General features: G+C 41.8%; 1 protein-coding gene across 1 annotated transcript; it reads left to right on the top strand.

Moving 5' to 3' along the window:
- Window positions 1-28,960: 28,960 nt before the first annotated feature.
- On the top strand, window positions 28,961-93,001 carry LOC127619523 (triple QxxK/R motif-containing protein). Its single transcript, XM_052092365.1, has 4 exons — window positions 28,961-29,030; window positions 39,016-39,083; window positions 57,303-57,388; window positions 90,178-93,001. Exons 2-4 carry the CDS (start codon window positions 39,023-39,025, stop codon window positions 90,283-90,285), a joined length of 255 nt encoding a protein of 84 aa, XP_051948325.1. The 5' UTR covers window positions 28,961-29,030; window positions 39,016-39,022; the 3' UTR covers window positions 90,286-93,001.
- The last annotated feature ends 51,178 nt before the right edge of the window (window positions 93,002-144,179 follow it).

Raw genomic sequence — 144,179 nt, 5'->3', positions numbered from 1 at the left:
CAGTGAGAAATACATGGACTGGGTTTGAAATTTATTTTAGACTGTGATGAAAGAACGGTAAATCGTTATGTTATTCGCATACCACATTGTTACCTCACGTACCCCACAGGGGTACGCATAACCCAGTTTGGGGAACACTGGTATACAGTAAGCACTCATATTTTCAAATTTATGAAAATGGAGCACTTATGACTTGCTAGAAAATTAAAAAGCACATGTTAAGAGTTGGTCATATTGCCCATATGTATAGTAAAGTCCAGCTTCTAAGCTTTATAACGATACAGATTTTGTGTTGGTAATGTGAGTGATTATTAATACATTTTTATGGGCATTTTTAGAAAGGAGCATTAAAGTACACCAAAATATTTTTAGAATATTTTGTTGTATATAGCATACAGCTTACAGTATACCGTATATTTGTGATATAACTCTGCATGGCAGGTAACACATCCTGTATAACTGATCTAAATCTAATTTTAAGTTTTAAGCTAATACTTTGTAAAGTTTACTGTCATTGCTACAAGAAAAAAATAAAAAATACAAATCCATAAACTACATTGCTACTATTTCAAAATTTAAGGTATTTTCTCTCAATACATGAGCATTTTGGCTGTGCACTCACAGACCACAGACACACAAATGCAGAAATAAAGATGAAAACCACCACGTAGGCCACCGTGTAGAGGATATGCCTTCTCCTGTTTATAACATTGTAATGAATGAACTGGAGAACTTCACTTAGCTTCCTCCTCTAATGAAAATAAAAAGTTTTGCTCTTTCTGTAATGAATTAAGATATACTGAGACCCTAACAATATATTCTACCGAGAAGGCATCTATGAAGCACAAATACAAATTTTAAGTATCACTAATTACACATTTTATGCCAAATATGCAGCACACCGTCTTGAATGTTAACCATGGCAACACCAGGCAGATATATCTTGTGGCTTTTTGTTCATACATTTTCCATTATGCATTCCCCCACAGGCTGGGGTTATATAGCATTTAAATTGCATTAGAATAATATCTCCATCTGAGAAAAAGAAAGTACAGCTAGCACAGCACCAAACCAAGGACCTGCTAATGGAGGACTGCATGAAGATAACTAAAGTGCTATCTAATTAAACTGTCTAATATGTATATTACAGCCATTACAGAGGCTGATTTGAAGACAGAATGTGTGCATTAAGTCACATTAAACTATAATTGGAGTGGTTTCATTAGACACTGACTGGAGAGTAAAGTAAACAAATAAATCATGTTTTTTCTGTTCTGCATTCGTGCCTCCTCTTGCAGAACAGCAGCTAATAGAAAAATAAAAATTGAACGTTGGTCCATGATGAAGTTGGTATTTGGCATTTGCAACGCATATTTTCATGCTTTCATGCCCTTTGATATATCCATTGTGTTTGAAGCTTGCCCACACTCATAAATAACCCAAGAGCAAATATTATGTAAACAACAAATCAGTTCTCACGAAAGTCTGGCGAAACTGGAGGTTTTCCAAAACACTACTCTTGGCTCAGACCATGAGCTGGTTCTTTAGAAGAAACTAAAAATCTGTAAAGGAGATGGAGGGAGACCAAGATCAAGCAATATATAAATCACAAATATTTCATTATGAAAGCAGAAAGGTTTTCTCCAGGTATTATAGACATAGTATTTGTGAGAAACAGAAAGAGAGGGAGGAATAGAAAGAGACCAAGAGAAACAAAAAAAAGTTAATCAGGCCAAGTACAGATGATATAGCAATTGTGCATTAGACCTTATAAAACTATAATTTAATGCTTGAATTTAACTAATTAGAATCCGATGCCATGAAAGTTAGCACATTTGTGTGTGTGTTTGTGTGTGTGTAGGTTTAAGTGGTTTATGAGAACTTTATTTTTTAGGTTTTTAGGTATCAAACTGGTAATTACAAGGGTATTATGCTATAAATGTGGTTTATGAGGACAATTCTAGTGTCCCCACAATTTAAGTCGCTTAAAAAACATACTAAAAGATGTTTTATTGAAGTTTTTTTTGTGAGATTTAGGTTTAGGGGTAGGGTTGGTGGGTAGAAACTATAATTCATACAGTATAAAAAAATGTATGTCTATTGAGAGCCCTGATAATTATAGCTGCACCAACAAGAGTGTGTGTGTGTGTGTGTGTGTGTGTGCGCGCACTCAGTGTATGATATTTCACTCATAACCTTATCACGAAATCATCGATGCCTGATCCTGATTGTCAGATCCTGATTGTCAAGTCAACTTCATCAAATGGCCATGTGAATCAGAGACTGAACTCTCAGCAGGAATCTGGTCTCCCTACAGTCTCAAGAGAATAATGAGAACTCCACACAATGGGACTGATTTCAGTCCTTAATCAAATATATCTAAATGCATTCCTGATTAAATGGCGCACTCAATTAATTGCAGTGGTAATCTTTGCTGAAGGGGTCTTTACATGTACTTGATGGAGATGAAAAAATGTCTATGAACACTCATATTGATGTGAGAGTGGGTTTGATGGAGCTGCCATCTTATTACTTAAAAACCAGATATGTCCTGCCAAACTTATACAACGCAGTGCAGAGATGGGGGCTAGTTGTGACAATTTATTTCTGTTAATATTTTCAGGGTAGATTAATTTTTTAAAGTAGATTTCTGTATAGTTACATACATTAAAGCCTTCTAATAGTATTACTATATCAAAAAGCTGTTCAACATTTCCACCATTATTGCTCAGTAAAAACAAAAATAGTTAATTTAACAAGCATGGACTCACACTATGGGGCAATACGTATGTCACAAATGGAAAGTGCTGTTTATTAAAACTGATTTGAGAAGAATCCCTTTTTTTATTGAAAAATGAATTACAGTCTTAATAAGAAGCAGAACTAATATAATCAACATTTAAAACAGTCAAACATCCATGAAACCCAAAACAGTTTGCAAAACAGCAAAAATGGAAAAGTAACATTCAAACACAGTATGTACAGTAGTTAAAAAACATTCTTGGGCTAAAGAACTGTAAAATTATTATTAATACATTTGTAAAAACATGTAAAACAGCAACATGTATTGTGAATCAAGGTGACAACATGCCCCAATATGAATGAAATGACTTGCCCAGACATGCAGCAAATTTGAAAAGTTCCCCTTATATAGTTGACCATTGCCTTAAAATGTGCCAGTTTTTTCCCCCTTTGTTTATCGAACACCAAACATCCAACCATCCATTTTCTATAGATGTTTGTCCTATGTAGAGTCACCAGGAGTGCTGGAGCCTGTCCCAGCTATCTTGAGGTGAAGGCAGGTAAACAGCCTTGACAGGTGGCCAATACATCTCAGGGCTAACACAAACAAACACATTCACACTCTCAATAACACCTACGGGCAATTTAGAGACTATAATCCACTTGTCCTGCAAATACTTGGATTGAGAGGGGAAACCAGAGCACCCAGAGGAAACAGACTGCAAACTCCAAACAGAAAGGCCCATAGTGAGCCAGGGTCCACACTGGGGACCATCTTGCTGTGCAGGTGAAATTGCTTCCCACTGAGCCACCTTGCACCATTACAAATGATGGTAATATTGGAATTATAGTTCTTAGGATAAATCAAAAATAAAAAAGTAACAGAATACTGTTTGCAAACATTCTGACACCAGCCACACTGCTGTGGGAGGCATTTAACATTACATTTAAATATGTGGAGGCTACATGTAAAACCTTAAAAATTTGATCATTCAGTCCCTAATCATTCTTTGAGTAGAATTCACAAGAGGTCAGGAAAAGATGCTGTTTAAACAACTGTAAGGGGGTTAAGATGGGCAAGGAGGAGGCGAGAACCGGCTTGTCAATATAAACACAAACATAAACACACTCATGACGGGCATGCCCATAATTCTCTCTCTCTTGAACTGTCATCACCGGCCGCCTTTATCCCTCGCGCGCCACATAAGTACGATTGGGGACCGGGCGTGCGACATTCCAGCCAGGCCCCACCCCCCTCCACTCCACACTCTTCCCGGCGTTACCTCAGGCCGGGGTGCCACCAGCATGACATACACCCCCCCCCCTTTCCTTGGGGAGGGGCGTGCTTTGCGCCCCGTCAGGTCATCCCCGCCTTCCTCGACCTGGGAGGAGACAGGAGGGGAAAAACAACGACAACAAAAAATAGGCAAGAGAGAGAGAGGAGAGAGAGAAGATGCTCACTCACCGGTTCTCTAATGTACTGTTGCATGGTCCTCGAACACTCCACCACACTCTCCGGCGGACCGGAGTCAAACCCCCGACACCCAGCGGACAGAACACCCCTCCGCTTTTCTGGCGGCACCTGGGGACATTCCTCCGCCCCTGGCACCGGCACTACCACTCCAAGCGATCGGGGAGTTACTTCCCTCCTCCCCTCGCGAACGGCGGTCTTCCCTCGACCCCTCCGCGTTTCTGGGGGAAGGCAGGGCACTCCTCTGCCCCTGGCAGCGGCTCCATCGATCCAGGAGGTCGGGGAATCCAGTCCCCACTCGCCCCACGGACGGCGGCCGTTCCCCGCATCCGGGCAGTTGGGCCCGAATACTCCGTCACCCGGCAGATGGCAGCGGCGCTCCCTGGGTGGATGGCAGTGTCGAGGACTCTGCGACCGGCATCCCTCCTCCCTCCCGGGTTTCGGCACCAATGTAAGGGGGTTAAGATGAGCAAGGAGGAGGCGAGAACCGGCTTGTCAATATAAATAATAATTTAATGAAAACTTAAACCAAAACACACAAACATAAACACACACATGACGGACATGCCCCGTAATTCTCTCTCTCTCGAACCGTCGTCACCGGCTGCCTTTATCCCTTACGCGTCCCATCAGGCCGATTGGGGACCGGGCGTGCAACATTCTAGCCCGGCCCCACCCCCCTCCGCTCCACAACAACTCAATTATTATTTGAAGTAATATACTGTGCAGTAGAACATGTTTCATTTGTCTTTTTTACATTCTGAACTCATAATGCTAATGCACTAACACACTATACATGTCCAGAATATGTGCTGATTACACTCTGTTATTGCAATTTATGATGACATTGAATACTGCAAAGCTAGGTTTATAAAAGAGTTTGTTCAAAATACAGACAAAAGAATGGTCATAGAGGCATATCTTTTGGCAGATGTGTGAATGGCTTTTGCTGCAGATGGCACATAAGTGAATGGGCACTTGAGTAGATTTGATTCCTTTTGAAGTGTAATAATAATAATAATAATAATAAAAAACATATGACATGTTCTTGTAAAATGTCTCTATGTGCAGTGTTGGGCAAGCTACTCAATATTTTTTTATAAAAATACAATAAAAATAGCTAACAATGCTAACAACTACTCAACAGAAAAATTTGCTAAGCTAAGCTAAAAGCTACATTTCAGAGAAAGTATTAAGTAACACTACAAGCTACATGCCCAAAGTAGCTTGCTAAATTTAAGCTACTTCATTTATTTCAACCACAGATGCAAGCAGGATACCGTCATAGACAAATGATAAATAGGCATTTATCAAAGCCATGGTACAATATATTACAATTTAATGCAATCCAGTATACAAGTACACAGAATGGTGCAATACGTATGTTCACGTAAAAAACAAACAAACATGTAAATTCATATTTACTGTAGACATGCTCCACCCATGTGTTCAATGTAAAATCACTTTTTTTTTTTTTTTTTTTTAGATTTATACTACAACCTCTACAAAACCATACCCATTTGAACATAATTTCCTTTACACATTCCTGTTTAAAAACTCTATACTATTCATCTTATCCTGTAATTATGTGTCTTGCTGTTGTATTTCTGTATGTCATTGAAGCTTTTGATAAGAGGCCAATTTCCTTGAGCATGTGAGCACATCTGGGCAATAACATTTTTATTTCTGATAGTATCAGTTGGTAATACCATGGTACTTTGAAATACAACTACCGTATTTATGTACCTTTCTGTATTTGCATGGTGCTTCAATGTATTTAAAAGAATACCATGTTTCTACCGTGGTAATTTGATATATGATTGCCATATACATACACTGTATATTGTATTTATACATTGTGCTTCAAGGTAATTAAAAAAAATATCATGGAACTTTGCTGTATGATTACCATATTCATATACCATTTTATTAGCGTGGTGCTCCCAGGTACTGGTACATGTCCACATAACATGGTAATGCCATGGAAATGCCTTTTGGCTGCTAAATTTCTTTACCTGCCGAAGTCATTTACAAGCTGCACACATGTTGAAATTTATAAAGACCTTCTTCATCATTGGCAAACAATAGGACATATTTGCAGGTTTGGTTTCAATTGATTGTAGATTCACTGCAACCAGCGTTATCTTTATTTTCCGTGTTTTTAAATATTCCGTGAGCGTGTTGGAAGCAGTGCACGCGCAAGCTTTCTGAGTCATTTGGATTGAATCGCAAACCGTTTCAGACCTCTTTTCTATCACATGTGACCAATTTATTGTAAGGAACTGACACAAATGAGTGATTAATTTATGATAGGACATCTTTAGTTCTGATTCAAAACTGCCAATAGTAAATACAGGGTACAAGGCAGGAGGTAGTGGTGTAGCTTTTGTCCATGCTATGCTTCTACCTAGTCAAAAAGATAGCTTCGCTACTGAAAGCTACATGATATACATTAAAAACTAGCAAAGCTAATATCCCGTTACTCAGAAATCTAGTTAAGCTAATAGGTTATGCCCATCACTGTCAATGCGAACGATTGTGCTGATTTAGGTACATTTGCACCAGCTTGATAATAACTCCAGTGTACTCATGTTGAATAGGGACTGAACAACATAAGCAAAATAGTAGGTGGAGGTTCATATCACACCTACCGATGACATGGACCAGTGACAGTACGGAGTTTAGCAGCCAGTTAGAAGTTTGCGCTGACGAGCTGTTACAACTCTCTGAAATAAACGAGTAAAAAGCTCTTCATTCGGGGTAATGTAGGTGTCAGGAGACAGCGAAGCAAGTCCAAGGTCAGGGTTTTTAATTTTTAGGTTTACACACACACACACACACACACACACACACACACACACACACACACACACACACACACACACACACAAACACAATCGATGGTAACCATCAATACACACACTTTACAATTAAATGGAAAAGCACTCTCTATTTCGAAGCTGTTGTGCTTTCTTGTTTACTCTCACTCTCTCTCTCTCCGTCTTTGGACACTCGGCGTGCCTTTTATTTTCTCCCTCCGCATCACTATAACAAGAGACAGGTGTTAGGGTTAATTATGAACCAGGTGACAAGCCTTACCACTCTCTCTCTCCCGCAGACCGACACATGACCACGTCCCCATACCACAAAATGCAAAAACATTTATTAACAGATTTAGTTTTAAATTATTCGTCTGAAGTATATTGAGGTCTTAAGACAGAACTTGATGTTTGAAACCAACATAACTTAACTAGCACATTTGATTTTTAGCCTCTCTCTCCCCTATATACAAATAAAATATGCGGTAGAGCGTAAATGAGTAAACAGTAAATCAGCTTCTATTAGTGATTAACAAAACTGGTGCAAATTTGTGCAAAAGTTCTGTAAAGAGTTTATGGGGTTTAATTCACAGCAATAGTTTTAAATCTGTAGTTGAGCACAGATGCATCTAGCTGTATTGGCCACACAGAGAGGTGAACAATTGTCCACATGGAAGAGTGAAATACTGTATATGATCTGTGCCATCCAAGACAGTACTAAGATAGCGCTGTTACCCAGTGTGGGAATGTGCATATGCAGATGATGTGTATTATGGAGCCTCTCCAAATGGCTCTCAACAGTCATTGGGCCCCCAGTGGATCGAATGCACCAAAGTCATTTTGACATTACAAATTGCACTGAGATGAAACAATATCACAGTTTTGGATTTCAATTTGAGGCCCTGTGGGAATATTGTTTCAAACCATTACTCCTTATCATGGCTGAAATGGCTCTTCCCATTGTGTGCCACCCCACTGTCAGAGCCCAAGTGTCAGAGAGCTTTGAGATGTACCAGTCCAAATGAACTGCACTTTAAGCATCCACTAAATACAGCAGAGCAGCCTTCTGACACTTGAGTAATCCTCCCCACTGACTTTGTTGAATACTCTCTACAGTAACCCCAGTGTACTGATGAGCTTTGCGCACCAATTTATCTATCACGAGTCAGACAGTGTGGAACTTTTGGAATTAAAGAACTGGCGGAATCATGCAGCTTTAATCTGCTCTCGCTGCTTTGGTGTGTGCGTGGAGTCACGCGTGTTGCCGTGGGAGGCAAATGATCTTGCCTGTGTCCCCCGCTAACCTCGACACTCTTTCCCTGGGACGGGCAATGATCTATCTGTACTTATAATTCCTCCACCCTCTGGTGGCACGAGATGAATCATACCTATCAATCGTGTCTCGCGTGGGGGTGAACGTGTTTGTTTATATCGATCAGCGGCATATGTGACACAGCTGTTGACGCAGCCCGGGGCCTGCCGCTTTCACTCTTGCTCGTCTTGGCAACCATACAGTTGGCAGGGACAACCGTGAACGCACACACAGCAAATCAATATAAACAAATATACGAGTGGATCGAGAGTAATGTATTTTGCCTACGTAGCCTGTTGGGAGAGTAAAACAAAGAAGAAATTCATTTTGATAATGCGAGGGCCCCTCTACCCCTAACCGCAGCACAGTTTGAATGGTCTTGAATTTTCCTGCGATTTAGAGATTTACGACATCTGAAACCTGAGTGTATATCTCAGCAGTCCAGAAGCTCAGTAAGCAGCCTGCTAGTTAAGAGCAAGGACATACCCCACCTCAGCAACACAGATGGTAACAATTTATGGGTGTTAATTTGTGCTACCACAGTTTATAAAGTTCAAGGACAATTAGCACAGGGGTCAAGTCATAATAGAAATTAGCAAGTCAAGGGGCTTCTCTGGTCTCACATTGTGTTTGGAGTCTTCCACCCACAGAGAGTCGAGGGTCTCAGATGATTAGGGTAATGTTTCAATGTTACTAATGCAGCTGTCGGGTGTGCCTAAATGCTTCTGGGCCCTTCTGCATGTGCTGTATACTTCATAAACTACCACTCTGATGGTATTTAACTAGTTTGTTTCAGAACCAACATTTTTAATTGGATATCAAATGGTGACCCAAAACAAAACTGGACTAAAATTGAACAAAAATGTCCTACCAAACCCTTAACAATATGCCACATTACATAGGCTGAATTGGAAAATTGACAGTTTTTAAAATGCATAAACAACAACTGAAGGGTGATGACATGCCCTTGCATAGGACAAACACTGTGCCAAAATTTATATTAGTATTAGCCATATTACCAAGTGCCAAAATACTGTAGAGTTTGATTGGATGCATGACCTTTGACCTCAACAACAAAATAAATGGTAAGCAATTTATCCTCTTTTCAAAAGTTTAGTGGACTGTTCATTTTGTTACCCCAACTATGCATGCATATATAGTTAATTGCTGTTTATTATTTGCATTTAGCATTGTTTTTCCTTGCTGTCTGTGACAAACAGACCTAGGATCCAATTTTGGGTCACGACCCACCAGTTGAGAACTGCAGTATGCCACATGTAAAGCAATGTGTTAGTCTAAACCACTGCCTGAAAATGACTTTGCTTTGGAGCTGGACTTGCCAGTATAAACAGTACGACTGATCTGTTCAGTGTGTTGATGAGGGATGCCAGCAGCTGCACCTGTGTAAACAGAACACTCTCTCCCAGAGGAGGTGAGCTGCACAGCTGCAGGACAGCCACCCATCAGTGCCAGAGCAGACTGTGGAAAGTCTCAACTCTGACCACACATATAGAGATACCAAAAAACTACCACCCAATCTACGTTAAAGTGTCTAACAGTCCTAATGAGAACAGTCTTTAGAAGTTTAGCAAGTCTTTTAGAATAATGAGAATATGGAGCACCTGGTATGTGGCCAGTGCAAAGCCAGTTTGCAGTGCCTTGCGAGATTCAAGTGATGAAGTGGTTGCTGAAGCATATTAGACACAGAAACTAATGTTCTTTAAACACTGTTCATTTAATAAGTCAATTTCAAAGGGCATAGGACTTTCTCTGAATTTCTCCAGAAAAAAATAATTCAGTCAGGAGAGTCAGGAGTCGATGTCAAGGTCAGGTCATTGACCAATCCCCAAATCTCCAGATGTAGAAAATACAAATTACCATACTGTTATGTAATATTTATTTCATAAGAGCCCTCTCTCATCTTTTACAATTTTACAAATAATCGGGATGGGCAGATTGATCTTAAAACATTGATGTTTCCAATACCGATGTTATATCTCAATGATCAATCGTTACATAATATTATCAATACTAAGTATTTACGCTGATGGGTGGGGTGCGCTATATTGTGAAATAAGTTTACACTTAAAATGTTAAAGTGACCAGATACATAATTCAAACATAATGTATGTGGTATCATTTGAAAGTTTAGAATCTGAACTTTTAATAGAATACCATCAATTTTGCATTTATGTTACATAAAATAACACAATAAGGGCTGAAAACATCCTCATAAAAAAGGTAATGTAGTGGAAATATTAATGTGAATATAAACGTTCATCTTTCACATAGCATTTAAATTGACAAGTAATATACCAGTCGAAGCTCTCAAGCTCTCCAATTTTTATCCTTGTAGCAAATTTTTATTTGCACAAGCAGAGGTATCTTAAAAAGCTACCCAGGCTCACTGAGTTCTTAGTTGATGTGGAGTACTTTGTTAAATCTTTAAAATTGCTCATGAATAAGAAATGTTCTTCTTTTTTATGATATTATGATGACATTTTTGTATGAGCCGTGAACCAGGACAAATGTTATGTTTTTTATGTTATTTATTAATTTTTTCTGGATTTTGTATTTATTTTTCTTCTATTATTATTACCTTTTTGTATATGCAATTATAATTATACAATTGTTAACTTTTTTGCCTAATAAATAAATCTTGAGAGTGGAGGGGGACAGCTGCCCATCCAGACTCTCTTGCAGGGAGGAAAGCTCTGACCTGACTGTGCAACTCTGGGGGTCTTCGCTATGGGAAGAACACCACTTAATGAAGATACGTCACTTCAGGGTGTAGTGGTGCCTTGTAGTTGTAGTTCTAGCCTGAGTGATCGTGTTAACCACAGCGGGCAAAAATTAGCAATTATTTACTTGTCTGTGAGCTTGTTTGTGTGAATAATCCAAGATGTCCAGAACAAAATATGCTTTCCAGCAGGAAAAGTATGCTAAACAAATCATTGGAAAATGTGTTATTGACTAGTGGCGATAAAATATTCTATATCATCACAAAGGGGAGATTTCTAATGACACCTAGATTGAGCTTCTAGTCCCAGAGGCAGAGATATTTGATGAAACAATGGATGTCATGCCTAAACTGAAAATTAGTCTGATTGTCTGTGGACGAGCACATCCGTTAGGGCTAAAATGCACTGTCACTCACTTCGACGTTGTGTCAAATTGTGACACTAGGGGTTACCCTTGGGAGCTCGATCCTCCTTCAGGTCTTTGACAAAAGACCAATGAGAAGTTGGCAAATTGGCGAGTTGAATTTTCATGCAACTCCCCCCTACATACTGGTATAACTGGAGATTCAGTCAGACTTTTTCTTCAAAGCTGAGCAGTCGTATTACAGCCAGCTGAAATTGTGCTACAACAACTGCATTCGGCCACTGACCTTGCCCTCCGTGTGACTAAGGTCACTGCGCATGCACTCAAGCAGATAATGTCCACTCTTGTGGTCCAGGAAAGACACCTGTGGCTGAACCTGGTCGAGATAAGGGACCTGGACAAAGCACGCATCCTAAACACCTACATTTTCCAGGTTGGCCTCTTCGGTGACACTATTGATGACTTCGCTCAGCAGTTCTCAGCAGTGAAACAGCAGAAAGAGGCAATTCAGCTCATCTTGCCTCTGTTCGCCGAGGGCGTCCCGCTGCGGCGACCCAAACCCAACCAGCGCCCCCGCCCAAACCCGAGACCAGCTCTCGGCCCCGGTGTAGAGCCCATAGAAATGTATGCGGAAACCTCTGAGCTGGTCAACAGAACACTCCTTATCCCGGTGGAGGGCCAGGAGGTAAATCCTTTGTTTCCTTTTTTTGTTTACCGCACCCCACTTGGGCTGCGGCCCCCACATTGTCAAAAAAAGAGCAGTTTCCTCTCTCCTCAGATCACAGCGCCAGTGTTCACTGTCGCCACCTCTGCTGCCACCACACACCGGGTGCATGCAGTTAAAGCATCACGGACCGGCCCTCCGCCTTCGTATGCCTCACATATGAGACTGCTACAGCACTGGCTCGCTGTTTTCTCACCCCTTGGACCGATCTTGCATTCTTGCAGGCAGGAGTCCCCATACAGCAAGTGTCCAGGCACGTCGTGGTTACAACGGACACCTCCAAGACCGGCTTGGGCTCCGTGTGCAATGGGCACGCAGCTGCTGGCTCCTGGACAGGACCTCACCTGCTTTGGCATGTCAGTCTGGGCTGACAACATGTTGGTCTCAGGTCGCTGCGCACCACTCACATCACAGGCCACCTCAACGTCACAGCAGATGCTCTGTCATGGCAGGTAACGCTTGGGGAGAGTGGAGACTCCACCCTCAGGGTGTCCAGCTGATTTGGAGTTGATTCGGCCAGGTACAGGTAGACCTGTTTGCCTCCCTGGAATCCTCCCACTATCCGCTGTGATATGGCCTGACAGGAGCTCTCGGTACAGACGCACTGGCAAACAACTGGCCCCATGGGATACGCAAGTATGCATTCCCCCAGTGAGCCTACTTGCACAGGTTCTGTGCAAAATCAGGGAGGATGAGGAGCAGGTCACCCTTGTGGCTCCATACTGGCCCACTCAGACCTGGTTCTCGGACCTCATGCTACTCGCAACAGCTCCTCCCGGGCAAGTTCCCCTGAGGAAGGACCTTCTTTCTCTGGGACGGGGCACCCTATGGCACCCACGCCCAGTTAAAGCCCGTCTCGCTGAAGTCCAACCTCCTGACCACGCTCACTTCCGTCAGTGAAGAGTGCCTAGAGTTTGGTATGGGTAACTCTCAGGTGATCCTGAGACCCCGACTGGGCTATGCACCCAAGGTTTCCACGACCCCTTTAAGGGATCATGTGGTGAACCTGCAAGCGCTGCCCCAGGAGGAGGCAGACCCAGCCTTACTGTTGCTGTGTCCGGTGCGTGCTTTGCACATCTACTTGGACCGCACACAGAGCTTTAGACACTCTGATCACCTCTTTGTCTGCTTCGGCTGACAATGGAAAGGGAACGCTGTCTCCAAACAATGGCTTACCCATTGGATTGTGGACGCCATAGCACTAATGTACCAGGTCCAGTCCATGCCCGCCCATGTTCTTTCAGGTACGAACAGGTACGTTTCGTTACATGGACAGCTGGCTGAGTGTATTGCTTGTGCATAGCGCCTTTCCCCTCCAAGGTGAAGCCGTGCACTCTTTCTCCCATGCGTGTTCCCGACTTGTGAACAATGGATGTTCTTCCTCCTATCCTTCTGACTCACAAATTCAGAGGAATCCGTAGTCAGACCCAGTATGTGTGCTGACAGGTCCTGTACTGAGGTAAGTGCCCCACAGGTCTCGGCTACCCTAGTGGCCTCCTGTATTTTCCGCATACGGTCTCCCTTCTCTGTTTCGGTAAACCAACATCTCCCTTGGCAGTCTTCTCTGCCTGGTTGCTGTATTTGTAGAAACTCCTCCCCCACGATGGGTCGGACGTACCACCGCACCTTTCCTATGTGTGGCCCCTGTGGGCCCATATGACATATCTACATATCTGCCACTTTCATACCCCCAGGAAGGGCAGGGTGTGGTGTCTTTTCCCCCTGAAAAATAGGAATAGGAACGTCGAAGTGAGTGACAGAAGGGGAACGTCTTGGTAACGCCTTGGTAACGCCTTGGTAACCTCTGTTCCCTGATGGAGAGAACGAGACGTTGTGTCTTGCCAAAGGCTGAACTGTACTGCTGTAATGTCCGGGACCTTGTCTCGGCTCCTCAGTGCAAAACCTGACTGAATCCGCATCCCGATCTCCCTTTTACACCCATATGTTGGGGGGAGTGGCATGCAAATTCAATTCACCAATTCGCCAACTTCTTATTGGCCTTTTCTCAAAGATCTGAAGGTGGCTCAGGCTTCCAATTGAGATCCTTAGTGTCACTATTCGACATAACGTCTCATTCCCTCCATCAGGGAACGGAGGTTACAACAGTATCCAAGACGTTTTACAATATGTGAAATGTATTGTAATAGCGTTTGTGGTATTTCTTATGTCTTTTTTTAATCATTTAAATGTTATTTATAGGTGCTGTAAGCGATTTTTCACCGAAAGATAAGCAAAAAAAATTCCTAAATGTCCTGAGGTATCTCTCTGGTCTCTGTAACAGCTGTAAACTGTAAACAGCAAACAAAAATGTGTCCGCATATCGCGGTTATTGATGCTATTCACCTGTCAATCATTTTGCTCATTCTCATAGTATTTTGTTTGCAGCAAATGATTAAGGCTTACTGCCATTTTTAAGCTATGTTGTTCACAACAGTTGTCTGTTGAGGGCATAGTCTGCATGATGTCGGTGTTTTGGAAAGAGTGTGCATTGCTAATTCAACAGCTCAGTTTTGTGGAAGTAGAATGGCTTAAATCGCTTACAACACCTTTAATGACTAGTCACGTCCTGTAATTGTTATTAATAAATGATAAAAACAGAGGTCTAACAAAATTCTATCACTAAAATTGTACATTTTTGTACATTAAAATATTTTACTATTTGAATTTATATGTGTTGTATTTGCCTTGAAACTTAGTATCTGATAAAGAAAGAAAGCAGTTTTACCGGTCATTCCTTCAAATGATGAATTATAAATACACTTAGAAAATGATCTGTGATATTATTTAAAAGAGAATATGACAATTTTAACCCAGCTACTTAATGTTTTGGATTAAGTTTATTGGAATCTACGAGAAATACTTCAGAGTAGCAGGGCTTAGTGCAGAGAGCAGGACAAATTCAGTGTAAGATATGCAGTTATCAGTGAATGAGGCATTTATGAGTGTGTGCATCTCATGAGCCAAAATTAATTTTGTGGCTATCAGTGCTGCACTCTACTTGCCGAGAAGAAGTGTCTGTGTAACAGCGATAAAGCAAAGAAACCCACCATAGACTTCAGGCATGGAATAAGAGGAGAGATTAAAAAATATATACTGTATAATATGAGTGACTCTGTGTGTGTGTGTGTGTGTGTGTGTGTGTGTGTGTGTGTGTGTGTGTGTGTGTGTGTGTGTGTGTGTGTGTGCGCACAGGGCATGTGATGCGTCAGTGCAGCAGTGTTGGAGTAGTAGTGCTTGTAGCTAGTGCATGCTGCATGCTGCATGCTGCTTCTGCTTGTCACTCTCTGCTTTCAGCTACTGCCACCGGATAGCCTTCGGTTTTCAGGGGTGAAAAGTGGAGCCGAGTGTGTAAGCCTCCTCAGCCAGTACATAGCCTCTCCATTGCCAAGATCTCGTACACGCCTCCCCGTGGCACACATGGTAACTGGTCCCTTGAGGTTCCAGGCTAAGTTGTACGGGATCTCGGAGCAGCAGTGGGCCCCAGAGACGCGGCATGCAGGCCCATCGGTGAGTGGAAACGCCCTGATGCCCATCAACCTCTGTCCCAGTTATGGGTAAATAGCCCCAGCTATGGGTAAATAGCGAAGACCCCAACGGCGATGCAGGCGGAAGATGGTGCTGTGAGAACCACCACAACTGCTGGCAAGGCGGAAGAGGGCAACCCCAGGCCACGTGGGTTAACTCGGGAGGGTACAGTGGCTAGGGGAGCAAACCCCGAAGACAAACCTGCACCTGGGGACATGCACAGGCGGAGTCCAACTGACCGGACCACCGGCAGCCCCCTGCAACTCCTGCCAGACGAAGGTCGTCATGGGTTCCCTCATGCCACTGGAGGTCATCTGGTTAGGAGTGAAGATGGTGGGAGTGAGGTCTGCGCAACCACACCCTAACCTTAATCCACACCTATGCGCAAGCTTCTTGCCCCCCCCCCCAAAAGTCCTGTGGCGATGTGGAATGGTGGTGGGCACAGGCCAAGGATGTGGCTGGAAGTGTCTAGCCAAACCATGCACACAGGCGGCAGTGGAGTGATGGTCGCTAGGACTGCGGGATGGAGCAGCGCGTCTTTTCGGCAGCTTCCACTGCGACTGAGCAGCCCCACACTGCTCACCTCTGTGATGGGGAAGGACCTGGAAAAGGTGGTCCAAAAATTGTCTGCTTCCCACACTCCGGACGGTAAGCCGCAACCATCGGAGCATCCCCCCTTGCGGTCGAAAAATCAAAGTGAAAAATAAGCTAAGCATTGCTTCGTGGAACGTTCGCACACTGCTGGACCTGGTCGAAACTCTTGGCAGGCCCCATCGCAGGACAGCACTGGTGGCCCTGGAGCTCGCAAAATATAATATCGATATAGCAGCTCTCAGCGAGACCAGACTACATGGGGAGGACTCCCTGGCAGAGGTTGGTGCTGGGTACACCTTCTTCTGGAAGGGGGTCCCCGAAGGCACTCGTCGTAACCATGGAGTTGGCTTTGCTGTAAAGTCCAAACTGCTGCAGCGCATTCTGGAATCCCCCATCGGCATCAATGAAAGACTGATGACATGGCGCATTCCCCTGGCAAAGGAACGCTTTGCCACTCTCATCAGTGCATATGCTCCAACTCTTGATGCCGAGCACAACATTAAAGAGGATTTCTACAGAGCTCTTGATGCCATCTTACAGAAAACCCCGGCTACAGACAGGCTCATACTCATGGGAGATTTCAATGCTAGAGTGGGCACGGAGCACCTGGTATGGAATAAAGTCATTGGCCAGCATGGTGTGGGGAAAATGAACCACAACGGGCTCAGACTCCTCTCCCTCTGTGCAGAGCACCAGCTGGTCATTACTAACACCGTCTTCCAGATGAAAAACAGGCTGAAGACCACCTGGCAGCACCCCCGCTCAAAACACTGGCATCTGCTTGACTATGTGATTGTCCGTCAAAAGGACCGTCAAGATGTCCTCACCACCCGTGTTATGCGCGGAGCTGAGTGCTGGACTGACCACCTCATGGTCAGATCCAAACTACTCATGAGCATTCAACCCCGTGGCCCGAGGACAGCTCCAAACAAGAAACTCAATTGTACAGCGCTGAATAGCCTCACCACCAAAGACAACCTCCGACGGCTGCTTGCTGAAAACCTCAACAAGATCCCGGAGAAATCAACCGACTGGCCAGCACTGCGCCAGGCTATTCATAGCGCAACCTCAGAGGCACTCGGCCAATTAAGGAAACACCATCAGGACTGGTTTGACTGTAACTCAGCTGAGATACAGTCACTTTTAAAAATCAAGCATGAGGCCCACAAAGCTCTCCTGTCCTGCCCAGGATCTCCCACCCTTAAAACTACCTTCCTTGCTGCAAGAACAGCAACCCAGCGAGCCCTCAGAATTATGGAGGACACCTGGTGGGTGCAAAAGGCGCGAGAAATCCAGAACATGGCAGACTGCAATAACATTCAAGGCTTTTACAATGCCATAAAAGCATTGTATGGCCCCAGGAAGCAGGTGATTGCCCCAGTCCAATCAGCTGACGGCGCCATCCTTTTCAAGGACCGCCACGAGATTCTTGCCCATTGGGCAAATCATTTTGAGAGTCTGCTCAACCACATCAACCCTGTCGACACACATATTCTGGATAATCTCCCAGACCTGCCACCTACCATGCTCCTGGACACCCCACCACTTTACTCAGAACTCCGGCAAGCCATTGCGGGGCTGAAGAACAACAAAAGCGCTGGACCCGATGGAATCCCTGCAGAGGTTTTCAAACACGGAGGATACATCCTCACGCGTCGCCTGCACCTCCTGATCCAAAACATCTGGGAACATGGGACCCTCCCACAGGACTGGAAGGATGCTAACATCGTGGTCATTTACAAACAGAAAGGAGACCGAGCAGCCTGTGGCAACAGCCGCGGGATATCTCTCCTCTCCATCGCAGGGAAAGTCCTGGTCAAGATCATGCTCAACAGACTGGTTGAGCACATCTCGGAAGCTGTGCTTCCGGAAACGCAGTGTGGCTTCCGGAAGACTAGATCCACGACAGATATGGTTTTTGTCTTGAGGCAGCTGATGAAGAAGAGCCGAGAACACCACAAAGACCTTTACGTTGCCTTCATCGACCTCAGCAAAGCTTTTGATACCATCAACCGTGAACTGCTCTGGAAACACCTCTCCAAACTTGGGGTGCCACCCAAGTTTCTCTGCATCCTACAGCAGCTGCATGACGGGATGCAAGCCAGAGCGCTCACGGGAGAACTCCAGTCAGAGTCCTTCGAGGTAAAAGCTGGAGTGAAGCAAGGCTGTGTCTTGGCTCCGGTGCTCTTTAACATCCTTCTCTCTGCCATCACCTGCCTCTTCCACCGTGTCATGGGACATGAAGTCGGAGTCCATGTGGAATACCGACTTGGTGGAAGCCTCTTCAACATACGCTCCAGGCCCACACAAAGACAAAGACCCGCCAAATCTGCGAGCTTCAGTATGCTGATGACTGTGCCGTCTTAGCTCACAGCCCGGACTCTATGCAGCACGCCCTTAACACAATATCCAGTCTGTACCAATCCTTTGGCCTACAGGTCAACATTCAAAAAACCGAGGTCATGTCTCATCTCACTACTCCTGCCCCCACACCCCCCAGTTTTCATATAAATGGTGTTCCACATAAAACAGTGGACCACTTCACCTATCTTGGCTCCATTTTGTCCTCATTCTGCTCCCTCGACAAAGAAATACACAGCCGGATAAATAGAGCCTCATCATCTTTTGGACGCCTACGTAGCAGGGTTTTTGAAAACCGTAACCTGAAGGTCAGTACTAAGGTCGCTGTTTATAACGCGGTATGTGTCTCTACTCTGCTTTATGGGGCAGAGTCATGGACCCCATACCATCGGCACATCATCAACCTAGAGGCCTTCCATATCCGCTGCTTACAGAAGATCCTCAGTTTGTCCTGGGAAGATCGAATTCCCCATACAGTCATCCTCAGCAACACTGACTCAATCTGTATGGAAGCAGCTGTGGCCAAAAAACATCTGCGCTGGATAGGGCACACCATACGCATGCCTGAACACCGCCTGCCCCGCCAAGTCCTCTACAGTCAACTAATGGGTGCAAAACGGTCTGCTGGAGGGCAAAAGCGGCGCTTTAAGGACTACACCAGGGACATCCTAAAGCGAGCGAACATCCCCCTCACACAGCTTGAATCACTGGCACTCGACAGATCTGCCTGGCAGGTCACCTGTGCCTCTGCAGTCTCTCAAATACACCAAACCAGCCAAGATCGACGATCCGAGAGGCGCATCAAGAGACACCAGTGGGCGGCTGGTACCCCCCTGGCATCTGGTTTCCCCTGCTCCATCTGCGGACGAGTGTGCGGCTCAAGGATCGGACTCCATGCCCATGAGAAGTGGCACCAGCGACAAGATTTTTTTTTAAGTGCTCTTGGAAAAGAGCCATTTTTTTAAGACAGAGAGTGAGTCAGCTTCACGGATGGAGTTGGGAAGGTCATTCCACCAACGTGGTATGATGAAACTGAGAGTCTGGGAAAGTGTTTTGTTGCCTCTTTGTGTTGGTACAACAAGGCGACGTTCCTTAGCCAACCGCAGGCATCTGGCAGGAGTGTAGAGCTGCATAAATGATTGTAGGTATACTGGAGCAGACCAGTGACTGTTTTGTACGCCAGCATCAGAGCCTTGCATTTAATGCGTGCATCAACCAGCAGCCAGTGTAGGGAGACAAAGAGTGGTGGAACATGCGCTCTTTGGTTCATTAAAGACCAGATGTGCTGCTACATTCTGGATCATTTGCAGAGGTCTAATTGCACATGCAGGAAGGCCTTCAATGAGAGAGTTACAGTAGTCCAGTCTAGTTATGACAAGTGACTGAACAAACAGTTGTGTGGCATGTTCATAGAGGAAAGGTATTATTTTCCTGATATTGTAGAGTATAAATCTTCATGATCTTGCAGTCTTTGAGATGTGGTCTGTGAAATGTAGCTTGTTATTGATGGTTACCCCTAGATATCTGACTGTTTTGGAAGGCGATACTGTAGTTGAACCCAGCTGCACGGTGATGTTGGGTTCAACAGCAGGGTTGGCTGGAAAGACAAGGAGTTCGGTCTTGGCTGGGTTGAGTTGCAGGTGGTGTTCCTTCATTCAGGCCGAGATGTCTGCCAAACAGGCATAGATTTGAGCAGTCACTGTGGTTTCGTTGGGCTGAAAAGACAAGTAGAGTTGCGTGTCGTCAGCATAGCAGTGGTAAGAGAAACCATGTGACTGAATGATGGGTCCCAGTGATGTTGTGTATATGGAGAATAGAATTGGCCCAAGCACTGATCCCTGAGGTACCCCAGTAAGTAACTGATGTGGCTTGGATACCTCACCTCTCCAGGCTACCTTGAAGGACCCTGAGAGATAGGAGATCAACCAGTCCAGCACAGTTCCTCTGATGCCCAGTGTAGAGAGGGTGGAGAGAAGGATCTGATGGTTGACTGTCTCAAAGGCTGCAGAAAGGTCCAGCAGAATCAGAATTATTAAGGTTTACTGCCATAATACAGAGGACAATAGTGTCCCTGTAATTCAAATGCTGTGGTTAAAAACACAATTTTCCTGGCTTGTCTAGATAATGCCATACACATTCTCGAGTTAATTGATAGGCGATGTCTGTATCTAAAAGGTGATTGGCTCTTTTACCTGTAAGGCAGGACTTCCTTTCTACATCCATTGACCGTCGGATGTTTCTCCCATCCATTTTATTAGAAGTGGCCCGTCTCTGTTAATTAGTAGCTTAGTGTATCGCCAACAGTGGTGTCATTATTTCTTCTTGCTTTTACTAAATTTCTTTTAAATTTCTCTTGTAATGATATGTACGAGATAGCGAAATCATAAGACATCATACAACTTGGCTTTTATGCAAAGGAGTGACTTATGTTTCTATAGAGACCAATCCAACAGGACATCAAATTTTACATAGAATTTTAGCTGGCCTTCTATACAACACATTACTTTAAGAAAGGAAATGTCAGTAAACAAATTTAGTTACTCATTCCATATTTAATTATGCAATTCAAATGACTGTTATACATATGTCTATAACTTGTAACACACTTTCCTTGTCTCTATCCAAATACATTTTTTCTTTCTTCCATGGTAGGCCTACACAAAAATAATTTTCCAATTAAAATCATGGTTTCGATTTAGGTATGGGTTAGGGGTTACACTTAGAAAAAATCTTAATAATGTTGTTTGTTGGTTTGTTTATTTAACTCCATTTTTACGAGCCATCTTGTATGAATTCTTACAATTTTGCCATCTTGTCCTAATTATTATGACTTGGCATGAGAACAGTTTGAAAAAAATAACAGATTCAGTTTACACCTCAGGGAAGCCTCAGTGTTTCTGTACCTTGACTGGAAGAGCATTATTGCAACAGCTAGGTCATTAGTTCAGTTCCAAGAGAACAAACAAACTACTAAAATACTGTAAAATACTGTAAGTTGATTCGGATGAAACTGTTTGCCAAATACATGAACAAGAATGTAAACAGGGCCTAGCCATAGAATGTAATGCAATAAAAAAATAAATAGAAAAAAGCATTCGTTATGCTTGACTGACATTTGCTCATCTCACAGGACGTCTGAAGATGTACAGTTATAACGTTGCATACCAGAGGACTGTGGGAGATGTCCAAGTAATTTAGCCTGAAACACTTTGGGGTTTTCTCCTCTGCTTGCACTTTTTTTAATATTGAAATTAAGGACCACTGTCAGGAGGAAGACAGACAGAGAGAGAGAGAGAGAGAGAGAGAGAGAGAGAGAGAGAGAGAGAGACCTGATGAGTGCTCAAGCAAAACTGTGTGTCTGTCATTAGCAAAGCATTCTCCCATTGGGTTTTTATCGATTTACCATGACTAATGGATAGTGTGGGGGGATCACTTTAAATTAAAATTAGGATTCGTAATACATGCAAATTCAAATAATGCTCTGGACCCAGTGATGATAAAATGTGTGAAATGTGCATGTTTCTTTTGTCCTTGTTTGACCAACTGTCCAGTGTTTCCCTTACGCAGCCTAAAATCAGCTATGATACATAGCCAAAGGTTTGAATGAGATTTGATGGAAATTACCCGTGTCAAAAGTGTAAAAGCCATAATACAATATGTAAATATGAGAATGTAACGTACTGTTAAATTATTCTTTTTGTGTATTTTATGTGTAAAAATTAAGCAGAATATGTGTGCTAATATTATGTATGCTTTTATTATGTTTCTGCTGTTACTTAATATGCACTTAAGTTCATAAGTGCTGATCCAAGATGGCTGCGCAGTAGCATGCAGCGGCCACTCGGATAAAAAATGGTGCTATTTTTGTCACTTATCCCGACTTTACGGCACATGGACATCGGAGCAACCGGTGTTTGTGTCTACCATTGCCAGACACTGTTAAAATATAAAATTCATGCAACAACCAAGCTGCAAGATGATCTGCAGGAGTTGCTACGCGAACTCGGCTTGCTGTGGAGACCAGGCCTCCAGTCCTCAGCATCGCCTGATGCCGGTGCCCGGGGGAGGGGACATCGTAAGCGGTGTGCGAGGAAGCGAAAGCAAGGCAAGAGGGCGGGGGTCCATGCAAGTCTAAAAACAAACCCTAGCTGGCTGGCTCTCCTGTCTATCCTGCTCTCAAATATTTGCTCCCTGGACAATAAACTGGACTACATCTGACTCCAGCAGACTACACAGTGTGAGCTTAGAGATGGGTGTGTCTTTGTTTTCATGGAGACGTGGCTCAGCGACAGAGTTCTGGATGCCGCCATTCAGCTAGACGTGCTCGCCTCGTTTCGTGCTGACAGAAATGCAGCTCTGTGCGGTAAGAGTTGTGGTGGTGGCTTGTGTGTTTACATCAACACAGAATGGTGCAATAACTCTAAGCTAGACTGTAGTTACTGCTCATCGCTGGTGGAGCTTGTGACTATTAGATGCAGACCTTTTTATTTACCACTAGAATTCACCACTGTTATTATAACCAGAGTTTACATTCCCCCAGTGCTAACGCTAAGGAAGCGCTCTGTGAACTGTATAAGGCTATGAGCGAACCGCAGAACACTCACCCTGACGGACTGTTTATTGTCGCTGGAGATTTCAACCATGCGAATCCCTAAATTCCATCAGTATGTGAACTCTGCAACGAGAGGGGCGAACACACTTGATCTTGTTTACGCAAACATCCCAGGCGCGTACCGGGCTGAGCCCCGCCCCCACCTCGGCTATTCAGACCACATCTCTGTTATGCTAATTCCAGCATATATACCGCTCGTCAGATGCACAAAACCGCTCCAGAAGCAGGTGAAAACCTGTCCAGCAGGAGCCATCTCTGCTCTTCAGGACTGTTTTGAGTGTACTGACTGGCACATGTTCAGGGAGGCTGCAACATATGGCGACTCTACCAACTTGGAGGAATACACAGCATCAGTGACCAACTACATCAGCAAGTCCACTGATGATGTCACCTTCTCAAAGACCATCACCACACGCTCCAACCAGAAGCTGTGGATGACTGCGGAGGTGCGTCCGCTGCTGAGGACCCGAGACTCCACCTTCAGAGCAGGCGACAAGGCAAAGCACGCACACGCCCAGAGAATCCACCGTCACTTCCAGGACAGCGGCGACACATGGCGCATGTGGCAGGGCATCCAGGCCATCACCAACTACAGGACAACATCTGTTGCCTGTGACAAAGATGCCTCCCTTCCAGATGCGCTGAACGACTTATATTGAAGCACAGAACTACGTGGTGGCGAGGAAAACCACCCCTCCTCCCAACGACCAGGTGCTCTGTCTTACCACGGCTGATGTGAGGAAAACTACATAGAGTCAACCCACGGAAGGCTACTGGACCAGACAACATTCCTGGCAGAGTGCTTAGAGGATGTGCAAACCAACTGGCAGATGTTCTTACTGACATCTTCAACATCTCTCTGAGCAGCGCCATCATTCCAACGTGCTTCAAGGCCACCACCATTGTCCCCATGCTAAAGAAGTCTTCAGTGTCCTGCCCAAACGACTACCGTCCCGTCGCACTCACACCCATCATCATGAAGTGCTTCGAGAGGCTCGTCATGAGGCACATTAAGACCCAGCTGCCCCCCTCACTAGACCCACTGCAGTTTGCGTATTGTCCAAACCGTTCAACAGACGACGCCATCGCCACCACCCTCCATCTGGCCCTCACCCACCTCGATAAAAAGGACTCATACATTCGAATGCTGTTCATAGACTTCAGCTCAGCATTCAACACAATAATTCCTCAGCACCTGATTGGTAAGCTGAACCTGCTGGGCCTGGACACCTCCCTCTGCAACTGGATCCTGGACATCCTGACTGGGAGACCTCAGTCTGTCCGGATCGGGAACAGCATCTCCACCACCACCACACTGAGCACTGGGACCCCCCCAGGGCTGTGTGCTCAGTCCATTGCTGTTCACTCTGCTGACTCATGACTGTGCAGCAATGCACAGCTCGAACCACATCATTACGTTCGCCGGTGACATGACCGTGGTGGGTCTCATCAGCAAGAACATGAGTCAGCATACAGAGAGGAGGTGCAGCGGCTAATGGACTGGTGTAGAGCCAACAACCTGTCTCTGAATGTGGACAAAACAAAAGAGATGGTTGTTGATTTTAGGAGAGCACAGAGTGACCGCTCTCCGCTGAATATCAACGGCTCCTCTGTGGAGGTCGTCAAGAGCACCAAATTCTTTGGTGTCCATCTGGTGGAGAACCTCACCTGGTCCCTCAACACCAGCTCTATTACCAAGAAAGCCCAGCAGTGTCTATACTTTCTTCGAAGTCTGAGGAAAACACATCTCCCACCCCCCATCCTCACTACATTCTATAGTGGGACTATTGAGAGCATCCTGAGCAGCTGCATCACTGCCTGGTTTGGAACTTGCACCATTTTGGACAGCAAAGCCCTGCAGAGGATAGTGAGGACAGCTTAGAAGATCATCGGGGTCTCTCTTCCCTCCATCAAAGACATATACAAAAAACACTGTATCCGCAAAGCATGCAGCATTGTGGATGACCCCACACACCCCTCACACAAACTCTTCACCCTCCTGCCGTCTGGCAAGAGGTACTGAAGCATTCTGGCCCTCACGGCCAGACTGTGTAACAGCTTCTTCCCCCAAGCCATCAGACTCCTCAATACTCAGAGACTGGACTGACACACAAACACACGTGTCCTGAGTTGCACTTTAATTATTGTCACTTTATAATTGGCTGCTACCTCAATAACTGCAATGTCCATAGAACATCTCATAGTACATTGTGTTTACGGTTGGCATTTTTAAAAACTGTCATCTTTCTGCATTACTGTGTACTGGTCAGCGCTGCACTGTCTTTCACTGTGCCTATTGTCCTGTTAATTTTTTGTAATTTATTGTTCTGTCCCATACTTTTTGCACACGTTTGCACATGCACTTTATATAGGTATGTTATTTAGTCTGTGTAATCTCATGTGGTTCTGTGTGTGTCCTATGTTATTTTATGTAGCACCATGTTCCTGGAGGACCGTTGTCTCGTTTCACTGTGTACTGTACTAACTGTATATGGTTGAACGACAATAAAAACCACTTGACTTGACTTGATGATGTTTCACTAAGATTTGAGAGGGGTTGTTAGTTGTGTAACAATCAAGATTTAGAGCAATAAAGTTTTTGACCATCATTCCATATATTGTTGTTATTATATAAAGAATAGTTCAAAATTAAAAATTCAAATTAAAGAGGAATCAGAAATCCTAGCTCGAATTATACAGAGTGCCATTATAAAAATGTTTAAATTGATTTTGCTAAATCTTTACTGAGAAATGTCTAATCAATCCTTAACAAGGACCTGCTCTTTGTCTCCCACATCTGGTTATTTTCTGAGAATGAAATGGTGCCATATTTCAAACAAGGATGATTCAGTGCGTAGTGTATTGCAGAATCATGTGTGAATGAGATTTAATTTGCTACTTATGATTAAGGATGGATTCTTTGACTTTTCTTGGACTAATTACAGTCATATGTGACATACTGTAATATGTCTTTTTAAATGCAATCGGCTTACCTGGGAAAACAAGACAAGTTTATATACCACTAACACCCAAAGATTCAAGCAAATTTTTCCATTCCAAAGAATGTACTGTATTAAAGCTTAACCTCGCTGAATGAATCACAATAGACTGGGTGCTGCATGCAAATTAGAAAATTCATTATGCAAAACAAATGCTAAGCAAGTATTCCAAAGTATTTTCTCTCAAAGAAGTTGGAAAGCTTTATTTAATATTTGAAATAGACATTTGCCCAGAGTCCTTGTACTACTGCGTGCAAAAAGCTTCATGTTAGATATTGTAGATGAAACAATATTTATATATGTTTCAGATAACTGACTGAACCCTTTTAGCTATTGAATCAGTACAGCACACGTGGACACAAATATTTCTGCCCCACTCTCTTCACAATAGGGACAAAAAAATTATATAATGATTTCCAATGGCCAGCACAGGTCATTACAGTGTCATCTGCAAATGTCACTAGTGTCACCCTATCAAAGTGGTGTTAAATTTCTCTGTATCAGTTTTCTCTACTGAGTAAATAATGTGTTATACAGGCTCATTACAAGCAGATTAAATCTATTAGTTACTGCTGTGCTGCTCTCAAATCAGCTTCCCATAGGAGAGCAGAAAATCATTTTAAACTTCAATAAGTTACAAGCAGTGGCAAGCCTCTCAATAACCCACACTGCCCCAGGCAGCAATAAGACAAGATGCAATTATGCAGGCAAAATTCAACACAAACAAAAGAAAGGGAAATTAGCTTTAAATACCAACAGAAAACAAAACAAGTTGGTCTCTTGCTGTCTCTTGCTGTCTCTCTTTTTCTGTCTCCCTCTCTTTCTCTTTTATTGTGAAATTTCACATTGAGAATTTCAAAGCATTGTGTAAAACTTGTGCCGCACAAACACATGGGATTGTTAACTTCTTCCGAGATGCTGTACGTGAAGCATTCATGTGTTACATGCAGACAACTTAGAGCACATTTTTAAATATTGTGTCAGCCTTATAAAAGCTCAATCAACATACATGTGAATTGCGTGGATGTAAACTCAGTGACAGAAATATAGATTACCTTGACCATTGACCAATGTGTACTCACTGTGTATCTGTATCTCAAGGAAGAAAATCATAACTGAGCTAAATATAAGACATAGGAATATTTTTTCATTTGAATGGACCAGCAAACAGACTTTTTTATTTTTTTATTTATTAGGGATCATGAACAATTTCAAACATAAATATTACAATTTGATGCATTGTACCAGAGTTAGCCACAGGCTAATTTACATCTGCAGTCCCCTTTCATGATCCAGGTTATTTGTACAATTGATGAAATGTATTGATTTGATTATTGATTTATTGATCATTGACACTAAAATAATTAGCTTATACAAATCTTTTTCTTATTAATTATTCTTGGGTAACACAAAGTAAGTATAAGTGGAACTTCTACTGGAAAAACACAATGCTATTTCAAGTCAGATAATTCTCCAATTCAAAGCTGTTGTTACTTCTAAACTAATGTTAAAGCCATACATTATTACATAGAATTGTATACATACTGTATATGCTTACTTCTTTTGCTAAATTTTTTATGAAGACCAAAATACTTTACAGCTTTACCTATATAATAACATAAGCATCACTAACTATTTGTAAACTAAAACTGCTAAATAAATAAATAAATAGGTAGGCACATAACTGTGTTTACCTTCAGAGAGAAATTGATATTCCATGTTTTCCAGAGATAAGTTTAAAATACCTTCACCATCAGGCAAAATATCACACAGGCCTCAGGAGCCAACTTTCAGCAACACAGAACATAACAGAAATAACTCCTGTTTAGATGATGTCCTGTGGCAATATATGACATAATTATTTATCTGTCTGATAAATTTTCATTGGCACAATTAAGAAATAATGATGAAATAAATCAATGCTTTCTGAGTCTTTGATAAAATAATAAAAAAAACCAATACAAAATTTGACTTTGTATGCTTCCAATAAATCTATTCAGTATATTCTAAGAAAAATTATAAATTTTTCATAACAGATTGCAGTCAAGTTTTCTTCATAGAACTCTCATTTTAAACTAATGCCTCCCATTCATTTAATAATTTTATAAATACTTCTGACTGCTAATGTGAATCCCATGCAATTGTACTTTTTTTTTTCTGTAAACAGATCAAACAACTGAATTTCATTTTGAAATAGAAAGAACTGATTTAGGCCTACAACACAAAATAAAACTGATATCTTTTTTTAAGGATGTTTACACCCACGCACGCACATACAAACACGCACGAACGCACGCACGCACGCACACACACACACACACACACACACACACACACACACACACACACACCACACTGACACAAATTTATCTCAAAGAAGAACAAATTATAAAAAATTATAAATATATTTATAAAATATGAAATGATATTACATTTAAAAAATATACTGATCTAAATATTATGTTAAGTTATAATATTAATTTAAAATCTTATTAAATAAATAAATATAAACTTTTGTAAATAACCCTCTTTCTGCCTCTTTAAATTTTATTTTTGATTGAATATATTTCATTTTTTCAGTGTTTTCCTTCAGAGTGTGATAGAGTAGATTTGAAGGTTTAGTTTGTGGACTCGCCCTCTTGATGACGTTTTAGGATTTACAGAAGGGGGGGTGTGTGTCTACTGATTGGTTGGATCGAACATCCATTTCACATCGACGAGACTGAACCAGGAACTACGGAAAAGATTGTTCCGCTCTTTAAATTAGTAAGTCTGTGCTCTCGGGCATTACTCTTTTGTTTTGCTCAACTAAGAATTTTACCTTGTATTTATATATCTGGTATTTAGCGGGGAAACAAAAAAAAAGCTTTATTTTAGCCATATGTCACGCTACATTTCCATAAAGAATATAAACAATCGTTTTTTATTTAGGGCCCGCCTTCAGCGTAGTCTGCGATTGGTCAGTTGCTTCGCTCACTGTGTATTGATTGGAATGTTTGTGCGTCAGTTCAGAGTCCAGGAACTGCATGATTTGTTGGCAGGATGAAATGGGAAACCAGTTTAGATCTGATGCAATTGCATTACGTGGCATTTATATAAAAACGAGGGAAGGGAGAGCATCACATGTCGAGGTTAAATTCGCTACTAAAGTCTGTTTTCACCCTTCATTTTCAACTGTTGCCCCTTTTTCATTTTAAATAAGGAATAGACATAGTAGATCACTTATGCATTGTGCTTATACTAATTGATAAAGCATAGTATTTGTGCCAGTAAACCCAAGAGGCATATATATATATATATATACACACACATACACATATACATATATACACACACACACACACACACACACACACATATATCTTATCCCACATAATGAGATTTTCATCTGTGAAATTAACAGGTCTCTTATTTCTACATTCATTTCACGGTTGAACTCACATCTCCCATAGTTATTCAGATTATTTATTTATTTTTTATAACGAGGTTGCTCCTGGCTGAAATCACGATAACCTTCGCAGTTTGTTTTGAACACTTGATTACTAAAACGCTTAGTGCTTTTTTCCTGAGAATGCCCGAGTTGCTTATTTTAATCTTAAATCTCATTCAAACTGAAACCTTTATAGTTTGCCTTCTGAAAAAAAGATTCTGGTCTCAATTTGAGTATCAAAGTGCTGGCACACACAGCACACGCTGCCTCCATCTATTTGTGGATCGACCACAGCTCATTCAACTTTCTATGTTGTCTGCAATTTGGAGACCGTTATCTTTGAAGATTTACAAGTATTAGAATATACCATCTGTATTTCGTATTAACTTTACAAAATGTTGTGTAAAATAGCTTTCATGTAATTATTTATCTTTTGTGCACAGCTAGGCTAAGTGCTGTCTTGTGAGGTGAGGGATGTTGCTTGGACAGAGTTGACCAAATAGCACACTCTGTGACCCTGTTACTTCCTGGCCTCTGATTGAATCCTCACCGATTACAACACCAGAGAGTATATGGGCAGAACAGAATAGAGATTTCTAGAAGATGGGCATGTTCGCCACTTAGCAGCCCATGTCAACTTCCTTCAGTGGTCACACTCATTACAAAGTAAGCATTTGGTCACTGTAGGTCATGCCCCTGGGCTTGACTCAAAACATGTTGTGTAAACACAGTAATGGTTCTCTTCCTCCAGTCTATTTGGGAAAGTAATTCAAACCTTTTCTCCTACTTTGTTGTTGCAAGTGGAAACCTTGTAATTACATCAACTTAAAGTAAAGATTAAAGACATTAAAACTGGGATGCTGAGGCAACCCTTGAACTCATTTAGCAAAGGCAACCTTAGGAGAGATTTCAGCTCACATTCATGCTGCAAGTAAGGATGAAAGCAGCTTTTTAATTCTGTTTACATGCACCTCGGCACTTCCTGCGGCTCTTCGCTGTTTTCCATGCTAATCAGTGTTACTGGGCTCTGCACACCTTTCCTCAGGAGATCTCTACGGCTTATGAGCCAAAACAGATCGGGTCGAAGGTCTGGCACTCAATTTCTCAGGGAGAGAATAGGTCAGAGAGGTTTAAACATTATCAGAAACATAAACGTGCCCTTTGGCTCATGCATCCTTTTTTTCCCCCAGTCTTTAACAGAAGAAATAGTATTGATTTCAAATAGTATTGTGAGGAGCATAGAATCTTGATAAAGGGCTCCCTGACCAGCTGATGATAAAAAACAGCTTATGAGGCTATAAGTATTGCTAATGCCTTAATGCACTTAATCTATTACCAATTTCAAATTTCCATTTCCCTTCAAACTAACCATTATATCATACATCAGATTTCCCTTCAGTTTTTTTCACCTCAGTTGCTATGGAAATCAATCTGAGATCACTATTGGGAAAAGTCAGAGTAGTGTAAAATGAGATGGAATGTATGCCCTTTACTGTAAATGGACAATCATGCAGTGTTACAATCACTTTAAAAGTGCATTGAATGATCAGACAGCTTCAAATCATGCATATGGCAACTGGATAATTTTTTTAATTCTCTGCAATGTGAATTCATATAGAAAGTTTCAATCAAGTATGTAAATCATTATCTATATGAAGACTTTGAGGAAAAGAAGACGCCAAGTCCCTGCGTGCGGAAATCGTGATTCTCTTACTCAAAGACGCAATAGAGCCTGTCCCTCCAGCTGAGTTGAAGAAGGGTTTCTACAGCCCTTACTTCATCGTACCCAAAAAAGGCGGCGGCTTCCGACCGATCTTGGACTTGCGAGTTTTCAACCGGCCTTGCACAAACTCCCGTTCGAAATGCTCATGCAAAGACACATCTTAACTTGCGTCCGGCATCTAGATTGGTTCGCAGCAGTAGACCTGAAGGACACGTACTTCCACGTCTCAATCTTGCCTCATCATCGACCCTTTCTACGGTTCGCGTGTCAGTACAAGGTCCTCCCCTTCGGCATGTCCCTGTCCCCTCGTGTCTTTACGAAGGTCGCAGAGGCAGCCTTTGCCCCGCTTCTGGAAGCAGGTGTCCACATACTCAACTACCTCGCTGACTGGCTCATTCTGGCCCACTCCCGAGAGTTACTCTGCATCCACAGGGACCAGGTTATCAGGCACCTCAGCCACTTAGGGCTTCAGGTCATCTGGGAAAAGGGCAAGCTCGCCCCTGGTCACCACAGACGTCTCAAAGCAGGGTTGGGGCGCCGTGTGGAACGGGCACGCATCCACGGGCCGTGGAAAGGGCCCGCAGCACTGGCACATCAATTGCCTAGAGTTGTTGGCTGTACTTCTTGCCCTTCGGAGATTTCTCCCACTAGTTCGGGGCACCACAACGGTAGCGCACATAAATCGCCAAGGTGGCGTACTCTCCCGTCACATGTCACAACTCGCCTGCCGTCTCCTCCTTTGGACCCAGCTGTGTGCCATTCACATCCCAGGCAGCCTCAACGTGGCAGCGGACGTGCTATTGCGACAGCGTACGCCCAGCGGAGAATGGAGGCTCCACCCCCAGTCGGTCCAGCTGATTTGGGTTCGGCAAGGCACAGGTAGACCTGTTCGCCTCCTGAGAGACCTTCCACTGCCCGCTCTGGTACCCCCGAATGGAAGCTCCCCTCGGGACAGACATGCTGGCACACAGCTGGCCCAGGGGCTGCACAAGTACGCATTTCCCCCAGTGAGCCTTCTTGCACAGCTGCTATGCAAGGTCAGGGAGGACGAGGAACAAGTCATTCTGGTGGCCCCCTACTGGCCCTCTCGCACTTGGTTCTCGGATCTCGTGTTTCTCGCTACAGCCCCTCCCTGGCGAATTCCCCTGAGGAAGGACCTTCTTTCTCAGGGACAGGGCACCCTCTGGCATCCATGCCCACACCTCTGGAACCTCCACGTCTGGCCCCTGGATGGGATGCGGAAGATCTAGCTGTCCTACCACCTGCTGTCGTGTAGACATGATCAACCAAGCCAGATCTCCCTCTACCAGGCAACTTTACACCCTGATGTGGCACTTGTTCGTGAATTGGTGTTCTTGCTGGTCTGAAGACACATAGAGGTGCGCAGTCGGTTCAGTGCTCTCATTTCTGCAGGAGAGGTTGGAGCGGAGGCTGTCCCCCTCCACCTTAAATGTGTATGTTGCCGCTATTGTGGCCCACCACAACGCAGTAGATGGCAAGTCTTTGGGTAAGCACGACTTGGTTATCAGGTTCCTTAGAGGCGACCGGAGGTTGAACCCTTCCCAGCCAAGCCTGGGATCTCTCAGTGGTCCTCACGGGCCTTCAGAGACCCCCCCTTCGAGCCGCTAGAATCAGTTGAACTCAAGGAACTCTTCCTGAAGACGGCCCTCCTGATCGCGCTCGCCTCCATCAAGAGGGTCGGGGACCTGCAAGCATTCTCTGTCAGTGATACCTGCCTGGATTTCGGTCCGGCAGACACTCATGTCATCCTAAGACCGCGACCGGGCTACGTGCCCAAGGTTCCAACAACTCCCTTCAGAGACCAGGTAGTGAACCTGCAAGCGCTGCCCCTAGAGGAGGCAGACTCAGCCCCTTTGTTGCTGTGTCCGGTACTTGCTTTGCGTATCTATTTGCACCACACACAGAGCTTTAGATGTTCTGAGCAGCTCTTTGTCTGCTTTGGCGGACAGCGGAAAGGGAACGCTGTCTCCAAACAGAGGCTTTCCCACTGGGTGGTTGATGCCATAGCATTCGCCTACCACACCCAGGCCGTGCCCGCCTCCTTGCGGGTTCGAGCACACTCGACAAGAAGTGTGGCATCCTCGTGGGCACTGGTCAAAGGCACCTCCTTAGCAGACATATGCTGAGCAGTGGGAGTGGGCAACACCCAATACCTTTTACGAGATTTTATGATCTCAGGGTTGAGTCGGTTTCATCCCATGTTTTCTCAGGTCCGAGCCGGTAGAACTCAGTAATGCGGTAACAACTGACCAGGTGTACTGCTTGCACCTAGCGCCCTTTACCCGCTGAGGTAATATTGTGCGCTCTTATCCCAGGAGATCCCACTAACTCCCTGGATGACTCCTCCCTAGCCTTCTGGTCCGCGAATTCAATGGAGGAATTCCCCAACCAAACCCAATGCAAGTACTCAAATTACTCTGCACTGGAAAAGGTGCTCCACAGGTCGGGCCCCCGTGTGGACTTGTCCCCCTGTGTGTATTTTCCGCGATATGGTACCCTTGCTAGCGGATTCGCGTCACCCTTAGTCAGTCCTCACTGCCCCCTGGTCGCGCGTGTTTGTAGCAGCTCCTCCCTCCCAATGAGATAGGCTCTACCACCGCGCCATTCTCCACATGCGACTTAGAATAGCATGTGATGTATTCCACCACTCTTTACCTCCCCCAGCCTGGGGAGGTGTGGTTTCCGCAGGGTCTTTCCCCCCTGAAAGAATAGGAATTGGGAAAGAACATCTGATAGCGTTAAGATGGCCCCAGCTGCTTTAGTATGAGCCTTGTAGTGTGAGTAGAGTAAAAGTAGCTGTCCTAAAAACTACTCCTGTTAGAGTAAAAAAGTAGCTCATTTAAAAGTACTCAAGTAATGAGTACCGAGTTGCAAAACCTATGCCCCATTATAATGAACGCTGTATGCCAAATTTTAAAATGCATCACTTATCTATGATAAACACTACATGAATCTGATTCCAAAAAATTAAAGGGAGATGTTATAACAGAAATTTAAATTTTAAAAGTTATTTTCAATACACTGATCACCATTTTCAATTTTAATGTATGAAACAATTACATTAAAATCAGTGTATGTGTAGGGTCTAAATTTCCCTTAATGCTGACAGAGCGTTATTGTTGTGCATAAAACTTTTTCAAATAATGCAATAAATGCAAAAAAAAAAACTAAATAAGTTGAATGTATTACATTTATGCTGCTTTTATGTGCTTTTTGGAGCATCAGAATTTTGGCACCCCTTCACCAGACCTACAGAGCTGAAATATTCTTCTAAAAATCGTAATTTGTGTTCTGAAGAAAGTAAGTCATAGATGCGTTTTGTCCCACTGTTTAAATTCACTTTAGACATAAACGACTGCGTTTTCATTAAATCCTCATCAAGACGGTTATTGGCAGAATTATAAAGTGTATTTGAACATTTAGGCGTGATAGCGCTCAAACATTAGCCGCCTATCAATAAAACAGCACACAGCTACAGATGTCAGGAAATAAAAGGTCAATCTTTTATATTTCATCTAGATCATCCAACCAGTGGTGCTCTTGCTATCGCTATTGATGTAATGAACACCCCTGTCCTAGATTATAAAACATATGCTAAATATAGAAAACTACTCAAAAGTTTGATCATGGACATCTCTCTTTTTTTTCGATAAACATCTAGATCATTTTATTGCCCAGACCTATTGATAACATTGCATTAATCTCTCAAATCAACCCAATAATCTAATATTGATAGATGGTTAAATTACAAGCTACATTATAGACACACAGAATCTAGTAAAAAGAAATATGAAATTTACCTCAATGTTTCTTCAAATTAGAGGCAGGATTTATGCTGATATCTGGTTTGAGCACGTAAAACTCACATGACACGATCAAGCAATTGGCCTTTTTCACTGCGAAAAGCCCTTCCAGGTGCGGCCGAGATGTTCGGTTGTAAACTGGGCTTGAGGCATCCTCCACAGTTGGCGCCAGATCTGCAGCTGCCGTTCAAGTTTTTAAGTGTGATTTAATTTGACGGGAGTCACGAGACTCTCCCTAGCCAATCATGTTGATAGAAAAAAACAAAATCAGGACAGGGAAGTAGCAAACACAGACGGTGGGAAAATAGTGCTGTAAAAGTACAGTTACTGCACTTAAAATGTAAAGTAAAATATAATTTTTTTATACTACTTAAAAAGTACAATTCTTGGGAAAAAGTAATTACAGAACCGTCAGTATTTAGATAAGATTAATTTAATCAAAGATTTAAAGTGTCCAATAACAGGGTGGCTACTGAGATTAGGCGAGCAGTATTTGACTGGTCATGTGATTCTAACATGGCAGCCCCCATGTGGGGGACCCTCTCCATGTAGAATAAAACAGCTTTTATCAGGTTACTGATATGACTGGTATCTTCATCTCATGTGAGTGGTCATGATTTTATATGTTTCAAAATTACAATTTCTTTAAGAGAAAAAATTTAATGGGGGAAAAATTACTGAGTGCACATTTAATACATTGAATAACTTAAAACTTGTACTCTTGACCAGAGAAATTCAGCATGGAGCAGTGTTGGAGGCTTGCTGTCGTGGGGAGACATTCAAATTGACCTTCACATGATTTAATTTCTTGAAGTCCCTTGCCATCTCTGGGGATGTGCCTCACATAAAATTCCTCTTTCTAGTTTCAAGATACTGTCCCTCTTGCACAAAGACCCATGGCAATTTGAGAAGGAATGCTGAATTCTGACAGTGTAGTCAGACGTCACTGGTGATTTATAGACAAGCAATGTCTAGCTGTCAAGTCAACATTGTTAGTATGCCCATTCATGCACAAGCAGTGCTAGGTAGTTACAGATTACATGGAATAAGATTACATAATCAAATTCCAAAAGTCAAGTACTTGTAAATAGATTAAATTACATTTTAAAATAATTGTAATAATCAGATTAGTTACTTTTTATGGATTACAAATTAACCAAGCAATCTAATTCTTTTTATTTTAAATTACATTTTCATTCTAAATCAGCCAACTGCTGATAAATATTTGGTAAGTATTAGAGTGTTTTTCTAAGGAGGGGTGGTTGTGGAATTGCATACACAGACCAGATACGAGTCATCAGCCAGCTGGCCATACTGAAGATGGAGCGGTAATCCACACGTAAAGGCAGAACTGATTGCATTAGTGCAGTAAAGTTAGTTTTTAGTTTGGCTAATTGCTTTTGTACTTGTTTTCAAAAATGTACATGAATGCGGTTTTGTGACATTTTATGCATCTTTTATGCATTTAAGCAACATTTTGTCAGAATGGTACCATCTTATCCTACTGAAATACATGTGACATCAAATAAACAAGAATTAGGTTTGACGTAATCCAAAAGCAATCAAATTAGATTACTTTGAAATGTAATCCAATAGATTACATTACTGACTAAAATCCTAGTCATTTCATTTGTAATCATTACCAGATTACATTTAAGAAGTGATCTGAATTAATAAACCCAGCACTTTACACAAGAATTTACAGCCCTTCATTGATTTAGTATTTTCCCTTTAGAGACATATCCTTAGCAAATTTATGCTTGTGGACTACAGTATTGTTTTACATTTTAAATATTTTTTTAAGTATTTGATAACACAAATCTATTGTTTGGATCTAGATTTTAAGTGTAGTACACAAGTCATATGGACTATGGTACTTTAATGGTGTTGGTTTTATTTGGATCTTGACAGACATGGTCATGATATACTGTCATTGTTTCTTAACGAGCTGTGTGAAAACTCTTCAAAATGTTTCCTTTTTTTTCTCCACAGAGAAAATAACTGCATGTACAGTGGGTACGGAAAGTATTCAGACCCCCTTCAATTTTTCACTCTTTGTTATATTGCAGCCATTTGCTAAAATCATTTAAGTTCATTTTTTTTCCTCATTATTGTACACACAGCACCCCATATTGACAGAAAAACACAGAATTGTTGACATTTTTGCACATTTATTAAAAAAGAAAAACTGAAATATCACATGGTCCTAAGTATTCAGACCCTTTGCTGTGACACTCATATATTTAACTCAGGTGCTGTCCATTTCTTCTGATCATCCTTGAGATGGTTCTACACCTTCAATTGAGTCCAGCTGTGTTTGATTATACTGATTGGACTTGATTAGGAAAGCCACACACCTGTCTATATAAGACCTTACAGCTCACAGTGCATGTCAGAGCAAATGAGAATCATGAGGTCAAAGGAACTGCCTGAAGAGCTCAGAGACAGAATTGTGGCAAGGCACAGATCTGGCCAAGGTTACAAAAAAAATTCTGCTGCCCTTAAGGTTCATAAGAGCACAGTGGCCTCCATAATCCTTCAATGGAAGACGTTTGGGATGACCAGAACCCTTCCTAGAGCTGGTCGTCCGGCCAAACTGAGCTATCGGGGGAGAAGAGCCTTGGTGTGAGAGGTAAAGAAGAACCCAAAGATCACTGTGGCTGAGCTCCAGAGATGCAGTCGGGAGACGGGAGAAAGTTGTAGTAAGTCAACCATCACTGCAGCCATCCACCAGTCGGGGCTTTATGGCAGAGTGGCCCGACGGAAGCCTTTCCTCAGTGCAAGACACATGAAAGCCTGCATGGAGTTTGCTAAAAAACACCTGAAGGACTCCAAGATGGTGATAAATAATTTCTCTGGTCTGATGAGACCAAGATAGAACTTTTTGGCCTTAATTCTAAGCGGTATGTGTGGAGAAAACCAGGCACTGCTCATCACCTGTCCAATACAGTCTCAACAGTGAAGCATGGTGGTGGCAGCATCATGCTGTGGGGGTGTTTTTCAGCTGCAGGGACAGGACGACTGGTTGCAATCGAGGGAAAGATGAATGCGGCCAAGTACAGGGATATCCTGGACGAAAACCTTCTCCAGAGTGCTCTGGACCTCAGACTGGGCCGAAGGTTCACCTTCCAACAAGACAATGACCCTAAAATAACGAAGGAGTGGCTTCACAACAACTCCGTGACAGATCTTGAATGGCCCAGCCAGAGCCCTGACTTAAACCCAATTGAGCATCTCTGGAGAGACCTGAAAATGGCTGTCCACCAACGTTTACCATCCAACCTGACAGAACTGGAGAGGATCTGCAAGGAGGAATGGCAGAGGATACCCAAATCCAGATGTGAAAAACTTGTTGCATCTTTCCCAAAAAGACTCATGGCTGTATTAGATCAAAAGGGTGCTTCTACTAAATACTGAACAAAGGGTCTGAATACTTAGGACCATGTGATATTTCAGTTTTTCTTTTTTAATAAATGTGCAAAAATGTCAACAATTCTGTGTTTTTCTGTCAATATGGGGTGCTGTGTGTACAATAATGAGGAAAAAAAAATGAACTTAAATGATTTTAGCAAATGACTGCAATATAACGAAGAGTGAAAAATTGAAGGGGGTCTGAATACTTTCCGTACCCACTGTAGGATTATAACGATATGAGGGTATCAAAATTATAACAGAATCTTTATTTTCGTGAAACTATTCCTGTAAGCTGTTCACTGTTAACTGCTCTTGCTCTTCTCTCATACACACATATTTTTCATTCTGTGTGTTTGTCAGGTGAAAGATGGGAAAAAAGGATGCAAGTTCTGTCAAGCAGCCGGTCGATCAGTACCGTAAACAGATCGGTGAGATTCTCTGTGCTTTCCCTTAGCTTTATCTATAAATATGGATGTTTGTTACGGTGTTTATTACAGCGAGTTTGAAATGTTGCTTTTTCTCCATTTCATGCACAAGTTATTAAATTACTTATGAATGTAACCCATGAAAACCAGCATCTGGGAATTGATGTGAATTGATAGCCTAAAATTCTAGTCTCTTAGAGCCTTTTTTTTATTTTTTTTGCTAGATAAGAATATTCTAGTTTTGGTCTCTGACAGGATGGACACTCAGTTACCCTCACATGTTGTCTTACTTTTAATATTTTGTCAATCAAGTTCAATGGCAAAAATGTCCCCAATTCAACCTCAATTGCTAGTTTGGCTTCCTCAAACTCACAGTTTCTTAACCAAGGCGCTTTTCTGCCTGTCAGTCATGTGTACTACCTGTTAGCATGCCAGCTGTGGTGACGAGAGGAACATGGGGTTGTTTCCAAAGAGCAAGTCAGCATGGTTGCTAGGGGCTGCACAAGAGAAAACAGTGCTGTAAATAATTAGCAAAGCTGTATAAGTGACCTGTATCCTGAATAAATGCTCCTGTAGCCCAAAATGTATACCTTGAATGCACTGTAAGTCACTTTGGATAAAAGCGCCCTCCAAGTCCATAAATTTAATCTAAATGTTTAGATCAAATTGCAAATCCAGTTCAGCACACAGAAATAGATTTTGGTTAACATGCATGCAGAAAGTGAATGTAGGGTACAATGCAGCAAAATGTATCCCATTTACGGTAAAGTTTTTTATTTAATTTTTCTGGTCCCAAAATTTTAAATTTTCTTTTTACAAAATATCCTAAAAAAATTATAAGCAAGTCTTTCATCTCAAAATATACAGTATGTAATGCTTTCAGTATCATTGTACCCTACATTTTACTTTTGAAAGTTCATCATACTCATTACTTTATGAGGATGGGATTCTTACCAACTTTCTAAGAGGTTAACTAACAGTAGTTTTGTGATTGCAATAAATGACCTATTACCAAGATCATCTTCCCACTGAAAGAATGTATCTCATAAGCATGCTTTAATATGAGTGCATATTGCACCCCTTAGCAGGACTACTTAACTTGTGTTGCTCCATCACCTTGCCTTAGCGTGCCAGTGTCGCATGACTATGCCAGCAACATAACAACTCCCGCTGGAGCCTGTGAATCTCATACATATACCATTTTGTTCTCTTTCTTTTCCATCTCATCAATTCAAAGATATAAAAGCAGGTTGTGAACAATTGAGTACCCCGAGCCCTCCCACAGTTTGCTTTGAAAAGCAGTCTATATCAGCTTATTTCTGAGAATCGCTGTTTAAAAAAAAAAAAGCACTCCCAAAATAGTGTAAAGCAGCACAAAGGGAGAATACACATCATAATTTTTGATCGTAATGGGAAGGTACTTTTATCCTGACAGGTCTTGCTATCTTTTTTCTTAAGGAGGAAAGCTTTTGTGATGTCAAGTACCTTGTAGGGCTGGTGTAGACACAGTGACTTCAAATACTGTTATTAAGCCCCATAATGGACTGCAGAGAACTGCCATACACCAAAAAGGTTCATCAGGTCTGTATGGCCATCCCCCTTGAGTCAAGATCATTCACACCATCCGCTCTGCCTTTGTCCAACAATTATTCGCATGAGCAAATACTCTAATAGACACATCCTTGCCTATTAACTCTCCCTGTTTGTGAGGATCATTGTGTGTGAATATGCACTCAGTGGATCTGTGTATCTTTGTATGGTTTTAAAATCTCTGTTGTGGTTCAAGGCTTTTGATGTGATGTGATTGTGAGTTCCAAATCGTTCTCGTGTGTTTGAGTCAGCCAATCATTGCTGCTGATATGCCCTCGTTCTTTTTAAAGACAAAAACGTTGTGTTTTTGTTTACAAACTTCTTGATTTTGACCTCTGTCCACACCTAGCTTGTGTATATCGGTAAGTGCAGGAATTATATTGTGCGCATACAGTAAAGGCTAAACTAAATGCATTAAAATATTTTTAAAAACATTGCGCACCAATATCACTCACACCAAGTTAATCAGTTTTTTTTTTTTTTTTTACACTTTTTCTCCCCAATTTGGAAATCCCATTGCGCTCTAGGTCTTCATGGTGGCGTAGTGACTCAATCCGTTTGTGGACGATGAATCTCAGTTGCCTGCGTGTCTGAGACGTCAATCCGCAAATCTTATCACGTGGCTTGTTGAGCACGTTACCGCGGAGGTATAGCGCGAGTGGAGGCTTCGTGCTATACTCCACAGCATCCACGCAAAACTCACCACGAGCCCCACCGAGAGCGAACCACATTATAGCAACCACGAGGAGGTTACGCCATGTTACTCTACCCTCCCTAGCAACCGGGCCAATTTGGTTGCTTACGAGACCTGGCTGGAGTCACTCAGCATGTCCTGGATTCGAACTTGGGGGGGGGGCGTGTTCATGTGCCTGATTGCCAGAGAGGTGGCTGGCGCTGCATCCTCCCCAGAAATGCTGCCATGTAGTCCTCTGCCAAGGACCAAAAGAGCTGACTGATCTGTTCGGGACTATGACCAACCTGTTGCCGGATGGCCTTCTTTAGGTGTTGGTAATTAAGGAGGCTGGCGGCAGGAAGTTGTTTTGCCACAAGCTGCGCCTCCTTGGATTGTAAGGGCCATAGACGGGCTGCCCACTGGTCGGGAGGCCACTTCCATACCTCTCCGTCTTTTCAAAGAGGTCCAGGAAGGCCTCCGGGTCGTCGTCCGGCCCCATCTTCATTAGTGCCACGGGTGGCGTGGGTTCCGGGGAGGTTGCAACACCAGCACCAGCACCAGCACCCTTTTCTGGCAATCAGGCACATGACCACGCCCCCCCTCCCCATGCCACATAGTTGAATTGCATCCCATTGTTTTTACAGCATCTTTCGATATGTACATTGTATTTTTAAGATGAAGTGTAAAAATGCATCTACAAGGAATAGTTCACCCAAAATGGAAAATTATGTCATAATTTAAACAACCTCATGTTGTTTCAAACCTGTATACATTTCTTTCTTAAGGGGCAGTCACACTAGGCTTTTAACATGGGAATTGTTTTCGGAATGCCACGCCTAATTAAATAATTTTATCACAAATAATACATAATACTGTATTACAAATGTTCAAATACGCTCACTGGGCACTTTATTAGGTACACCTGTACACCTAATTATTCATGCGCTTATCAAATCCGCCAACTGTGAGGCAGCAGTGCAATGCTTAAAATCATGCAGATACGGGTCAGGAGCTTCAGATAATGTTCACATCAACAATCAGAATGGGGGAAAATTTTTATCTCAGTGATTTTGTAACTCCTGGGATTTTCACACACAACAGTTTCTAGAGTTTACTCAGAATGGTGCCAAAAACAACCAGTGAGTGGCAGTTCTGCAGACAGAACTGCCTTGTTGATAAGAGAGGTCAACGGAGAATGGCCAGACTGGTTTGAGCTACGGAGGCTACAGACAGAAAGGCTATGGTAACTCAACCACTCTGTACAACTGTAGTGAGCAGAATAGCTTCTCTAAATGCACAACACTTCAACCCTTGATGCGGATGGGCAGAAGACCACATCATGCACTTTATGAGGAGCCTTGTGTTCCTAATAAAGTGCTCAGTGAGTGTAAATTGTCTTAACTGCATCAATAAAATATGCAGATTTGAAATATGTATTCTTTGTATTAAGCCAAGAGGTCAGTGTGACATAAAGATAATTTAATTGTCACGCGTCCTCTCATCATATGGATTCACACGTTCACCAAACTCTAAACTTTCTTCCACTGTGGAAAATTATATTTCTTTGTATGAACTTACGTTTCTTGTCTCCCACATTCAGATGCGTTGGTAACACTTTACAATAAGGTTCTATTTGTTAACTTTAGTTTACATGAACTAACAATGAACAATACTTTTACTGCATTTATTAATCTTAGTTAATGTTAATTTTAACATATAGTAGGAAATTTATTTTATCAAAAGTTGTATATTTTAACATTATTTCATGCACTATGAACTTTTATTACTTATTAACTAACATTAACAAAGATTAATGCATGCTGTAAAAAATATATTGTTCATTGTTAGTTCATGATACCTAATGCATTAACTAATGTTAACGAATGGAACCTTAATGTAAAGTGTTACCGATGCATTTGAAAGGGAGTGAATGGAGAGTCGGAGAGCCCATGTTTTCAAAATGATGGCAGTGGATAGTGCCTCACTTTAAAGTTTTAAAAAGGACCCAAACTTATCATAAAATTAGTCTATTCCTCTCCTGTTTCATATTCCTTGTCTTCCGAATCCGTACCATACTAGAACATTTTCTATTACTATTTCATAGTCATTTTTCATTGAAAATCTTGATGTCTTGATGAGTACACAGTTTAGCTCTAAGAAGATGGGCTGTTTTATTCAATAAAACATTTCTTGTTTTCCACATAAGAAGGAAAGTCATGCAGGTTTAGAACAATACGAGGGTGTGTAAACAATGAGGATTTTCATTTTTGAGTGAACTATTCCTTTAAGACAATGCATTCGGTTCCATTCTGTTGCACTCTCTCTAGGTTTTTTGTAATGCAAAAGCATGTCCTGTGTGTACATCCTCTAATGCTCTCCATAACGTGTTCAGTGCTGTTGCTGCCCCAGACAGAATGGCACCATGTAGAGTCATGACGCAGGATGCCCCCTGACGCCCCTCATCTAACCAATCAGACCGCAATGTACCACCAAAATGCCACCATAACAAATCACAAAATTAAAATTAGGTGCCATTTCAGCACATTTGTTGTTTGTTGTTACTGGACTTTGTCACTGGATCATTATGAAATGTTTTGAAGTTAATAAAACCAAGCATGCAAATAATGCATTTTCATGATTTATCATTGCTGTCATTTCAAAGTATGTGAAAACTCAGGGATGTGTGCACATCCCTAGCATCTGAACAATTAAGAAAATGACCTAGCCTTTAAGTAAAATAGTGATGGATAATCACAGTACGATATTTCCAACATGGTGTAAAGCAGTGTTGTTTCATTTTTAAAGTTGCTTTGAATATTGGCCAGTTGGATTATTGGAATAGTTGGAATAGTAATAAAATAAATAATTGTAGAAAGCTTTCTGCCACATCCAAATTAGCTTGTTTTCTCCTGCAATTTCTGTATTAGCTAGATCACAGTAGAAAAAGGCTGGGCTGAAGTAAATGGAAGGGGAATCTTCTTGTGGATGAAGAGTTATGTTTTTGAAGTGAAGTCAGCTGTGCCAGCTTTTGAAAGTCACCCCCGGCCCCATGATTCTTGTCACTTTCTTCTTAGGGTCTGACAGCACTGTGTGTATGGAGGGAGTTATACTGCTCGAGTCCACAGGAAACAGTGACACGTTATATTAGAGAAGCTCCTCTCCACTGTTGGTAAATAAGCGGGGGAGGTTTCACTCTGCGGCGATGCAGTTGAATGGTGATTAATGAGTGAAGGTGCATTCATAGCCCGGCTCTGTATTGCTTGCCAATTTGAGCGCAATCATAGTGAGACAACAAAGCCAAGAAGGCTGGAGAGTCATCATCAGTGAGTACTCACGCAGAGAGAAACGCCTCATTGAACGTGATGGCGCGTGATGCTGCGTATTGGCAGGGCCATAAAGTATCGCTATAAACAATTTATTTCGAACTATGTTATGATTACAATTAACTATTCATTTGGAACAGATGGTTGAGTCTGTATGTTGTGGTTATTTACACCACAACAGGAATTTTCAAGAAAAATAAGACATACTTAATATGTCCCAGTTGGTTTGGAACAAAATTAGGTTTGCTTTCCACACTTTGTAAAATCTCTGCAGGTGCATGTGTAAAACGCTGTAGTGAGAGAATGAGAGAAAAAGGCAGATAGACAGACATTGAGATTATGTTGTGGATGTCTGTTCATCCCCTGGAAAACAGTTTTTTATATATGTGTATATATATATATATATATATATATACTAATGTAGGTTGTGTTGGCAGATGCCTTTGTCTAATTTTTTATAATTTTCTTTATGTATTTGAGAGTAAAGAAAAAAAAAGGTGTTAGTAAGAAGAATGTGGTAGTAAGAAGCAACATTTTATTTTCCTTTTTAGTTCAGTGGTTATCAACACATTTTGTTTTTATCACCAGATTTGGTGGACATCAAGTCCTGTATACTGTAGCAAAATCGAGTTTAAAATCAATACATTTATTAGTATACAGGTGAAACTCGAAAAATTAGAATATCGTGCAAAAGTTCATTAATTTCAGTAATTCAACTTAAAAGGTGAAACTAATATATTATATAGACTCATTACAAGCAAAGTAAGATATTTCAAGCCTTTATTTGATATCATTTTGATGATTATGGCTTACAGCTTATGAAAACCCCAAATTCAGAATCTCAGAAAATTAGAATATTGTGAAAAGGTTCAGTATTGTAGGCTCAGAGTGTCACACTCTAATCAGCTAAACACCTGCAAAGGGTTCCTGAGCCTTTAAATGGTCTCTCAGTCTGGTTCAGTTGAATTCACAATCATGGGATAGACTGCTGACCTGACAGTTGTGCAGAAAACCATCATTGACACCCTCCACAAGGAGGGAAAGCCTCAAAAGGTAATTGCAAAAGAAGTTGGATGTTCTCAAAGTGCTGTATCAAAGCACATTAATAGAAAGTTAAGTGGAAGGGAAAAGTGTGGAAGAAAAAGGTGCACAAGCAGCAGGGATGACCGTAGCCTGGAGAGGATTGTCAGGAAAAGGCCATTCAAATGTGTGGGGAGCTTCACAAGGAGTGGACTGAGGCTGGAGTTACTGCATCAAGAGCCACCACACACAGACGGGTCCTGGACATGGGCTTCAAATGTCAAACGTCTTACCTGGGCTAAAGAAAAAAAGAACTGGTCTGTTGCTCAGTGGTCCAAAGTCCTCTTTTCTGATGAGAGCAAATTTTGCATCTCATTTGGAAACCAAGGTCCCAGAGTCTGGAGGAAGAATGGAGAGGCACACAATCCAAGATGCTTGAAGTCCAGTGTGAAGTTTCCACAGTCTGTGTTGGTTTGGGGAGCCATATCATCGGCTGGTGTTGGTCCACTGTGCTTTATTAAGTCCAGAGTCAATGCAGCCGTCTACCGGGACATTTTAGAGCACTTCATGCTTCCTTCAGCAGACAAGCTTTATGGAGATGCTGACTTCATTTTCCAGCAGGACTTGGCACCTGCCCACACTGCCAAAAGTACCAAAACCTGGTTCAATGACCATGGTATTACTGTGCTTGATTGGCCAGCAAACTCGCCTGACCTGAACCCCATAGAGAATCTATGGGGCATTGCCAAGAGAAAGATGAGAGGCATGAGACCAAACAATGCAGAAGAGCTGAAGGCCGCTATTGAAGCATCTTGGTCTTCCATAACACCTCAGCAGTGCCACAGGCTGATAACATCCATGCCACGCCGCATTGAGGCAGTAATTAATGCAAAAGGGGCCCAAACCAAGTACTGAGTACATATGCATGATTATACTTTTCAGAGGGCCGATATTTCTGTATTTAAAATCCTTTTTTTTATTGATTTCATGTAATATTCTAATTTTCTGAGATTCTGAATTTGGGGTTTCATAAGCTGTAAGCCATAATCATCAAAATTATATCAAATAAAGGCTTGAAATATCTTACTTTGCTTGTAATGAGTCTATATAATATATTAGTTTCACCTTTTAAGTTGAATTACTGAAATTAATGAACTTTTGCATGATATTCTAATTTTTCGAGTTTCACCTGTAACTATGAACTGCATATCAAGTGCCGAATGATGAGAGTTTTTAATTTGAACTTCATTCATTCTGCTTTCTAAAAACTGGTTTGAAATGAATAGATTTATTATTATTATTACTACTATTAACAGCTATAGTTTTTGAAAGAAATTAAATTAATCAAATCATACTATAATTGTTTAATAAAAATTTTATTTTGTTTTAATTATCTTGAATGTTGTCATTTATTAAAAGTTTACAATTGAAATTTGAATGTCTTTGGAATATTATGCTTAATATTTTTCTCACACATTATATATGGTTCTCTTACGAGAGTGTAAAACAGCTCAAGGATGGGGCAAGGAGGAGGCGAGAACCGGCTTTTCAACATAAATAATATTTTAATGAAAAACTTAACAGTACACATAAACAAACACACATGGCGGACATGTCCGCTAACGATCTCTCTCTCTGCACAGCCCTCTGCTGTCGGCCTTTAAACCTCAGGGACAGATAATTAGCCTAATCACGGGACCGGGCGCGCAGGATCACGACCCGGCCCGCCCTCCACCCTGCCACATTCCTCCCCGTTCTCTCAGGCTGGGGAGCCCCGGCCTGACGTACATCCCCCTCTTTCCCTGGGGAAGGGCGCCTTCAGCTGTCTGCCGGCAGGTCATCCCCATCTACCTGGGCGAGGGAGGGACAAGGGAGGAAACAGAACTAATTAAAATGGGGGGTACTTCCTGTAAGAGTGTAGTACCCCCAAAACTATAAATTTTAAGAGAGGTAAAGGCCAGCGCAGGCGACAGTGAGAGAGAGAGAGAGAGAGAGATGAGAAAAAAAAAAAAAAACTCTTACTCGCCAGTTCTCCGATCGCCGCAGCTTGTTCCTCGGCCACTCCTCCACCCTTTGTCGGACGACAGCGGCGCCTCTCGGGCGGATCGCGGCAGTCCTCCAGCCCCTGGCGGACGGAACACCCGCCCGGCGTTCCGGGGACTAGAAGGGTCTCCCCGCCCCTGGCAGCGGTTCTCCCGCTCAGGCGGTCGGCAGTGAGCCCCTCCCGCTTCGTGATCGGCGGTCTCCAACCCGCCCGCGTTTCAGCGGCGGTAGGCGACTCCTCCGCCCCTGGCAGCGGTTCTCTCGCTCCAGGCGGTCGGCTAAGAGCCCCTCCTCCCCTCGCGGTCGGCGGCCATCGTCCTCGCTCAGGCGGCTGGGCTCCTCGTCCCCGGCAGATGGCGCGGCTGCTCCGTTAGAGTGGGCCGGTAGTGGCGAGAACTCTACTGCGGCGTATCCCTCCTCCCTCCGGGCTTTCGGCACCAGTGTAAAACAGCTCAAGGATGGGGCAAGGAGGAGGCGAGAACCGGCTTTTCAACATAAATAATATTTTAATGAAAAACTTAACAGTACACATAAACAAACACACATGGCGGACATGTCCGCTAACGATCTCTCTCTCTGCACAGCCCTCTGCTGTCGGCCTTTAAACCTCAGGGACAGATAATTAGCCTAATACGGGACCGGGCGCGCAGGATCACGACCCGGCCCGCCCTCCACCCTGCCACAGAGAGGTTCTCTCAGTATATGCGTAAGCTAGCTTACGCTACGGGAAAGATTCATCTTTTCTGAGATATTGAAGCCAAAAATTATCCTTAATTTTTGTATCCATTATCAGCGCAGTCGCGGCAGCTGCAGACCTTGAGCGGGCTAGCTAGCGAGCTCATAGGTTGCTCTGTGGCAACTGCTGCAGCCTATAGACGAGCTTGAGGCGAACTCGCATCCAATGAGAGGCGTCCAGCGCTCACTGCATCAAAGCCCGCCAAAATGGGCGTGACTAGAGTGCATATAAGCGTAGTTCAGTAGGCTGGAACCCTGATTTTCATCTCTTCAGCGAAGCTCTCCGCATCGCTGACCTGGAAGCCAGCGTCGCCGTTCGAGGGGCATCTAGCAAGCGTGGACAGCGCTAGAAGAAGCCGGCCGTCTCAGCCACCTTCAGCCATCCTGCGAGCTACGCCATCCGACGGCGTATCCTTTTATTCAGCAAGCTAGTTCTCACGAACTATTCACAAAAAGTACTGGCGTCTTTTCAAGATGCCTCGCTCCACTTGCGCCTCATGTCAGCCCTTCTCAGCACAGGAGACCGCCACATCATCTGCGCTCTCTGCCTGGGACTGGGGCACGCAGAGCTCGCCCTCACTGAGGCGGATCGCGATTCTGCGAGGAGCTACCGATGTCGACCCTGCGGGCTCGACTTCGAGCGATCAAAGCAGAAACCGCCAGCGCCGCCTACCCTCAGCAGCGCAGGAAGAAGCGCCCGCTCACAAAGGCTGCGGAAACTGTGGTTGAAGCGACTGCCTCGCCGAGCCTCTCCCTCGAGCATCGCTTTCACCCTCCCGCCCCGGGAGCGCAGTTGCCGCCCGGCGGCCGCACTGCTGCCATCTTGGATGACGAGCGGAGGATAAGGGCCGCTGTTCCATCATGGCTTCGGACAGCGAGGAGTGGACAGGCTCCCAAGCCTCCTCCTCGGCCCAGGAATCCAGCAGGACCGCGCCCGGTCGAAGGGGAGTTAACGCCTCCTCACACAGGCCGTCGACCGCCTCGGGCTCAGTGGTCACCGCCCCTGAGCAGGCACCCAACAGACTCGGCGGCTGCTTTCTTCAAAGCCATCGCCGCTCTACACCCGCGGCCGGGCGCTCCCTTCCTGCCGGAATTACATACGGAGCTTGCAAAGTCGGTGGAGCGCTCCTTTTCAGCCAGGACCCGTTCACACGTCTCCACCTCTCTGGCGTCGGTGGGCGGCGCCACTGAAGAGGCTACTCCTCCATCCCCGGTCGAGGACTTCGGTAGCAGCACACCTTTGTCCGCCCTCCGTGAGATGGCGTTCCAAGCCTGTGCTCCCGTCTAAGGCCTGCAGAGCGACTTCCGCCTATGTTGGCGCGCCTATTCCGCCGCCCGGCCAAGCGCATCTGCTCTGCACTCAATGGCCGTTTTACAGATCCTACAAGCAGACCTTCTTCGGAGTGGGATGAGAAAGGCAGGCACCCAGAGGCTGTTACTGATCTCTGGCGCGACAGACCTGCGCCCTTGCGCTACCAAAGCTGCAGCCCAAGCTCTAGGGAAGTGCATGGCCTCGCTGACTGTGACCGAGAGACACTTATGGCTAACACTAGCCGACATGGGAGAAGCAGAAGCTCCACGTTCCTCAACGCACCGCTCTCTCCGACCGGTCTCTTCGGCTCCGCGGTGAGTGGCATTGTTGACCGCTTCTCAGAAGTCCAGAAAGCCACCCAAGCCATGAACCTCTTCCTGCGGCGTCGCTAAGCTCCTCTGCAGGCAGCTCACGTGATCAGCCTCCTGCACGAGCCTCTTCACAGCGCCCAGTTCAACAATCTCCAGACTTCTCAGCGTCGACAGGGCGGCCGCCCTCGTCAGCGCTCAGACAGCCGCCGCGAGACCGCCGCCCCGCGGGCCTCGATCTAAGGTAGCGCTGAAACCCGAGCAGCGAAGTCTTCCTAACTGTGTTGAACAAGCGGCGGCTCAGTCCGCCGCGGCGGACCACCGTCAAAGCTTTGCCCCTGTCAGTCCCCTTCTCTCAGGCTACTACAGTGGTGAATTTAGCAGCCAACAAGCCGGTGACACTGCCGGCTTGCCTGCACTCAAGCGCCGTTTTCACGGCGACCCAAATAAATCTTGTAAAGAGCAAACATGTCTTATGTGTAGAAAAAGTGCCCACAACCCAGTGTTCAGCCCCTACACACAAGCATAACACATCCCGTGCCCCTATCAGACGCAGCTCTCATAAAGCGATTCACGAACAGCTCGAGCGTCAGAGTCAATGAAAGCGCCCACAAATGCGTCTGTGCGCCCATTCTCTGCCGGCTCTGTCACACGACCAGCCCTATGTGTAGAAAATGTGCCCACAATCCAGTGTTCACTTCTGCACACAAGCACTGCATGTCTCGTGTCCCCACCAGAGCACGCTCACATAAAGCGGTTATGAACCGCTCGGCGCTAGAGTCAATAAATACGCCCACAAATGCGTCGTGGCGCCCATTCTCTGCCCGCTCTGTTACACGGCCAGCAACCATTCCTCTGTGTGTAAGTCCGTGCTTGACGCATCACGCGTAACAGATGTGACTCTTTCCCCATTCATTCCAATCGGAAGTCACTCACAAAACAGCCTGTTCATGCTGTCTGCGAGCAATCATGCATGAACACACTAAACGCAGCTCACACATTTTGTTCAGCTCTGTGTGCGACAATCAGAGCGAATTGGCCATTCACCCTCTAGCGTTACGCTTCAAAGCGTGGGATGCTATTCCAGGGATATCCAAGTGGGTGTTAAGCACAATACAACAGGGCTATTTGCTACAGTTCGATCGCCGCCCCTCGCTTCAGAGCTGGCTCGAAACCACTGTGAACACGGAAGCAGCGTGCATGCTTCGTTCAGAAATAGCAAGCCTTCTGTGCAAAAGGGCCATAGAAAAAGTGGCACCCTCTCTGAGCTGAGTCGGGGCTTTACAGCCGTTATTTTCTTGTTCCCAAGAAAGGCGGTGACCTCAGACCCATATTAGATCTCAGGGTTTTGAACAAGGTGCTTGCAAAAGACCGTTCAAAATGCTTACAATCAGGAAACTCCTCGCGCAATGTGCCAGGGGACTGGTTTATTTCTCTCGATCTGAAAGATGCATACTTTCAGATTCAGATAAATCCCGTCACAGGCCATTCTTGAGATTACGCCGGCGGCCAGGTTTATCAATACACCGTCCTTCCGTTCGGCCTGTCCTTAGCACCCGTACTTTCACAAAGTGCATGGATCGCGCGCTTCGCACCCCTCGTGAGTCAGGGTTTGCGAATTCTGAACTATTTGGACGATTGGCTGATTATGGCTCAGTCACATATGGAGCTTCTGTCTCACAGAGCAGTTCTCCTCAGCCATCTGAACAGTTTGGGTCTTGCAGTCAATTGGACCAAGAGCTCACTACAGCCCAGTCAGACCATTTCCTTCCTGGGAATAGAACTAGACTCCGTGGCAATGGCGGCTCGCTTATCTACACAGCGGCGCACGCCGTGTTCAGCGACTAGCCGCATCTTTTCAGATGAACAGCCTCACGCCTCTGAAGAAACTCCAGAGAGTGCTAGGTTACATGGCCTCAGCCGCAGCAGTACTTCAGCTGGGTTTTCTGCACATCGCCCACTTCAGCATTGGCTAAACACCGGCGTCTCGCTGGGCTTGGGCCACAGGCGCCAGCCCATCAAGGTGACTCAGACCTGCATATCAGCTCTGCAGCCCTGGACAGTGGCTGAATGGTATCAGCGGGGAGTGACAATGGGAGCTGTATCTCGCCGAAAAGTCATCTCGACAGGCAGCGTCCAACACAGGTTGGGAGCGGTCTCGCGAGAGCTCTCGGTTTTCGGCCTATGGTCAGTTCAGGAAAAGCTCCTTCACATAAATTGTCTGGAAATGATAGCGGTCGAGTGCGGCTCGTGCGCTTTCTCCGGTCATTCAGGGTCACCGCGTCCTGGTCCGTTCGGACAACAGATCTGTGGTATCCTACCTAAACCGTCAGGGCGGTGTCAGATCCAGGAACCTCTTCCATCTGACAAAGCGCATACTGAGTTGGTCCCAGTGCCACCTGCGCTCGCTGAGGGCGACGCGCGTGCCAGGCCACCTGAGCGGCGGCCCGGACAGACAGTCCAGAGACAATATTCCCCAGGGGAATGGTCCCTGCAGCTCAAACAGTCCAGGCGTTATGGCACCTATTCGGCAGAGCAGAGATAGACCTCTTTGCGTCCAAAGAGAACTCTCACTGCCCAATATTTTTCTCAGCGAGGGCAGCTGGCCCAGGACTGGCCCAGGCGCCCGGCTTTATGCCTTCCCTCCCGTCTCGCTATTGCCACAGGTAATGCAGAGGATCAGGAAGCAGCGTCACTCGGTGCTCCTCATAGCCCGCGTTGGGAGAATCAGACATGGTTCCCGGAGCTTACGCAGCTGTCACTGACAGCGCCGTGGCCCATCCCAGTGAGAGCAGATCTCCTCTCTCAAGCTCGCGGCACAATCTGGCATCCCCACCCAGAGGCTGGGGCTGCATGCGTGGGTGATCAGCGACTACCCGTCGCTCTGCCAGAAGGAGTAATAAACACCATCATACACGCTAGAGCCCCTTCCACGAGAAGACTCTATGCGTCAAAATGGTCTGTGTTCTCAAAATGGTGCACCGACAGAGACCTGGACCCGCGGACATGTGGGGTGTCAGTCGCTGCTCGTATTTCTACAAGAGCTGCTGGATAAGGGCAGATCCCCATCCACGCTCAAAGTGTATGTGGCGGCCGTTGCGGCGTTCGCTGAACCCCTGCACGGCCAGTCATGGGGTAAAAGCGAGCTGGTCATCCGCTTCCTCAGGGGAGCTAGAAGGATGAACCCCAGCGCTCCCATCGGTTCCTATCTGGGATCTTTCTATAGTTCTCGAAACTATGAAAGCCCCCTTTCGAACCACTTCAATCCGTGGATTTGAAATACCTTTCACTCAAAACCGTTTTTCTGACTGCCCTGTCATCAGTCAAACGTGTGGGAGACCTTCACGCGCTGTCTGTCAGCGCTGCGTGTCTTGAGTTTGGACCAAGTGACTCCAAGGTCATTTTAAAGCCTAGACACGGCTATGTTCCCAAGGTGATCGGTACTCCTTTCAGAGCACAGGTCATTTCCCTATCGGCGCTGCCAGCACCGGATAGCGACGCGACGCCAATCTCCTTTGCCCGGTCAGAGCACTGAGATTGTATACTGCGCGCTCCGCTGCTTTCAGACGCTCGAGCAGTTTTTCGTTTCGTTCGAGGGCGCACCAAAGGTCTCGCCGCCTCGAAACAGACACTATCTAGATGGATAGTGGACGCTATTGCTGCTGCATACGGCGTCAAAAGACCTGCCATGCCCGTTGGGCATTAGGGCTCACTCCACTAGAGGCATGGCATCCTTGTGGGCATGGTCCAGCGGAATTTCCATTCACGACATATGTGTGGCAGCGGGATGGACTTCCCCTCCACCTTTGTCAGATTTTACAATATGGAAGTGCCCGCTCTGCAGGCAAAACTACTAGCGGTTTAATACGCTACAGCTCCCCTGGTGAGCTGCACTGATGGGACACATTCCACACAGACCGGCACCGCCGCTCTGTCGTTCCCGTCCTACTATGTGCTTATGTATTACACAATCAATGACCCGCATTCTTGCCGGCCAAATATTATTTCCCCACTCATAAGGGCTCCCGGGTCCCCCTTAATTCCCTGGGGCTCATACAGTGGATGCTTGGCGCGCACGGCGTTGACAATGGGTTCCCGTAGGCGTAAGCTAGCTTACGCATACGAGAGAACCTCTCGTGAAGAGAACGTATCTGTTACCTAACGTAACCTCGGTTCTCTCTAGATGAGGGAACGAGTATTGCGTAGCCGGCCGTGCTTCAGCGCCACTGGCGACTTTTCGCTTCAGTCAATGAAAACCAGGGTTCCAGCCTACGAACTACGCTTATATGCACTCTAGTCACGCCCATTTTGGTGGGCTTTGATGCAGTGAGCGCCGGACGCCTCTCATTGGATGCGAGTTCAGCCCAAGCTCGTCTATAGGCTGCAGCAGTTGCCACAGAGCAACCTATGAGCTCGCTAGCTAGCCCGCTCAAGGTCTGCAGCTGCCGCACTGCGTTGACAATGGATACAAAAATTAAGGATAATTTTTTGGCTTCAATATCTCAGAAAAGATGAATCTTTCCTGTAGCGTAAGCTAGCTTACGCAATACTCGTTCCCTCATCTAGAGAGAACCGAGGTTACGTTAGGTAACCGATACGTTTTTATATATGAAAATATATAGCTGCCTTTAAATCTTAGGAAGGGGGGTCCCTCGCAAGGGGATCGTCATATTTGGGGGTCCTTTGAATCAAAAAGATTGAAAATCCCTGGCTAGTTAATGTTTTTTGTTGTTAAGGGGACTTTAAGCAACCTTTCTAAGCTACCATTTGCATTTAGCTTGTTTTTTTCCGCCCTTGCTGTCTGCAACCCTATCCATAAACATAATTTATGGGTGGGACATGTCCCTACCAATTTTTGCCTTTGGCAGTTTTATCCCCACCACTTTTTTAAATACCTTTCATCAGGTATGAGTCTAATGCAGAAGAAACATCTCCAGTTCTTGCTCACGAGTTTCGAGTTCATTTTTGTGTGTTATAATAAGTGACGATCCAGTGCTGGAGTTTATTTTTTATGTTATGATGAGTGCTCATTGTGGTTGTTATCAGTGGAGTTTAGTGAAAGAGGGCGGCAATGTCTCATGCATTCAAAAATGGGCTCTTCTCGCAACGCAGCTCGTGCTCCTTTCCAGTTAAGTTGCCAAGCAAAATGGAAACCGATGTGTTATCATTGATAATATACATCCACTGACATACAGATGCACTCTTCATTTATTTAAATATTTTTTTTTTTATTAGTGCGGATTAGAACCTGGAACTCCTTGTACTGGAAGCAAAAACGTTTTACCATGAGACAAATCAGTCCTTTTGGCTAAAATGTACGGATCCAAGTACTGACAGTGCCAGTTGTACACATCAAATTATCAAATTAATTGTGTGAAATATTTATTGGCATTTTTGGGTCACGTCATACAGTTGAGAACCATTTTTGATAATACTTCTTTGTTAAACAGAGACCAACTGAGAACTCCAAAAGTCCTGCCAACAAGCACTGTGTTCATTATTTAACAACACAGTCTGTAGCAACCCAGCTTCAACTCTCATCATTCGGCACTTGAACAGAATAGCAGGATGTTTACCTCTCATAATGGCCTCTTGCTGTCCCGCTTCGTGCCCACAGAAGGTGCACCATAAGGCAGGAGAGACCTTTGTGTCCCTGGGGAGTGGTCAGAGTCTAGCTTCAGCATCTGAGAGTACTCAGTCCTGCAGCCTGCGGGTAAAAATGGATAAGGACACAATTTCTCCTGCTCCATGTAAATAAGTCTTAATGAGGCAGGAGTTGTACTTGAAATGCCCCCTGTGTGTCAACAGCTCTTGCAAAGACCTTGAATCTGACCCGGGTCTGCTGTAGCCACTAAGGACAGCCCCCTCCTTTATCCACTCTCTCTTTACCCCTTTTCATCCTTCGTCTGTTTGTTTTTAATTAGAAAGACTGTGCTCCTCACACATACCTTGCACACATGCACTCCAGGTGGCTGGTTTGCCCGGTGGGTTTGGTGTTTTGAGACAAGCTCGCTCATAACAGCCACTCAGGTGAAATACTAGGGTTCAGACTAACCATACTAATGTGTTCAGAATGGAATACTAACACACTGGTTACTGCATATAATGCAGTATACACTATATTGTTTACTACTTAATATTTTGAAAAAATAGGACGTGAAACATTACACATTATGCAACTATAAATGTTTCAGACAGTAAGATGTTACGTTGTCACATGACTTCAATATTTTGCAGAATATGTTTATTTGTGATTTTTAATCCAATTTTGTTTAAAAAAAAAAAAAAAAAAAGATTGTTAATCGATCAAAAGTAAAATATTGAGAATTATTAAAAAATGTGGTTGATAAAATGTCTGGATCATTTGTCACACTTGGAAATGGAAGGTCAAGTTGAGTAAATTATTCCAAGCACATTTTGGCAAATGTAGTAGGTCATCAGTGTATACCATACTGTTCACAATATACATACTGAATAGTGCAGTAATGGTATGAGAAGTATGCTATCCTTAACATAGATTTTATACACTCACTCACTTTATTAGGAATAACTGTGCACATAATCATGTGATTATCTAATCAGCCAATCATGTGACAGCATGATTGTTGGTGCCAGACGGGCTGGTTTGAGTATTTCTGTAACTGCCGATCTCCTGGGATTTTCAGGCACCACAGTCTCTTGAGTCCCTACTCAGTGTGGTGCCAAAAAAAAAAAAAAAAAACATCCAGTGAGCAGCAGTTTGGAAACACCTTGTTGATAAAGAGGTTGAAGCTGATGGGCTACAACAGCAGAAGACCACACAGGGAATATTATTAGGACCAAAATGTTCCTTATAAAGTGCCAAGTGAGTGTTAGTGGGATTGAAAGTTTGTGATAATCAATCTTTGTATATTTTAGATAAGCCTTAAAACTAAAATGCCATGTATAAATTAAATAAATGCAAATTAATCTTGTATAAAGTACTACGGAAGGTTAACAGACTAAAATTAAGTGGTTAAAACAGGCAAATACATTAATGCCAACTAATAATATTTCAGCAATTCCATTAGTTTAATGATTCCTAATAGAACACTGATCAAGACAGTTGCAAACAAATTTTATTACTTTTATTAGAACATCATTAAATTACTAAATAAAAAAGCTTTCAGCTAAGTCAAAATGCAAATTTAACTGAATAAGTCATGGCAGAAATAACCTGTGTGCTCCATTCTCTGTCAGGAAAGCAGGATTACAAGAAAACCAAGCCAGCATTGCGAGCCACTCGACTGAAAGCGGAGGCGAAGAGGAGCGCTCCGGGAATCAGGGTGAGATGGCTGTCTTTCATTCTCATTACCTTCCCCTTGATCCCAACTGATCCCTCTCTCCCCCATCTGCCAAACCACACACATTATTCATCACACCTCTCCAACCTGAGAGCAACTCAAGCAGTCTCCATATTCATGAGGCAGAGAAGTGCTGGTTGACTCTCAGAGTAGCTCTCTTTGTCCCTCTCCATCTCTGTTTCTTTCTCTATATTTTTTCTCTTTCTCTCAGTTGTCACTCTAGCATAATAATCAAGAGTTTGAGTCTCCAGTAAAAGCTCCCTTTTTCACCGTCTTTGTATGATTTCCATTTCCATTTGAATTACATTTTCAGGCTTTCCACGTGTCCTGGAAAACATGGAATTTTGCAATGCAGTTTACCAGTTATGGAAAAGTCATGGAAAATTAGAAAACTACCTAAATGTCCTGGAAAAATATTGATTTGTCCTGGAAAATATTAATATAACCAATTTGAGTGTGTTGCTAGCAAGGTTTCCGTTACAAGGACAAAAAACGATCTGACTCTGAATAGGAGTCAAATACACAAATTTGTATAGTTTTTTCACTGTTGGTGCTTAAACTCTCATGATTGATTACAGCAGCCAATTGTGAGTTTGGCAATCGTGGTGCAACCGAGGCAGATCTCTTGTTTTGTTACAGCTACGACCAATCGTGAGCCTTGCATCAGCGGCACATGCAAAGTAAGCGGTAGTCGGGAAAATTCTCATTCATAAACAAACTCGACTGAATGAGAGGGGCATGTTGTTCATTTACTTCAGCATCGGCATGTGAGTCTACCTTGTTCATCATGGAGAGAAAAGGGCGGAAGAGCAATAATGTGTAAAAGTGACTGATGTTTCTGCACGTTGAGGGGATATCACATGACTTGTGTCAGTGTTGCAGAATAAATTGAAATCTATGAAGTGATGCGTCAGCACAATCTCGGCTCCAACTTCACACCAAGTGTTTTCTCATTCTTTTTGCCTCACAAATTATGTCTTTAAGAGTACAAAGCTATATTCAATATTTTAAAATGTTTGAAATTTATGAAGAGATGTTGAACGTCTCATAATTTCCCTCTTCGTCCTTCTGACATACCATCTCCTTTGAAATCAATGCATTCTCTGACGCAGCATAAACTTTAGTCGGTGTGTAGGCACCCTAATGTGGAGGACAAAGCACCGCTTGACACTGATGTTTAGCGGAGCTTTGACGCCACGACTCAACTCAACTCATGTGAAATGCCCTTTATAATGACGAAGGGACATAATTGAAACTCAAAATTATTGTTATTATGCTATTATTGTTGTCTTTTCTGATAAAAGTCATGTTCAGCAGTTTAAATACTGTAGGAAAATACAGAACATCTGCTTTGTTTTTATAATGCTTAAACATTCTACTGAAGTCAGTAGATTTGACATGCAAATTTTAATAATGTAGAAGGTAAGGACGTTATTGATACTCATTATTATTATTATTATTATTATTATTATTATTATACCATTATTGTTGTCTTTTTGGATGTAAAGTCATGCTCGGCCATTCACAAACTGAATGGAAATTATAGATCTGCTTTGTTCGTATAATGCTTAAACACTATAAAGTCTCTTGGCAGATTTCAGTCGTGAACATTTCAATTGATTGAATGACTCGCTCATAGCACATTAAACTTTAATTTGTTGCCACCTAGTGGCATCTCTAGAAGGGGTCACTAAACTAATCAATTACACTATGTAACACAATTTATATTCCTTGGTAGTAAGTGTTATTTCCTAATTTCCACCCTTTATTCAAACACTACAAAAACACACAAAAAACAGGTACTGCAGTACTTAAAGTTACCAACAGGTTTAAAGTTAAAACAATTTAAATAGCAGCATTCAGCATTGTAAATAAACAAATAAATACAAATATATCCCTTACAGTGCAGCTATGTGCAAATCACAGTAGTAATAACAAAACGGCACTGTAAGACATAAATAAATATGAATAATATTCCAAATAAATAACATAACATTAAAAAAACGTTTAAACCTTACTTTGGGGACACACACAATGGGGATGACATCAGCTACAGATGCGGAGGAGGCACTCACCTCCCTTGTCATCTCCTCAAAAGGGGCCAGAACCGTGGAAGCCTTCTCCAACAGCCCCCGCTGGTTTGCTGTCAGTGTGGCTGTATATGCAGATAGTGTCCGTTTTTGCGCAATGAGGCTTTCAATCATGTACTGGGTGCTGTTCCATCTAGTTTGGATGTCCTGTTGCAGACGCTTAGGCTGCATATTTAGCTCTACTTTGATGTCTTCTAACCGTGAATAGGCAAGGGGTGAGTGTTTAATGTGACCTACAATTTTTCTCGAATTGGCGAATGCGTCACTTAGACTGTGCTGCAACAACAGTCCCTTGTGTACAATTAGCTGCAGTGTGTGCGCGAAGCATCATAAACTCGCCACGCCAAGTTGATCCATGGCCTTCTTCATGTTTTTTGCATTGTCCCTTGAAACTACATGGACTTTGATTTTATTAATCTTCCATTCACACACCATCTCCTCAATGGCTGCCGTAATAGCATCCCCTGTGTGCGAGCCATGAAACTCTCGGCATGCAACACAGCTTTTTTCAAGGTAAAATCAGAGTGTATCCATTGCGCGGTGGCATAGTGGGCTAAACCACATAACTGTTAATCATAAGGTCACAGGTTCGATCCCCACGGCCAACATCATTGTGTCCTTGAGCAAGGCACTTAACTCCAGGTTGCTCTGGGGGGGATTGCCTCGGTAATAAGTGATAAAAGCGTCTGCCAAATGCATAAATGTAAATTTACGTCTGAGCTCCAGATGTCTGCTGTGACACTAACCGCACCTACATTCTCCAATAGTTTGGAGAGGAAATGTCTTTCTCAAACTTCATTGTGCATATGAGGGATTACCTTTTCCATTATATAATGACAACTGGGCAAAGTGTATCGAGGCTCGAGATGATCAATTAAGCGTCAAAACAATAAACTGAACTAGTTTCTCCGTTATCAATTTCGCCTTGTTGCTGCATGGGGGGAGTTTCTCTCGATCGACCAACAGCACTGCCACCTTTTGAAACATTTGCATTGCAAATTTTGGATTCGACCTTTGGACCTAAAGTGATTTGATTTTGATATTACGGCCATTTCAAGCATTGCCTCTAAATCTTCCTGAACAAAAATTTAATGTGTTTAGGAAGACGATAGGGGTGGCTACGAACCACCACCCCCGGGGTGGTCTCAATATGGTGCTCTATAAGGTTTGTGCAACCGGGAAGGGATTAAAACACATCCACAAATTCCGCTTGCAACCGGGCAATGTTTGTAAGCTGTGACAGTGAGAGGTGGTCTCCGCAAGGGACCGTGTGAATTAATTTGGTTTGGGAGTTACCTCCAGACCGAGCTTTGCCCTATCTGGAACTACCATCGCCAATGCTGCAGGCACTGCCTCCCTCCATGGTTTAAGGAGGTTGAGGTGGTAGATTTGATGTGCCCGTCTACTAAAGATTTTGGTCGTCGCTTAGAAGGTCTTCATATAAAAATTGGTCTTTATATCCATGCATGTATGATGACCATATGTTATTATATAAGTAATCTCTTCTTAAGGCAAAATCTGACCATTATTCTAATCTAATTGGGTCTACTGAGGGCAATACTTGAAATCTCTTCTCTACTGTAAATAGCTTTCTTCGGTCCCCTGATACTCTTCCAGCTCACATGCTACAGCTTATTGTAACACATTTCTAACCTTTAAGGATAAAATCTCTAGCATTCACCAGCAATTGAATGACATGTGTAATGTAGCTTGTAGTTCATTTTACCCAATCTTTCATGAACCTCCCCAAATTAGTCTTATGAGTTTTGAAATCCTGACAGATATCGAAATATACAATATTATTTGTAATTCTAAATCATCTACTTCTCAGCTAGATCCTCTCCCCACATATTTTGTTAAAGCTTGTTTACCTTCCCTGCTCCCCATTATAACTAAAATGATTCACTCATCTCTTATTTCTGGGTGTGTCCCATCATCTTTTAAAACTGCTGTGATCAGTCCTATACTGAAGAAAACTGGTTCAGACCCACAAATACTTGAAAATTACTATTACGCAGCCTTTGACACTATCTCACACAACATCATTTTAGAGAGATTAGCATCCATTGGTATTTGTGGCACTTGCTTGGTTTAAATCTTATCTCTCTGGTTGCACTCAGTTCGTTAAATTGAAACATTTTCGTTCACCACTTACTACTGGGGTTCCACAGGAATCTGTCTTGGGCCCTTTTATTTATTATATATATATATATATATATATATATATAATATCTACCTTTCTGCTATATTTTTAGGAAATTTGGAATCCACTTTCACTGCTATGCAGATGACACCCATCTCTATCTGTCCACCAAACTAAATTCTTCTCTCCTACCGTCTACCCTTCATAAATGTTTACTTGAAATACAATCATGGTTTTCTTATAACTCTCTCAAACTAAAAAGTAATTCTTGCAGGTACTAAGTCTAAGCTTGCCAAATCAAAAAGTTTTGCTCTGAACATTGACAATTCCACTGTACTTCCCTGTTTGAAAGTTAAGAGTCTGGATAGCACTCTTTCTTTTGAAGCACATGTAAATAATATTACCCGGTCTGCTTATTTCCACTTGCGCAACATAAATCGTCTTCGCCCCTCCCTCTCAATTCACAGCACTGCCACCCTCGTACATGCTCTGGTCACGTCCCGCTTGGATTATTGTAATTACCTTCTATTTGGTCTACCACAAAAACTTCAGCATAAATTACAGCTGGTATAAAACCCGACTGCATGGATTATTTCACAGACTTCTAACTCTGTCCATATAACCCCTATGCTTTAACAACTTCACTGGCTCCCGGTTAAACTTTGTATTGATTACAAGATTCTATTATTGACATAGACTAGCACCTTCCTATCTTCTCGATCTTCTTCATGTATATTCTCCTACCCGCATTCTTAGATACTGTTCCTCTCTCTTTCTTGTGATACCTTTGGATCGTCTGACTTCTATGTTGTCCAGATCCTTTAGCAGTGCTATTCCACGACTCTGGAACTCTTTACCACCAGATATCCTTAATTGTAATCATCTATCCACTTTCAGGTCCCTCCTCAAAACCCACCTTTTTAAATTTGCTTACTACAAATAACTCTTATTTATGAAGGTATATATTCCTATGATACTGCTAATTTTTATATGTGATTTTAGTTTTTTTTATCTTTTATGTTCTCTTATTCTAAACTTGATTATGCTTGTAAGGTGTCCTTGAGAGTCTTGAAAGGCACCTATAAATAAAATGTATTATTATTATTATTCATCCACCTAACCTCATAATCGAGATCCCTGACTCGTCGTGTTTCCTCAAAGGGTCCTTGTCACTTGGCGAGTAATTTGGAGCTAGAAGTAGGCAGCAATGCAAGCACTTTATCTCCCTGTGTGAATTTGTGTATTCGAGTGCCCCTGTTGTACAGTCGACATTGATGTTCTCCTGTGTTACCTGCCCCAAAGTGTGGAGTGTGAAGTTTTGCTCTAAGGTCAAGAACTTATTGAATTTGGTTTTTGCTATTCGAAGGTCCTTCCTCCCAAGCTTCCCATATGACGTCAAGCATGCCGTGGGGCTGTCGGGGAAATGGGGAAAACCCTGTGGAGGATGCGGGACCTCTCGTATTGTAAACTGGGGTTCGAGTCACTTATCCTAATGTTTATAATCTTCATGTACTAACTTACTTATCATGTTTTTCAGGGTCTTATTAAATAGTTCAACCAACCAGTCAGTTTGCGGGTGATAAAAACTGGTGCGAATTGATTTAATGCCTAATAACTCGTACAGTTCGTTTGGTGTACGTGACATGTATGTTGTGCCTTGATCAGTGAGGAATCCCCTCTCGGGAGATAATTTTGAAGAGTGCCTCTGCAACACTATGTGCTGAGATGTTGTGTAGAGGCAATGCTTCTGGATATCGCATTGCATAGTCCACCAGAACTAACACAAAGCGATGCATTATTAATGCATTTTATGAGTTGAGATATTTCTATCATTATGACTAATGACAATTCGATCTGTATGATGTAACTATTCCCATTCTAATTGTTGTGTACATGTTTCATAAATTATACAGTGGAAATGTCACAGATGAGTGCCATAAACGTCAGTGAATGCGCTTCCAGTCCACACACAAAACACCGTTGCACACGCAGTCTGACTGTTATCCTTAATATTACACAATATTTATACAGAGTTTAGGGTTTGTATTGTGTGTTTTGTTGTATGATATCCATTACATGCTGTTTATTGCCTCATTATTCTCTCTCTGTTAGTAAATCTAATCTGGATTACCATAAACACTCATAAATGGGCACCATACAATTTATGCAAGTGTTTTGTTATTTATATCTCATTCAAATCAGCATTTGTTTGTTTTATAGGCACATTTCTGGTTCATGTTACATCTACCAAACATTAAGCAGCAAGTCCAAATTCCAAGCTTTAAAATCCATCCACCCATCTTCTAAAGCTGCTTGTCCTATGTACGGTCATATGTATTGCTGGAGCCTATGCCTGCTGTCTCAAGCCGAAGGCTGGGAAACACCCTGGACAGGTGGCCAGTTCATCACAGAGCTCACACACAGACATACACATTGACACTCTCACTATCACCTACGGACAATTTAGAAGTTCCAATTCACTTAATTTGCATGGTTTTTGGACTGTGGGGGAAACCAAGCACCTGGAGGAAACCACGCGAACACAGGGAGAACATGCAAACTCCAAACAGAAAGGCCCTGGGTGAGCTGGGACTCGAACTGGGGACCTTCTTGCTGTGAGGTGACAGAGCGACCCACTGAGCCAAGCTTTTTAATGACACATACCATATTTTTCAAATGAGAAGCTTTTAATGAATGACATTTTTTTTTTTTTTAAATATCATTTATTGGTATCGGCCACAATGAGCTGTGAATTATCGGTATCAGAAACCCAGAAATTCCATATCAGTACATCCTTAATATGGAGGATAAGACATTTTTTATACAAATGTATTTCATCTTAATGTACTGGCAAAGGTTTTACTTGTTATTATCTTGTTTATAGTGAAAAGTGAAACAAATCTGTTCTTATGTAATTCAAAGTATTTCGATTATGTTACTGACCTCGAGTAATCTAACGGAATATGTTACGATATAAAATAATCCTCCCAACCCTGCCCATATTGTTTGTGCTATCGACATGAATGATATGTCAAATCGTCTGGCTTGTTGTACTTTAAATAATCGTACATAAAATTGGCATGAAACGGAAGTTGCGACCAACTTTTCTTCCGTATTGTGCCATATTTTAAACATCTTGAATATTTAGCAGTGAATGAAAGATGTTTTATGGGTTTAGAACATTTTCTGTAAAGATTCTGATCATTGTTATCAGGTCTTTGAAGATCATGGTTGAAATTCGAAAGAATATACACTCACCTAAAGGATTATTAGGAACACCATACTAATACTGTGTTTGACCCCCTTTCGCCTTCAGAACTGCCTTAATTCTATGTGGCCTTGATTCAATAAGGTTCTGAAAGCATTCTTTAGAAATGTTGGCCCATATTGATAGTATAGTATCTTGCAGTTGATGGAGATTTGTGGGATGCACATCCAGGGCACGAAGCTCCTGTTCCACCACATCCCAAAGATGCTCTATTGGGTTGAGATCTGGTGACTGTGGGGGCCATTTTAGTAAAGTGAACTCATTGTCATGTTAAAGAAACCAATTTGAAATGATTCGAGCTTTGTGACATGGTGCATTATCCTGCTGGAAGTAGCCATCAGAGGATGGGTACATGGTGGCCATAAAGGGATGGACATGGTCAGAAATGATGCTCAGGTAGGCCGTGGCATTTAAACGATGCCCAATTGGCACTAAGGGGCCTAAAGTGTGCCAAGAAAACATCCCCCACACCATTACACCACCACCACCAGCCTGCACAGTGGTAACAAGGCATGATTGATCCATGTTCTCATTCTGTTTACGCTAGATTCTGACTCTACCATCTGAATGTCTCAACAGAAATCGAGACTCATCAGACCAGGCAACATTTTTCCAGTCTTCAACTGTCCAATTTTGGTGTGCTCTTGCAAATTGTAGCCTCTTTTTCCTATTTGTAGTGGAGATGAGTGGTACCCGGTGGGGTCTTCTGCTGTTGTAGCCCATCCGCCTCAGGGTTGTGCATGTTGTGGCTTCACAAATGCTTTGCTGCATACCTCGGTTGTAACGAGTGGTTATTTCAGGCAAAGTTGCTCTTCTATCAGCTTGAATCAGTCGGCCCATTCTCCTCTGACTTCTAGCATCAACAAGGCATTTTCGCCCACAGGGCTGCCGCATACTGGATGTTTTTCCCTTTTCACACCATTCTTTGTAAACCCTAGAAATGGTTGTGCATGAAAATCCCAGTAACTGAGCAGATTGTGAAATACTCAGACCGGCCCGTCTGGCACCAACAACCATGCCACGCTCAAAATTGCTTAAATCACCTTTCTTTCCCACTCTGACATTCAGTTTGGAGTTCAGAAGATTGTCTTGACCAGGACCACACCCCTAAATGCATTGAAGCAACTGCCATGTGATTGGTTGATTAGATAATTGCATTAATGAGAAATTGAACAGGTGTTCCTAATAATCCTTTAGGTGAGTGTATATAGAGTGGCCATGAGGTTATTGTTTGGTTGTGTCTTTGGGTTTTTGGCATGATAATGTTTTGTGCTGTATGTTATTTTTCTCTTTTCAGAAATTCCAAAACTCAGTATAATGTGCTCACTACAACTAGCAGCAATACTCTCACTGAACCTTCACCTGACAACAACCATGATCTAACAAATGCATAATTTATGAGCTGCAATATTTTCACAGTCGAATGGACAATTTAGAAACACTGGGGATAGTTGCACATAGCTGAATACAACTTTCTTAAAACTTTGTGCTTGCATTTGGTTTAGTTTGGTATGAAGAAATCAAATGTTAAGGCTGAAGATCAGCTAGTCTTATCAACTAAATTGTTATTGTATAGAGAAAATTATTTACCGGCACATAAATTCCATGCTCATGTTTTAAACGTCTTTTCATCCTTTAAATTACTTTAAATGCTAATTTGGGAAATTTGGGACCGAATACATTTCTTTCCACAGGTATATGTGAAGACTATGAGCTCATAGGTTAAAATATTATTTTTATTTTTCTTAAAGCAATGTCACCTTATTTTGTCAGCAATTTAGTTTATTGCATTCTGATGAAGATTTGGTCATTGGCCTGGCAATTTTTGAGGAATATGGACCATGATTTGTTTGTTCTGGTTTGAGGTGTGAGTAATAGACCCCTGAGCTCCACACTTGAGTTTTGTTCTGGGCACTTTGCTGTCAACTTCTCTGTGGTATGTCTCATTAACTTTGCTTTTTTCTGTGGAACTGACTCAGACTTTTACCACTTGTTTTTCCACAGGCCATTTTCTCTGGCCTTGCATGCTTGGCAGGTGGCTCTCCATCCATGACCACCTCTCACTCAAACCACTGAAACACATACACAACCAATGTTCCTTCTAAATTATATTCTTGCTGTGCAAAACCTACAGACCTTGAGTAGAAACATACAGTATAATATATAAATATATATTAGGGCTGTTGATTTAATGAATTGAGGCGTTAATTCAGTTTAATTAATTTTATTAAAAATAACTCGTTAAAAAATGTTACGCAATTAATCGCAATGCCCCCGGATTGTAATAAGGAAGATTCCTGAGAAATGCAAGCTTGAAGTACCACCTGTTTACTCCAGAGGGCAGTAATTGAAATTTCAGTGTGGCAACGCACAGTTTATAAAGTGAAGAAAACAAAAACAGACATTTGTTACGTTCTTGCATTCAAAACATTTGATGGAGCTCAAATTCGAACTATGGGATCTCAAGATGTGTTCTAAGTATTAAACCATATTTAACTTGACACAGTGACCTAAAAATGTATGGTGCAACACACCCGAGACGCTACACAAGCATGTCTGATGCTTGTTGAAATTGACAGGTCCTTAAACAAGCCCTCATAATAAACCTCCAACTGATTGTTAAATTCACTCGTGAAATGGATTGCTGTGAACTGTATGCCAATGATTGACTTATGAACAATAATATGGTAGTAAATAATACATTGTATACTAAAGCCGTTTTTTGTATTGTCTTATCAATGATTAACTCTTCTACAACAATCAGAATGAGCTTTATTGCCAAGTATGCTTACACATACAAGGAATTTGCCTTGGTGACAGGAGCTTCCAGTGTACAACAATACAAAAACAGCAGCAAGACATAGATAATTAATACATTTTTGTAAAAAAAAAAAAGAAGAAAAGAATAAAAATAAATAATTATACATATACGTACATACACTTAGACACACACCTTCATACATACCCACATAGACATGTAGTGCAAATCTAATACAAATCCATTATATAAAGAACAAAAATACAGTATATTATGTACAGTGCAATGTATGTAATGGCAGAAGTGGATATTTTGGATAATATAAATAGACTTAACTGTGTATTGCACATAATTATTTCTCAATGGGGCAATTTTAACTCTTCATGAGGTGGATAGCCTGAGGGAAAAAACTGTTCCTGTGTCTGACGGTTCTGGTGCTCAGAGCTCTGAAGTGTCGGCCAGAAGGCAACAGTTCAAAAAGGTAGTGGGTTGGGTGAGTGGGTGAGCAACACCCACGTAATGCATTTTCATTATCTGAATATAATTTTTTAATATTTAAAGATAACTATGTATAATTATTTCATCATTATATATTGAATTATTGTTATATGAGGGGCTTTCTCAGCAAATATTTGTATATGCGATTAATCGTGATTAATTAATCGGGACACCATGTAATTAATTCGATTAAACATTTTTAGCGATTTACAGCCCTAATATATGTGTATATATATATTCACATATGTGTGTGTGTATTTATAGTTGTGAATCAGAATATTTTCCTGGTATGAATAAATAAATGTAAATCCTGAATATCTTTAAAAATTTGAATATATATATATATATATATATATATATATATATATATATATATATATATATATATATATATATTAATAATTCAGAATAAATTATTTTATATAGAGGCCAAATTTTACTGTTATTTTCTAAAAGAAAATGGAATAAAATAGTTATAAATCTGTATATATAAATGTTAATCCTGAAAACAAACATAAATTCTCAATATATATTTAAAAATTTGAATATATTAAGATTAAATTATTGTATCTAGAGGACAAATTTTACTGTTACATGAAACACTTTATTACTGAACACGTAAACATGCATTTTAAGTGTACATTTAATATTTTTTATATATTCATATTACTAATAATAAATAATTGTATCTAGAGGCAAAACTTTACTGTTATTTCCTAATAGAAAATGGGGAAAATGGTTTTATAACAGCGTAAACATGAAATCTCTGTACTGTTCGCTCAAGTGATCCTGTTGTGAATTAATCAGCGTTGCAAATTTCCACACAATATTTCTCACAGCCTTAGTTTTATACTGTAAATCAGTTGACATTCATTTAGCCCTGATTCCAGAATTGTCTTGCTTTTTTCCAGAATTTTTTACGTTATCTTGTGAGTAGCTTTGAGAAGACTTTGCACACAACCTTCTGTTTTTACATTGTTTTGCGCTGCTCTCTGCTTTGGTCCCAACTGTGAGTGTTGTGTTGGGTAGAGGCCCCAGAGAGCAGGTTGCGGCTGAGGTTTAGGCTGTCTTGGGGCCAGCGCAGCAGGCCCGGGTTGGTTGGCAGCCTATGCAGTCTGCTGTTCTCCACGTGGTGGCCAGTTGGTTTGCTGGGATGTTGCCTGCCATCTGGCCACCTGCTGTGGGCATTTCTTGGCTCCCTGGTGTGTAGCTGAACGGATGGCATCACCTGGCATGAAGTGGAAGTGCTGGCGGCCTCAGCTGTGTGGGGCAGGTGGCCTGGAAAAATTTGTGCCAACTTGCCACCCCTGGAGCTGAATATTGACAGCCTGTCGGCCAACTTTAACTATTTCACTCTTCAGTACATTCCATTGCTTGAATAAATAATTCCCACAGATTTTTATCTAAAGTTCTACACACTTCCAAATATGTACCACGGTAGGCTTTTTGAATGTGTTGGTAGAAAGGTTAGGGTATATTTTGGTCGACCACTTAAGCCTTTTCAAAGTATACTTTTTTGTATAGATGAATTACGGTCCAAGACTACCAGGGTCCTCGGGAGACCCTGGGCTGCAAGGTCTGGCGACCCATCAACTTTGAAAATAAATGTTTGTAAATGCTTAAATATGTGGGCCCTGCAGCTTATACAAGGGCCCCTCAAAAGGGCCCTGTGACTTTTGGGTCCCTAGCCCTCTTATAGGACCCCTTTGCCTTCCTGTTTCTAATAAAACATTTTGAGCCAGTCTTTAATCTTATAACACCACCTATTGAAAGTTTCCATGCTCTTCTGGAAGTAGAAGTAGAAGTAAAAAGAATAATTTCCAAAATAGCTACTTGCATATTTTGATGTACTCATCTTTTTTATATGAAATCTTTGCTGATTTTGATAAAGTAAATTTAACAATAATGTTTATCTTGTTACTGATATTTCAAAATGAGTATGTATTAAATGCAAGTCAAAATGTCATTATTTTATAGAAAAATAGGTTTTAACAATATCATTTTCTGACTATTATTTTATGTTATATATGTTAGGCTTTATATGGTTAAGCTTTATTGTTTGTATAAAAGGGCTGTCGAACAAAAACTTTTATTATACTCTTTATTGCTATAACAGCATGTTTGCCCTACATAACAAAAGAAAAGAACTTGGCTTATGTGTTTGGGAAAAAAAATCTAATAATGATATTTACTTTGTGGTTCAAATGCATTGATTAAACTAGAGATTTAAAATTTGTTGAGACACTCGATAATGTTAGTCTGGCAAAATATTGTCTGAAAGTTTAGAATAGTTTTAAATGCTTGAAGTTAGAACATTTTAAAAAGGTTTAAAAGTAAGTAATTAAGTAAGTAACATATTAAAGTATATTAAAGAGCTTATGTGTATGTTTTGACAGCTGAAATTTGATATTATGAACATTCCAAAACAGACTCGTGGCTCATTTAATTATTCTGTCAATGTTATGTAGTCTAGGAGATTTTTGCCCTCAAATGTTGGGGATTTTTTGAGGCTTAAATAATGCCTTAGCAGGGCTTTTCGATGGAAGAATAATAATGGTAGCCAAGCTGTAGGGTCATTCCAAACAGAATTTCCCCAAAAATGACCAAATGACACCTAGTTTTGAGCCCCACACTTTTAATCCCTTCAAAGCTCTCACAATGGAGGGTAAAGACTTTGAAGGAAATAGGGTGTAGGGATGATCACTTCTGAATGGAACACACCCCATAATTCATCATTCATAAGAGTTGAAAGAGCTGAAAAGCCAGAACTGCCTGAACTCTTTGCAGAATTTCACCAAACATTGCATAGATACAGTAGTAGCCTACTGTATTTGTTAAATGTATCAATATTTAAAGTGTTTGATTAAGTTAAAATATTTCATAATTTATGATGGTCCATTTAAATATATGCATTTTGCAGTATTTACATTGAGTTTGCATTATGCATAACAAATGTTAAAATGGTACTGTGTCTTGAAGAACAGTGGCAGTTCATCGAACGTGTTTCCGTTGAACGGTTTCTTTACCACATCTGTGCTGTGTGTTTGAATTAATCTGACTGTAAATAACATTACGGGTATTAAAATAGACTTTAATCAATGAAAATTGATTATGTAGATCTCAACTTTAAACTGGGAGGCCCTAAAAACTAATTGTCCTGGGGCCCTTGCTGGTCATAATCCTCCCCTGCTCTTTTGATAGCGACCCCCTGCAGATGCGTTAAATTCACACTATGACTGCTTTGTGAGGACAGTAAACGGCAGGCACATACCAATGACACACTAAGACGCAAACTGTCCTTGTGTCTTGAAAAACTAAGCTGCATGCAGACACTGTGTATACTTTGCCGATGACTAACCTTGTGTCACATGCACTATATAGACGTACAAGTACATGAAAAACTGAGAGGTATAAAGATGAAAAGTTTTCGTGCAAGACTCTGTATGACAGTGGGTCCCGAATGAATTTGTACATTTTAAAAGTAAAGGAATAATTGGAATCAAGAATCCACATTAAGATAAAATCTATAATAATGACCATTGCTTGATTGGATTTATATTATTAAAGGGTAACTAAACCCTAAACCAACTTTTTTTAGTTAATGATCTGTAAGAATGGGGCTTTATTAGTACTGGTTATTGATTCAAGTCATTTTTTTGACATTTGTGTATAAAGTTTTTTAATTCTACAATATATGGTGTAAAAACGTCTGAGTGCTGCCATCTTCAGGTTGAACGGTGGCTACTGCAGTTGAATTTTCCTATTGGCTGTTTGCGGTAGTTCGTGACGTAAGCGGTGAGAGCTGACGTAAGCAGGTTCCAGCTCACCACGCCCTTGGTACGAGCTAGACACTGGGCTGGCCCCATTCTCCCTTGCGCGGCTGCTTCGCTAGCATGCTTCAAAACCGCAGTTTGAGCCAGCGGCTCGAATTGATATGGCTCCGGCCCTGTGTCCACAGACAATTCACCCTCCTCCACTTCAGGTGAAGGTGGGGGAGAAAAGTCGTCGATTTCAAAAGACCGCTCCGTGGCAAAGCTAGTTGCGTCACTCCAGTCACTCTCCATTTTAGAGTCTGACAGCAGCTGTCAATTAATCCGTCACTACGGGTCTAAGGTGCACAAAGTTTCATTATCGTTAAATATCGGTTTCTCTTTAAAGTAAATGAATGTGATTTATACTTCTGGAAACAGACTGTTGCACTCTATTTCATGTTATACCATGATTATTTGATGGAGAGCCAAACAAATACAGTACCATGGTACATAAATGTGTTAAACCTTTAGTACAATTGTTTATATCAAAGTACTATGGTACTACCATCTGATACAACCACTGTATCATGCAAAGAACTTTTTATTAGGATATATGACAAATATTTACATTACTAAACACTGAGAGCATGTTTTGGTGGATTTGGACTCCTAGATTGAAACAAATCTGTCAGCACAATATTTATTACCAGAAAAGGCACTTTGCTTTTTATAAAAGTACTTCACGTTATATGTGTGCGTATGTAGCCACACATCTATATCTCTCAATGTTTGTGAACTTTGTTTATGAGTCCCATTCACACCTCTCTGTTTTATGAGTGTTGACAGAGTGAACACACTTTTTTCTCTCCAAAAAGATACCACAGGACACCAGCCAGCTGCTAGCAAAGGGGTTAGGTATAACAGCACACCTGGGTCAGGCAGAGATAACTACACAACCACTTAACATGCAGGAAAAATATCTCTTCAGCTGTTTATGTTGGACAGTGATGTTGGTGTGCCAATTCACACCTGACCAGGTTCTGTGAGTTATGAGTGCAGGGTTGAATGAGAAAATACCAGAGTATTCTGTCAAACTAGAAGACCGTGGGTATTCGTACAAGGACACAAGGTGATGTCCATGTGTGTGAGAGAGAGACAGTGGCCTGTCGCCAGTTGAATAGGAACTTGCTCGTTGATGCTGTTGGGAATTTTCCAGGATGTTCCATTAGAATGTGGGAGAATGAAGCGTAGGCCGCTGAATTATTAGCTTTCTCAAGACAACAAGGTCCCCTCTCTTTGCTCACACACACACACAATCATCTGAGAATTACATTTTCATACATCCTTCTCTGGACTTACTATGCCTTTTTCATAATAAATAAAAGTGAGACCAGATCAGTGTGACCACATATTTATGGATTTATTGGGAAGACATTTTTACAAACAGCAAATTTTTACTGCAATTTATGTCTTTGGCTGTTCCTGCTAAAACAAGCATCGTAAACCAGCTTAAAGTAATAGCTTATCCAAAAAATTAAATTCTGTCCCTTATTTACACACCCTCATGTTTTTACGAACCCTTATGACAAGCAGGCCACTGTAAACATGCTTGTCTCAGCTAGGGCTTCACGATTATTGCAAAAATAATAATTAACAATTATTTCCTTTGATAAATAATAATTAACAATTATTTCCTTTGATACTGTAATCACAATTTATTTTTAATAATTTAATTTGCATTAAAATACTTATTTTGGGTGGATCAACTGCATGCTGTATTGTTTATGTCAACTAAACATCCAAAACTAGCGGAAACAAATGTTTTGAACATAAACCGTCTAACCAGCCAACTTCACATTGGCCCTTTTAGAAGCATAATTAAAATTGTAAATCAATTATACACAGAAAATAAACATTTTACACATAAAATATAAGAGAATTCTGGGAAAGCCCGATTAGTGTTTTTTACCATCATTTTAACAATAATTTACCATAAAAAGTACATGTACTCTCTTGTTAAACATAATATACATTTTAATTGTCAATTATATGGAAAAATCATACTTTTGACATCTAAACAAAAATGTAATTTTACCAAATTTTACCGTATAACTACATGTATTGTCTTTTTAAATATATATATAAAAAAAATTACATATATTTTACAGTAACTTCTCATTAACCAATTTACGTTTTTTTACTGTAGCATTTTTACAGTCTTTTACCATTAAAATTACGGAATTTTTTTACAGTGTAGTTAATTGTGGTAGCAGTAATTGTAATCTTGATTATTTATTCAATTAATTGTGCAGCCATACTTGAACGGACGTCAATATTTTCAATAAAAAAGGACTTAAATTTCGATTCGTTTCTCATATGTCTTCAGAGGACTTTAAATATGACACACAAGTCACTATTATGATACTTTTGGGTGCTTTTTTAAGCTTTAAAGTGTGTCATCAACTGGCATTGTTTTAAAAAGATGCACCAAAAATTCTCCTTTTTGTCAATGATTCAACTGGACAGGATGGGAAAGCCAGCTAGGCCAACTTAACACTAGCTTGGCCAGACTGGAAGACAAGTTAGACCAGCTTAACCCTAAAAAAATTACAGTTTTGACAAACACAAAAATAGGAATTTTTTTAAAGCTTAGAAGCTCTACTTTACAATGCATGTAGACATTATGACCAAAACTGAACAAGTGCTTTGAAATTTGCTGACAAATCATAAGTGTTCCATTTTGATAATGTATTAAACATTTGCACAGTACATGTTATTGTAAACGGTAAAAACATAAAACTCATCAAATATCCATGTGTCATGTGTTGTTGGAAAACTCTCAAAGAGCTGAATACAACCAGCCTATTTGTTTTACTCGCAGACAAAAATGTATCACGTAATAGTTAAGTGTATATCTTTGACATACGTGATTCATGTGAACAGTGTTGCTCATAAGCCACATTTTCACTTAAAACTTTACGAAAAAATAAACAGAACACAGATTATCACATATAATTACTTAGAGGAGGTGATTATCTTTAAAACGAGCCCACACACAAAGTTATCTGATGCGTAGTTTAGATCATTAGATAACCCACACGAAGCACAATAAGCACATAGCATACAAAGATACAAACACATTAGCTTTACTGGATCAGATGACGTCATCGGAAATGCTGTAGCGTCATGGAACGCTAAGCCAGTCGGATTTGGTTCAGATTGCTTTTACCACCATAATTGGGCAGAGAATTATGTGATCCATACTCTAATTACATATGGCCACCAGGAAATGGTGCTAAGTACATGACACAGACTCAATGATGACTCAAATGGCACAGAATGAAACTCATTCTGTGAAATCTCATTACTAAAATCATGTTTGCATGATATGCAAACCTCAAGTCATTGTTGTGTTTTCATGTGTAGTGTGTTCTTATGTACAATTATTATGTTTTATTTGTTTGGATAGGCTTTTGGACACTGAGAGTTTTTTGAACACTATGATAAATTATATTTGTAATGCTATAACTTTTGATTGCTTTGTAGTATCAACACAAAATGTACTTCATTATGGGTGATTGGGAACAAAACCAAAGCAGTTTTTCTGAGCCACCTTATTTACATCCTGAGGTACAGTAGCAATAAAAAGGATGTGAACCCTTTGGAATTAGTTAGTTTTCTTCTTTAATTGGTCATAAAATGTGATCTCATCTTCATCAAAGTCACAAGTATAGACAAAGCACAATGTCCTTAAGCTAACAACACACAAACAATTATAAGCCCTCAGTGCTGTGGAAAAAGTGAACCATAGGATTTAATAACTGGTTGATCCTCCTTTGGCAGCAATAACCTCAACCAAGCATTTCCGGTAGCTGAAGATTAGACCTGCACAATGTTCAGAAGGGATTTTGCACCATTCTTCCTTATAGAACTGCTTCAGCTCAGCCATATTCTTAGCATATCTGATGTGAACGGCTCTCTTGAGGTTTATTCCACAGCATCTCTATTGGGTTAAGATTTGGGCTTTGACAGGGCACTCCAAAAGGTGTTTTTTTTTTTTTTTTTTTTTTTAAGACATTCTGTAGTGGATTTACAGTGCATTCCGAAAATTTTCAGACCCCTTCATTTTTTTTCACATTTTGTTATGTTGCTGCCTTATGTTAAAATGCTATAAATTATAATTTTTTTCACATTAATCTACATTCTATAACCCATAATGACAAAGCAAAACCAGATTTTTGATCATTTGCAAATTTATTCGAAAGAAAAAAAATTATATTTCTGAATGCACTGTACTTCGATGTCTCTTACCAAACAATTCAACCTTAGTTTCATCAGTCTACAAAACATTTCCCAGTAGCGTTGTGGAGTGTCAAGGTGGTCTTTGGCAAACTTCAGTTCCCTATCGAGAGGTCTCTCCTATTGCATAGCTTACGCTATGGGAAAACTCAGTTTCTCGAGAAATATTGAAGTCTTTATGTAAAACGCATTGCAGCTGCACAGCAGACAGCAATGAGCGAGGCAGCTCGGTCATTGGCTGTGCTGCGGCAACTTGCTCGAACCAATGACGGGGCGACTCTGAATCGCCCGCCCGCTCAGAGCCAGCCAAGATTAGCATGGCTAAGGCTTTATATTAGGCGCCCCGTCATGAGAGTTCTTTAGATTTAATCTCCTTCAGCAAAGACCTTCTCTTCGCTGGATCCTCCGGATTGTTGGAGTCTTTCGCCCGCCGTCAAAAAGCCTACAGCAGGACCGCTAAGAGGACGCCGGCGCCTTCAGCCGCCTTCGAAGCCTTCTGCTATGCCATCCGGCGCGCATCGCTATATCCTTTTACTGCAAGCGCTCGCCTCTGCGACGCTTTTTGATTGCGTAAAAGAGTAATTTTTCAAGGCGTTGTTGCAAATGCCTTCAGCCTGCGCCTCGTGCAGAGGCCCTCTTCCTGACGGGGATCGTCACATCATTTGCACTCACTGCCTGGGACCTGACCACGCAGAAGCTGCTCTCACTCGAGGCGGATGCCCCGAATGTGACTCCCTGGGCCTCACCGAGCTGCGTGCTCGCTTTGCCGCCTTCGCCGCGAACGAGCCTGCTACCACCGTGCTGCCGTCCCCTCTGTTCGAGCCGCGCAAGAAAAAGCGCTGCTCACGGAGGCCGCCAGAGCACGCGGACTTCAGTGACGTCACGCCGGGCCAGTCCCCGTGTGCTTCACCACTACCCGAGAACTCCCCACCGCCAGTCCATTTCAACGCAGGCGGACCAGCACCCCTCCAACAGAGCGGTGGGTCTCGTCTCGTTCGGCGCATCAGGGGACAACGGTGAAAAGGATGACAGCCTTTCCATTGACGCTGCATCCGACGACTGGCCGGGCTCGGCCTTCGACCCCGCGCCGTTGACATTAGCGGACACGAGCACGGGCACCAGCATGGACTCAGAGATCGTCCGCATCCTGTCTAAAACGGTAAGAGAGTTCACTGAACGCTTCACTGAAGCTCGGAAGGATTCGCAGGCTATTCGTCACTTCCTGCCCAAGCGCTCCAGCTCGTCACAGAGCCGCCAGAGACCGCCTCAGCAGCAGCAGCGAGCCAGGGCGGCGCCTCCCGTCTCCAAAACCTGTAAAACATTACCCAGTCCCCTTACAGGCGGCTGGAAATGTCTGTACAGCAGTCAATGGGCCAGTCACAGAACTCGCTCACTTGCAATCAAACGCCGTTTTAACGGCAACACACAGAAATCACATTTTCTGCCTGTGTCACTAAGGGGTCACGTGTCCACACTAAAGTGCGCATTCCCACATATCAATACTGTCCAAACAGTGCCAAATACTTCCCCAGCTCGAGCTGGACGCCCCATAAATGTAGATCGTGTGCCTATTGTCATGTATGCACCACTACACACAAGCACTGTTCCCACAGTTATACACACTTCCCCAGTAAAAGCGGGAAATACTATAAAGGTAGCGAGCGTGCCTGCTGTGATGCATGCACCCCTACACACAAACACTGTATGCATGGCCAAAAACCCCGCCGCGAGCGGGAGGCTTTATGAAAGTGGCGCGCGTGCCTATTACAATGTATGCACCCCCACCCGTAAACACTGTCTATATCGTTTTCAAACATTTCTCCAGCTCATGCTGCGAGCATTACGGAGATAGCGCGCGTGCCTGTGATTTCACATGCACCCCTGCACTCGGCACTCAACACAGCTGCTCAGCGCGCGCCCGCGCCTCTGAGAGCTGTAAGCTCAGTGTTAGCACATTTTCTGCCTGTGTCACTAAGGGATCACGTGTCCACACTAAAGTGCATATTCCCACATATCAATACTGTCCAAACAGTGCCGAATACTTCCCCAGCTCAGCTGGATGCTCCATAAATGTAGATCGTGTGCCTATTGTCATACACAAGCACTGTTCCCACAGTTATAAACACTTCCCCAGTAAAAGCGGGAAATACTATAAAAGTAGCGTGCGTGCCTGCTGCCATGCATGCACCCCTACACACAAACACTGTATGCATAGCCAAAAACCCCGCCGCGAGCGGGAGGCTTTATGAAAGTGGCGCGCGTGCCTATTACAATGTATGCACCCCCACCCGTAAACACTGTCTATATAGTTTTCAAACATTTCTCCAGCTCATGCTGCGAGCATTACGGAGATAGCGCGCGTGCCTGTGATTTCACATGCACCCCTGCACTCGGCACTCAACACAGCTGCTCAGCGCGCGCCCGCGCCTCTGAGAGCTGTAAGCTCAGTGTTAGCACATTTTCTGCCTGTGTCACTAAGGGATCACGTGTCCACACTAAAGTGCATATTCCCACATATCAATACTGTCCAAACAGTGCCGAATACTTCCCCAGCTCAGCTGGATGCTCCATAAATGTAGATCGTGTGCCTATTGTCATACACAAGCACTGTTCCCACAGTTATAAACACTTCCCCAGTAAAAGCGGGAAATACTATAAAAGTAGCGTGCGTGCCTGCTGCCATGCATGCACCCCTACACACAAACACTGTATGCATAGCCAAAAAACCCCCGCCGTGAGCGGAAGACTTTATGAAAGTGGCGCGCGTGCCTACTACAGTATATGCACCCCCACCCATAAGCGCTGCCCATACAGTTTCAAACAGTTCTCTGTCTCATGCCGCAAACATCACAGATGTGATGCGCGAGCCAAGAGACTCCCCGCTAAGAGCGGGAAGCTTTATGAATGTGGTGCGCGTGCCTATTACGATGTATGCACCCCCACCCGAATACTCTGTCCATACAGTTTCAAGCATTTCTCCGACTCATGCTGCAAGCATTTCGGAGATAGTGCGCGTGCCTGTACTCTCACACGCACCCCTGCACTCGGCACTCAACACGGCTGCTCAGCGCGCACCTGCGCCTCTGAGAGCTGTAAACTCTTGTGTTAGCACAAGGCAATTTGCCGGTGGGGCCCATACGTCACTGCGACATGCCCCCAGCCAGCATTCAGCCCATATCTGTGCGAGCAAAAGCCTGGGAAAAAATCCCCGACATGCGGTTACTCACTTCAATTCGCTCGCAGACCACCCCGCTTTTCAGCGGTGGTCGAGACGAAAGTGAGGAAAGATGTGTCACATGTTCTACGCACCGAGGTGCTCAAACTGATAGAGAAGGGCGCTATAGAAACTGTTCCTCCCTCTATGAGCGAGGCGGGTTTTTACAGCCGCTATTTTCTCGTCCCGAAAAAGGACGGTGGCCTCCGCCCCATCCTAGATCTCAGACATCTGAACAAAGCTTTAATGATTCGCTCGTTCAGAATGTTAACAACCAAACATATCCTCGCGCAAGTTCGCCCCGGGGATTGGTTTCTATCAGTGGATTTGAAAGACGCTTACTTTCACATTCCGATAGCGCCTCATCACAGGCCTTTTCTGAGATTCGCTTTCGAGGGACAGTCATACCAGTACACAGTACTACCATTCGGCCTATCATTGGCCCCCGTACATTCACGAAATGTATGGACGCGGCACTTTCTCCCCTGAGACAGCGGGGAGTGCGAATACTGAATTACCTCGACGATTGGCTAATCATAGCACAATCAGAGGGTCAGTTAACGACGCACAGATCTTGGATTATCAGCCATCTAGAATGCCTGGGTCTGAGAATCAATTTTGCAAAGAGCATGCTATCCCCCAGCCAGAATATCTCTTTTCTGGGAATAGTGCTAGACTCAGTGCAGATGACAGTGCGCCTCTCATCAGAGCGCGCACTCTCTATTCGACGCCTTGCAACATCATTCAGAACGGGCGCGGTGCGCCCCCGTCATACGATTTCAAAGAATGCTCGGTCTCATGGCCTCGGCATCAGCTGTACTCCAGCTAGGATTGTTGCACATGCGTCCTCTCCAGCGCTGGCTCAAGAGCCGTGTCCCCACTCATGCGTGGCGCTCGGGCCACTTTTTGATCAGAGCGAATCACGGCTGTATAAAAGCCCTGACGCCCTGGAAAGCCGTCAACTGGTATCAAACCGGCGTGAGTCTGGGCGTGAATACGCGGAGAAAAATGATCACGACAGATGCCTCCAAAATAGGATGGGGGGCCCTTTACGAGGGCAGGCCTGTCTCCGGCTTTTGGTCAAACCCGGAAAAGCGCCTACATATAAACTGTCTGGAAATGAAAGCGGTCGCCTTGGCTCTCAGAGCCCTGCTTCTGTACCTGAAAAACGAACACGTCCTGGTCCGAACGGACAACATGACGGTAGTTTCGTATATAAATCGCCAGGGTGGACTCAGGTTGAGCTCCCTGCACTCTATGGCCAGGGAGCTCATCTTATGGTCACAGCACCACCTGCGCTCGCTGAGAGCAGCGCATGTGCCAGGCGCCCTGAACTAGGGAGCGGACATGCTGTCCAGAGACAAGGTTCTCCCAGGAGAATGGTCTCTCCACCCCCTGACGGTTCAGTGGTTATGGCAAACCTTTGGCGAGGCAGAGGTTGACCTCTTCGCCTCCAGGGAAAATGCGCACTGCCCCCTTTTCTTCTCAGAGAGCACGGACGCGCTCGCCCAAGTCTGGCCGAGCCGCCCCTTGTATGCTTTTCCCCCGATCGCGATGCTACCTCAGGTCATCAGTCGGATCAGGGAAGTGAAATGTGCAGTGTTCCTGGTAGCCCCACTCTGGAAAAACCAGACGTGGTTTCCAGAACTGATGCAGATGATGCAATCTGCCCCATGGCCGATTCCGTTGAGGCTAGACCTCCTCAGGCAGGCCAATGGGATGATTCTTCATCCCCGCCCCGATCTGTGGGCCCTCCATGCATGGCCCCTCAACGGGTTCCCGAGAACCTCCCCAGTGGAGTTTTGAGAACAATCACTGAGGCGCGAGCGCCCTCTACGAGGCGCTTATATGCCCAAAAGTGGAAAGTGTTCAGTGACTGGTGTGATACCAAGAGCTTGAACCCCAAATCGTGTGAGATACCAAGTGTACTCAAAGTCTGTGTGGCTGCCATAGCGGCGTCACACAATCCTGATAAAGGACGTTCATTAGGGAAAAGCGACCTAATCATTCGTTTCCTAAGAGGCGCTAGGAGGATGAACCCTCCTCGCCCCCCCTCGGTGCCGATCTGGGACCTGGCCACGGTCCTGGACGCACTCAAGAGTGCCCCGTTCGAACCTCTCCGAACCCTGCACCTTAAACAGCTCTCGTTCAAAACTGCGCTCTTGCTGGCGCTCGCCTCAGTCAAGAGAGTGGGCGACCTGCACGCGCTGTCATCAAGCGCTGCTTGCCTGGAATTTGGACCTAATGACTGCAGAGTTGTCCTTAGGCCAAAGCACGGGTATATTCCTAAAGTGCTCTCCACACCCTTCAGAGTACAGGTGATATCTCTGGCAGCGCTATCGTCCCCAGCAGACGAAAGCGACGCTAATTTATTCTCAGACAGATGGAACAATTATTCGTATGCTTTGGCGGCCGCACTAAAAGTCTCGCAGTTTCAAAGCAAAGAGTATCGCGCTGGATAGTGGATGCTATAGCGCTGGATTATGAAGCCAAGGGCCTTCAATGCCCCTTAGGCGTCAGAGCTCACTCTACGAGGAGCATGGCCTCCTCGTGGGCGTGGTCGAGTGGGATACCCATTGAAGATATTTGTGCGGCGGCAGGCTGGGCCTCACCTTCGCTCATTGGTCGCGCGTTCAGAGTCGCCCCGTCATTGGTTCGAGCAAGTTGCTGCAGCACAGCCAATGACCGAGCTGCCTCGCTCATTGCTGTCTGCTGTGCAGCTGCAATGCGTTTTACATAAAGACTTCAATATTTCTCGAGAAACTGAGTTTTCCCATAGCGTAAGCTACTTACGCAATACTCGTTCCCTCCTCTCAGGGAACCGACGTTACGTTAGTAACCGAGTCGGCATGCAGCGATGTTTTTGTTTCAAAGCAGCGGCTTCGTGGTGGGCTGCCATCGACACCATGCCTGTTTAATGTTTTCTTTATAGGAGACTCATGGACCGAGATCAGCAGATATAAAACTCAAAATGTTTGAGTGCTTTTTATAAGTCAAAGTAGCTCTAACCCACACCTAGAATCTCGTTTAATTAATTGGATGCCAGGTTTGAACAACTCCTGACTCTAATTAGCTTTTTTTGTCGTCTTTAGCCTATAGGGTTCAGTGACTTCTTCCACAGCACTGTGAATGTTTAATGGGATGCGTTCAATAAAGACATGAAAGATTACATTTGTTTGTGTGTTGTTAGCTTAAGCACATTGTGCTTTGCCTATACTTGTGATTTTAATGAAGATTAGATTCATGTAAGGACCAATTCATGCAGAAATCCAGCTAATTCCAAAGGGTTTATATACTTTTTCTTGCCACTGTATATAATGTCAAATCCGAAATAATAATAATAATAATAATAATAATAATAATAAAAATGTAAGTCTTTTTTTTTTTTACAGATTTTTCAGCAGTTTCTCAGGCTGAGAGTCTCAGAATTTATCATAATCTCTATCATTAAAATGCTTTCTTTAAAATGATACCAAAAACTTGACCCTCCTTGTCCTTGGGTATGCACCTAAAACAGGAAACCTTAAAAAAAACTAAAAAAACATCAGCTAAACAATCAAACCTTATGCTAGTTTAAACTTTTTTTTCAGCAAGGGTATCTAGGGTATCTTCAACATTTTCACCAAAACATTTCACAAGAAACAAACGTTTCAATTCAAATACATCCCTCGGATGCGATGACACTTAGGCTTTGACACAAAGCAGTCGAATAAAGAAATGAAATGTGAGCCTCTGGTAATATATGAAACTAAAGTGCATGTATTTTAAAAGTTTTCCAATTAAGGGAGGCTTAAGCTGTTTGGAGTCTGGCTGGAACAAGATAAATGCAGCGGGCAGCGAGTGCTAATGAGGACATACACACTGATGACTGCCGCTGCAGCTTGTACACAGATAGTCATGGCTGTCGTGGCGGCTGTTAATAGCCCCTTACAATTTATCTGCTAGAATTATTATTAGACTTCTGTTTGCTGGGTGGCTTATCTGCCTGGATTTGCATGCTGCTCTGTGTTTGTGTTCATGTGTTTGTGTGTGAAATGAACATAGGAGGGAGAATGGATGAATGTGTTATTTTCTCTTTTTTCCTGTCTTTCTCTCTGTCTGTCTGCCTGTTTCTGGCATCCGGAAAGTATTCACAACGCTTCACTTTTTCACATTTTTTTTATGTTACAGCCTTATTCCAAAATTGATTAAATTCGTTATTTTCCTCAAAATTCTACAAACAATATCCCATAATGACAATGTGAAAGAAGTTTGTTTGAAATCTTTGCAAATTTACTAAAAATAAAAAAATCACATGTACATAAGTATTCACATCCTTTGCCATGACACTCAAAATTGAGCTCAGGTGCATCCTGTTTCCAGTGATCATCCTTGAGATGTTTCTACAACTTGATTGGAGTTCACCTGTGGTAAATTCAGTTATTGGACATGATTTGGAAAAGCCCACACCTGTCTATATAAGTTCTCACAGTTAACAGTGCATGTCAGAGCACAAACCAAGCCATGCAGTCCAAGGAATTGTCTGTAGACCTCCGAGACAGGATTGTATCGAGGCACAGATCTGGGGAAGGGTACAGAAAAATTTCTGCAGCATTGAACGTCCCAATGAGCACAGTGGCCTCCATCATCCGTAAATGGAAGAAGATTGGAACCACTAGGACTCTTCCTAGAGCTGGCCGCCTGGCCAAACTGAGCGATCGGGGGAGAAGGGCCTTAGTCAGGGAGGTGACCAAGAACCCGATGATCACTCTGACAGAGCTCCAGCGTTTCTCTGTGGAGAGAGGAGAACCTTCCAGAAGAACAATCATCTCTGCGGCACTCCACCAATCAGGCCTGTATGGTAGAGTGGCCAGACGGAAGCCACTCCTCAGAAAAATGCACATGACAGCCCGCCTGGTGTTTGCCAAAAGGCACCTGAAGGACTCTCAGACCATGAGAAACAAAATTCTCTGGTCTGATGAAACAAATACTGATCTCTTTGGACTGAATGGAAAACGTCATGTCTGGAGGAAACCTCATCACCTGGCCAATACCATCCCTACAGTGAAGCATGGTGGTGGCAGCATCATGCTGTGGGGATGCTTTTCAGCGGCAGGAACTGGGAGACTAGTCAGGATCGAGGGAAAGATGAATGCAGCAATGTACAGATACATCCTTGATGAAAACCTGCTCCAGAGCGCTCTGGACTTCAGACTGGGGTGAAGGTTCATCTTCCAACAGGACAACGACCCTAAGCACACAGCCAAGATAACAAAGGAGTGGCTACGGGACAACTCTGTGAATGTCCTTGAGTGGCCCAGCAAGAGCCCAAGAGAGATCTGAAAAAAAGCTGTGCACCGATGCTCCCATCCAAGCTGATGGAGCTTAAGAAGAAGAAGAATTAGAGAATCTGCCCAAAAATTGGTGTGCCAAGCTTGTAGCATCATACACAAAAAGACTTGAGACTGTAATTTGTGCCAAAGGTGTATGGGCTGAAATATGTGCCACCAGAAACTGAATTTGAACCATTATATTTGAATTTGAATGGCTAAACTTGAATAATTGCATTGAAAAACTGAATTTGAATCACATCATTTGAAATTGTATTGTTTAATTAAAATTGAATTTATTCAAAAACTGAATCTGAATTGTATCATTTGAAATTGAATTTATTCGTTTGGAACTGAAGTCCAATAAAATTTGATCCTCACTGAAAATTAAACTCTCTATATATCTTCACATTCACTTCTCACAATTCAGATTCAGTTCTCAAATTCAATTTCATGTTACTGAGACAGACATCCGGGTAGTTGGAGGATGAAGGAAGAGCAATCGAGCGCAGATCGATAGATAGCGTTCATTGGCGCACAGGACTCCTCTTGGGCCAATCAGCACCAATGTTTTGGAGCACAGTACGTTACCGCCATGAAACTATGGAATTACGATTGTGTCAATAATAATGAATGTAACTTTATAAAACTGAGCGTAACTTTTTCAGAAACTATCAAAAATATTCCATTACAAAAGAAGAAAAACACAATTAAAATGAAAAAAAAATGAACTCAGTCGCATCGAATTTAACAGGCTCTTCAAATATGCTTCATTTTTTGTTAATGTTTTTCAAAGATTCGTTTTCGCAAATCGTGGATTCTGAATAAATTGCCACAGATTTAAGCTTACGCTTCGCAGTTTTTAGTTTGCTGTTTTGAGACAAACCTCTCGTGGGGGTGGGCTTAACAGTGATCTACTCTGATTGGATAGTGAGCTTTTGATGGACAGGTGCTCTCTGACCGGATGTACAGACGTCACTCAGTGGCGCGCATATTGGAAAGCTCTCGCGGTGATTTGTAGTTATGCAATACGTCGTGCTTTGTTGTATTACTTACTAACAATATGTAAATAATATTTGACCTATAATTATATAATTTAATATTATATGAGACCTTCGATCGTCTAATAATCGTCTTCGATCAGTCTGTAAAGATGAGCTTTCAGGAGAGACATGGAGCGGCATCATCTTCCTCTTATTTATTTAAAAAAATAAATAAAATAATATATATACATATTTTTTTAATGCAAAGAACAGGAACATACAAAAGAGAAAGCATACGTACATCACATAATATCAACCAAAACAATAAAGAAGACAAAAATAAATAGAAAAAATAATAATAATTAAAAAAAAAGATAATAATAATAATGTATATAACAATAAAAGAAGAGGTAGTGCATTACATCACACAAAAATGTTCACATGAAGAGATCAAATGCAATGCAGATTCTAACAGTCCTTATGGCTTTCTTATTAGTAGATACTGAAATCAAATTTAGATAATTTTCTATTTCTTTTAAGAAGACAGAGAAGATAGGTTTACAGTTTAAAAATTTGCATTTGTGAATATAGAATTTGCTTAAGAAAATAATTAAATTAATAACAAAACAGACATTTTCGTTTGTGGGGTCTGAATCAAAATACCCAAATATAATGTTTCTCATATGTATTGAGAAGCCTGGCAAAATCTTACACTTGATAAAAACATCAATATCATTCCAGAGCTTCTGAGTGTAATGACACGACCAAAATAAATGAACCACTGTTTCATCAGAATTCAAACAAAAAGAGCATGTTAGCTCAATGTCAGATTTAAATCTTTGTATAAATTTCTTAACAGGATAGAACCTGTGTATCAACTTAAAGGAAATTTCTTTCACTTTATTTGTGAGAATGAATTTCTGCTGTAAAGACCAGATTTTTTCCAATTAAGGTTACCAAACAAATTATTCCAAAAGGAAATAACAGGTGGAACAGAAATCAAATCCTTAAGAAATAAAGATCTTATAGTTTTTAGCTTTCGACTCTGAAAAACAGATTTGACCAACAGAAGTATCACAAGGTTTAGGAAAGGATGCAGTAGATACTGGTGTGAAGTAATTACGGTTTTTAAAATGCATACATAAACCAGAGGGAATAGCACCCATTACTGTAGCAAATTCTTTTGGGGTTACTGGTATTTGGTATTCAGAAAGAAATTCTGAATATCTGAATAAAAGACCTTGCTTATTAAACAAATGCTCCACTCCTCCTCCTCTTGTCCTTCAAGGCAGTTTGAAGTTCGTGTTACTGAAGTAACCAATAACATCGATACAATTTTCTAATTTTACAGAAAACACTCTAAATTTCAACACAGTGGTGGAATATTGCATATATTTTATTATATTTATTCACAATGTTTTGATAAACACATATAAAATATCATAATTTTATATATTTTTTAATAATTTTTTTATTGTCATTCACAAGTTTGCAATGCACTGATGTCATGTCATGATGTTATGTAGTTTGATTGTTTGCTCTTTTGCACAGTTATTATATTCAAGGACGTGTCAATGTAGACAGTGCAGATATCAAACTGGTCTTCATTCTACAGCAAGGCAGAAATCTTGGTGCAGATGCTGCATCTGTACATAACAACCTTGAAATTCTTAACCAGTCGCTCGGGAATACCAGCACAAGGCAGGGTCAGCAGCAGTCCGTTCAGCAGTCGGGGCAGAGTCAAACAGTGGACCAAGATATGGCCAGGTTTCAGTTTTGCAGTCATGACAATGACAAAACAGCAACATTTTATTTAGCATGCATTTACAATACAACAATAAATTTGCAAAATAAAGCCAGAACTGTTGCACACTGTAGCGTTACATGAATAAAAGTTTTATCGATGTTATTGGTTACTTCAATAACACGAACTTACTTCAAGCTGCCTTGAAGGACAAGAGGAGGAAGATGATGCCGCTCCGTGTCTCTCCTGAGAGCTCATCTTTACAGACTGATCGAAGACGATTATTAGGCGATCGAAGGTCTCATATAATATTAAATTATATAATTATAGGTCAAATATTATTTACATATTGTTAGTAAGTAATACAACAAAGCACGACGTATTGCATAACTACAAATCACCGCAGAGCTTTCTAATATGCGCGCCACTGAGTGACGTCTGTACATCCGGGTCAGAGAGCACCTGTCCATCAAAAGCTCACTATCCAATCAGAGTAGATCACTGTTAAGCCCACCCCCACGAGAGGTTTGTCTCAAAACAGCAAGCGAAAAACTGCGAAGCGTAAGCGAAATCTGTGGCAATGTATTCAGAATCCACGATTTGCAAAGCGAATCTTTGAAAAACATTAACAAAAAATGAAGCATATTTGAAGAGCCTGTTAAATTCGATGCGACTGAGTTCATTTTTTTTTCATTTTCAATTGTGTTTTTCTTCTTTTGTAATGGAATATTTTTGATAGTTTCTGAAAAAGTTACGTTCAGTTTTATAAAGTTACATTCATTATTATTGACACAATCGTAATTCCATAGTTTCATGGCGGGTAACGTACTGTGCTCCAAAACATTGGTGCTGATTGGCCCAAGAGGAGTCCTGTCGCCAATGAGCGCTATCTATCGATCTGCGCTCGATTGCTCTTCCTTCATCCTCCAACTACCCGGATGTCTGTCTCAGTAACTTGAAATTGAATTTGAGAACTGAATCTGAATTGTGAGAAGTGAATGTGAAGATATATAGAGAGTTTAATTTTCAGTGAGGATCAAATTTTATTGGACTTCAGTTCCAAACGAATAAATTCAATTTCAAATGATACAATTCAGATTCAGTTTTTGAATAAATTCAATTTTAATTAAACAATACAATTTCAAATGATGTGATTCAAATTCAGTTTTTCAATGCAATTATTCAAGTTTAGCCATTCAAATTCAAATATAAATGGTTCAAATTCAGTTTCTGGTGGCACATATTTCAGCCCATAAAGGTGCTTCAACAAAGTATTGAGCAAAGGTTGTGAATACTCATGTACATGTGTTTTTTTATTTTATTTTATTTTATTTTATTTTTTTTATAAATTTGCAAAGATTTCAAACAAACTTCTTTCACGATGTCATTATGGGGTATTGTTTGTAGAATTTTGAGGAAAATAATGCATTTAATAAATTTTGGAATAAGGCTGTAACATAATAAAATGTAGAAAAAGTGAAGAGCTGTGAATACTTTCCGGATGCTCTGTATACAATATAGAGACTTCTTTTCTTTTAGAAGAAAACACTTTGAGACGAGGATACATGATGCCATAGTTTAATGATTAAACTGCAACAACACAACTGCAACAACAAAGACCATGAACAAATTTGTAGTTTTGCTTAAAAGATTTAAGCTCTATTTTATCACAGATCATCCCTTGTATCATTCCAGATTAAATTTATCAAGTTATATTAACAAAACCAGGCATAAAATAGTATTATTTTTTAAACCCTCAGAACATTCAATATAAAGTATATACTTTTCATTTTCTCAAATTGTAATTCATGCCCAGAAAAATGCATGTTACGTTGAGGCTAAAAAGTTCCTCAAGCATGCAAGTTTAGATTAGAAAGTTTGATAATGAGTTATCAAGATGAAGAACAATTGCTTTGTTAAATACATGAGTGGTCCTAATGAAACCGGGGTTGATGAGGATTGTAATTTAGCACAAAAGGTAATAAATGACTGTTTTAAATCTAATTCATGGATGAACACCACTTCTTTAGCCATCATCAATTTAGCTCGGGCATTAAACTCCCAACAACTCTTAATTAGAACAAAGACATTTCTGGGAGATTAACTTTCTCTCAGCCCGCTGTGTCTGTCAAACCCTATTTGTGTCACAGCAAGGGTGAAGAGAAACAACCCAAAACTGATATTCTTGTGCTGAATATTCTTGGTGTGCATTGCATATCTGTGTTTGGCTATGATCAGTCTTGCTTGAAATGAAAAGGAGAGTGTTTCATCCTCAAATGTTTAGGGAACAACATTGTAAATTAGTGCAGTAGGTCTGTAAAATGCTATATGGGCCTTATTTACCTTGTTAATGCACATTTTATATTCTGATATGTAACACCCACTCAAACAATGCTTTCTCCTTGTTTATGTTGAATATCCTGTTTTACTTTAAAATAGCTCAGATTATGGAAGTAAAATGGTTTGTTGTCAGCATTTTATTTTGACTTTAAATATGCATTTTTATAATCAAATAATTTGACAATACTGAAGTCATTGTTTAAAACCAAGCAGCTCAATCTAGCTACAATTTAAATGCGTCATTCTGATTTTTTTAAATGTAATTGTGAATTAATTTGATGATAGTCCTCCCCATTGTTTCTTATTGATGGTGATTTACAATTATCCCTATCAGAAAAGGTAAACAAGTGTTTTTCTTGCTCTGTGATTGCAGGACATCATATTGGTTGTAGTGGCTGTTCTGGTCTTCCTCCTGGGTGTCTATGCATTCTTTTACCTCAACTTGAGCACCGAACTGAACTTGGACTCGGACATGGACTAAAGAATATTTGTCACTCACTCAGCGCAGTTGATTCTGGGATGCTGAACTCATGGGCACACATATGTCCGCCCACAGTTTCATAGTATTACATACTGTATCATTCCTTTGCTTGATTTCTTCTATGCCTCATAACCACCAAAGCTTAGACTGTGTAAAGAAAAATGAGTCTTAACGTGCATAGAAGCATAAAGAGAGTTAAAAAAAAACATTGTTTTTCCATTATTTATTTTTTTACATTTTAATAAAGCTCCACCTGCCCCACAGTTTTCAGATTTAAACAGCTAATATTTTTCCTTCTTTGGGATCTTTTAGATTTAGACATTTCCATTTTACATTTGTATAATGGTGCAGATGGATTTATGCTATTCAAATTGGATGGACTTATCTGCTTTATGTTGTTTTATTATAACAAGGTAATACATTATTTTAGTATATTTTTAATTTGTATATTTTTTCCCCCTGAGATTTTTGAGGGAACATTTACATTTTCTTTTATTATGTTTCCAATCTACACAGTCGAGTAGGTGTGCATTCCATACCATAATCATTTTCTTATAGATCTAGGCTTCTCAATGCTGGAGATTCGAGGTAATAGTCAATCTCTGATCATGTTGGTGTGTGCAATGCTGAGATTCTTCTTTCTCACTGTCATAGCTCTACTCATTAGCATATCAAATACCGTAAACTTTGGTTACTGAAAGCCAAAAGAGCAACCATGAAAGACACTGAATATTACCACCAGACCTTGATGTACTCGCTGCTTTTATGTGGGTGTATGATCTCCAGAGACATATTGAAATGATCAATCAGTGTGAGGTGCTTTTTTTAAATATTATTTAAAAAGAAGACAAAAATACAGCCCTGCCTTGACAGTCAGTGCTTCCCTGTGTGTGTGTGTGTGTGTGTGTGTGTGTGTGTGTGTGTGTGTGTGTGTGTGTGTGTGTGTGTCAAGAGCGAGAGTTGTAGTGTGGAAAATGAAAGACTGAGGCTGATGACATTCAAGGTTAATTTACATTCTCTTTGTATAGCGTATTGGATCTCATACCATCACACAGCAAAGACTTATTTCATTCCAGTCCATGAGACTTGTTTTATCTTTCCCTGCATGAGGTATATGTCTCTAACTCAGGACAATTGCTTCGCTGCTCAACCCTTATTTTCCTGGGACGTCTCACTGTTATGATTAATTGAAGGATTGATGCACTATTGAACAAAACATTTTTGTAGTCTGTCTTTGATTTAAACTCATGAGCTTTCCAAGTTCTTTCATAGTGAGATCGAACTAAAGTAAAACAAAGAATCTCATGTTTCTTGTTGACTGTTATGCTTGTTCTTCTTCTCTGTTTCTTTCATACTTGAGATAAAACTCTAACTATTGTCAAAACACACTGATGCTGATAAAAGCTTATTGTGTTAATTTTTTAAATCATTTTAAAATGTCAAGCTTACAGTATAAACAGTTTCAGTGCCTTATGGTGTGCACACAAATAAACATTCTGTCATCGTTTAGTCACCATCATATTGCTCCAAAACCAATTGACTTTTCTTTTTTTATGTGGGACTCAAAAAATGTTAGTCAGAATGTTAGGAATTTTTAAGCTCTAAAAGCCACTGAAGAAAGTCATATGAGTTTGGAACAATATGAGGGTGAGTATATGACAACAGTATTTTTGTTTTTCGTGAACTATTGAGCACACAAGACAAAAGGTTGTCCCCATCTGCACATATATGATTTTATTATGACATATATGACACAAGTTTCAGTCTTGTGGTGTACGCTAGGAATAATTTATTAAGGTATAAGTTCATACCCCAATCATCCCTTGCGCACAGGTGTGATTGTGCCTGGTTAACCTCCCGAGCTCAGTTTTGTGTATGTGGGCGTGTGCGGGCAAAGTTTGTGTAAGTTAGTAGTTATAGCTCACCTGTTGCCAAGGTTGCCCTGGCTATAGAAAACCTGAGAGGCCACATTCTCAGGTTAACAGTGTGTGTGCCCCTCTGCCTCAGCCATTAAGTCAATGGCAGCTAAACTGTAAGACCCCGGCCTAACCATGCCCAGTGCTACCGATGTCAATTATTTCCAGTATGACTGTGTTAGTTCATGAACCCAAGTCACTTCAAAGACTTTGGTCATTAATCTTACAGTTCAAACACAATCGATGTTTAATCACTGACCCTTAACACTTAGTTTAATAATTTTAAACCATGATTTTACCTATACATAATTAATATTTACATTACATTCATAATGTTAGCCAGAGGCTAACATTAGAGGCTTTTATCTAAATTACACAATGATGATTAATCGACTTTATAGACATTACAGTTTTATCGTCTGTTAATGCTGATATTCTGTAAAGCTGCTTTGAAACGATGTGTGTTGTGAAAGGCGCTATACAAATAAAATTGACTTGACTTGTTGCAGCTGGTAGCTGTTCACATTCACACCCCACTACACTCATTAGCAGCAACAGGTGGCCAGTAGTGGGCAAACAGTGGAAGCTGAAAGTAACTTGGGAAAATGGCACTGCATGGGTAATTTTCTCTATAGCTACAGTGGCTGCTGCATACATTTATGAATACGCTAGTGATATCACCTGGCATCAAGGTTTTATCTTGAATATTAAACATTTATCAGCTTAATGAGTGTTCTTGGAGAATGGTGGTGGCAACCATGGCCATAACCAGCTATGAGGTCTCCAAGGCCCAGACCTCTGTACATTTTTCATTTTGAGAGACTACATGTATAATTACGTTTAGACTGTTGGCTAGATTGTTTACTGTCTGCTTTGTGTATGTTTTGAGTGAGCATGCAGGTGCAGCAGCCTCAACCACCCATCGTCTGCACTTAAACTGACAAATGATGCACGAAGACTTCAGTAATTTTGGTAGAATTCTTCAGACCCCACCTCTGACCCCAATCATTTTAAACACTGGTTACTGGCGGAAACCTCTGCCAATGATTGTGAAAATAAAAAAAAATGCCTTGCGACCTATAGGCCCATACATTAAAGAATTTCTGTCATAATTTTTTCACCCTCATGTTGTTGCAAACATGCATTACTTTCTTGGTTCCGTGGAACACAAAAGGAGATATTTTGCTGAATGTCCACACTGCTCTTTAGTATACAGTTACCAGGGGATGTCAAATTCTAAAAAACAAACAAACATTAAAAGTATTCCATATGACTTTTGCAATAGCTTCATGTGAAAAACTTAATTTAAGTGTTATATATATATTTATATAATCCTGCTCTCTGTCAAATCTTAGTCACAAATGCGCATGTTAAACTTGGTACATCGTGATTATTTACAAGACTGCTTCTCAACCTCTAACAAACTTACAAGGGAAAATTACTTTTATATTATTAAAAATAAGTTTAAATATATTATGAATCTAACTTAATTAAAATACCACAAAATGTTTATACAACATGTAAAATTATATTACTCAATTTATTTCATCGCCTCAAGAACTGCTGTTTTTGTTGCGAACAGGCAGCTCTTGAAACCTCTGTAATTCTGAAATTAATTGTGATTAGTTCTTTTAATCTATTACTTATTAATTATTCTTCTTTATTTTAAATATATATTTAGTTTCTGTTAATAAAAAGTAAAAAAAAAAAAAAAACAAGCATCTTTGTTATTGTTACAGCAGGCAAAAATCCAGATTATTTTCCAGATTAAATATTTTACCTAAATGAGAAATCTTCAAATATTCAATATTCATTTTTGCCTATTTTTGCGATTTCAGTTTCATAAAAAATTTCAATCAAATTTAATTGTGTAATGTTTAAATAAAAATAAATAAAAAAAAGATTACTCAATTCAGTTTGATTTCTTTTACAAAATTAAAATGCATACATCTTAAAATTATATTTTGATTGTTGACATGAACAAAGGGGTGTCTTGGAGTCAAAAAGGTTAAGAATTAATGATTTACGAGACACACGAGAACCAATGGAGTGTCACTTCATTGGCGTCAAACATGGCATCAAACCTGGCAAGACACGTCTTGATGCACCAAATTTGAATATGTGTAAGCGCAAAAAAGATTTGAGTTACAACTAATATTTATTTTTTTAATAAAGACTTCAATTTCTTTCTGTTCCTCATACAAATCTAACAAATGGATCTACGATATTTTGAATATAGCGACCAAGTTGTATTTGCTTTTTTATGACATTTATGTATCGTTCCACATCCTATTCTTGAAGACGTTCTCTTATATCTGAGTTTATTCAACCTTTCCACCTCTAGCACTTCCATAGTTTACTTTCCTCACCTTTGATTTCATGGATCAATGGTACATTTCCTGCAACATTTCTGACACCCTGCCCATTATAAGATCTTAAAGCTGCACTACGTAACTGTGTGCTCTCTAGCGACATCTGTGGTTGAAATTGAAAATTACAAGCAATTTGCAGAAGAACATTTTACGTCCGTCGTGTTTTGACATTACTGCTCTGGCGGAAGGAATCTTGTGATTTGAGGTTACCTGGACATCGCCTTGAGATCATGACTGTGAAAAATTCAGAGCTGGAGTCTTAACATGCTATTTTCACATTGATATTATTATGTTGTCCAATTAAACATAAAAAAATGAAATATTACTTGCTTTGTTGAAGATAAACAACATCTTATTTACATATTTTGAATGAATGAATTGTACACGTTTCTGACACTACACTCAAAGCGCTTTTACCTAGAGTTCACACTAAGGGCTTAGTAATTACTAGTAAGTTTGTAACTATTTCAGTGCTTAATTTGGTTGCACCACCTGTTCTTAAGGCAAGACTTATCTAGTAGGTCGTAAACTCTCCGTAAAGTAACGCGTAGTCGCATAATATGACGTTTACCTGTATTGATTGAATAAAACCTACATATTTGTTCACAAAGCCGTGAATTTCAGTTTGATCTTGTTATGGTTGATGATCAAACCTTGTTTGCTCATATAACTGTCAGCTGTAATCAATTATATCCCCATTGAAATACAATTGGTAATAAAAGTTGATTTGAGAAAGGGGTGATAAATAAATACTAATACAACAGGCTGGAAAATTATATATGTATTCATTTTAATATCCTATTTATATATTTTGAATGTGTTGAAACATGACACTAGGCGACGCACCCTGAATACTGCACCGCTAGAATGGTTTCATGCTGAAGAGCCGCTTAAAAGTAAGTTTTCTCTCTCATAAATGTAAATTCCGACATTATAATTTATGTCAAAAGGATTGAAGCCTGTCAATGAAAACATGAGCTCATTAAGTGATTCTGAATTTTTATTCCATCCATTACTTCTGGTTGGAGGCTTCCATAAATATTCAGTTTATACATAGAGTTACATTCTACCTAAGTTTAATGGTGCAACGCTCAAATATTTAGTAGTGCATAAATTGTGAATTAGTGCCCATTTACTCCACAACTAGTCTTAATTGTAACATATGGATAGCTGGTGCAACCGGCCCCTGGGGACTCTCCTGAATCACCACCAGTTACAAGTATATTTTATTATGATTTTTGGAGTGTTTAATCGACTATTGATGTTTGTAATGTAGTATCAACTTAAGAGGTGAAACTTGTGATACTGCTGATTCAAATTCAATGTAAGACTTCATTGTTTTTACATGATTAATCATATGATTCCTGCAACAGAACATCAACTAGCATGGCTGCAGTATCAAGAAAGTCTCATTAGCCTAACCAGGGACTGGGGCTGCAAATTAGCCTTTGGCTAGAAGCCTGTATGTGGAGCATCGGTTGCTTGAAATTGTAGCAATGTTTCTGCATTGTCCCTGTTATACTAATAAATAAATAAACTGGTCAAAATTTGTGGAACATTGGCAGGAGCACCAGTGCCTATTTGATGTTTCCACTGAACTGTACCACAACTGGGTGGAGAAAGAGAACGGTTGGAGAGAAATTGCCAATTCTCTTGGACAGTCAGGTAAGCAAATATGTAGATTTTTCAGTAGGAGGTACTTTTTCATATTGTAACCAATAAAATATATGATTAAAAACATACACATCATATTCTGAAATGCATAACATATGATCATGCATTTGTTTTCCTATCTGCAATTCTTGCATGTACTCTTTTGTGAAACGTAATTTGAAGTCTAGGCAGAGTCGTCGGGGATTGTCAATAGTGAAATGTTTTGTAATGTGTTCACACCTCTCACCATTTCATCGTGTAATTTCAAAACTCTACGAATTCCTTGACAATACAGACAGTCTTTAAAAGTTGTGTACTGTGTAGGAGGCATACAAGATATTGTTTTCGTTGACTAAAATTAATGAATATAACATGACGAAATATTAACTATTTTTAAAGGACATTTTTGTCAAAAATCTAAAACTGACTAAAACTAAAAAAATGTAAAATGTACATGGCAGTTGATAAAGCAAGTGAATCTGTAAACCAAATAACAATGTAAACTAAAAACATAAAACTAGCAATAATGGGGATAAAATATACTTTATTAAACATGAAAATAGTATGTACAAGAAGTCAATTTCATAAGTCATAGGTATTGGTAAACATGTACAGTAACTTCCACTGACAACAGATCATGATCGTTAAAGAAACTGGTAATGTTCGATTCATAAAAGCATGACCTTACCAGACAATATTCTGTATCCAATTCAAGCATTATAACAAGTAAACAACTTCACTGGCACACCAGCAAGGGCTAGAGACGAGTAGACTATTTTATTATATAAATTCTGCACCTGCATTCCAATCTACATCTCAATCATGCAGCGTGATTTCATGAGCTGAATGCGAGGCTAAACAAAAAGTAAAACTTTGATGAATCTGCAGTATGCCCAACAGGCGCGTGCAAGCCATTCACGCATCACAAGCCGGCAGCGCTTCACTTTCGGTTAATTGTACGCGTAAACGCGCCCGCTTTGCTTCTGTCAGTCTGTGCGGTTGACATCCTAAATTCTGTGTTTCATTTGTTTCTTTTTGCTTTCAGAACAACAAGTGATGTAATAAGGAAAACACCACTATGAATCCTTGAGATTTCCAACCCAGCATCAGGTATACCCTCCTAAAACCAGTCACACTCAAAATTAGGCTACATTGAACTATTAAAAGAGAAAACATAAACCCACATCCTGGGGTTCAAAATGTCTATTCAAAAAATAAATTAAACCTGGAAATAAAGTTTTAGGATATTGCAGGAGCGCTTCACAGAAAAGGGCTAAATAGTTGATTGGCTTGTGATGCGTGAATGGCTTGCACGCAGGGCGAGTCTTGTCACACTTTAATAGTGTTTAGTCATTCAGCTGAGGAAAACACGCTGCGTGATCATGATGAAGGATTATATCAAGATGTAGATTGGAATGCATGTGCGAAAAACTTAACAAATAAATAAGATAACCTGCTCCTAGCACTGTTGCTTGCGTGCTGGCGATTACCCCATATGACATAATTTAAGATATATTTAAGATTGCACACAATTTCGTGATCAGTAATCAAAAAAGCTAATTTGTGACATTAACTGTGTTAACTCATTTTGTACAGAAGGACAGGTTTTGTCATTAAAGCACTTTCACATGATGCTCTTCGAAAATTCACATGCAGGATCATTATGTCAAAATCATCAGGTTTTTTGCTCGAACTGTTATGCTGATAACATAATTTGTAATGAAAAATAAATAATTAAATTAGAAAAATGCAAGAAACAATTTCTAAAGTGGACTCAAATTTCAGACACAATCACATACATTTCCATGATTTTTTGTTGGCACAGCCCCAAAATAAGAATTATTTTTATAGGCTTACCAAAATGAATCAGGCTAAGGTAAGGACATTGTTTTAAACACTGATTGTTTATGTACTTAATCAATAATGATAATTTGTTAATTTTTAACCAAAAAATCTTAAATAGTACAGCTTTAAGAACTCCTTACAGTGTTCTGTAATTAATGTGCTCTACAAAAGGTCCTCCAACCTTGGCTGCCTCGTCGGCCTAGAGAACTTAGCTAATTGGAAATGATCAATTGAATTTTATTTCCATGCCTTTACATGGGAATTAATCAAGTGCTACTGAGGTGATGTTTAGCGTGACCTCAACAGCGCTGCCAGGAGTTTGCGTTCTGTGGCGCCGTGGCTTTGGGTGACAAATGGACTGGTTGCAGTGGCCTAAGATTGTCTCATTAGTCATGTGAAGTATGTCAGCTGTAGTAATTACTTTGTCTCAGGTCCACCTCCAACTAGCTGAGAGGGCTTCCCACACAAGTACAAGCACACCCCTCCCTCAGACAAAAAATGCTGTTGGTTTTGTGATGAATCATAATCATGTGCCAGAAGTGGTGTGAAATGGAAGTGTTCAGCATAGCCAGGCCTGCAACCAGTCTATTGTCTACTGCCTCTGGTGTTTTGATTTAACAGCATTTCTGTTTGTTATTTTTTTATCATTCCAATTTTAAGTTTTAAGAGTTAAGTTTCTGAAATTGGCTGCTCAGACTTGTGCAATGCTGTACTCTTGATGATTTATGTAAGTGTCTGCGCTGCTCGGCTATAGACTATGAGTGCTGCTTTTTCAAAACCTTTGGGTAAAGCTGCAGACTGATCTGTTTAAGCTTTAGCAAAAATTATTGTGCACTGTGCAATCAACGTTCAAAATAATTAGCCGGTAGCACCATTTTTTGTTTGTTGCATTTCTGTTTAGTGTTTCCATTAATGGATTCCCATTTTGTTCATTGTGAGGAGCCGATTATTGTTGTTAACGCTGAAATGTTGTACCACTAGCATCACCAGACGAAGCTCCAGATCAAACAAGTTTCATGAACACTCCTTCCATCTGCCATTGGTCAACAAAACAGAGAGTCACACCTCAAACCCATGCCATTGGTTGGGCCAATGTGCTGTATCTGGCTGGTTGGGATGCTCAAACAAATAATGGAAGGTTTTGATAGTGACATTGATACAACCAAAATTTGCACACTTCAGATGTCTTGTTTAGTTGTTTTAAAGCATCTTTTCTACCTCATTCAACTTTTCTACCAGCTTATGCTAGACTAAGATGGTTTGATGGTGTTTGCAGGTGTTCAACTGGTTAAGATGGTCAACCAGCTGGTCCCCAGACAGCTGACAAGTGTCAACCCCTTTAAAACCAGCAAAGAGACCAGCTAAGATAAGCAAATCAACAAAATATGGCACATTTATGTTATTATCATCAAACAGCCATGGTTCTTGCACATTTCGTGACTGAAAATCATGATGTCACGACACAAGAACCAATGAGATTTTATGTTATATCTCCATATATGATCATCCCAGATGTGTCTGACTGACTTTCTTCTGCTGAACACAAACTAAAATTTTGGAAGAAAATGTAAGCTCTGTAGGCCCTTACAATGCAAGTGAATGGGAACCAGAATTTTTAAGGTCCAAAAACCACATAAAAGGCAGCGTAAAAATAATCAGATGGTGAGTTAATTATGAGAGAATTGTCATTTTGGGGTGAACTATCCCTTTAAAATATATCCTTTGTGTTCCACAGAAGACAGAAATTACGAGTTTGGAACGATGTGACGGTGAATACATTATAACAGAATTTATTTCTTTTGGGTGAACTATTCCTTAAAATGAAATACAGCAATAATACAACATCTTTTTGGTTGTTACTGTAGAGAATAAGAAAACACGTGTAAGGAAATTAAGATAAAAGACTGTCCAAAACAATGTGTGTGTGTGTGTGTGTGTGTGTGTGTGTGTGTGTGTGTGTGTGTGTGTGTGTGTGTGTGTGTGTGTGTGTGTGTTAGTTTTCAGTAGTCCGACCATTCTCTGTTATTGCTGCATGCTCCAGTGGAGCGCGCTCTCTTTTTCACTGACTGTGCAGACACCTGCAGCACTGACAGACAGGCGAGAGATGAGAGGAGGGTCACTCTCAGGAGAGGCTCATTTACTCTTTCTCTATTTTTCCCTGTATAGTTTTTCCTCCCAATTACTATTACCCTCATCTTCTCCCTCTCTTCCTTACCTCCTTTACCCTTCCTTTTATTTTCCTATGTGACAGGTGGGCCAGGCAGCCCTTATAACACAAGCCCCAATATGTGTCAGTAACAGTATACCACAGTCATTATGGGCACGAGCAACACAAAAGCGTTATCCACATCACACCCGCCTGATAATCCCACACAGGGAACAAATATCTTCTGTATTTTTCTCTCTCTCTCTCTCTCTCTCTCTCGCTCTCTCTCTTGCAATATTCTTATCCCATCTCTAATTTCCCCTCCTTTCTCTCGTTATTTTCCCTTTCTTCTCCCACATGTGCGTGTTCTTTTCCCCCCAAGAATTATTCAGTGTAATGCTTTCAAGGCGCCTGAGGCGTATTTGCATTTCAGAGGGTCTGTGCATCATATACACAATTAGGGATGATTATACAATTTCAATTCGAGATTTTTCAGCAGTCTGATGCATGTTACAAAGCCTTCCATATCCCTCACTCAAGAAGCAAATACAATCTATCAGGGTATATTTCAACAATAACCATATCATATATGCCAGAGCACTTACTGTATACAGGTGCGCCAAAAGTATTTGGTCATTTTAGGGCTCAAAATTAAGACCAAACATATTAAGAATATAAAAATACAAATATTTCCACTAATGTTGCCAAATGGAATTGGAAAAATAGTGATTGTTTTTAAACAGGAGATGTCCTGAACACTCCCCCAGCCTTGCATTAGTCAAAGTTAGTTTAGTTAGCTAAAATTAGTTTTGGCCTGAACTCATGCCATCAGTTGAGCTGTGTTGGGCTAGTCGGGATGCTCAAACCAATCTAATGCCTAATAAATTAGGTTAATACTAGTATTTTAAAATAAAATAAAAATGTGTGTTTAAAAATACATCTGAGAACTTGAAAGAAATAAACTGACTATATACTGTACATCCACTAAAATGACCTTGAGACCAGCTGGTTAAAACGAATTGCAAAAATGGCTCAGAAAAGTGATGTTAGTTCTGAGAAAAGATCATCATTTGTTTGCAGATTTGTTTTCATCATATGCTATTAAAATTATGATTTATTAAGTGTGGGTTAAGTGTGCAAATACTGTTTGGAGCCACTGTATTTAGGCAATTCAGTCATAGTCATAGTTCATTTGAGGATCTGTGGCCTCTTATATCCATAAGAATACAGTATTTCACTGGATGTCAACATGCAGAGTGAAGATTGAAGGAATATTACATTTGCATATTAGTGCCAGTTGAAGGTTGTCTTTGTTGTATTTTCATACAGAATGTTGCAGCCTTAAACAGAACGGAGAGTAATATGGCAGCAAAGGCACAGTGTGTGTGAAACTGATGTGCATGCATTAGCAGGATTGGCAGCGGTGTGGATTAGAACACCTCTGTGCTTTGTGAGGCGTGTGGTAATGCCAGACTTAAAGGATTTTTGGGGCTATCACACACCCTGATTGGAACCCTAATCCCAGATGTGCTTTCAATATCAGAGAGGAGATGGAATGTGTAAGATAAAGGACATAGTAAAAAATACATGTGAATGATGAGTGTTTTAAGGGATAGTTCAACCAAAAATAAACATTAAGTCACCATTTACTCACCCTGATGTTGTTACAAACCAGTATGACTTTCTTCCATGTTCAATTCAAAAGAAAATGTTAGGCAGAATGTAAGCCTCAGTCACCCTTTACTTTTATTGTATGGAAAAAGATGCAATGATAGTAAATGTTGACTCAGGTTTACATTCTGGCTAAAATCTAAATTTGGGTTCCACAGTAGAAAGAAAGTCATATGGGTTTGGAACAACATAAGAGTGAGTAAATTATGACATCATTTTAGGGTGACGTATCCCTTTAAAACAAGAGTCATCGTGCTGCAGCATTCATCCATAGCTGGGAAATGCAGGGTAAACAGAGATGAATAAATATTAAGCAGTTTAGAATCTGTTTTTGAAATATGTATCTGTGTGCTTTGGGTAGCACAATGCAGGTGTTCAACAGGTGAGCTATGACACTACGCTTTGTCTATTTGCATTTTTTATTTTCCCTCTCCCTCTCTTTATGTTTGCACTAGCTCATTGTGTTATTCATAGAAGCACACCTGGGCTCTGTGCACCTGGTCCGACTGGCCGTCAGAGTGTGGCGCACTGCCAGTTCCTGTTCAGACCAGGAACTACACATGCACACTAACACACAGAAGCACACACACACACAAATCTATGTCTCTGCTAGATAAGCAGCAGCCAGAGTATTGCAGAATTAAATCATACAGAAAATATTCCAGAGCAAAAGGTGCAAAGGCTGTGGGGAGATAAAAAAAAATTCTGTCTATCAGAAGACACAATTTTTGCACACTGTACAAATTAGAAATACCTTTATAAAACGAGCATCAGTTATATTTAAGCTCAAAAGATTACTAAGGAATCTATATATACTCCACTGATCAAGCAGTTACACTACAAAACAATTCAGTATCTTACATATAATTATAGTTACATCTAGTATAACAACAATACAATTTTGCTTTATGTAAAGTTCAGAATGGCTTAATGGTCATCAGACTATATTATAGCATGTATGTTCATTTATGAATGGAATATGTATATGTATATGTATATAATATATGTATAGGTATATTATATATGTATGATATATTATGTAATCTTGAAGTATTAAAAGTTACTCATTAATAAATGGACTGCATGAGTTGGAAACTAGTTTAATAAAGGTTTCTTTATTGGGCACTTTAAAATAAGTTTTCTATTGAGGTTACTATTGTTAGAAGTTCATTAATAAATGGCTCACAGTTGGTCACTTTACATTAAGGTACACACACATTTTATTTACTAACGTTTGTAACTCATTAGTAAATGGTTCACAGGTGTTCACTTTACATTAAACTAAAAATGTTCATTTACTAACATTTGTAACTCATTAATAAATGGTTCACCATTGTTCACTTTACATTAAACTACACCTTTACATTTACCAATGTTTTTAACTCATTAATAAACGGTTCACAGGTATTCACTTTACATAAAACTACACATTTTCATTTATTACAATTTGTAACTCATTAATAAATGGTTAAGCGCTGCTCACCTTACATTAAGCTACACTTTCAGCTTAATAATGTTGGTAACTTATTAATATATATGGTACATTTTCATAGGTAAATAATGTTTCATGGTTACCTCCTGAATAAACAACATAGGTTTCCATTTTGCATTAAGGTAACCTATCTGAGGTTACAAGGTTGATATATTCATCTTAAAGCTTTATAAGGTACGATTCGAGTTAGTTCATAAATAGCCAATAAAACTGTTGTAACCTCCATTCCCTGAGGGAGGGAACGAGATGTTGTGTCGAATGAAGTGACACAAGGGGTCTTCCTTGGGAGCCTCACGTACCTCTGAACTTGAGAATAGGCCAATGAGAAATTGGCAGACAGAATTTGCATGTCCCGACCCCGGACATACGGGTATAAAGGGAAGCGGCGTGCATCTGTCAGTCAGGTTTTTGCACTGAGGAGCCGAGAAAAAGGTACGGCCGTTTACAGAGGTAGGTCTAGGGACACAACATCTCGTTCCCTCCCTCAGGGTAACCGTGACATTCTCCTTCTGTCAATCACTCAACATTGTGTCGAATGAAGTGACACAAGGGGTCCCATTCAAAAGTGCCACACATTAGCCCGTGTTACATGAACTGCTGAGACAGGTGCAAGCAGGCTGCTGCGTGCTAGAGGCAACTGTATCGGCTGCATGTAACCCTCCCCAACGCCCCCAAAATAGATGTCATATACAGACCTTAGGTTCCCAGCACCCCTGAGGGGGGAACAGGTGCTTCGGCCATGGCCTTTTCTCTCTATATGTCTCTCGCATAGAGTGTGAAGCGGCTTGGGCTATCATAGCGCTATGAAAGGTGTTGGGGAAGGCGGTCTTTCCCAGTCCTATTCTTTCAGGGGGAAAAAACCTGCAGAGGCCACATCCTCCCAGACTAGGGGGAGGTAACATGTGACCAATACGCCACGAGGGTTCTGAAGCCATACGTGGGAGCGGCATGGTGGTAGGTATTGCCTGATGAGGGAGGAGCTCTAGAAGCACGGTGACAGGGGGCAGTGGGACTGCCCAAGGGATTAGCGGGTCTGCCATCAGGTGGAACGTACCGCGAAAAATACATCACAGGGAGATGCCTGAAGAGGGAATTAAGCCTGTGGAGCCCTACCCCAGTACAGAGCACCTGTGGCTCGTAGTGGGTCTGGACGCAAATTGCTCCAAAGAATTTGCAGGCCAGTATGCTAGGGAGGAAGAACATCCAGGAAACTACGCTTAGTGGCTAACCTGGGAGAGGAGGCGCACTGGATCAACTTGATGAAGGGCGCTGTGTGCAAGCGAAACACTCGGTCGGCTGTTCTGCATTACCAAGTTCTACCAGCTTGGACCTGACAAAACATGGGATGAGACCGATTCAACACTGAGATTGTAAAATCTCACAAAGGTATTGGGTGTTGCCCAGCCCACTGCTCTGCAGATGTCTGCAAGGGATGTGGCGTTGGCCAGTGCCCATGAGGATGCCACACTTCTCGTCGAGTGTGCATGGCCTGGGTCTGGTAAGCCAGTGAGATGGCGTCAACGACACATTGAGCTAACCTCTGTTTGGAGACGTGTTCCCTTTCCACCGTCCGCCAAAGCAGACAAAGAGCTGCTCAGAACATCTAAAGCTCTGTCTACAGTCCAAATTGATACACAAAGCATGTACCGGACACAGCAACAAAAGGGCTGGGTCTGCCTCTTCCCGGGGCAGCGCTTGCAGGTTCACGACCTGATCCCTGAAGGGGGTCGTAGGAACCTTGGACATGTAGCCCAGTTGCGGCCTCAGGATAACATGAGTATATGCCGGACCGAACTCCAGGCAGGTGTCGCTGACAGAGAACGCTTGCAGGTCCCCAACCTTCTTGATGGAGGCTAACACTTTCAGGAGGGCTGTCTTCAGGGACAGGGATAATCTGAGTCAAGCAGCTCGAAGGGGGGTCTCTGAAAGCGAGAGGACCACTGAGATATCCCAGGAGGGGAACATGCTTGGCCGGGGAGGGTTCAGTTTCCGGGAGCCTACAAGGAACCTGATAATCATATACGACAATAAGTCATGCTTACCCAAGGACTTGCCGTCTACTGCGTTGTGGTGGGCTGCAATAGCAGCTACATATACCTTCAAGGTTGAGGGGGACAGCCTCCTCTCCAGCCTCTCCCGCAGGAATGAAAGCACTGACCGAACTGCGCATCTTTGCGGAACTTCGGCTCGGGAACTTCGGCAACACTGCCATGGTCATGTTCTCGCAGTGAGTGCATGAACCATCAACAAACGCCACCTCAGTGTGATCGCTACCCAGGCACATGAGGCAGCATCTGTGGCCGTCGGTCTTGGAGAGATATCGACCGCATCCAGGAACTACACAGAGGCGGAAGTGCATCTTGAAAAAGACGCGTACTGAAAACGACGTTCAACGCCTGTCTGTGTATTGCTCTTTTATGAGTGAAAACTCAAACTCTAGAGAAACAAGCTCTTTTAGGAGGGTAAAACACTCTTTTAGGCAGTGAAAGCGCTGTCGAAGCACCCATGGGCATGGACTGCACAGCGTCCACAGAGAGAACGCCAGCTGGAAATGTGATCCAACAACAGTGCTTCTTACCAGTAGAGGTGAATGGAACAGTGGTGAACTCAGCTTGCTGTTGCACAACCGCTCGACTCCAAAGAATAAATCTGACTGACAGATGCACGCCCGCTTCCCTTTATAACCGTATGTCCGGGGGTTGGACATCCAAATTCTGCCTGCCAATTTCTCATTGGCCTTTTCTCAAGATAAGAGGTGTGTGAGGCTCCCAAGGAAGACCCCTTTTGTCACTTCATTTGACACAACGTCCAGTGAGTGACCGAATGGGAATTATAGATTCATGAACAAAAGAAATTAGAATTGTCAAACAATGCTGTGTGCGAGCATGAAGACCTGCAGAGTACTGTGTAAGACACCGCTCGGATTAGCACCATTCTTTTTACATTAACATTGCCAGGAAAGTGTCAGAGTCATATACATTACAATTATGAATATAGACACAACACCTTTTAATTTCTAAACTTATGACATTTCATGATTTTTATTAAAATAAGTATGAACAAGTAACTTTATTAAGCATTTACATCATGTTAGTTACATTTGGTAATTTGGCAGGTATTGCATGAAAGATTCCCTTTTTATTAATGTTGTTATAACTGCGCATAAATGATGTATAATGCATTTGTATGGAATGTTAATGTAAAGTGTTACCTATATCTGATGTAAGAGAGCAAAGGTAGTCTTAATGCATAATATTAATTATTAATTTTTAATTATAGTACAATATAATATATATACATGGTTATTAAAAAAGAGTAATAGATAATAAAATACCATAATCCTTATCATAATGGATGGATGGATGGATGGATGGATGGATGGATGGATGGATAGATAGATAGATAGATAGATAGATAGATAGATAGATAGATAGATAGATAGATAGATAGATAGATAGATAGATAGATAGATAGATAGATAGATAGATAGATAGATATAGAGTATATAAAGTGCATTAAATACAATACATTACAATCCATTATAATGCATTACTATTAGAAAACTATTAGAAAACTAATGTATTATTTTAATTCTTGTAATTTTTTTTAACAGTTGACACGATTATATATGATTATAAAGTGTATTATTAGGCATTATAATGATTTCAATGTGCACACATTTACCACTGCATCAACCAGCACCACAATATTCACGATTACCCATCCGTTCCCTTTTCCTTTTTTCCCTAAAGCTGGCCGTCTTATTTCACCTGGGTGAGGGTCTCCTGTCTGCATTGAACAGTGAGGTCTGCATTGGGCCCCAGGGGATGGGGGAAAGGAGCCAGGGCCATGAGAACTGCCCTCAGTTTGAAAGCAAGGGCACTGCCCCATAACAAGTGCAATGAGTATGCAATTAAAGGCGCTAAACACGTCCACCACCGCTCTACTCTCTCTGAGATCCGCGGCTGTCCCCTAAGGGCAAGAGAGACCAACCGGCACTCTTGCACACAGATGCCATGGTCCCTCCCTACAACCAGAGCAGTGAGGGACCCTGGCAAGACCTGCAGGTCAGTGGGGGTCAATGAGAGAGTTATTCTCTCAAAGACAGGCTGACATTATGAAGGGATGCCTTTCATCCTCTGATTTCTTTTCTTTTGCTTCTTAATGGTCATTCTAGATGTTTAGTGCATTGTGATATTATAGTAGGACAGATTGTGGGAGAATGGATACAAGAGAGACCATTCATAAGATCCCATGTGCAGTTGACAGGTCTGAACCAAAAGTCGAACATTAAGACTTTATTCAGTTTGTCCTGTGCATCCCACAACACTGCATTATAGTCTTATTTTCAATTTGCTGACTCAAAATAATTTCTTTCACTCACAAATGTATGTTTTTCAACTATTTTATGTCCCAGGGGTTGATTTATGTCAACCAAACATTATGTGCAATTCACAGCTTCCCTTGCATCTGTGTATAACAGATTTGTATTTGTAAACACACACACACACAAATACACTACCGGCGTAAGCTTAAATGATTGAAATTAGCTTTGTAGACAAAATGCCAACATATAAATGTATTTAATTACTAAACTAAAGTACTAGTATACTACTTTTCTCCTTGTATATGCTTCCCCTGGGAGAAATTATCAGGAATCATGGAATAAGTTTCCACTGTTATGTCGATAATACCAAACTTTATATTTCTTCGAAACCCGACAAAATTTCCAAATTACCAGAGTTTATCGATGAAATTGAAAGATTGGATGGCCAGAAATTCAATACTCAAAACAGAGATACTAGTTATTGGACCAAAAACCTCTAAAAATAAGCAGCATAAAATATAATTTTACTCTCGATGGATGTACTGTTACATCATCTTCAACAACGAAGAACTTACGTGTTATATTTGATACCAATCATGTCGTTTGAAAATAAAATTTCCAATGTTTGTAGAACAGCATTCTTCCACCTCAGAAATATTGCTAAGTTACGACACATGCTCTCTGTTGCTGATGCTGAAAAACTAATTTATGCGTTCATGACCTCAAGACTAGATTATTGTTATGCATTACTGGGAGGATGTCCAGCAAGATCAATAAATAAACTTCAATTGGTTAAAAATGCAGCAGCCAGAGTGCTGACAAGAACCAAGAAATATGATCATATTAGTCATTTTATCATCGTTACATTGGCCACCTGTTAAATTTCGTATAAATTTTACAATTCTGTCAACTAAATACAGAGATTTGAATGGTCTACACAGTACTTAAGTGACATTCTACCATGTGATATTCCATCACGTTCATTATGATTGCAAAACTCTGGCCTCTTAATAGTTCCTATAATATCAAAATCCACAAAAGTAGGTAGATCCTTTTCCTGTTTGGCTCATAAACTATGGAATAGTCTCCCTAGCTATGTTCGGGATGCAGACACACTCACTGAGTTTAAGTTTAGACTAAAGACTCATCTATTTAGCCAGGCATGCACAAAATTAATTCTTCACCACACAATTAGGCTGCTTTGGGTCTGCCGTAACCAGAAACATTGATCATGATCTATAACTCTGCAAAAAATTGAGTGACATCTACACTAATATTATTCTATTTGTTTCCATGTTGCACACTCGGGACTCCTATCCCAAGGTCACCAGAAACGGCTGGATCCAGCTCCATTCTTGCTTGGTATCGGACTCCACTGCTATGCGTCTCTAAATGATGATGGCGAAATGCAGCCGGTCTATTATGATGAATCTCAACTGATCTGATGCCAACTCCAACCATAAGACATAGGATACTTCATATGCCATTGACTAAACCTTGGATTTAGGATAGACATCACCAAAATTACTGGCCGGTTGAACTGGCCCCCACAGTGAGTCTGGTTTCCCCCAAGGTTATTTTTCTTTTGTGTTTCTTGCCACAGTCACCTTCGGCTTGCTCACTGGGTTTCTAAATGCAATTTTAATTGAATTACTTATTTTTATACACGCTTAATAATTGTATCTAATGAAACTACACAATGAAGACTTTATAGATATTACGGTATAATCTTCTGTTAATGCCTGATTTTCTGTAAATGTTTGTGTTGTGAAAGGTGCTATATAAACAAAAATTACTGACTTGATGCATATACAGTATACACAGTTGGACTATTTTGACAAATTAAATTGTCTAACGAGAGTGTATGAAAAGTGTTTTAAGGGTGTTACTTTTTAAAAGTCCACACAGCCACAAGTGCCCACAATTTGAAGAAAGATCCATATATGTTTATTCACAAGTCCAGTATGTTTGGTGGAGTCATAAAACAGCAGGTGGCAATCAGTCTCAATGATAAGACTTATTAAGGCATAAAACATCACAGACAAGTTTAGTGAGATATAGAGCATCTGACATCTGATGATTGTGTTTTTGTGTCTGCAAGCTGCCTGACCCAAATCAACCCTTGTTGGCATGGGTGATGCTGCAGTTTTCACAGGTATCTCATCCTACCAACAAAAAAGCAGTCTGCATTATTTGCACTTGTCCTAACCTTAGTAACTGCAAATGAGACTTAGATGATAAAAAAAAGAGCTCACACATGCCCATACTGGGGGCAGTGTTTAAAATTTCGGTAAGCAAATGAAAACCTACAGTTTCCGATTACATTGTGAGATCAGACTGTTTTTAAAACAAAGAGGAGATATATATATATATATATATATATATATATATATATATATATATATATATATGTTGATATAACAATACAGCTTCAAGCCTGCTTCTCCTTTCCTCCATGTCTGTCTTGCTTTTTCTCTCATTATCTGTTCTGAGGAACACAGATCATAAGAAAAGAGACAACTGTTGATGCACCTTCTCCACTCCCAGTGGACAACATGTCCCTCAGGTGTGTATCTTGGCGTGGTCATCCAGAGGGAGACAGAGCTGGTTGTCCAGTTGATTAATTACAGTGTGTTTTATGGTGCAAGCTGAAGAGTAGAGATGGAAAAGCTGCACAATTAACATGTTTTGACAGCTGCGTCAACCATTGTGTGGCCAAAGCGAGCACCTATCAGTGCCAAGCCATTACTTAATGATGGGAATGAGAATGGCACACCTGTGGCCCCCTAATCACACTCTCACGACCAAACCGGACCAATAATGATGGCGCTATCAAGTCCCAACATTGGCACACATGTCTCCTCATGGGCCCATTCAAAGCGCTACATTTAGATTTAAATTAGCAGCAATGATATATGGAGAAACCAAGTGATAATCAGCTCTGTTATGCTTATTATCACAATTATTATGATCTGTGCTGATTTGTTTATGGCTGAGAGGGGATGTAATATTATTAATATGGGTCATGTAATGCAAACCGTATCCAGTTTGTATCTAAAATGTATTTTCAGTAACGCAGAATTAACCAAATTAAATTAAAAGTTTTAGATTGAACACTTGCCCCATAGATTTCAAATTTAAATGCATTTCTGTAAACATTTGTTGGTTGCTTTCAAATAAAAATAAAAAAAATGGAAGAAAAAAATTGAAGGGAAATTATTTTCTTGGGTAATCAGTGGCATGCCACAGATTCTGTCAATAGGACTTTGTTTATATTTGTGTATATTTCATAAATTTCCTGATTTTTTGGTATGTGGCTCCATGTGTAAGTGTTGTTTTTCAGATCATCCTCATTAGCTGGTTAGTGATTGGGAAGATTGGTGCCCAGGGGCCGGTTGCTCCAGCTATACGTAAGTTACAGCTAAGCCACGTTGTGGCGTAAATGGGCACTAAATTTACGCACAACTAAATATTTGAGCTTTGCACCATTTAGCTTAAGTTGAACTTGGGGCCTGGGTAGCTTAGTGAGTAAAGGCGCTGACTACCACCCCTAGAGTCACAAGTTCGATTCCAGGGTGTGCTGAGTGACTCCAGCCAGGTCTCCTAAACAGCCAAATTGGCCCGGTTGCTAGGGAGGGTACAGTCACATGGGGTAACCTCCGTGTGGTCGCTATAATGTTCTCGCTCTCGTGGGGCACGTGGTGAGTTGTGCATGGATGCCACGGAGAATAGCGTGAAGCCTCCACAGACGCTTTGTATGTAATACAATTATCATTAGATGTGCAGATTGACAGTCTAAGATGCAGAGGCAACAGAGATTCGTCCTCTGCCACCTGGATTGAGGCGAGTCACTACACCACCACAAGGACTTAGATCGCATTGGGAACTGGGCATTTCAAATTGGGGAGAAACTTAATATTTTTAATTAATATGTTTTGCACGACAGGCTAAAATCCTTTCGACATACATTATAATGTTGACATTTACATTTATGACAGAAAAAACTTACTTTTAAGCGGCTTTTCAGCATGAAACTGTTATAGTGGTGCAGTATTCAGGGTGCGTCACAGTGTCATGTTTCAACACATTCCAAAAATATATATAGGATATTAAAATGAATGAACATATATTTTTCCAGCCTGTTGTATTAGTATTTATTTATCACCCCTTATTTATTTTAGAGATAGTTCCTATATATTGTTATTTACACAGGGCAATGATACTTTTTATCAAATCAACTTTTGTTATGAATTGTATTTCAATGGGGATATAATTTATTACAGCTGACAGTTATATGAGCAAACAAGGTTTAAACATCATCAATACTAAACATCATATTACGTGACTATGCGTTACTTTACTGAGAGCTTTAGACATTAGGCTATTTTTCTGCTGTACCTTCTTTGGTTTTGTGGAGTTTGTAAGCCCATATCACCAAATTCTGGTATTATTATCCTGGCTTCTATTGTTATTTACATTGCTGTCCAAGACAACTGAACTTTGTCACACTTGCCTGAAATGCAGCTGCTTGCTTGCTTACTTCTGCTTTGCAAAATAAGGTGGATACTAGTGCAGTGGTTCAACCTTTTTGACTTCAAGGTCACTCACTGCCAACATTTGCAAAAAAGACAACATCTGAAGCTAAATTCAGATTTGTTTTTATTGATTTTAGCATTTTTTAGCATTCATCTTGAGGGCCTCTTGGAAGTTGGATGAGGCCCCCTGGTCGGTCCCGGCCCCCTGGCTGAGAACCACTGTTCTAGTGTACTCTTAAAAGTTGACAAAAATAACTTTTTTCAGATATACACCGTAACATGCTCACAACTCACAATGTGGCTGGCATTCCATAGGTGACATTTATTTGCAGTTCATCATCAGTCTCACACAAAATTTCAGTTGGCAAACAATCCACTTTCAACAGCGTTATTAAAAAAACAATAATAACAGCTCCTGTGCCTGTAGACGTGCGGTGTGCACAGCTTGTGATCACTACATAGACTGAGCGCTTAACGGAGAAGTAAACAGTAAAGAGTGCGCTACTCTAAAAGGTGTAGTACCAAATTCTACCTGTTTAAACATTTTCCACTACATGGTTTTTGTCCAAGAATGCAACTGAAAAACAAGTACCAAATCAGGGTTCATGGCTGTGGCATAAACAAAAGCCTATTGGCTATTTAAAATAAAGGAATGAACCCTTTAATATTTAATGTCCAAACGTCCTGCATCAATAAGAAATATAATAACACAGGAACGAAGACTGCATGTTTAGCCATTTGATGGGGTCTTTAAAATGGGCTCTAAGAGAGAGAGAGCTGACAGACCAGCCATTAAATCATTCAGAGTTTAAACTCTGTTCAAGGTCCAGAAGTGTGAGTAAAACTTCTGCCTCGCCACCTGCAAGCCATTAAAAAAGAAGCTTGTGGTTAGAGTGCTATGGGTGGGACTCACACCTCGTGGGTCTTCTGGGAATATGGAGGTACCCGACCAAAATTATCCTTTCTCTTCTCCCTGGAGATAGGCTTTGTGTGGGAGAGACAGATCACAGGCCTTTACACGCACTGGTACCGACTTGGATCTCTGCATATTTGCCCCCTGAGTCACCCACTGGCAGGTCATGAGGTCAAACCTCTCCCTCTCTAGCCATCAAAACTTTACAGTGAAAAGATATTCAGCTTTCCCAAACACACACAAACACACACTTCTGAATTCCTTCCTCACTGTACTTACTGTAAAATCTACAGAACTGTATCTTACAAAAGCATGAGACAGTGATAACACTTACACGATCATAATGACTAGTAATTAGCAAATATTATTATATTATATTATATTATATATAAAGCATTGAAGAAAATTATTACAAAGTGTTCCTTAGATGGTACTTTTCATTTTGTTATTTTTAAATGACTTTGCAAATACCCTCCTTTTTATGCTAAAATAGATTTTTACATTCTTTTGCTGTGAAGGGTATAAAAGGGTTTAATTGTTATTAATATTTTAGTATTTGTTTTCCATGTTTGACTGTTTCCTTAAAACAGACCTTGATTAACGAAAGTTATTCATTTTATATATGTGTGTGTGTGTGTGTGTGTGTGTGTGTGTGTGTGTGTGTGTGTGTGTGTGTGTGTGTGTGTGTGTGTGTGTGTGTGTGTGTGTGTGTGATCTTTTCAAGAAAAGTGAATGTCTTCTGAAAACACTGTTTGAGTTGAAATTGTTTAGACTATGTGTGTTTACTTGTTGGTTCGACTAGAACACTTTTAAAATTTAAACAACAAAAACAATTGTACAATTTGCTTTAATTATTATTATGAACACATGAAAAAAAAATGTGTGAAAGTGTTCTGAAACCTGTTTGAAATGTCCTTATAGGTGACCATAGTGGCTCAAAAATTACACACTTATACAAGTTTAATGAACAAGTCTGTATGTTATTTTGAGGCATAAATGCATCATATTTATGGTTGCTTAAAATTGTAATATTTGTAATTCAATGTTGTACAATTTATCACATGATTCTGTAAATGCTTGTTTTAGTTTACGTCCAATTCTGTGTTTGTTTTTGACAACACATGAACATGACCCAACTTAGAGACACATACATTCAGCCATTGATTTACGAAGACGAGTGTTTGATTGTAAGCAGTTAGATAGATCTATCTGTCACAAACACAGAGTCTCATCATCACAGTATCAAATGAAAGATCTCCAGTGCAGATAAGATGAAAGCCCCTCTGGAGCCACTTCTATCCTCATTCCTTCCCCATCTCTGCATTTTATATCAACAAAGCACCTGCTTCACATGCAAAGTTTAGTGTATTTGTTTCTGTTATGTTGCATTTATTTCCATTTAAACATCTCCAGGCCCCTTTGTTTACATTTACATTTAGCAGATGATTTCATCCAAAGCGACTTACAAATGAGACACATAGCAAGCGACTTGTCATAGAAAGTTTAACAACATCTGCAGTATAGGACTGCCAAGTTCACACAGTGGTTGGATTAGTAAAGATGCTAGCACAGAAGAAAGAGATTTTTTTATTTTTTTTACATTAAGTGCAGTAGTATGTGCAATTAGTGTGGGTTGGTTAAGTGCTCACGGAACAGATGTGTTTTCTTGAATGTCGAGAAGGTAAAAGCAGATCATGAGGAGGTTGAAAGTTCATTCCATCACAGAAGAGCAGAGAAAGTGGACAATCGTGAAATCGATTTTGAGCCTCTTTGTGATGGGACCACCAGGCATCACTCATTCACAGAACACAGAGAGCGAGTTGAAACATAGACCTGAAGAAATTAATTGAAGTAAGAGGGTGCATTTCCAGTGGTTGTCCTGAAAGCCAGAGTCAAAGCCTTGAATTTGATGTGGGCAGCTACAGGTAGCCAGTGGAGTGAAATCAAGAGTGGGGTGACATGAGCCCTTGAAGTCCAGATGCGCTGGATTCTGGACCATCTACAGTGGCTTAATTGTGTTAGCTGGAAGGCCAGTCTTGAAATGACTAGAGCTTTTACCAGGAGCTGTGAAGCATATTCAGACAGGAAAGGTCTGATTTTATTGATGTTGTAAAGCATGAACCTGCAAGACAGTGCAGTTACTGAGATGTTTGCAGTAAATTAAGCTGGTCATCTACCACCACTCCCAGGTTCCAGGCTGTTCTGGTTGGTGTTAGTGTAGTTGAACCAAGATGAATAGTGAGGTTGTGGTCAACAGAGGGGTTGGCTGGGATCACTAGGAGTTCTGTCTTGGCAAGGTTGAGCTTTAGGTGTCGTTCCTTCATCCAGGCAAAAATGTCAGAGAGGCAGGCAGAGATACGAGCTGAGACAGTACAGTCAACAGGCCAGAATCACAGGTAGAGCTGTATATCATCTGTGTAGCAGTGGTAGGAAAAGCCATGTGCCTCATTAACCGGTCCAAGTGATGTTGTGTACACCAAGAAGAAAAAGGGTCCAAGCACTGATCCTTGAGGAAACACAGTGGTCATTTGGTGTGTCTTCGACACTTCTCCTCTCCAGGAGACCTTGAATGATCTGCCAGTGAGATATGACTCAAACCATCCAAGCGCAGTTCCTGTGATGCCCAGGTCAGAGAGGGTGGACAGGAGAATCTTGTGTTTCACTGTGTCAAAGGCAGCAGATAAGTCAAGGAGGATGAGGATGGATGATTTGGAGTTAGTTCTCGCCAGTCGCAGGGTTTTAGCTACTGACAAGTAGGGCAGACTCTGTTAAGTGTCCTTTTTTGAAGCCAGACTGATATCTGTCGAGCAGGTTTTTCTGTGAGTGAAAAGGCTATGGTTTAATATGATCCTCTCAAGAGTTTTAGATAGGAAGGGTAGGAGAAACTGGTCTGTAGTTGTCGACTACTGTGGTGTTTTGTGTTGGTTTTTTATGCAGTGGGGTTACTCAAGCCTGCTTGAATATATTGGGAAAGTTTCCATTTGTATGAGATGCATTGATAATGTGTGTGAGCGTGGGTATGATCGATGGAGAGGCAGCTTGCATTAGATGTGGGTCAAGTGGACAGGTGGTGGGATGGTGAGAAAGAAGAACTTTGGAGACCTCAGTCTCAGAGAGAGGAGAGATAGAGAAAACAGAGAATGGGATGTCAGAAGAGAGTAGTTGTGGGTATTAGGTGTGGAGAACTGGCTGTTGATGCTCACTGCATTGTCAGTAAAAAAATTTGGAAAGTCATCAGCAGTCAGAGAAGTGTTAAAATAGAAATGGAAAGGAGAAAGTGAAAGGAAAATTCAATCTATGTTTACCCAATTGAAACAGCAAAGCAATTCCAAATGAATGGGGCCCACAAATTTCCTTGCACCATTGATATTATATTTATCTCAGATAATGTTGTTACTTTGAGAAGCAGAATTGCCTCTCTCAATAAAACTGGATTATGGGTATTCATAAGAGGTTTGCAGACACAAAGACACTTAAGAAACCTTGGGATCTGCAGGGAGAAAGAAATCAGTTCTGCCAATTCCTGTTCCTTCTGTTTGAGCATGGACAAATCAGTGTAATCCTTCCAAACAAATATTTTTTTTTAAAAGGGGGACGGTCCTACACGGGGTAACTTTTAGACCTTATTTACAAATATGACAAAGGTGTAGTCATACGCTACCAGTCACTCATTATTTATTAGTTATATTTTCCACATTTTAGAATAATTGTATCAAGTCATGAAAACTACAAAATAACACAAAGAGAAATATGGGAATTATGAAACGACCAAACCAAATATTAATCAAATCAAATCCCCACTTATATTTTAGCTTCTTCAAAGTGGCATACTTTATCTAGATTAAAGCTCTGTATATTCTCTTTTTCTTAAGGAAAAATATCGTCTCGGTTACTAACGTAATCTCTGTTCCCTGATGGAGGGAACGAGATGTTGTGTCAATTAGTTGACACTAGGGGTCGCTCCTGTGGAGCCCAGACATCTGTGATCTTGAGAAAAGACCAATGGAAATTGGCGTGTGGAATTTGCATGCCACTCCCCCGGACATACGGGTATAAAAGGAGTGATGCTGCAAACACACATCACCGCACTGAGGAGCCGTGCCAAAGATCCGGCTATTTCAGCAGTTGTTTCAGTGTTGTGGCCAGAGGGACACGACGTCTCATTCCCTCCATCAAGGAACGGAGGTTACGTCAGTAATCGAAACGTTCCCTATCTGTCACTCACTCGACGTTGTGTCGATGAGTTGACACTAGGGGTCCCAATGGAAAACAACACAAGAGCTGAACAGAGTTACTCAGACTGGCGGTGCGAGATGGGCAGATCTCTGTGTGCCTCGTAGCCAGCACAGCAAGCCATTGCATAACTACCCCAACACACTGGCAGGCATGACGCGGTCCCCTGCACCTAGGGTAACGGCTAACTGCTCAGGAGTATAAGGACTGGCTGGCCCAGCCGTGGCCTTCTCTCTATTGTTCTCCCCAAAAAAAGGAACTAAATCGTTCGGCTGGGGGCCAAATATATGGTCCAGCACATGTGGAGCACTTACCTCAGTACTGGGGCTTGGGTGACGCCCGTACTGGGGCAGCAGCGAGACTCTCCCTGAAGACTTGACGGCCGCTAGGAGAAGAACGTCCAGGGTTCACACTTCTTGCAAACGCAACTGGGGAAAGAGCGCACGTCTTCGCCTCAAGGGAGGGGAAATGCGCTATGCACAAGCGATAAACCCGGCCAGCTGACCCGAACTTACTTGTTTGTGTCACCATATAACATACAGGATGACACTGGCTCAATCCTGAGGTTATAGAACCTTGCAAAGGTGTTAGGTGTTGCCCAGCCCGCGGCTCTACATATGTCTGCTAGAGAGGTGCATTGGGACAACGCCCAAGAAGCCGCAACACCCCTGGTAGAATGGGCTCGTAGCCCAGCAGGGGGCGGCACGTACTGGGCGCGGTATGCCAAAGTTATGGCATCGACGACCCAGTGGGCGATCCTCTGTTTGAAGACAGCGCTTCCCTTCCGTTGTCCACCGAAGCAGACAAAGAGCTGCTCTGAGCTTCTAATGCTCTGTGTGCGATCCAAGTAGATGCGAAGAGCGCGCACCGGACACAGCAACGTCAAGGCTGGGTCTGCCTCCTCCTGGGGCAGCGCTTGCAGGTTCACCACCTGATCCCTAAAAGGGGTCGTGGGAACCTTGGGCACGTAGCCCAGTCGGGGTCCAGGATGACGTGAGAGTAAGCCGGACTGAAATCTAAGCACAGTTCGCTGACAGAGAAGGCCCACGGAGAGGTCCCACGAGGGAATGAGGCGTGCCCTGTGGGGGTTTAACCTCCTCGCGCCTGAGAATCAAATGGTGCTCCCCTAAATACTTACTGTCCACTGCATCGTAATTTGCAGATATGGCAGCTACATACACTTTCAAGGTGGAGGAGACAGCCGTCCCTCAAAGTTTTCCTGCAGAAAGGAAAGCACTGATCCAACTGCGCATCTCTGTGGGTCTTCACCTCGGGAAGAGCACCACTGAGCAAACAGACGCCACTTCAGGCCGTAAAGCCGCCTTGTTGAGGGGGCCCTCGCCTGAGTGATTGTGTCTACCACCGTGGGTGGTAGGCCACTTAGGTCTTCCGCATCCCATCCAAGGGCCAGACAAGGAGATTCCAGAGGTTCGGTAGTGGGTGCCAGATGGTGCCCCGTCCCTGAGAAAGAAGGTCCTTCCTAATTCGCCAGGGGGGGGCTGTCACAAGGAGCATGAGGTCCGAGAACCAAATCAGGGAGGGCCAATAAGGGGCCACTAAGAGGATCTGCTACCAGTCCTCCATGACTTTGCACAACATCTGTGCAAGTAGGCTCACTGAGGGAAACACATACTTGCGCAGCCCCAGGGGCCAGCTGTGTGCCAAGGCATCTTGAACGGGAGTCTGTGCAGAGCCCGGTTCAGAACTCGCAGGTCGAGGATTTGCCGCAATTGCCTTTTTGGGTACGATTAAGTAGGGGCTGTAAAACCCCTTCATCTCGGCTGGAAGGACAGGCTCTATTGCGTCCTTCTTCTCCGGTCTCGCCAATAGAAGGAAGGCGATCTCCGCATGCAAGGCAGCAGCGTTCTCGCCTCTCACTGCGGTGGAGCAGGACGCCGTTGAACCTGGGCGGGCGCTTGGCGAACTGAATCGCATAGCCGAGTCGGACGGTCCTGATCAACCAGCATGACAGGTTGGGGAGTGTGAGCCACGCCCCCAAGCTCTGTGCAAGTGGGACCATGGGGACTACAGTGTCGGACGTACATCGGGGAGACATCGAAGCACTTACCTGGCTCCTTGTGACCGCTCCTGGAACAGCCTGGGACGGGGGAAGAATATTTTCATCCTCGTCACCCGTGGAGAACGTTGGTGATAAGACGCAACGTCATGATAACGACGGCCATGGAGACCAGAGATAGGGCCCAGAGGCTGAGGAAACTGCTCTTTTTTTTGAAAATGTGGGTACCGCAGCCTGTTGGGCGTGTGGCGAAACAACATTTTTAAAGAAACAAGGATTCTACACCTGACCCGGCGGGGGAGGGAGTGGTCTGCTTACCAGCTCCCATAGTGCAGTTTCCTGCCCGTCTCAGGGGCGCTTTGAATCCTTCTTGGGATTCTTGGCGGCCGGCCATGAGGCGGTTGGGGTCGCAGAGAGGCTCCCACTGAGTTCCCCATATACCCGTAGGTAGAAGGACCGAGTCGGGGAGCCACTGGGGTGGCTTGCGCTCTTACGAGGATGAGCCACGACTTCATCGTAGCCATGGTCATGTCCTCACAGTGAGGACATGAACCAGCACGAAAGGCAGCGATCGTGGCCATCAGACGGGGAGAGACATTGACAGCAACCAGGAAATAAACACAAACGAAAAAGACGCTTTCCATTTGCACAACTCTTTTAGAGGAAATATAACTCTTTTGTGTGTTTTTTATATATATGTATTTATAGACAGGTATATATAAATATATTTAAACTAAGTTATTCACTCCGTGAACTTCTTGCTTTTCTGCTGCTGAAGTGTCCAGGGGTGTTTGCTCAGCACAACTGTAGTGTGTGAGGGGGAGGACCGCTGGAAAGCGCCGTAGATCCAACAGTGTGGAGGGATGAATGGAGGCAGCAGAGGAATTCAGCTCTGTGACTTGCTTGCTTGGCTCCGAAGAAGATATCTGATGTGTGTTTGCAGCACCACTCATTTTATACCCGTATGTCCGGGGGAGTGGCATGCAAATTCCACACGCCAGTTTCCATTGGCCTTTTCTCAATATCAGAGATGTCTGGGCTCCGCAGCAGCGACCCCTAGTATCAACTCATCTACACAACGTTGAGTGAGTGACAGATAGGGAACTTAGTGATTTTGACCGTGGCATGATTGTTGGTGCCAGACGGGCTGGTTTGAGTATTTCTGTAACTGCTGATCTCCTGTGATTTTCACACACAACCTTCTCAAAAACAAAAAACATCCATTGAGCGGCAGTTCGGCAGACAGAAACACCTTGTTGATGAGAGAGGTCAACAGAGAATCGCCAGACTGGTTCGAGCTGACAGAACGGCTATGGTAACTCAGACAACCACTCTGTACTATTGTAGAGATCAGAATAGCATCTTAGAAAGCACAACCAATCGAACCTTGAGGCGGATGGGCTACAACAGCAGAAGACCACGTTGGGCACTTTTTTAGTGTTCCTAAAAAAAATATTATATGAGTGTAACCGGCAGAGTAGACACTGTCTGGGTGAAGTTTGTCCCTCTGCGGTGGAGCGGACGCCGTTGAACCTGGGCGGGCGCTTGGCGAACTGAATCGCATAGCCGAGTCGGACGGTCCTGATCAACCAGCATGACAGGTTGGGGAGTGTGAGCCATGCCCCCAAGCTCTGTGCAAGTGGGACCATGGGGACTACAGTGTCGGACGTACATCGGGGAGACATCGAAGCACTTACCTGGCTCCTTGTGACCGCTCCTGGAACAGCCTGGGGCGGGGGAAGAATATTTTCATCCTCGTCACCCGTGGAGAACGTTGGTGATATATAGATAAAAAATATTATATGAGTGTAACCGGCAGAGTAGACACTGTCTGGGTGAAGTTTGTCCCTCTGCAGCTACGGTAGCCCCCTGACGTCACTGTGCTCAGCTAGCCGCTGAGTGGCTAACAATTCATTTGCAGCTAGGCCAGTTTCTATAAAACCGTTTTTACAACGGGCTAAGAGAGATTCCCTGGTGTCCAGATAAAGTCGACAATCTTGTACTGTTTCGATACGTGGTTCCCTTGTGCAACCAAGGTATGTGTAAATGTTTATATGATGTAGCAAGCTGAGCATTTAGTATTGTTTATCTAATACTAGGCTATTGGAAAATAGGTGTCCGATCGATTGCCAGACGCTTCCGGGTAGTCGCGCTGTGTACTACCGAAGGTATTTTTGTGCATTTTATTTTGAGTCATGATGTGGGTGTCATTGATGGAACATGATATGCATTTTAATGAGCACATTTGCACATAGGTCTTGGGCAAGGCACCCGCCGGGTAGCTGTATTGCGATTACGACGCAACATCTAAAAGGTAAATGTTTATTGTGTTACGGGTAGAACCAGTGTGTTCGGACCAATAGCCTTGAACACATGTAAAATGAGTCTGATTGTGTGTCCTGACGTAGTGTATGACTGTGTTAATCGTTAACTCTTAATAGAAATGTATTTAATGAATATGCTGTGGGTAACAACTGTTATGTAGGATTGTGAAGACCGGTGCAAGGGCTGTTTCTCCACTGTGTCATTTTATGTCACATTGAGGTAAAGAAATAGAATGCTTGTTATGAAATGTTTATTATCCTATGTGACTTATCTGTGCATGTGTATATCAAGCACTCATTTTAATGAATTTGTGTCTGTGGGCAGATTGCTCCTGCTGCTTTGCCTTGCCTATTGTTAAGTGTAAATACACTTAACTATCAATATCAATAGTTTTGCCTTTCTTTTATATTTTCTTTTGTTTGGTTATGTTGCCGTGGCCTTCGCCTAGTGCCTCGTCTGACTGAAGTGGTATTGGCTGTTCCAGTATTTTACATAGTCCTGTTTAGATTTTGCCCAGTTGTATCTTCTATCCACCCTGCTAGAGATAACAACCTTTTCGTCCATGTCTCTCTCCTCTAGAGTACTAGGGTAGCTGCTCACAGGAGAGGTTCCTGGGTCTGTCTTTGCGCACTGCACCGCATATTGTAGTGGTAAACCGCACTTCACAGTATTGATTGAATCACTTGCTTGTAGTGGCGGTGCCTATGTGTGTGTGTGCTGGGTGTGTATATGTATTTGATTTGTAGGCACCAGAGTTCAGAGGTGAACTTCACGTTTATCCCGGACCGATAGCCTACCTTGACAGTGAGTCAGTATTGCCTTGATGTGTATGGTCAATTATATTGTCTCTGGTAGCAGCCAATACCAGTCTTGGTCTTTTTGTTTGCACCTACCGTGCCGCTATCATGACTGTGTGGCTCTTTTAATTATATATTTGATTAATAAAGTATTGTTATTTTTTGGAAGCACGTCTCTGTCTAGTCTATCTTGGGTGTATTTCTATGAACCTGCTTGCCTTAGATTAGGTATTTAGCAGGAAAGTATATCTTGGTGTGAGAGGCACCAGGTGGCGTAGTCAAGAACCTTTAAGCCTCGATTTGGTCAAAGTTTCATAAGGTCACATATACAGTATACAATGTATTTACTGTGTGTGTATATGTATTCAGACCTTTAAATCAGTACTTAGTTGAAGCACATTTAGCAGCGATTACAGCCTCATGTCTTTTTGGGAATGATGCAACTAGCTTTGCAAACCTGGATCTGGGGATTTTCTGCCATCCTTCTCTGCAGATCCTCTCAAGCTCTATCAGGTTGGATGGAGACCATCGGTGAACAGACATTTTCAGGTCTCTCCAGAGATGTTTGATTGGGTTAAAGTCTGGGGTCTGGCTGGGCCACTCAAGGACATTCACAGAGTTGTCCCTAAGCCATTCTTGCATTTTCTTGGCTGTGTGCTTAAGGTCATTGTACTGTTAGAAGGTGAACCTTCGGCTCAGTCTGAGGTCCTGAGTGCTCTGGACCAGGTTTTCATTAAGGATATCTCTGAATTTTGCTTAGTTCAGCTTTTCTTAAACCCTGACCAGTCCCCCATTTCCTGCCGCTGAAAAATACCCCACAGCATGATGCTTCCACCACCATGCTTCACTGTTGGGATGGTATTGTGCAGGTGATGAGCGGTGCCTGGTTTCCTAAAGACATGATGCTTGGAATTGAGTCCAAACAGTAAAAATTTTTTTTCACCAGGCCCAAGAATCTTGTTTTCTCACAGTCTGAGAGACCTTTCGGTGATTTTTTATGTGTCTTGCACTGAAGAGAGGCTTCCGTCAGGACACTCAGCCATAAAGCCCAGATCGGTGGAGTGTTGCAGTGATGGCTGTCCTTCTGCAAGTTTCTCCCATCTCCACACATGATCTCTGGAGCTCAAAAAGAGTGACCATCAGGTTCATGGTCACCTCTCTTACCAAGGCCTATCTTCGCCAATTGCTCAGTTTGGCCAAGCGGCCAGCTCTAGGAAGAGTTCTGGTTGTTCCAAAGTTCTTCCATTTAAGAATTATGGAGGCCACAATTTTCTTTCTCTTTTTAAATATGTTAAAAGTTATCAAAAATATTTTTTTTGCTATGTCATTAGTGGGTATGGGGTGTACATTGATGTGAATTAAATAATTTAAAATATTTTAGCATTAGGGTGCAACATAACAAAATCTGAAAATAAATAAATAAATAACTCAGTGGTAAAGACGCTGGCTACCACCCCTGGAGTTTGCTAGTTCAAATCCCAGGGCGTGCTGAGTGACTCCAACCAGGTCTCCTAAGCAACCAAATTGGCCCAGTTGCTAGGGAGGTTAGAGATACATTGGGTAACCTCCTTGTGGTCACTATAATGTGGTTCGTTCTCGGTGGGGCACGTGGTGAGTTGGGCATGGATGCCGTGGTGGATGGCGTGAAGCCTCCACACATACTTTTGTCTCCGTGGCAATGTGCTCAACAAGCCACATGATAAGATGCGCTGGTTGACAGTCTCAGAAGCGGAGGCAGCTGGGATTTGTCCTCTGCCACCCGAATTGAGGCGAATCACTACACAACCACGAGGAGGAAAAAAAAGAAGACAGAATAAACCACTGAAGTCATATGGATTACTTTTATGCTGCATTTATGTGCTTTTTGGAGCTTAACAATTTTTGTCAAATTCACCATTTTATGGACCTATAGAACTGAGATATTCTTCTAAAAAAGAGTCACACACATCTGGAATGGCATATATAATATTTTTTTTTAATTTTGAGTGAACTTATTATTATTTTAATTGATCGCAACACTTTCTGTGTGATACTCCATTCCTTTCCCTTCATACTCACCCAACCACTGTCAGTCCTACCACTCCGTTCTCTCATCATCAATACACAGGCGATGTCCTCATTTCAGCTTTTACATCATGACAAAATAAATTGTGCTAAATAATATGTGATTTAACTAGGATGATAGTCTTGTGTAGTACTCGTGTAGTTGATAGTAAATTTATAATGATGTGCCCCACCAAGTAAAGTCATGATGATGCATTAACAAGTCCTCAGTTCATGACAGTTCATGAGTAGTTAACAATGAGTTGATAATTATGTGCCCCACCAAGTAAAGTCATGACATGATGAAGCATTAACAAGTAATGGATTCATGGGTAGTTAATAATGAGTTAGTAATGATACACATGCACTAAGGTGATACTGTGGTGATATTGTGTAGTAAAACAAGGATAAAATAAATATTGGAGATGCAGCTTAAATCCCAGAAATCCTTTAAAACAGATGCTGAGTTGGCTAATTTGCATGTCAACATTCTGGCAACCCGCATGAGCTTCGAGTCTGGGGCGGGGCAGACAACTCTCCAAATTTTTTAACTTGGACTGCAGTACCCATTTCAAACCCTTATTATCAACCTTACATATAGCACCTTTAAGGCATACAAGACACTTATAAATGATTTACAAGGTGTGTTTTGCCTCTCTCTATATCTCCTGATGTCAAATCGGAAATGCTAACTTGGGAACTTAGCCTAAAACGTTCAATTAAAATGACAAAATGAATTCAAATACTCCAAATAACGTTGTAAAAAATATTTTATAAACACTCTGACTACAATCCTTAATTCAGTCCAACAAAACAACCAATAATTTTAGATAAAAAATGTTAGCATTACCATAAGAAATAGTGGCAAGCAGCCAGCCAACACCCGGATAGCGCTGCTTATAACTGACAAACTCTCTACATATTGTAGTTCTGGGCAGAAATATAGCAAACTGTCTGCACTTGAAATGAATGAAGTTCACACAATAATTTATTCAATCATTGTCATCATTTTTTATTTGGATTTCGAGTAATGATGAAACACACAAAGTAACCACAAAAATATTGAGAAATATATATAACAAAAACAAATATTGATCCAGCAAGTAAAGTCATTTTGATATGTATAGCACTTTTCACAACACACACCGTTTCAAAGCAGCTTTACAGAAGATCAAGCATTAACAGAAGATAAAACTGTAATATCTATATTGTCTTAGAGTCATCATTTTGTAGTTGGATAAATAAGATTGTGAATTGTTTTTATAAATAAGTAATTAAATAATAATTGTATTTATAACCCCAGTGAGCAAGCCGAAGGCGACTGTGGCAAGGAACACAAAACTACATAAAATGTTGATTAATGGAGAAAAATAACCTTGGGAGAAACCAGACTCACTGTGGGGGCCAGTTCCCCTCTGGCTAACATCATGAATATAATGCCAATATTACTTATGTATAGTGCAAGTAATGGTATAACATTATTAAACTAATTAAGTGTTAAGGGACAGTGTTTAAACAAAGATTTTGTATAAACTGTAAGATTCATGAATCATGTCTTTGAAGTCCATCCTGGATTTATGCAGAAGTTCACATAGATGCAATTGTCCTTGTTAATTGGCTGATGAAGGGTTTTGTTGGCAATTAATGACAGTTTATGTATTCAGTTTCAAGAGTGTAGTCCATCATTAGACCGGGGTGATGCAGGCAGAAATCAGTGAGGTGCATCGCAGTTCAACATGGCAATAATTATAATTTATAATATTTTATTATAATAATTACAATAACAATAATTTTGGTGAGGTCTATCCTAAGTCCAAGGTTCAGACAATGCCAAATTAAGTATTCCATGTCTTATTGGAGTTGGCATCAGTTCATCCTCTGAAGTCCATCATAATAGACTGAAGTGATTTTTGGTTGGCACCGGCTGCTATAAGTCATCATCACACAGCGACATGTAGCAGTGGATTCCAACACAAAGCAGGAATGGAGCTGGATCCAGCCGGTTCTGGTGACCTCAGGATAGGAGTCCCAAGGTTGAGACAGGGAAACAAATAAAATAATATTAGCATAGATGCCATTCAATTTATTGCAGAGTTATAGATAATGATCACTGTTTCTGGTACTGGCAGACCTAACTAAAGCAGCCTAACTGTGAGTTGAAGGATAAATAAGGTGTATGCCTGGCTAAATAGATGAGTCTTTAGTCTAGACTAAAACTGAGGGAGTGTGTCCACATCTCGAACAGTGTTAGGAAGGGTATTCCATTGTCAATTCCATTGACAAATATGAAAAGGATCTATCTCCTATTATGGATTTTGATATTCTAGGATCTATTAACAGGCCAGAATTTTGTGATCGTAATGAACTTGATGGAATATAGCGTGGTAGAAGGTCACTTAAATACTGCGGAGCAAGACCATTCAAAGCTTTGTACATAGTTAATAGAATTTTTTAATTAATTCGAAATTTAACAGGTAGCCAATGTAACGATGATAAAATGGGGCTAATATGATCATATTTCTTGGTTCTCGTCAGCACTCTGGCTGCTGCAACATAAAGACAATCTTTCATATTTCTGTCATCTGGATGACGCGTGAATTGAGTGGTAGCATGAGTATGAGGATGGAGGATAATGTTTTTTTTTGTCTATTAAAAAAATTATACTGCAACATTCAATGACGTTTGTGGCAAAACTGCAGATTAAAATGATAAAATATTTAAATTATGACAATATTAAATATTAATGTTTAATTCAAGGTTGAAGTACTTCACATTCTTTCTTATAAAGGCTGTTTGATTTAGTTTATTTCCTAATGTTAATTAATGCCTTAACTATCAAACATGTACTGACACTTAATTAAGGTGGCTGTTATTACAGCATGAATTTATATGAGTCATGTTGTAGTTAATGTTAGCTCTTCATTAATTCCTGATTGTCAGGACCTGGTCTCGAACCCAGGTCTCCACTGTGGGAAACAGTCACTTAGCAAACGGAGCCACAAGTGGTCGGCAGAACCCAGAAGATGAGGCAGACACAGCAGTACTGGAGACGTTGTTTTAATAATGTAAAAAGTAAAGATCTTCAGGCAAAAAAATATTAATCCACAATGTCAAAAAGTCATTCCAGTAAAAAACTTAATACACCAAGTCAAAAGGTAAATCCACAAGGTAAGAAGGTACAGCAGAAAAAAGGCCTCAAAAGATAATCCAAAAAATAAATGAGTACCAAAACAGAGTACCACAAGAGAATCCAACTGGAGCCACAAACATTCACAGCTTCACTGAGGCTGGGTGCTAACATTCAAACACAGAGCAAAGAACTAAGGAAAACTAAGGGTTTAAATACATACAAGGGAAACGAGGCACAGGTGCAAATAATAACTGGATCAGACAAAAGGCATCTAGTGGCCAAAACCAGAAAAACCCTGACCGAATGCTGACAGAATCCCCCCTCTAGGAACGGCTCCTGACGTTCCTACCAGCTTTCTCGGGGTGGAGGGCCCTGAACTGTCGAATGAGGTCAGGGTCCAGTATGTCCTTGGCAGGAACCCAGTAGTGCTCCTCGGGACCGTAGCCTTCCCAGACCACCAGATACTGCCAGTACCGCTGCACCCGGCGAGAGTCTAGTATCCGGTGGACGGTATAAGCTGACTGGCCTCCGATGACACAGGGCAGAGGGGGAGGTCTGCCTGCCGGGACAAGGGGAGAAAAAACAACAGGTTTTAATAAGGAGATGTGAAACGTGGGATTAATCTTAAGGGATCTGGGTAAGTGTAGGCGATATGTAACAGGGTTAACTCTCCTGGCAACCTTAAAGGGACCAATGTACTTCTGGGACAGCTTGCGAGACTCCACCTGTAGAGGTACGTTTTTTGTGGAGAGCCAGACTCTCTGGCCGGGGGACAGGGTGGGGCCGGGACGGCGACGTCTGTTGGTTTGAAGTTGGTACCGTTGTGAGAAACGTAGAAGATTGCGACAGGCCTTCCTTCACGTAAGCCAACAGCGTCTGATGAACTTCAGGGCTGAAGGCACTCCGACTTCTGCCTCCTGGTCAGGGAACAATGGGGGGGCATAGCCAAACTGACTCTCGTGTGGGGACATACCAGTGGAGGAGGAGCACAAGGTCTTGTGCGCGTACTCGACCCAAACGATGAAGGACGACCATGTGGAAGGCCATCCAAAACCTCGAGGCGAACTGGGGGCCTCTGTCGGAAACCATATCCTGAGGGAAGCCGAAGACTCGGAACACGTGATTAATTACAAGCTCAGCTGTTTCCTTTGCAGAAGGTAACTTAGTCAAAGGGACGAACCTGGCTGCCTTAGAAAATCTGTCGATGATGACTAGGATAGTAATATTACCATGGGACGGAGGAAGGCCTGTGATAAAGTCCAATGAGATATGGGACCAGGGTCGGTGGGGAATAGATAAAGGTTGAAGGAGTCCTTGAGTGTGGAGATGAGAAGATTTGCCCTGGCAGCACACAGGACAGGCCTTGACGAAGGTGCCAACATCTTCTTTAATGCTGGGCCACCAGAACTTTCGCTGAATGAACTCCAAGGTGCGACCTATGCCCGGGTGACAAGTGAGGCTAGAGGAGTGTCCCCACAGAAGGACCTGGGACCACACTGCCTTGGGGACAAACAACCGATTGGCAGGACCTCCTTTAGGACCCGGTTCTGTAGCTTGAGCTCGTCTCACGTGTCCTCAACTTGCCACGAGATTGGGGCTACGATCTTAGCGGTAGGAAGGACAGGCATGTCAGTATCTTCTCGAACCGCAGGAGCGTAGACTCGGGGCAAGGCGTCCGGTTTCATATTCTTCGACCCGGGCCGATAGGTGAGGATAAACTGAAATCAATTGAAAAAAAGAGACCATCGAGCTTGTCTGGAGTTCAACCGCTTAGCCTGCTGGATATACTCCAGATTTTTGTGGTCCGTAAGCACTTGAAACGGTTTAGAAGCCCCCTCGAGCCAGTGTCTCCATTCCTCCAATGCCATCTTAACCGCTAGGAGTTCACGATCCCCCACATCGTAGTTCCTCTTGGCCGGTGTAAGCCGGTGTGAGAAGAAAGCGCAAGGGTGGAGCTTCTTGTCTTCACCCCTCTGAGACAGGACAGCTCCAACACCAACCTCTGAGACGTCAACCTCCACCACAAAAGGTTCACCCACTATAGGTAGTGTCAGGATGGGAGCAGAGAGGATGCGCTGCTTGAGTCCTTGGAAGGCCGTCTCAGCTTCTTTTCCCCACAGAAACCTTGCGTTGCCACCCTTGGTTAAAGCTGAGAGAGGAGCTGCCACCGAGCTGAAGTTCTTGATGAACTTGCGATAAAAGTTTGTGAAGCCCGTAAAACGTTGGACTTCCTTAACGGACTTTGGGGTGGGCCAATCCTCTACCGCCTCTACCTTCCTGGAGTCCATTTGGATTCGACCGGTTTCCATTACAAATCCCAGGAATTGTACTCGGGAGGAATGGAATTCGCATTTGTCCGGCTTAACATACAAATGGCTGTCTAGGAGGCGTTTAAGTACTTGTCTGACATGTTTAGTGTGTTCTTGAAGGGAGCTTGAAAAGATAAACAAACAAACAAAAAACAAACACGAAGATGTTAAGCATATCCCTAAGTACATCGTTTATGAGTGCTTGGAACACAGCCGAGGTGTTGGTCAGGCCGAAGGGCATCACTAAGTATTCGTAGTGACCAGTAGGCATGTTGAAAGTGGTCTTCCACTCGTCACCGTGTCTGATCCGCACAAGATGGTATGCGTTCCGCAGGTCAAGCTTAGTGAAGACGGCTGCTTCCTGGAGCAGCTCAAACGCTGTGGCCATAAGGGGTAGGGGGTAGCGGTTGTGGACGGTTATGGCATTGAGTCCCCGGTAGTCCATGCATGGACGTAATCCACCGCCTTTTTTGGCCACAAAGAAAAAACCTGCTCCCGCGGGCGACGTGGATGGACGAATGAGGCCTGCTGCCAATGCGTCCTTGATGTAGGTATCCATTGCAGCTCGTTCGGGAGGAGATAGGGAAAAAATGGGGGCAGGAGCCTGGAAACATGTCGATGGGGCAATTGTACGGTCTATGGGGTGGCTCTCTGTTTGCTAAATACCAGCTTGAGGTCATGGTAACACTCGGGAACTCCTGACAAGTCGATGGATTCTAGAGACTAGAAGGAGGAGAACTTGGGGAAACTGAAAGTCGCAAGGGAGCAGTGACGCGAGTAACAAGTCCAGATCCCAGAGGGCTTCCATCCAACGTAGTAACCCTCATGGGGTCTGTGAGAGGTTCAGAGGGAACGCCATACTCCTTTGCTCAGATTCTGTCCATGAAGTTTCCTGCGGCTCCAGAGTCTACCAAGGCTTGAAGAGGCAGCTTGTGGTTGTCCCAGGAAAGGGTGACTGGGATGAGCAGATGGGAGTTGGATGGATGGGAGAAGGTTATGTTTCCCATTACAGTCCCCCCAGGCCTGCACGGGACAGTGCGTTTCCCTGGAGCCCGGGACACACGGAGCGGAAATGGCCCGGTTTGCCGCAATATAGACAGCATTGCGGTCTCTTTCAGCCTGGGAGATGCGTCCAATCTGCATGGATTCCGGTGGAGCCAGCGGGGATAAAGGTGGGGACTCGGAGCTGGGGCCGATAGGAGCTAGGGCGAGAGGTCTTCGGTTGAGTTCTCTTTCTCTCAGGCGCTGGTCTATACGTGAGGCCAACTTGATCAGGGACTCGAGATAGTCAGAGAGACCCTTCAGAAAGCACACCGTGAGCGCATCGTCGTTCCAACAGCTCACTGCTGCTATCGTGCGGAACTGGATGGCATTGTCCGTCACACTGCGCTGACCTTGGTGGAGAGTCAGGAGCTGTTTGGCTGAGTCAGGACCTCTGGTAGGACCTTGGAATACTTGCTTGAATTCCTCAAGGCAGAGTAGCTGGCACAGCAGGGACTTTGGGCATCCCACACAGCAGTGGCCCAGGCCAGGGTCTTTTCCGACAGCAGGGTGATGATGTATGCGATCTTGGAAATGGTCGGTGGGAAATGATGAGGGTTGCAGCTCGAAGGAGAGAGAGCACTGGGTAAGGAAACCCTTACAAGCACCCAGATCACCTGAAAACCGTTGGGGAGGCGGAAGACGAGGTTCAGCCAGGGGGTTAACTGCTACGGGCACTTGAATATTAGGTACTGGGGTGGGACCGGTTGCCGGGGGAAGTCGATCAGATATCTGCTTTATGGAAGTCAGCATCTCCGATAGGAGTTGAGAATGTTTAACCATCAAGGCCTCTTGCTGAGCCAGAGCGGCCTCGTGACGTTGGACAGTCCCCTCGTGTTGGGACAGCATGGCAAAAAGCTCCAGGGGACTGACTGCTTCTGGGTTCATCTTGGCTCTGTGTTTCTGTCAGGATCCGGTCTCCGGTGTGGGAAACAGTCACTTTGCAAACTGAGCCACTAGTGGTCGGCAGGACCCAGAAGATGAGGCAGACACAGCAGTATTGGAGACGTTGTTTTAATAATGTAAAAAGCAAAGATCTTCAGGCAAAAAAAATATAAATCCACAACGTCAAAAAGTCATTCCAATAAAAAAGGTAATACACCAAGTCAAAAGGTAAATCCACAAAGTAAGAAGGTACAGCAGAAAAAAGGCCTCAAAAGATAATGCAAAAAATAAGTGAGTACCAAAACATTAAACCAGTATGCCTGACAACCAGTAAAGCTGATTTGTTAAAAACCCCATTGTTGGAAGCTTTTAAAAACCATTTTAACTGAATTTAATTTAATTGGCTTTGTACATGCTTCTAAAACATGCACCAAGTGGATCAAATCACTGCTTAAATACATACCTGAAGAAAAATTAGGAAATCAAAAAAAGTTGAATATCAGCACTATTGTGTGTTTGCGTATATTAAATTACGCCTTCGCTGGCCACTTCCAGAGCATTGATGGTCTCAGCAGCAGGGGACGACCAAGAGAAAATAGGCATTTATTCAGGGGGCTTTGAAGGGAGCTGTAAACAATCGCCTAGCAGTGCATCTAGAATGATGGGACCTGGCATATGGAGCCGAGTGGCAAGGAGGAGCTGGAAGCACCACAGTCTACACGAGGGCAGCTGCCACAAAGACTTACAGAGTGCCTTGGGCCCCTAAACACACACGCACACACTGGCCACTCAAAGAGCTGTCTATCTCATTTAGAAGTACCCTAATCCTCTCTCTCTCACATTGTGAGCATGCCTGCCTAAATGGCAGCCGAAGTCTATTACGAGCCAGCCAGGAATCTTTTCCCATTGAGATCTGAAAGAGAAACTTAACTTCACTGTGTTGCACTTGAATGTGCCTTTGGTTCCATCATTATGTGGAAGCCATTGACTCAATACGGCCCCAGGACAAAGGCTTCCCGTGATCTGCAGGATTGGGTGAAATAAGTAAGCTCTTAAGCTTGGGCCACTTTTACACCTGGAGTTGAGTTTAAGCATATGGCCCTTTGATAGGCCAACAATTTGTCATTGACATCAGTTGATGTTTGTCCTACACAATATTCAGATTGTTAACTAAAGAAGAGATTAGCCCGGTCACTTCACTTTTGGCTAAGCACAATATGGTAAATTATATGGAAATGTTATTTTCAATGGGACAAAACAGTACAAAATTTATTTGGCCCCAAACACAGAGACAACATCTTGCAGAGTTCAGACTTCAGGGTGTACTTTGCTCCAGCACCTTTAGATTTCTGATAGAGACTTTTAAAACACATTACCAGACTTTAGTAAAATAATTACATTATCGTGTTTGTGAGCGGGGTGGGCGGGGGTTGGTATTATCTTGAGCATCAATGCCCACCTGTGCTGTAATTCCTGATTCATATTTTTCAGAACTCAGACTGCATTATATCAGATTAAATAATTGTATTTTTATCGTTAAGGTCTCTGAGTTTTTAATATAGCTTTTATTTTCTAACCGTTAAACAAAATGTAAATTCAGCCACATTTACTCTCATATTCTGCCACCATTTACCCTAATATTGTTCCATATCATGTTTGAAATTACATGACTGTGAATTAGTAGTGCTACCATGTTAGCTATAGAAAGGACACCTATTGGTATTGAATATGCACCCTTTGGTTTTAATAATAATAATACATTTTATTTATATAGTGCCTTTCTAAAACCCAAGGTCGCTTTACAGAATCAGCAATTTTCATATTGACTAGGTTTTACTCAGAGTAATTTCATCGATGTTCACATGTCTTGTGTTCTGGTTTTTATTGTGTGCAATGTTCTACTGAGTGTTAATATGTGTGTGCATGTGTGCATGAGAGCATCTCTCCCTGCGTGTGGGGAGCCTGGTGGCGGCACACATTTGGGGGGCTGCTCATCTACACTGCGCCATGCCCCATCAGCTCCATCAGGATGTGGGAGAACAAAGCCTGTACATTTCCACAGCCACGTGCCTGCAGGGAGAATACTCATCATAATTAGCCCAATGATGAGGCACTGTGATGCACTGCACAGCAGGTCCCTGTCTCTGCTCTTCTTTTATTTTTTCTCGCTCTCTTCTTTTTACATTCATGGTCTCTGAGGAGAAAATAAAGGAAGAAAATGGGGAAGATTTTAACTAGACACTGCTGTTTGTAAAAAAAAAAAAAAATCTATGTCAAATCAGTTTTATTTTTTTTGTGGCATGTTATACATTGAATTACATTGTTTGTTGAGTGATACAATGGAATGAATGACATGATGAATTGATTTAATGTGGTTATATTATTGAAAATATATATTCATTAAAATAATAACATTGTACATTTGCATTGGTTTTGTAATTCTGATATCAATATTATATAAAAGTTTTACATTTTTGATATAAAATGTGGTGTTTTTCCATTGTTTTCTTAATTTTTATTGACATTTTTCCAGTGTTTAAATACTTTCTCCTATCCTAGTGTAACAGGAGCCAGCTGGTAGATAGCTGTGCAGTGTCGAAACCTCACTCTCTTGACCTGAATAGGTGCACTGGCGACTGATGCTAGAGGCTGTAGCCTTTAGCCTCCTTGTTAGCGCACCCGCCTCCCATGCCGGAGACGATGGTTCGAGTCCCGTTCGGTGCAGGGCAACCAGGGCCGGTGACAATGGTGCCATGACCCGGATGGGATTGAGGTTTAGGGGGCAACCAGGGCCGGTTACACTAGCTTACAGTAATATACTGTAAAAATATTATAAGTAAGCCATACAATAGGTTAATTTCCTAACAAGAGTAAATGCTGTGGCTCTGTGGCACTATCACAACAGGGCTCTATTTGTTAGAGTGTCCTGACCAGTTTGACAGCCTTCCTGACAAAGACTTAAACTAATTTAAATTAGATTTACTTAAATATGCTTATAAAATAAGCTTAAATTCTCCCATTTTTCTCCCCAATTAGGAATGCCCAATTCCCAATGCACTCCAAGTCCTCTTGGTGGCATAGTGATCCGCCTCAATCCGGGTGGTGGAGGACAAATCTCAGTTGCCTTTGTGTCCGAGACGTCAACCCGCGCATCTTATCACGTGGCTTGTTGAGCGCATTACCGTGGAGACATAGCGCTTGTGGAGGCTTCACGCCATCCACCGTGGCATCCACGCACAACTCACTACGCGCCCCACCGAGAGCAACTCACATTATAGCGACCATGAGGAGGTTACCCCATGTGACTCTACCCTCCCTAGCCACCAGGCCAATTTGGTTGCTTGGGAGACCTGGCTGAAGTCACTCAGCATGCCCTAGGATTCAGCTCGCAAACTGCAATTTACTTCGTTTTTAAAGTTCATACATGTACATCTTTTCATTGCATCTCTGGGCACAATCATGAATTCAAGCTCGATTACACTTCCTAGTGTTTGATGCATGCACGGAGTGCTAGATGGTGCTATAGGAAATGTATCGAGCTGTCAAGATGTACAGTGAAAAAGGACCCAAAACCAATTGGATCGCTTCAGAAGACATTGATTAAACCTCTGGAGTTGTATGGATTACCAGCCTGATCTCATTAATACACATAGCCATTTGTATGTTAGTATTTGTTACATTTAAATGTACATGTTTGTATGTTTGAATAGACACTAAAACTTACAATTTGGATGTTTGAAAGATTCTAATATGTAATTTTTTTATGTATTGTTACAGCTTTAGAAATGTAAAATATTGACAAATCCATGACAAATATACATTTTTACTCTTTAATAGATATTTAAAATCCCTTAACCCTACCCTCTAAACATAACCACTTTAACAATATAATAATATGTAACAAGTAGATTAATGTTACAATAATATTTGTTCCAAAATATATTTGGGCTGTCAATCGATAACATTTTTTTAATCTCATGAATTACATGGTGTCCCGATTAATTAATCGCGATTAATCTCATATGCAAATATTGGCTGAGAAAGCCCCTCATATAACAATAATTCAATGTATAAACAGTATACATATTTATATCAATATATAATTATACATAGTTACCTTTAAATATTTAAAAATTATTTATATATAAAAATAAATAATATTCAGATAATTAAAATGTATTACATTCTTGTGGCAGAAGAGATAATGATTGATAAGACAATACAAAAAGCGTCTTTAGAATGCAATGTATTGTTTACTATCATATTATTGATCATAAGTCAATCATTGGCATACAGTTCACAACAATCCATTTCACAAGTGAATTTGTCAATCAGTTGGAGATTAATTATGAGGGCTTGTTTAAGGACCCGTCAATTTACATCTACGTCAGACATTTTTTAAATGTTTTTATTAATGCTTATAAAACTTTTACATCTAGAGCCAAGTATATTAAAATAAACAACAACAAAAAGGAAAATAAATAAATAAAAAATATGAAATTGAATACATATTTCAATACACTTTAGAGCTTTCTTGTTACTCAAATTGGAAATTGTTATTAGGTATTGCTGAACCTGAATTAAACATTAAAACTAATGGTTCATAACCACCATACTTACATTTATGAATACTAAACTTTGCCAACAAAAGCAGAACATTAATCAAATAATATTCCTTATGAAGAGACATGTCATAGCTAAAAGAAAACCGAATAAAACATTTGCAGTTGAAAGCTGGGAATGATATGATCTCTAACAATCTTGCAGAAATCAGATCAAAAACAAGTCGAGTAGGGACAACTCCAAAATAAATGAAAATTTTTCCGCCTGCAGACCACAAAATTTACAGAATATATCGACATCACAATTAAATCTCTCTACAAGAAAATTTTTAGTGAGGTAGTGAAGAAAACACTTCTGCAGGCAGAACACCACAAACATGCGTTACGTTCTTGCGTTCAAAACACTCGAAGGAGCACAAATGCGATCTAAGGGATCTCAAGATGTGTTTAAAGATTGAGAATTAAACTAAATTTAACTTGACACTGTGACCTAAACATTTTATGTTTATGACGCAACACATCCGAGACGTCTGACGTAGGTGTAAATCCTTTTGGTGCTTCAAATCTGATCACCATTGACTTGCATAGAATGGACCTACAGAGCTGAGATATTCTCCTAAAAATCTTTGTTTGTGTTCTTAAGAAGAAATAAAGTCATACTCATCTGGGATAGCATGAGGTAGAGTACATGATGGGAGAATTTTCATTTTTGAGTGAACTAACCCTTTAATATTATTTGAGACATAATGGCTGTGAAGTTATTCAGTATGTCATATTTAATGAAGACAGTATTGCTTGCATATTTGGCTTGTTTACCAGAAGCAGATCACATGTGTAAAACAAACTATTTTGAATGAGTAAAATGTACATTTGGAGGCAGGAATTAGGGAGGGTTTGTTATGGAATCACCTTAGTGATTAGCTGCCTCCCCACCTGGAGCAGTGGCACTCTGCCCAAACTCTGCTTGGCAGTATGTTCCACTACAAAACAACATGCCAACTAGGCCTGAAAAGAGTACTGTTTACACTCTAAATCTGCATTTCATCACATATCATCAAATGCTAATGTTCTAACAATAACGACAGCTGTTATTGTGCTGTAAGTCACTGTAGATAAAGCGTCTGTTAAATGACAATAACCAAACCACTGATGATAGAGCTTGCCATCAGTAGGATACGTAAAATCGAAAGATCACAAAGCAAGGCCATTAAATCTGCTGATACAGTTCCCTCTATTTTCTATTTCATGTGCTGATTGTATCGTTTCAGTATTTTCTGCCCTAGATATTATCAGTTGATTTAATTACACAATTCATAAAGTCATGTATTGCTTTTGTTCAACAATTTTTTTTGATTAACTTAACTTGCATTGTAAAAATGAAAGTTACTGTTATGGTTGTGGGATTACAGTTATTGCCCATGGTTTGTTTTGAGTTTGAATAATACTGTCTAGACTAAACAGACAGCAGACACCACATGTTCAGTAAATGGCATATATGAGACCTGAGAATGGAGTTTGGCTGGGATAACAGGCTGGTCCAACTAATGTTGCTAACAAAAAGGCAATTGGCTTTTTAAACTGTGAGGCGAGACATCTGCTCCTATAGCTGCCATACTCAGTGTAACCATTTCTCCTGTTCATATGTATAAGAGTGACCAGTCTAATCTTATAATGCCTCTGGTATCTCACAGGACATGGATCAAGTGAGCTCTACTGTCTTCACTCTCATTGGCAGTCACCACATTTGGTCACTCCACATCTGTATAAACTCTGTGGTTTTGCTGGACATGCCCACATAATGTCGGCAATGGTAGAGCACTTATCCCAGGGTGGAGCCATCATGGTAAGCAAAACAGTGTAATGCGGGGGTACACTGGCGAGGAGACAAAAAACTTTATGGATGTTAACGGAGAAGATGCTACATTATACTGAATTAACTGCTTTTGCAAGGAAACAACTCACAGTATATTGTGAACACAAATACAGGCACTGGCAAGATTGTGGATCCAGAGCATTGGAATACTTATAACTTGAACACCGGTGACACGGATTTCTAGGTCCCGCTTTATAAATTACAATATCGTGCATTTTCATTATAGATATTAAACATAAAGTGTTTTTTGAATGATAAATGATATCTTATTATATATTATATATTTTTTTATATTTAAAAGATTTTTTCTTTCATGAACATTATGACTGAAAGATAATTCACTTTTAAAGAGAAAACAAGGCTTTGATATCATATTTGCACCCATCCTCTAATGACTTGAGAGACTCCAGAAGACCTGATGACATTTCCGGTTTGGGAACATAGTGAGCAAAGATGCTCACTGGTTTTTACAGTGGATTCTGGGAATTTTTAGGGAGCAAACATTTCTGTGCACTGGAACGAAGTTGCCATTGAGACAGACCAAGAAATGGTAAACTCCCTGACCAGTGCCCTGACTACTGAACTAGGGAGCTGATTTAGACGCACCCCGAAAAATATGAAATTTTCCTCCTGCATTAATAACTAATCTTTATCAGAGGGAACCCTTCCAAGTAGGGTGACCATATTCCTGCTTGTGGAAAACGGGACAGCCCTCTCCCAGCAAAAATTAAATTGGCATAATCATACCCAAGCGCAGATCTATGCAAATTATAGGGTGCATCTGCATCTCTAACTGTTGTCACCTTGTACATTTCGCTGTGCGCTTGTCTTTCAAGAGTTTGTGAAATACAGCGCAGTCCAGTCCAAAATTAAAACATACGAAAAGCATTGTCTTATGACTGTTACACTGAGTCGAGATTTATCCAATGTCCATACTGCATTCATAAACGAGAACACATGCTCCACAGATGCAGATGTCCCAGGCAGGTATAAAACAATCTCCACGACCTTGGCAAAGACTCCAAAGTTGATGATCTTGCTCTCGAGCTCATGAAAAACGTCCATCCATCTCTCAGACAGGGCCGTCTTGTTCATGTTCCACTCAGTGATGCAACTAGTGACAATGTTGTTTGTGCAAGCTCACTCAAAGAGCTTGGGTTTGTCAATCAAACTGAGAGCGGGGATTCTGGTGTAGAAGTGTTCAAGGCTGCTGTGAATGTCTTTCCACTCTGGGTTGTCTCTCAGTAGGGCCCACTCAAGTTTTTCCTGTGTTCTCCAATGTGCATCTCCAATTTTGGAAGTAATCCACCGATGCTGAATAAAAGTTTTTTACTGCACAAAAAAAATTAATCCACTCGCCATGTCATCAGCTTCAACCAGTGCATCCAACTGCTTTTAAATGTCAGAGGGTATGAATGATTCCTCCAGCCTAGCCTGAAATAATTTTCTCAGGTCATGAATGTGCAAAGCACTTTCGTGGCTGATATATGGTCTTGCTCTACAATCTCCAGTACACGTGCAAAGCCAATCTAAAGTTTAGTGCAAGGATCGTTCTAGAGAAAGAAATTATGCATGCAGACCATTGAAAATGTGTAGTATTCTTTCAAGAGCTGGACCAAGAGAGAGGAAATGTATGTTGCCATGCTGCATTAATTTCTGAGAGTCCAGCTGCACAAAAGAGAGTACATTGCATCTAACAGCTTGTGATTTGTTGCAGGCAGAAGAAAATTGATCAGCTGACCAAAAACTATGGCCATGCACAACAGAATGACAAGCAAAATGTCCTTCACTTGTGTGCACCTTTGCTTCACAAAAACAATTGCTAACACCACATGGTTTTCTGTATGAACATGCTGCGCGATGTCGATGCGGCCTCCATGGGTGATGGAAAAGAAAGCTCCAGAAATCTCACAACTCACTTTACAAGGCTCTGTCTGCAACTCCTTTTTTAGAAATGTAAACTCTTTTTGAAGATCTGCATGAAATGTACATGCACGTTTCCTTGACATTTTTCCAGCCACAATTTTATCTGTGTGCTCTTTCAAACTGACTCTTCGATCAGTTCACTAACTGAACATCTATTGATAGGGGATTGTGATTGGACAGTTTAATCCAATCATATACTTTAAATAACACGATGTGATTTTATTGGTTTTACAAGCCGTTTTACATAAACCAGAGGGACCCTATCCTTGTGACAAAAATGGCAGATGCTTTTCAAAAGAGTTTTATTTCAAACGTTCTAAGATGGCTAAGGTTTCTCAGAAATGCTGGTGTTACTCTCCAAATATGAGCCGTGTTGGCTTTTTGCAGACAGGAGGTGTCCGTCCTACCATCCGTCCTGAACTGTGGAAATAAATGCATTGCAGGGCCTTACGGCAAAATAAAGAAACACAAATCTTCACACGCTCATCTAGAAGCCTGTGCATAAAATGATATGTGGAAAAATGACCTTGCCATTGTTCTAGAACTTGACAGCGATTACAAGACTCAAGTAGATCTTTGGACTCACAAGAATCACCAATGTCACTCTAATATTAGCCTCATGTAATCTAGCATTCAGAGGGCATAATAAAAAATTAGGTGACCCAAACAATGCGAATTTGTTGTCGTTAACGGAGTTACGGCACAGCATGATCCAGTTTTGCGAGTGATACTGGATAAAAAAAGCCACTTCAATTATTTAAGCCAAACAATTGGCAGAGATAAAAGGAGGCATAATTTTATTCATAATTAATATACATAGACACTACCCAGGATATAAATTGATCAACTGAGTCACATTTTCAGATAATTGACTGTTCACAAAGACGAAAATGATAATCCAGTCGGCAATTAATGTCAATGAGAGTTTTCTGAGATTCCTGAATATCAAACCGATCAAAGTACAGAGGGTCTCAAAACAAAAATCCTTGAGCTGATTTATAGTAAGGGACTGTAATTAACAAATGCAGAGACCAAGGATATGAAGGGGCTAGTGCCATGAGTGGCATTAATTCTGGGGTGCAGAGACGGATCCTTGACATAGAGACCACTGCTGTATTCGTTCATTGTGCAGCGCATAATTAAAATTTGGTGATGAATGATGCTTGTCAACATATCACAGTGATCAAAGGGTACTATGACGTGGTCCAGAGACTTTATGTATTCTTCAGCCAAAGCATCAAAAGGTGGGAAAATGTTGAAAAATCAGCTTTCTGAGCCAACACTGAAAAGACTTTGTCCCACACGATGGGTGTCCAGGCACGAAGCTCTCACACACTACGTTTTCATTATGCTGACATTCTGAAGGCACTGACCGAAAGCACTCTACCATCCAAAAAAGCAGAAGAATGTACAGAAGTGACTGTCCTTGTCAAATCAATGTAAATGTTTGAGTTCAAAAATATGACTGTGATTCAGGAGAAAGTTTTAGAGTCTGTCAATGCAGTTTCACAAACACTACAGAAAAAAGCAGTTTACTGGACAATACTTGCAACACATTATCACAGCTAAGGGATCAGTTTGAGAACATCAAAAGCATTGCACAAGGCCTTGCTGCATCCTGGTGCATCAGTGGTCATTTCGCTCCAAAATGTGCACGACCCAAAATGCTGCACTTTGAAGAAATCAACCAGATCAGTGTCTCACAGACCTGGAGGAAAATTTCAAAGAAAGAGTTTAAGCTTGCAATGATACAGCTGTTTCCCAACACAAACATTGTTTTAAAGGGTTGGAAAAAATAGTCAAGTCAAGTCAAGTGGTTTTTATTGTCATTCAACAATATACAGTTAGGACAGTACACAGTGAAACAAGACAACATTCCTCCAGGACCATGGTGCTACATAAAACAACATAGGACAAATACAGAACCACACGAGACTACACAGACTAAATAAATTTAAAACGTGTGCAAAAAGTACAGGACAGTACAATAAATTACTAAAAATTAACAGGACAATAGGCACAAAAATGCCAAATGTAAACATAACATACTATTAGATAGTGTTCTATGCACATAGCAGTTATTAAGGTAGCAGCCAGGTATAAAGTGACAATAATTCAAGTGCAACTCAGGACACGTGTATTTGTGTGTATGTGTGTCAGTCCAGTCTATGAGTATTGAGGAGTCTGATGGCTTGGGGGAAGAAGCTGTTTACACAGTCTGGCCGTGAGGGCCCGAATGCTTCAGTACCTTTTGCCAGACGGCAGGAGGGTGAAGAGTTTGTGTGAGGAGTGTGTGGGGTCATCCAAAATGCTGGTTGCTTTGCGGATGCAGTGTTTTTTGTAAATGTCTTTGATGGAGGGAAGAGAGACCCCGATGATCTTCTCAGCTGTCCTCACTATCCTCTGCAGGGCTTTGCGTCCGTAACGTTGCAAGTCCCAAACCAGGCAGTGAAGCAGCTGCTCAGGATGTTCTCAATAGTCCCTCTATAGAATGTAGTGAGGATGGGAGGTGGGAGATGTGCTTTCCTCAGACTTCAAAGAAAGTAGAGACGCTGCTGGGCTTTCTTGGTAATAGAGCTGGTGTTGAGGGACCAGGTGAGGTTCTCTGCCAGGTGAACGCCAAGGAATTTGGTGCTTTTGGCAATCTCTACAGAGGAGCCATCGAATGTTCAGCGGAGAGCGGTCACTCTGTGAAACAACCATCTCTTTTGTTTTGTCCACATTCAGAGACAGGTTGTTGGCTCTACACCAGTCCGTTAGCCGCTGCACCTCCTCTCTGTATGCGGACTCGTCGTTCTTGCTGATGAGACCCACCATGGTCATGTCATCGGTGAAATTAATGATGTGGTTTGAGCTGTGCATTGCTGCACAGTCGTGAGTCAGCAGAGTGAACAACAGTGGACTGAACACACAGACATGGGGGCCCCAGTGCTAAGTGTGGTGGTGGAGATTCTGTTACCGATCCGGACTAACTGAGGTCTCCCATTCAGAAAGTCCAGGATCCAGTTGCAGAGGGAGGTGTCCAGGCCCAGCAGGTTCAGCTTTCCAATCAGGTGCTGAGGAATTATTGTGTTGAATGATGAGCTGAAGTCTATGAACAGAATTCGAACTTATGAGTCCTTTTTATCTAGGTGGGTGATGGCCAGATGGAGGGTGGTGGCGATGGTGTCGTCTGTTGAACGGTTTGGACAATACACAAACTGCAGTGGGTCTAGTGAGGGGGGCAGCTGGGTCTTAATGTGCCTCATGACGAGCCTCTCGAAGCACTTCATGATGATGGGTGTGAGTGCGACGGGACGGTAGTCATTGAGACAGGACACTGAAGACTTCTTTGGCATGGGGACGATGGTGGTGGCCTTCAAGCGCGTTGGAATGACGGCGCTGCTCAGAGAGATGTTGAAGATTTCGGTAAGAGCATCTGCCAGTTGGTCTGCACATTCTCTGAGCACTCTGTCAGTAATTTTGTCTGGTCCAGCAGCCTTCCGTGGGTTGACTCTACGTAGAGTTTTCCTCACATCAGCCGTGGTTAGACAGAGAACCTGATCGTTGGGAGGAGGGTTGGTCTTCCTCGCCACCACGTTGTTCTGTGCTTCAAACCTAGTGTAGAAGTTGTTCAGCGCATCTGGAAGGGAGGCATCTTTGTTAGAGGCAACTGATGTTGTCCTGTAATTGGTGATGTCCTGGATGCCCTGTCACATGCACCGTGTGTTGCCGCTGTCATGGAAGTGACTGTGGATTCTCTGGGTGTGTGCACGCTTTGCCTCAGAAATGTAAATTTTGAACATTGTAAAAGGTAAGATGCTTTATTGCATTCCTTTATCAAAAGCTTAATTGAATCAAACTAATTTGGGTAGCTTAAATGTAAAACATTGTAATTAACTTG

Source organism: Xyrauchen texanus, chromosome 26 (assembly GCF_025860055.1).
Source record: "Xyrauchen texanus isolate HMW12.3.18 chromosome 26, RBS_HiC_50CHRs, whole genome shotgun sequence".
Lineage (NCBI taxonomy): Eukaryota > Metazoa > Chordata > Actinopteri > Cypriniformes > Catostomidae > Xyrauchen > Xyrauchen texanus.
This window is presented reverse-complemented; position numbering and strand designations above follow the sequence as displayed.

Excerpts from the sequence above, each read along its gene's own strand:
- LOC127619523 (XM_052092365.1), top strand. The coding sequence starts at position 39,023 with ATGGGAAAAAAGGATGCAAGTTCTGTCAAGCAGCCGGTCGATCAGTAC. Across the intron at positions 39,084-57,302 it reads TCAGTACCGTAAACAGATCG|GAAAGCAGGATTACAAGAAA; the intron begins GTGAGATTCTCT and ends ATTCTCTGTCAG. Across the intron at positions 57,389-90,177 it reads GGAGCGCTCCGGGAATCAGG|GACATCATATTGGTTGTAGT; the intron begins GTGAGATGGCTG and ends CTGTGATTGCAG.